A 144,179-nucleotide genomic window follows, 5' to 3' on the forward strand; every position below is an offset into this window, starting at 1 on the left:
ACGCCTCCGCATTTGCCCACCTGCTGGATTAGTGCATCCGTTCATCTGAAGAGAACAGTGACATAATTGTTCCGCATCCAATGTGGTATTTTTAACAATGGACGTGACAAGTATAATTAACGTTGCCATATGGTGTTTTTCTCATCTGTGTTTTGACAAGAACACAGGGGTCATTCCGCTAACCATGCTCTCCCATTCAAGATAACTGTGTTGTCAAGGCTACCGCATTTAGATGGTGAGCTTTGTGCTGTCTGGAACTCTGCCTTATTTTCTAGTCCTTTCTAAGAGGCATGATTGTGCTCTCCATTCAGCCACCTCTCTGTGCACCTCAGTTTACAGCTCTGAACCCAAAGCCTTCCTGTGAGGAGCAATAAACTATTGAGCGACTGCATAGCATTTTGCTGGTGACTGCACTGCCTACTACGCAAAGTGATACAAATATGTCTTCACTGATCTCCCATGGCAGTGAGTTGTGCAGTGGCATCTGCCAACAACTATGACAAGGCTGGTGGGCTGTAGAGTGGCAGGCCGCCATTATCCAGACTGTAACTGAGGGTTCCTATACCAAGAAGAGAGACAGAGAGAGAGAGAGAGAGAGAGAGAGAGAGAGAGAGAGAGAGAGAGAGAGAGAGAGAGAGATCACAGACTGGAAGAAATGTTTAAAACTTGAGAGAAAAGAAAGACTATGGACAGTGAGAGGCTTGAAAGAGGAAGATAGATAGACAGATATAGAGGAAAAGAGACAGCGCGTCAGAGAGTGAGAGAGGGGGAGAGAGACTGCATAGCTGGCAGCAGACCAAGGAATCTGTCTTGTGGGTCCACAATTCAGTTAGTAGCAGGTGAGTCAGAATCCAAAACCTGCATTGGAAATGTAACAGCAGCGAGCACTCACAGATTTGGACGGTGATCAAAAGATTGCGACAAAATTGAACGCTAGCACTTCGGGGAACGTGTTTAGCAATTTGCTGTTTATTCAATTAAGTAAAGCCTGCGCGACAGTTTGTCTAATGGATTCCTGTATTAGCACTGATCCTCATACACTACATGGGAAGCAGACTAGCTCAGCCATGCATAAATGGCATGAATGTCCATGGGGCATTCTGTGTAATGCAGGAAAGTACAGTTTATTTTGAACTTATCTCTGAGCGTGTCTTCACTGAGTCTGAGGGGGTGATCTTTACGTGTCAAAAATCGTAACTCCTCAGCAACCGCTGACGTCACTGGCTCGCGGAAGGCCATCTTGCCAATCGGGCTTCCTACACCAAAGTCTTGGCAGAATGAGAAAGACGTTTGCCCATGGAACATCAAGCATGACACATCTGTAATAGGTACAAGGCAAAACTGTTTGAGTTGTTTCATGAGCGAGCCTTCATCAACATTGCTGTATTCGGTCAAATTGAACTAGTTGTTTAGTAAGGCATTGTTGCCAGTGTGCACACGGCACGGTAATGAGCTGTGTGATATTTAGAGGGTGGCCTTCCTGACTAAAGCTATGTGACAGGTTGCATGCTACGTTGTAATTTGTCTCTTTTGGAACCCAGTTCAATGTCTAAACCTATTACATGTCGGATTGTATATGTCGAGTAATGCTGTGGTTTGTGGATTCTGGCTCAATGTCTCTTTAGTAAACCTACTGCCGCACAAACATGGGGCACAGAACCTTCCAACAGTCCATTGTCTGTTTCAGTGCACTGTAATTCCATGTTCAAAGACTGAATGAGCAATTGATCTAAAATATCAACATGTACTATTAATTGGAATATGTTGGCAGGCTAGCACTGACTCAAATAACAGCCAAGAGACTTGAATTAAGTTGTTTAGAAACATGTGTCAAGGTTTTTTTTTTTTGGCCCGGCCAGCGCCTACAGCAAATTGTCTCTGCCCTTTGATCCTATATAAGATGTACTGGACTGTGTACAGTTTGCATAGCATCAAACATCTACTCAGCAACACAATACCATGAGCTTCTACATTAAAACCCATTCAAATTGTTTTTCAAAGACAAAAACACAGATAAAAGGTGGACAGCGTCAGTTATGAAGCGGGCCGAAGCTGATACGCGCCCGGCTATGATGTCTACCACCTCCAACTACAAGCAGTGAGTCATGTTTTTGTCCATGCGTGTTTCTTTAAAGTATGCCATGTCGATTTGTAAAACATTGCACATAGTTCTAAAATCGAGACTCCGGACAGCTGTTCAATTATACACAGCTTCATCATCATAACTTATGATGAGAGTCTGTAGAAGTGATGGTTGCCATACATCTCAATTTCTCCTCTACATCTCCCACAGGTCTGATGTGAAAGGCCGGCCAGATTCAGGAGAGAACCGTCGCCATGGATTCCTGAGTCCAGCTGTTTCTGATCATATTTCTTCCATTTGTGTCTCAGTCTGGGTCTTTGCTTCAGTTTGATCGTAGCAATCAGATCCCAAAAGAGTGCCCCTCTCTCCCGGACTTGCATGGCTGAATTATGGAAGGGCCAAGCAGCCATTAACATATTCATTACTCGTGCGATTGGAATCCATGCATGCAAAGCTCACTTCTCCATCTCCGAGACAGCGAACAATTCTCAGGAGACAGAAGGGCTACCCCTCCCTGACTGGCTAAAGTTAGCTTTCACACCAAAAGGTCATATACATGGTACTCCTCCCATCCCAGCGTCTGCTGCTGGTGTGTAAATGGAGGGTGAAATCCATTAAGATAGACCAGAAGAAGCTGGGCGGTGAGAAGAAGAAGGATTACGGCAAGGGGCATCAGACTGGCACCTCTAAGACCTTGCAGCCGGGCTGGATACCGTCTGGGCGTTTGGCGCTGAATGTCCTGATTTCATCAGAGAGAAGAAAATCTATAGAGATTTCTATTTTTACTTTTGTGATAAATGAAACCAGTGCAAAGGTCAGCGTTGCGGATGGCAGGGGTGGGTGGGAGGGGGCAGGGGATTTGAGTGTCCGGCCCGAGAGACTGTAAATCGAAGCGATGATAATCTGAGATCACCATTATAATCCATATGAAGTCGGCTGGCCTTCTTTACGAAACATGGTACCGTCGTAAAAACAAGCACCCACAAATATACAAGCAATACATATATTCCTTGTCCAGTTATGCACATGGAATACCATTTACAAATAGTCTCAGAAGAAAATATTATGAAAAATGTGATCCCTGACAACTGATGCAGTGCTTTTTTATCCCTGCAATGCAGGACCGACATAATGTATAGCCCTTAGGGGCCCTGCAGCGAGGGGTCAAAATAAGGGGGCGTGGCCATTACATTTATGAAAAAATCAATTGATTGATCTGTTTAAATAGCTAAGTCCTACTTGCATGCAGAGGTTCCACTGAGCCCCCAGCATGATTAACAGACACCTGCTGGGAATGTTAAATGGAGCCACTGTAATGCCACACCCTCGACAGCACACACTGGGAGAGGATGGAAACATAACCTGGAAACCTTTCGTATTTCCGTAAAAGCCAATCTTTCTAATCGTCGGCTAGGTTACGCTCTTGGAGACAATGTCACAGCACACTGGATTCTTTGTCCCTGTTAACCCCCAGTGAGAACAGAAGTCTATTTTTAGTGCCCTGATATTTTACAAGTAAGTTAGGCTCACTGAGGCATTACACCCAAGCCTTTGTAGGAGGGTGCGTTATGGAACATGTGAAGGCATATGATATTCCTAATCAAAATGTACATCCTCACCTACAGGATTGGTTTGGGGAGCTTCATCTTGCAAAGATATAGGGTATCATGTCTTTGTGCTCAATTTTTCATGTCTTGTCATTCTTCCTTGCTCGGGCTTGTCAAAGAAATGATCTTGCTTGACTGGACACTGTGTCAGTCACGCCTCAGTCCATAGTTGCTCTGGAAAAATAGCCGGCCTTTAGATTAGTTCACGGCCAGCGGCATGGAATAGTCTGTGACCAATAAATTCTGTTTCTTTGAAAAATGATTTTTTTGCTTTCTTCCTGATTTGGAGGTTATTCAGCCCCAAAGCATTCCCGTCATAATCCCCCATCATTTTTTTAAGTCTAGTTCCAGAAATGTGCAGTACATTTATCCTTCGGCTTTCTGTGTCCCCATTTTGATACGAGACACTATGTGCACTGTGACCGTGTTGGAGGTTGTTTCTCTTAGTTTTCCATGTGGCAGTAATAACAGCATTATGACCTGTCCAGTTTTGATTTGCACATTGATGATCATGCTTCTTCTTCTGCAATTTTTTCCATGAAAATACAGCACCCAGCCTGCCAATCAAAAATGCCGTGCTGTTGCCTACTCAGCAAGGGCAAACGAGAGCATAATTGTTCCTGCTTCTGCAAATTAAGAGTTGACCTCGGGTTATGCCCGCTGTTATCTCTAAAGCTGAACCATTTGAGTCTCCATAAAGATTTCCAGGACCATCATCAAACTCTCTTCATACCACAGATTGAAATGAAGCCCTCTCAACCTTAACTGAGAGGAGCATCTGTGTTTGGAATTAATCCCTTCACAGATGCAATCTCACCACTGACCCAATGGCCACTATGAAACAATAGACTATAGACAGTGGCGCCCAGACATTTTTCATAGGGGTGGCCGGAGGTGGGGCACTGAAAGTCCATAAAGCCATAACTGAATTTCAGGAATCCTTTTATGCTTTTCTTATAGATATATATGCTAGTTGAATTTGATGTCATTATGAGAGTTAAGGAATCAAATAATGATATACTTATTTTACAGTTAATGTTACAAATGATTGGATGTGAAAAGACTAACACTGGTATGTTAACATTTTGAGTAAAAAAAATCCCCCTCAAATTCTAGAGCAGGGGTTCCCAACCCTGGTCCTCAGGGACCCCCTGTCCTGCATGCTTTAGATGTTTCCCTGCTCCAACACACCTGATTCAAATGAACGGGTCGTTAATCAGCTCTGCAGAAGCCTGTTAACGACCATTCATTTGAATCAGGTGTGTTGGAGCAGGGAAACATCTAAAAATGCAGGACAGGGGGTCCCGAGGACTAGGGTTGGAAACCACTGTTCTAGACGATATGTGACTTGCGAGGGGAAGCCAGTAGGGGGGGCAGCGATTGTATCAAGGTGGCACCGCCCCCCCCCCCCCTTGGCCCCCCCTTGGTGGTGCCACTGACTATAGATTGCTTGTCTAGCACCAATAAAGGCTTGTCTAGCACCATATAGTCCTCTTCGATAGGAAAATAATTGTCTTTGTCTGCCTTGTTTCAGTCCTTCAACAGTGTGTTCATTTTTTGTAGAGAAAGCACCATATGCTACTATTAGGGTACTCCACAATCCCTGTTGGTGTAACCCTGGTTGGAATATCGTAATACGCCTGATATTACCATTGGGCCACAACAGTGTTAATTATCGGCTGGGCCATTTACCAGTGTGATGGATACAGACCTGTGGAGGAACTATGGCCTTTCCCCTGGCTGACATATGACGCAAACGTGCCTGTTGATTTACACCTGCTCCCCTCCACCACACGCCTCACCTCCCTCCACCCGCAGTCCCTCAGATGGGGAACACTTCATCAAGGAGATGTGGAGGGGCTGGAGGACGGGTGGGGAGAGGGGGCCACGCCATCAGACATCAAACGCCCGCATTCCCCTCACCCTGCCCCCCCATCGAGTATCTCTCGAGCTCCGCTTGTTTGCTTAGTGAAGCCTGCGGCCAGCCGCCGCGTGTCAATAGACCCTCAGAAGGTAAAAGAAAGGATCAATGCCAAGGAAGGCATTCAATTTGCGTTGGGATCCAAGGGTAATCAGCTAATTCGTTTGGTTCGATAATATATCCTAAGCTTCCCGATCGGTGGCTGGAGTTCCTGAAACGTTCTAATAGGCGCGTTCTTACACAAGATAGTTTTCTTTTCACTCATTAGCTGCATTTGCGGTGTAGGGTGGGAGGGGTTAGCCATCTGGAGTGCTGACGGCTACAGTTTTTCTTTGGGAAAAACGTCCCCCTGTCAAAATAAAGCTGCACCAGTACACTAGCTACAGAGCAACAATAGAAAGCGCAGTAAAAAGACCATTTGCATAGTATATGGTTTGTTAAGAGTGAAAACTCACATAAACGGGTCCAATAAATGTTCACAAGCACTTTTTTATCTCTTAGAAAATGAGGTAAGGAGGTTAAACTAACATAAGAACTTCCTCTGCCATAACTTGCTGATGTCTTTAATTTCATGAATTTGTATTTTCTCACTCCCACTTTCTTTTTACCATTCTGTGCACTGCAAATGTGGGGCAGATACACTTTGTACAAATATGCAAACGTGGATGTGTTTTAACACATCGTGTAGATGCATCCGTGTGCAATTACACCACATAGTTATAGTATTTTATACAAATCACCGGCTTGATGGTGATACAACCTCCAAACAGAAACACACATACTCAAAACTCACTGATGTGCCAACTCTATGCCAGTCTTTTATTTAAGAATATTGCCGATCAATCACTGGTTTGTAGACAGACAGGAAATGTGTCAAGTGATGCTGCAAACACCATCGCAATGTCAATGAAAACCAAACTTCATGTGGTGTGCAATGCGGTGGAAATGATGATTTTGCAGCTAGATTGATCTGTTTACCTTGACATGCAGTGGACTGGCTGTGTTACAGTGAGGTCTCTAACTTCTCAAAGACAACACCACGTCACTCGGCACAAACAATGTTCAAGTCCCTTTGATCACAATCTAAGGCCTGACCTCGATTGATTCATTCAAGCAAGCAGCTTACAAAGTCAAAAGAGGAGTCCCATTGGCTGCACTTGGCCTGCGCCTAAATATGATTCCATCATCTCTCTCTGGGTCTTTAATCAGTGCATGATAACATGTTACAACATCTTTCTCTCTCTCCCCTTCCCTCGCTCTCTCGGTCTCCCTCCCTCTGCCTGCATGTGATCACCACAAAAGATCCTCATAAATAACTTGAGCTGCAGAGCAACATCTGCTTTTGAAGTCGTTGGTCTTTCCACAGACATGAACACACTGCTACCACAAATGTAAAAAATAAAGAAAGAGAAGCAGATGCCAAAGACAGAGAAAAGCAACGCACGCTAATTCTATGCCACTGGAGTGTTTTGCAGTTCCGCATAGCCATGACATCATGCTGGATTCCAAATGAGTTTGTTGTTCCTTCCCACGTCTGACTGTTTCCTCTGTCGTCAGATACGTGGTGATCACATTTTCCCCACATTTGGCACTTGAAGGTACAGCAATCCTGTTATTGGATTAGAAGTTGCCTGGGAAAATATGCAGCACAAGGACTGGGCAGGTTTCTAAGGGAGTGATTGAGCCATACTGACCCGTAAACAAACATCCGATTTTCGATCAATAAGCAGAGTGGCTTGAGATGCAGAGCATAAATCTCAGAAGACCTCTCTCTCTCTTGCCCTCCTCCCTCATTAAATTACGAAAGATCTGTGAGCCGTGAAACAGTGCCGTTGAAGGATCCCAACGGTGCCTAAAAATAGAGGACCCCCAACCAAACAAGATTTTTCAGTTCATATTGTTACTTGAGAATCTTTTGAACTCTGTCTCATTTCCTAAGGTCAGAGGAGAGAGAGAGAGAGGTTCTCCAGAGGGGATTGAGACTAGCCAACGGTATCCATACAGCGACATCTCATTGGGAAAACTGTTACACTTCCCCATAATGATGATGATGTTACAACAAGGACTGTACAATTGTGAGTGTTTCATGAACACGGGTTGGGTCCGTTTTGTAGCTCACATGCGGCATCTCGCTGGTTCACACTGAAATTGCTCATTTACTTAGGCTAAATGTTGCGAGTGCTCGCAAACAAAAAGGGAAGCTGTGTTGAGAGTTTTTATTGAAAAAATGATGGAACCAGTTGCACTTAAGAGAATGACATTTTCACTGGGTTGAAAAACAAGTCCCAACACATAACCATCATCAGTTTTAAAGATAGGGTTTGTCAAACCTGTGATATCATTATTATGTATGGATATACTTTGAATTAGAAATGTGCTATATTGCTGTGGAAATGGATTAGGCTTTGCTCTTACGACTGTGCAAATGTGCAAATGGACTATGACCAGCTACTGAGGGGTAAAAGATTGTTGTTATTTCCTTCCCTAGAACAGAACGAGTCACTGAGCTGTGCCTCAGAGACTTAGTGTGGGAGTTAGCCAGTCTCTCTACTTGCAAGCATCATAAAGACGTGTTGGGATAATAATTAATAAACATGTGTCTCCTGGTTCCACCTTTGTCTGAAGCAAACAGGTGGAGAATCTTCCACAACATATCAATCTACTAAAATGAAAGAAACACATTTTCCCAAAGCCACTGATGAGGCCTGAGATTCCGCCTCTCAATGATATTGAAGGTGGAGCGTGTGGCACATTGTGATTCAAACCAATCAGTGCGGAAAAACCGGAGAAGCGCACAAGTGGCTTCTCCGGGCCTGTGGTATAAATATCAGCCATCTGTGAGACCATCTGCATTGGGGTGCTGTGTCATCCAACCAAGCCAAGCCACCGCACTCGGACAGGTTGGACGTCTGCAGAAGGATCTGTCCACCATTTGTGATGGTGGATGACCTGCTGCTGCACGCTCATTTGAACAAACACTGAACCTCCACGTTGCTCCTCTAGTGTATTAGTCTGTTTACCGACCGGGCTCTGATAACATATGAGATGCCACTCGATAGAAGTTTCACATTGATGCCTGTTCTTCTTGGCTGTTGTGTCAGATATATCTGCAGCTCTCTGGTGCACCCCACCAATATGTACCTGGGAGAAAGGAGGAACAAAACAGTATTTCGGGGAGCCATGCACCATGCAATCAGTGCAAAGGGGATTGTCCGATCAACTCGTATTTTCTCTGTGTCAGATTGCACTGTGATATCATACACTACAGACCAACCTTGATAGTATTGCTCTGTTGCCTACCTATTGTGATTGCAAGCTGCTAACGTGGATTGCACTGCCTTGAATTGCAGCTTCAAGGGTAATCTGCCATCCATCATAGTTTGACAGAGTTGAAAAGGCATGCGCTACTAGTTCTGCTTCAATTCTATGAATACATATTTCGACAGAATATTCATTTCGATGATTCAATGAAATATTTTTAGCCGTCAGATGAAATTGGAGCCATAAAAAAGTGTCAAATAATTATATCCGAAAAAGAACAAACATGACTTGAGGATGAACAAACGGTCCTGTGACAGATGAAATGAGAGGCACAGGCGAGCTCAGCACTAGTGACATTGGCTCGATGCTTGTGTGTGCGTGTGTGTGTGTGATGTACGTGCACGTGCATGTGTGTGGCATTGTTTCAAGCTATCTGGCAATTGGGACGGAAAAGGGACATGTGTGTGTGTGTGTGTGTGTTTGGGGGGGGGTGGGGGTGGGAGAGCTGGTTTGTGCTTTGCTGCAAGAGCCACTTCAGAGAGGTAAGGAGAGTGGTAAAGAAGGCTGTGGGCCACAAAGGAGCCCATGGCCCTTTTGTTATTTCTGTAGATTGTTCCGAGGAAGGATGGGGGATTCATCTGTCTCAAGGCCTGAGTGCTGGCTGCAGCAGTCTCCCTTTCTTGTTGTTTACTTAACAGAGCTCATGCTCAGGAAACACTCAAACACATCCAGAGAGCCAACAGACAGATACATCAATTGTGCTTGGATGTGCATTGCATTGACAAGACACTGCCCGGAATTTTTCAAGACAATAGAATAACAGCATACAACCATATTCAAATAAGTTACATTAACATTTTAATTTTACATATAAAGTAATAAATAAAAACAACAAAAACGTCAGCACCGTCTGCACAGCTGTTAGAGCAAGCAAACTGACGCTATGATGGATAGATTTGAGATACGCGTGATCTATCACAGTATTAATTAATATTATTTGCTTAATCCAACAGATGTGCAATTGCTCTTTAAAAATTTAATGAAAACATCGTTTAATTATAAAAAATGATTGATATGACAGTGACAAAACAAGGTTCATTTACTCAGTAATTGGTTCCGGTTGTTTGTCCTCGTGAATGCGTGGCCTAACACCAACATTCAACATTAAATCAAAATATCAAATGGTATCGCAGATATGCTTTCAACCCACTGATTATCATGCACACAGTAAGAGAGCTAGCTGCCTGCATCCCTATTCAACTGCCCATTGTGCTTGGAAGATGCTTTGTGGTCATACGAGGCTATACAGCATTTGAGCACTTCAGACTCTAGAGGTCTCCATCCTTCAGCATCCAGCATCCACCTTCTCGCCCCCTCGCATATTTGTGCAGAGGTGAAAAGAAGAGAATAACGCTCACAGTGGCAACGGAGACAGGCGGAATCTGAGACACGCGTCCCACACCAGACAGAAAAGGAACTTTGATTTTAAAGGCGAATATGGTACAAATGATCGATATGAAAGAGACGCGTTCTTTCTCGAAAGCTTACACATCCCGAATGTGTAAGATATGATGTCCTTGGACTCTGCTCAATATAGATTTACATTGCAGTTTTTTCTCTACCAATTGCTGATGTGCTGCTTTATTGTGACTGTTGACTTGGGTCACCCGAATGAATTTTAAGGCAGCCTGAGCACATTGTTTCCAGCTTCGTTGCATGGGATTTCCAGACTTGTCGGGTGTCACGATGTCTGCAATATTTTGCTCTTTGTCTCTGGGTAAGTCCCATTTGTTATACATTATTGACTTACTGAACTGTCTGTTATCTATGACATGACTATGGTGTTAACCTTTATATATCAGAATCATTGTTTCGAGTTCCTATCAATTTATTATTGGCAAAACGTTGCATGCATATGTTACACACCTATTCCGCAGTTCACAGGGTAGGCTACATTTAAGAAATCCATTAATGCAGCACATTTCTATCTTTCCGACATTAGCCTTTAGAAATAAGAGATAAATGCATGGTTAATGATGGGAACTCGTTTCCAATGAATTGGAGCTGAATAAGATCTCATTTTAAATTGTGGTCGCAACTAATTCAGAAAAAGAGCAAATAAAACATCTTTAGAAGGGAAAAAGTTGACTTAAAATAAATCATTTCTCTATAACAGTCGCCTGACATGGAAATTAAAAACATATGTGTCGGTTCTATGATGACTGTACATGGCTACATTTCAGGCGTTCACTAGCCCGTCACCGAACAAAGAAAGCTTTAGTGTTGGCAGACATTCCTTTAAGTTTCCGTTGTTTGCTAATGAGAGATTAAACACAACTACTTCTTAACAGTAAGCACAAAGGCAGGGCATGAGAGCTGAGCGGAATAACATAATTTGTTGTGACACCGACTGGTAATAAATAGACCTACTTAATAGATGGCCGGTGGAGGGAGAATGGCTTGGTTGGTGCCCTGAGATATAAGTGACCGCAAGACTAAAGGATGGTCTCTCGCGTGCCCGCGTGTGCCGGGGTCAGAGCATGCGAGCTTGTGAGAGAGGGAAAGGCTTGTCTTCAAGACTCACAGTAGTCTACTTGTATGGTGGTTAAATATCCCAAAAATAACATTCCTGTGATTGAGAATGCTATTACATTCAAGCTAAACTGTCTGTTGACGTTATATATTGAATTGTATAGCGTGTAGTATAGTGTGTTCGGTCTTGCATCCAGACCAAACATTTGTAACTTGAATAAATATTGTTATTAAGTCTGGCTTGATAATGGGAAATGAGAACATCTGGAAATGTCTCTCTGTCATCTGAAGCTGAACGAGATTCAAATTCAGTTATTTTATTGTAATAGGGAAGCACAAGCCACAGACTCTACAAGCAGACTGTGTAAGTTAGGTTTATTAAACTTCAGGAAACAGCATTGCATCACAAGTTGTTGATGCATGTTTTAGCTATGTGTCATGCTGTGGTGTACCATTCATGTCTCAGGTATGATGCTACTCCCATTGCCGTAGACAGAGAGCACACCATTGTTCTTCTGGTAGTTCCTTACTGAGGTGTTGCCATTTTTGCATGTTCTAACTGTTCACTGTAAGGATCCCTTGTTTTATATTGCCAATGAATATTTGAATTGCATTACCATGATAAGGATGATGTTGGTGATGATACTGCTGAAGATTATGATTGTGCTGTCTGTTACAGTAATGTTAGATGATTAGTAGAGGAGGACAGATAGTAAGTAAAGGGTAAAGCGTTATGACAATTTTATGTGGTTACCGTCAAACGTGTCCTACCAACTGTTTTCAGATATTTGACATTCGAATGGAGAGTGTTGAGTTGACAGCCAAGTGACACCCTGAAAAATGGAAAAAGAATTCCATGGCTTGGAATCAGGGTGAAGGACATCCTAAGATAACATCAATATTTAAACCAGACCACACCAGAGGCCCAGCAGAGAGAGGAAGGGGCCTTCTATTATAATATGATCAATACTCATTAATAGGCCTCATTTCCTTTTTATTTGTCGTTGGACTTGGAGGTCCTTAGACCCCTTTAATTTAATATCTGTGGGAGACATAACATCCAGAGTTCACATGACAGATAAGTGCCGCAATTAATCGCAGCAAAATTCCTTTTATCACACCTTTATCATGCAGCCCAGATCTCAAAGTGAATCCAGTGTAGCGAGTGATATGAAGGTAAAACAGCTTGAAGTGGTATTAGGGAAACCCAAGTCAAGGAGCTTAATGATGGATTGCCTGCCTGTCCTTGCCCTAGTAATGGATGGTTTTGAATTAAAAAATTTCAATGACTGTCTTGGAAGTAATAACAGATTGTAATTCATTGGACAGAAATTGAATAGAAAAAATGAGTATCTCATCCGCCCAGAGTTCATTGCAGACCGCACATACCTCATTCTGAACAGAGCATAACAATGTCACCCTAACTATAAATGCTTTGTGCAGTCTCGCTGCACACTGCTCTCTGACAATGGCAGAAGCGACACAGTAGTGCATGTTGAAGCTTCACTTCCATCTCATTTGATTGAGACGGGCGTTGGACGTTCATGCATAGACCCGTGGCTACAGAGTTGAATGTCTGCCGCCATGTTCTATATTTAGCAGAGTCCCAAAGCATATCTCCCATGTGAAGATGACAGGAGCCCCCGGTGCCAGAGGTCAGGAAGTGACATCTCGATGTGTTCCCTCTCATCACACTCCCACGCATACCCAAACTGCCTCTATTCGATATTCACATATAGACGAGCCATTTTGATCACTTGGTGTGATTATTCAAGTTATTAGGTTACCAAGGAGAATATCAAAGTTCTTCAACTTCTTGTCACTTCATTTGAATCTCATGGATATAATTACGTAGTCATTTTTTTTTGTGTAAGTTGACTTGGCAGTTCTGCTTTATGGGACCAAAATCGGTATTTCACAGGTTTGGCCTGAGCCATGACTCCAAGGTGGATATGACATTCCTGTGGGGTTGAGTGACAACTTGGGTCTGAATCCTTTTTTCCATTTTTACCACCTCTCCCCTTCTCCTTTCAATAATGTTCTGACTCACCAAAAAATATATGCAACGGATGACTGCTTTCACAGCTAGAAGGTCAGCACTTTGACACAAGAAGTGCGAAGAAGCGGTCAGACATGATATCCATCGCAGGCATAGCTCCATGGCAATACATGCGAAAACAGGAAATCCAACTACAGTCCAGCAACAGTCCCGATTGCATGGGGCGCAAAGGATGGATCAACCTTTACGGGGTGGTTGAACACAGAGGTCAAAGAGAGCTGTCAAACAGACTCTCAACTGTGGTTTCTCAAAACCAGGTCCATGCATCAGTGCAGAGAAATACCCGCTGGTCTGCAGCACTTTCTCTTTTCTCACACAACAAATAAAAAAAGCATTTATGGAAGTGTAGCAGTAATGGGCAAAGCAGAGAGCCAAGGAAATGGTCTCAAAGAAAACCAAGGGCTTAGCTACAGTATGCAACTCACACTTTTTAGTTTTGTTTTACAATCAAGTGGTCCTCAGAGGAGAGAGGTCATGTTTTGCCAGTCACTGGCACAATAGATTCTGCTTGAGACTCATATCACTACGAAACAGCAATTTGCATCCCAAGCACATTTTGCAGATGTGTTACTTGACTCTTATGGCCTTTAGATGACGGTATGTTTTTCCATTGCGGTAGTCATCTTCTTTGTGTGGAGCGATCCTTCATGTTTCATTGATTGAGGAGCTTTTAGCCTGAAGGTCTTTCTGTCCTGTAGAGCAAGCCCTGTCCTGTGTTTAAAATGAGCAAAAGTCTAGGTGAAAGAGTGGATGTTACTGTACACACCTTTCTGACTTTCGCTTGTTCTCTCTCTATCGGTGTCCCTCTCTCAGTCAAACATGTTCACAATGAGCTGTTTATTTTTACCAACCAAAGACATCCAAGGTAGAAGTGAAGGTCACTGGTCACATGGAAATGAATGTTTTAACAGAACAGATCTCATTCTTCAGCACAACATTTATTTTCCCAACCCGTCTTTTTTTAATGTACAATTTGATGGAGATATAAAGCTAAAAGATGCAAGGTACAAAGTTGAAATTGAGTATGTAAACAAAACATCTCTGTTTTACATTATGTGTTTGAAATGTTGCTAAGAATGATAGAGGGCACACATGTCTGCACATGACTGGCCCTGTTCTGTTTTCTGACCTATAAATCCTTGCCTCTTTTTCATCCTTCACTGGGAAAATTACTAACAGATTATTTTGGAACACATGAACAGGAACTGCCTATTTCACTTCACGGCTAACCTTTGACAGATGTTCTTGGGAGGCTTCAATTCACGTTAACTCAAGCCACATGCATGGAACTGCAGTATATTCATTCTTGAAAAAAAGGCAAAAGTATTTTTTATGTTCTGCATCGCTTGAGGTGGCCCTTCCCTTACAGGTTGGCAAGCTGGGTTCAAATGTTAGAATGCCCCACTGCGCTCTCTAATCTGTCCAGCCACGGTCATTTCCCAGCAAAAGCAAGGATTTCTGCGTTGTTTGTAGCAGTAAATAATCATGAAAGTCAAAGGAGCTTGGACGATTACGGGCCTTTATTCATGAAACCTCAGACCGCTTTGCTGCCATTCAACATAAACAATTTTGATTCTGGTCACTTGGATTGTTTTCTGATGACGCTAAGACCAAATAGTTAATGAAACAATGACACAATGGTGAAGCTGTATTTTATGAACTACAGAAGGAGACAGAAAGAAGATAAAAAGAAGATAAAAAGAAGAGAGAAAGAAAGAGATAGAGAGAGAGAGAGAGAGAGAGAGAGGGAGAGAGAGAGAGAGAGAGAGAGAGTTGGCATTATCAATTCCCCATTGATGTGCTGGTTTGGTCCTGGTGCAACACACCTCAACCTAGTACATGTGTCGGGAGGAAGACGACAGAGAGATGATAGACGAGATCAAGATCTTCAGGTGTCCTACATTGGGTTACAAATGATCTTCTTATCAGGGGAACCCGTCGAGATGCTCTCATTCGGAACATCCGACCCTACAGTGCTCCTCTCAAGCATTCGTTGCTTAAGCGAAAACTGGCAGCCCAAAATAAGGCTGGCATGCTTGTCTTTTCCCAGCAGAGTAGGCTTTTGATCTATGCTCTCTCTTGGAAACCAAGTATAATATCTCTGTTTTCAGTGTAGGGTTGAGCTCTACAGGAAAATCAACAGCTCCAACCCCCCCCCCCTTCCCCCGCTCCCCAAAATCCTTGTCACAATGGTGTCTCTCAATTTCAAGCAGCTTAGAATACTGCTTACATCACTGACATAAAATAATGTTCCTTACAATATGTTTGGTGTATGTATTTGCCTTTTCAATGGGATGGAAATTATAGATCCGCTTGAATGACACGGCATTTGCAAATAGTTTAAAAAAGTGGAAGATGTTGTGTGGAGTGTACTGCACTCACACATTGCGAATGCACACCCAAGTACACACAGTCTGACACACAGACAAATAGACTGTCATCTAACCCCCCCATTAACTTGACCAGGAGCACTCCTGTCGAGCTGAGATGATATACAATCAGTTTAATTGTTTCTTTGTTCAGTACACGACCTGATCCAGGGCGACTTGGAAGAGTATTTGTTTAGCTGGAGAATCAGTGACAGGCATGTCGGATATTCAGACATTGTTGGTCGAATACGTGTTCCACTCATCGCACAACATCCAGACCAAACCCAGAGGCAACGTGGTCTCTCACCACTCTGTGATTATTGATTATCATGGCCAAAGAAAGTTTGGATGATTCAAAAGACAGGGTTCATTGATAACACAGTTTGACTTCCAGGTAAGGCAGTCTAAGAATGCTGAGAAAAGCAGAGTAGGAGACTATCTGGACATGCATTTCCCTCACACCGGGATAGCACTAATTCACTTAGAATTGACTGTCTCTCCCTACATATGACATTCAGCTGTAATTGAATGACAAAACATTGATTACAGATAAACTAACCCAACCCATGGTGCAAATGCATGTTTCACAAGACAGTGGAACCCCAGCAGGTTCCGTTTTCTGTTCTTGTCTTTCTCTCTTTGGTTTCTGGTGGAAAGCCGAGTAAATGAATGGGGGGAAATGTTCCACGTCGCTCTGTTTAGACGCCCGCTGTTCCTTTCAATTTGAAACAGTCTATTAGCTCTGCCTAGCAGGCCACTCCATTAGGTGTTTTGAACCCGCATGGACCATTGTCTCACTCCATTTCCTCCCTCGCGTGCTCCTCTCCCCCAAGCGTTAGCGCCTGTAATCAGCATGAGGACTCCTGCTCCTCCTACATTCATCTTCGGACCCTTCGGTCGTCACAGCACGAAGCATGAAAAGATCCCAAGATGGATGGTGTTTGGAAGAGAAGAATTTGGTGGCCATTGATTAGAGTGCTTGAACCTCAGGGAAGACAGAACAGTTACCTGGCTTAGTGATGGATTAGGACTGCATTACGACACTAGATGGTTCTTCCATAGTCTTGGTGGCTGGCTGGGCTTTGAAGTTCTCTGAAATTAAGGGATGTTGAAGATTATATACACCTCTATTATAGTTTTTATGGATATTTTTGGTCACGTCCATGAAATGACACTTTCATAAATGTTGCCTTTAAATTACTAGTGTCCTCAAAGTAACCTTTTTATCACAAATAAGTATGTATATTTTCTGTTTAATTCTTAATACGAATAAATGCTTCGGTCATCACTTGCATCCTATTTATTGCTGTTCTGTAGTAATTGTATAGTGCAATATTTAGGTCCCACTGTAGTTGCTGGCTGTGTTATCTTGTTGTGGAGGCATAGTGATGGATGGTTTAATTATCGAACCACGGTGCCAGACATTTGGCTGTTCATACCAGAGCGAAAACATTGTAAACTGGATATCGCTGATCAATCGCTAGGCTGCCTGCAATTAAGTGTGTAATGCCCCTGATTGCGCTATAGCCTGCAGTGTGTCACACTAACTGAATGCCGCAACCTTTAAATGCTGAGAGGTTGGGATGCACTCAACGGAAGAAGTTTATGTTTGCATAGGAGATTAAGTTACTTATGCAGGTGCTTAGGCCATGGGGGAGAGTGGGCAACAGTGTACTGCCCCAGCTGCAAAAGCTTTTACTCTCGCTCTTTCTCTTTCCATTTTCCCCGGACACAGTTCCAGAACAGATGGCACCACCACCTTTGTTTTTTACGAGTCGTTAGACTTGACTTGTTGATGAAATGGAGCCTTTACGCTATACTGCCCTTACAGATGTGGTGTTTTATGGTTGTAACCGCCACGTCGCAGTGTCACGCAGTGCCAGTCGCAGAAATCTGGAGTGAGTTGCACCTAAAAGCACGACATTTGTGCCTTGAAAAAAATGGCCTTGTCTACAATGAGGGTGAGACTGTCAACTTGATTGTGTAGAGGTAAAAGAGAGTTGTGTTTGATGGTTGCTATTCTGTGTACCGGACACATGTAAACAGACACACACAAGCACACTGAGCACGCTAGCTGTACTGCAGTGCACTCTGGGGAATGGCAAATTAATGCTGTCTACTTCCCGAACCAAGCTCCCAGATGGATTGTGTACAGATGCTACTGTACTGGACTGTTCCATTGTCCCTACAGTTCCTCCATTGTTAAGTCATCCTTTGCCTCTTTTGTTGTCTCCACATGTGAAATGTACTCAATTATGGTCGTTAGGCAACGAGCCAGCGAGATGAATGAGATCTTTCCTTTTCGAATGTGTACAGAAATGAAAGGTGCCATTTGGAGCGGGTGGAATGCACCTCTGTGACCTCAGCCATCCTATTGTCATTTTAAGATGGACCATTGAAGTTTGAACGTCCTCATTTTTATACTAGCACACATCACTTTATTGTCAGTGTCATTCCAGAGTTAGGATATGGGGGAGTGCCTTCCCATGATTTGCCGCCGGAGGTCCAGGGTTTGCTGTGTGGGAGGGAAAAGGCGGCGTCGGCAAAATCAAGCTCTTAAGGTAATTAAAGTTGGCATTATGACTGTGTACTCAAGACTGGGACCGCAGCAAAAAAAAAAGGAAGAACGACAGCAACAGAAATAACCCTCTCACGTCAGCGCTCTCTCCGTGTTGGAAAGCGTATACGGGGATATGACGATTCCAAACGTGGGGGGTCGTTTCGACGCAAAAATTGGTAAACGAGAGCCTCTTTTGGCGGAGCGGGGCCTATTTTTAAGCCTGCTTATTTGGTCTGGCCTTGACGAAGGAGAGCGACGCTATTTACTCCATTAACCTTTCCTCTCGGACGCTCTCTTGACATTGAACAATGTTGAGGAACACTCTCCTCACTCGCCCCTCTGCTAATGAGGCAATTAAGTCCCTCCTGCCTCCGCCGAGCGCAGGGCTGAGGGAGCAAAGCTAGGAGTCAGCTGCTGTCTCAGCAAACAACAAGCGCCTTAGCTCGTCACGCGCAGAATGCACAAAGAGGCTCGTCTGGTGGGATTTGCTCACCCAACCCTCCGCCTCCGTGACCCCTGCTCCTCGTCAATGGCGACCCTCTCATCGCTGGCGATCACAAGCGAGGGGTCAAGGCGCTTGGAAAAGGGGCGAGCTGGAAAGAGTCTTCGATGTACCATTAGCCTTAGTGTGCAACGGGCCTTCTAGGGCCCTCTGAAGGGTTTCTTTGAATGTTATGGAATTGGCAGCCAAAGTCCTTGTACAATGACGGCATTTTCATTTTGATTTGACAATACAGTTAAAGAGAAGACTGTCATCTGCTCAATTTTATTGCGCCAAACGTCCTTGAAGAGTTTAACAGTATGCATGATAAAATATTAATATTTAATACTGTTGCATATTCTTTACATGCAACCATTACCGTCTGTACACAATCAGCCAACTCCTGGTAAAGTTCTGTATATTACTGTCACTATTTCAACCTAACAGTACAAACGTGTATCTTAGTATGTTTACATAAGGATTCTGCTGTGGACCAAACCCAATCTGTTTGATATACTGTATGCAATGTTGAACTTTTCAAGCTTAAAATGGAGGGATTAAGTTAAAAAAATTACAGTAAAAATGTTGTCATTTTTTCAATATGACTGCTGAGTCAGACTGCTGACTCTACGACTGTGTAATGCATACAATAGTCAATTATAACAGTGATCACTGAAATAGTTCCTATTTGATGGATTTATTTCAGCATAGCAGTTTAAAACAGACATGAAAGGAGTGGAAACGTGGAGTAGCAGTGTTTTTCAATGCAGGGCGACCTCTACGCAAGTGGAGTATTTAACATCTTTTCTTTTAGCCTATGAGTTATTCATGCTCTAGATAACTCTTGCGAGCTCAGAGGAGAAAGAAGTTTGGCCTCGGCAGAGCAGGCCTTGTGGCTTTGATAGCATAAGGGAGGCTAGTGTAGAAAGAGGTCCATTTGTCCTGCAATCTCCTGCAAGGCTCATTAGAAACACAAAGCCCCTACTTACAATCACCTGTTTCCTGATTACTGGAGAGCATATCCTTTGAATGTTGGTGTGATCGTGATTGTGCGTGGGTCTATTTTTAATCTTCAGATTGCATCTTCACTGGGTATATAGGGGATGGTTGTTAGTGAATGCTAATTCAAGCACCTCAAGGCTGTTGTGTTTATTTCCTGGATTGTTGATTGTTGAAAATGCACTGATACTCCACATTCATACCGAACACCTCCTTGTGCCCAATTAAATCTGAGTGACATTAATTAGCATATAGTTTTTACCTCCTAGCTTAGCGACAGGCTACTGTTTCATGAAGAAGGTAAATTAGCTTAGCCCAAATTAATGTTTTGAAGGGGATGCACAATACAAATGAGTTTTAAAGGCTGATTACGGCTGTTTAGAAGGGATAGGGTGACATAGCTGTCTGTCTTGCAACGCTAACTAAACCGACAGACTGCTCTCCTCTCCTCGTAATGAATCGCTGGCGTTTCCTGACAGAAGGCATGAAAGAGAACGTCTCACTTGGCAAAGAATGAAGGCGGCTGCTCATTAGTACTGGAAAGGTGTGCCGAGCAAGAGACTGGGAGATGTTCGGGCAGATTTGCTTGAAATCAATGCCTGTCTCTGAAGTCCGATCTATGTGTCCGTTTCGGCGGGCGATTGATCAGACAACTTTGACGAGCGATCCATATGTGATTTGTAATGAGACTGTGGGGCAGGTGCATGGAGAATGTGCTGAGGTGGTACTGTGCAGTGTAGTGCTAAATAAAAAGACCATTCCAGATTGTTTCCCTATTTAGACGTCGTGCAAATATGCTAGCTGGGGTCTCTGTAGGATCTGACGATCCTGTTCGGTTTGCGAAAGAAAATGTCAGGAAGGACATATTGCGTGTCACTATCTACCTGCAGACCTCGTTTCCCAATCAATACCAAGAGATCACCCTCTGCTTTAGTATGAGGGGTAGATCTTGGAGGGTGGAGTTTTCGGTTACAGGTCACATGGAGGGCACAGTAAACCTTACAAGAGTGCCCTGTAAGCAACGGCTGACCACATCTGATCTGTGATAGGCTGGGAGGAGGGACACCAGATCTGGCAGGAAACGTGCCTTGACTGCACAGCTCTCTGAAGGATAAATACCCTCATCTGTAGCCAGACATAATCCTTTCCTCCAAATGCACCGCTTACAGGGCCTTTATAAAGACATTAGACAGAGGAATGACTCTTTATTCAATATTGCAGCCACAAAGCATGGCGGGACGAGACAGTGGAGGACTAGAATTTCCCTTGTTAGAGGAAATGCATTGGGTGTGTGCCCCTGTGGATTCCTGTCTTGTTGCAGGCTACTCCTGTCTACGTTATTGTTACTGTTCTATGGTACCGTTTAGGCTACATGCAGTTAATGTTGTTTTTGGCTAGTCTGCGAGTTAGCCGGCTAACTAGAGGTCGCTAACAACCGGTATAAATGGCTAGTCTCAGACTGTGTTTTCCTGAAGTCCATGTCGATAGTGCCACTCCCCCAGTGTACTGATTTGCACCAGGGAGTGGCAGCCCATTGACAGTCTAGTTAGCTCCATTCTGGAATGGCGTTTTTGTCTACAGTCTGGTCTTTCGGGAAATCACGTTGGTGTCGCTGCCGATTCATTTTTTGGATGGGTAATGAAGGTTGTTGGGTCTGACCTAGTTACCTGCAGTCCTAGCTTGCATGTCTCTATCCATTTTCTGTCCTGCTCTTCCCCCTTCAGACTATCTGCCTCTTGGTTAATCACCTCCCACAATTGATTTCTCTGAACGTTCATGCAGCAGAAGGGGAAAAAATACATTTAACCTGTCGTGTCTTGGGGGTGGACATGTTGATGTATCGCGCAGCGCATTATCATCTAAATGCATTAGCATGGCTAGCCTTGGGGAAGCCTACATAGGCTTTGAAAGACCCAATTACTTCACTTATTGATTTCCTTTTCTCTTTTTTTTGAGCTGGTTGAGTTTGATCTTGAGTAATCCCATTTAATGTTTATCTATCTATTTTCTTTTTGACATAGGCTATTGTAATTTGATGTTGGGAGAAAATTCTTGTAAGAGCTCGGCCATTTTTCTGCCCAATGCCCAAACGATCTTAGTATCAGTCTCAATGTGCTGTTGGAATGGACTACAAGCATGAAGGATGGTTCATTCTAGCGACTCACACAGTCATTAATCCCAGTATTTATACTGTATCCACTCCCGGCTATGGCTTTGACTACAAGTAATCATAGCTTGCACCAAGTATCGTTCGGCGAAATGAACGCTACACCCGCAGAACCCAAGTCCATCAATCTAGGGGACACAATATTTTTTTTCTCTCCAACCACGCTTTTTGGCTTTAACACCCCATCTCGGTGGGGGGGGGGGGGGGGCTATTTTACAAGCCGGTCCCTACTGTCCTTCCACCATCACCACCCCCACCCCAACCCCACTGTTATTGGACAGGGCATCGCCACTGTAGCGTTGTGATGGATGGCCACTAAGCCACATGCGTCTTGCTCACCCGAGGCAACCCATATATTTCATGTTCATCTCCCTTGTAGGAACTGTTTGGTGCAGGGTTTGGCCGGGTGGGGGAGGTAGGGAGGATTGCCTGGTTGAGGTCAACATGCCTCCAGGACATTTATGGGAGCTTCCAGGTCAAGGAAAACACTGGAAGACACAAGGATGTGTATAAGTATAGGACACAAAGGGAGGAGGTGGAGACTAGAAGAGAGAGAGAAAGGCAAAGAAAGACAGAGAGCAAAAGCAAGTGGGAGGGACCCAGAAGAGTACAGCATGAGATTAATGTTTCAGTAACAAAGTCTGGAAGGGTAAGGGAGTTCAGAGCAGGGGTGGGAGGGATGGAGGGAGGGAGAATTTGGATCTGTCATTGATCCTGAAGCATTAACCAGGGTTTCAGCTATAATGAAGTCTGTGCCATGCTTTGGAGCGCGAGCATTTCTACAAACACCATCCAAAACGTATCGCATTGTCATTGTTGGGCGTGTGAATATCCATGTTTGTATGCGCGCGTGTGCATGGGGGAGGAGGACTCTGGGACTCATCCATCATTCTCCCTCCGGCCCACGGTGTCCTCAGAGGAGCACCAGGCTGTCACGGTGACATTGGGCTCATGTTCACCCCCCCCCCCTCCCCCCTCTCCCCCCCCAAAAAACTGAAATGGAAGAGCACACAACACACTTCAAATCTGGCCCCGGCACCGACACCACCCTCCGCCACGCCGCCGCCTCGGCGATGATCCCTCAGTCTTATCCCCCGTGCCACCCCCCCCCCCCCCCTACACACACACACACACATACATGTAGACACACACACCGCCGCACACCTTGTGCCGTGGGACAGATTGCTAATCAGAGGCGGTTCGAGGGCCTCCGTTTAGAGACAGCCCCCCTCCACTCCACTCCCTCCCAGATAACCTTGGGTGCGTGTTCATGTTTTCGTGCCGGGCTGGGGTGGGGGGGCGGAGGAGGAGGTGGGGGGGGGGGGTAAAGTAAGAAGGTGAAGAAGGTAAACGACGATGGCGTTGGAACGAGGGCCAGTTTATTAACACGGCACAAATAGCCCGCCGCCAACCCTCCTCCCCCCCCCCCCCCCGACGCACACACACACACCTCCAACCCCTGCCCCGCCCCTTTCTGGGTACTGTATCGGATGAGTCAGCAGGAGTGATCTAATCAATCTGTTTATGCTTGCCTCTGAGGAGGAGACGTGAATGGCACGCAGCCGGGACACTGCTGCTTCACAAGTCACAGGCTTGCCAGTTTCTCCCCAGCCTAACGAGCTACGTACGTGTTTCTGAGTGTATGTGTATAGTATGTGTGTGTGTGTGTGTGTGTGTGTGTGTGCGTGTACACTGTGTGCGTGCGTGTGAGATAGAAACTGTAAAGGCATGTGTCTGCACATGAATTGTTTGCACATGAAGCGTTAGGCATCTGTCACGGTGTGTGTGTGTGTGTGTATATTAGCATCCATTTGAGCGTGAAACGGCGGCACACACAAACACGCGTACACACGCGCACACACTAACATGCAGTAAACACGCAAAGATACACACACACACACACATTCCTTCCATCGTAAACTGCGGGGAAGGACGGCTGTCAAGGTCAGGTGACACACTGCCTAATCAATATACAATGCTGTCTTTCCCAGGAGAGGGGGATGAACATACGCAGGAAGGATGAGGGAGAGATAGGGGGGATGTATGGCAGAGAAAGAGAGACTGAGAGCACACTGTCTGCAGCATTATGGACAGTAGTACAGAGCGTATAACACAGGGGCTTGCTCCAATGGACTACATTAACCCTCTCCCCCATTGTTATGCTTCCTCTAAACCTGGGGCTTGTCAAACCACAAGACCTTGGACCAGTCCCTGGGCAACCATAAGAGTGTACGCTGATTTAACATTAGCCATGTGTGTAACACGCAGTGCAGCATGCACATGCTCACAAGCAAGTCTTTATTCATACACACACGCGCACACACACACACACACAGTCTTCTGCCCCCCGCTGACATTACGCAACACCAGTCACAACATCTTTGCGTCATTCCTCCCAAAACCCTGACATCCATCTCCTGCCTTTATGGATGCTGCGTGTGAGGGTGGGGGGAGGGCGGCGCGCCGGTGAAGGGAAGGCTGGGCGGGGATGGAGGGGTGAGGGAGGGAGGGGGTGAGGGAGGCAAGGAAGGGGGACAGATTCACAGCACGTTTGCCCCCTGCCATCGCCTCGTGTCAGCCGTCATCTACAGTGCCCTCACCGGCCTGGCCTCCTCACACACAAACATCAGGACACCTTACCTTAAACACACACATACCCCCCGTCCCCCCGTCCCCCCCTCCCCCCGACATGAATCAGCGCCAAACAGGAACCGTGACACGGCCCAGGAAGTACGCGCACACGCACGTCCTGCCCTCCCCAGGGTCGTCCCACAGCATCGACTCCTCACCTCGGTCCCGCCCCTTTCCCATTTCTCCGAGGCGCCGCCGAGACACGCGCGTCCGCTGTCGCAATTGATCGCCCCTCCCTGTCACCGCCGATCAATGGCCATCCGTCGTCCGCGATCGACGATGCCGCTTCGGCCCACGGCTCACCTGGCGACCTTGTGCTCCTCCGTCTGACCTCAGGTTTCCCGACGTGAAGGGCAAAGGTCGCTCGCCCGTGTTATTAATTACCTTCCACCCTCCCGTTCAGTTTAATGTACTATCGAACGGCAGGGACGATTGTCTTTCATATGCCCCGAGAATAACTTCCTTCCTGTTCTTTAATCGATCACATTAGTCCTGAGAAATATTACGACAGCCTATACCCTTGCAGCGAGGACAGGGATATGCTAGCCATGGCCAAAGTATCCTATGGCCACTTGGCTGTTGGAGATGGTGCACACAGCATCAGATGGTTCTCCGGCGGAGAAAGTGAAGCCCACAGTGTTCACTCTCATAAAAGCTACCCATGCATTTATTTGCGCCCGTGCCTGCCGTCTCCATCGAGCCGTTTCCCCTGACACAACCCTACTCGGAGAGATTCACCGCTCACAGCATTGTGTCTTATCGAAGCCTGGCACGGTGAAGGAATGTCTGAATAGCGCATTTCAATCATTCTGCCACGGGAGAACTCTAATCTGACTCTGCTGCGCGGCATATGTCCTCAACTCCCCCCTAATCCCCATTATGCTGTGAGAAGCGAAGGTCATTGTCAAAGCATGAGGAGTGATTAAGTTAATCCACTTGTTTGGTGAATCCGATTTACCTCATTTTCCAAACTACAGGAACAATGATCCAGCACAAAGACATCAGGATGATAGCGAGGCATTAAGGAGGGGCCCCGGCTGGAAAGCCGTCTATTATCTGTGTACATTATCAGCTTCCTGCTTCAGTCCCCTGTGTTTCCTACTTCTATTAGCCCAGCGGATTGGTAATGAATACGTTCAGAGCTATCTCTGCTAGAGAGGGGGAGAGAGAGATCAAACCCAGGGAAAGAAAAGAGGGAAAGGGTGAAAAGAGAAAGAGCGTGTGAAAGAGAGAGAGAGAAAAAAAGAGATCAAACCCTGAGAGAGAAGGATAGAAATAGACCGGGGGGGACTGGGAAGAGATGAAAGGAGAGAAAGAACCCATTAACAGCGAGATGATCTTCGGTAGTTATGGATCTATCCATCTATATAACTACAGCAGCAAGGCACAGTGCCCTAGTGAGCATCGGTCCGGTTCTGAGACCGGCCAAGCTGACTTACGCAGTGCAGTCGCATTCAGTTGACTTCATTAGCAGTGGCTCCTTCCCTTCGCATAGACTGGAGATTTACTACAGAGCGGGGCAAGAGGAAGATGCTGCTTCGTTAACACACCCCAGAGATCTGTGCGATCGGAAGAGAGTGTGCGTGTGTGTGTGCGCGCGCGTGCCGGCATGTAAGCGTGCATGCGCGCGTGCAATCATCAGAGACTTGCGAGCACACAAGTCTCTCTGTGTACCGATGCCATTACACTCTCTCTGTCACAAACATCCCGGTTCGTGTTGCTGCCATACTCACAAGGACTTTTTCCGCCATCTCATTGCTCATTGCGCCAAAGCCCCTTCACGTGAGGCAGTGAAAAAGAGAGAGGGAGACAGGGAGAAGATGTTTAGACACGTTCACCGGGTCCTGTCGAGGAGCGCTCAGTCAGTCATAATAAACAGAGACACAATTAAAAACACCTGGTGCCCCTCCACCAGTTATTAAGTCGAGCTCATAATCATCAGGGGGGTAACCGCTCTTCAGACATAATGACGGTCTCTTTTCCCAGGTGTGTCTTTGTGCCTGTGTGTCCATGTGTGTGTCTTTGGGTGTGGGGGGCTCCTGTGTGTCCATCTTTCACTCCCACAAGTGTGCAAATCAAGGTGTGACCGACCCAGAATAATATCTATCTCGCTTCAATTACGGGGTCACATGAAACCGTGTAGCCATACCAAAAACAGACTCAATCCTCCCTCCCTCGAAAAGAAATGGGCCCTTGTTATTCCGGGATTCCTAGTCCTCCCCATGTATTCTTGACAATCATGCAGCCATTTTTTGAGATGCTATCGTTTCACTGGGTGTTTGGCTTGGACTTGGAGAGTGGAAGGATATAGATGATAAGAAAGCCTCAGGAAGACTTCACATATGAAAGCCACTTTTCTTTCTACTCTGTTGTTCTCAATATCTTATATCCTCCACCACGAGCTGCTTGTTTTTCTGCCCAGCCTCTGGAGGCTTTGCGAGGCATACTCCTCGCAATGGGGGTAGCCGAAGACCTTTGAAGTTTTCCCTCCTTCCATGTGCTCTCTCTCTCTCTCTCTCTCTCTCTCTCTCTCTCTGTCTTCCTATCCTTCTTTTTCATCCCACCACCCAGGGTTAGCTCTCGCCTGTTTCAAACTGAGTAAAGGGTGTGTGTGTGTGTGTGTGTGTGTATGGAAGGGGGTTGGGAAAGGGGGGTGGTGGTTAGGGGTGGGGGTATATTCGCTAAGCAAACTCTGAACTCTCCCTGCCTCCAGCTCATTTGGAATAAAGAAATAGGGTGGGGGGGAATTAGATCTATCCAGAGATTTGAAGAGTCCTACCGATATAAATACTTCATGATCAGGATCTGAAGATGGCTAACTGAAGCTCCAAAATTAACCCCTCACCCCTGTTTCCCCAAACCTCCCCCCCCTCTACCCCCGCCTTTTTCTCTCACACGCTCATCAACACTCGCCAGGCGTTTGATAAATCCCAGAGTTGCATCAATCATAATTAATTCGTAAATTAGTTATCGCGGAGCGTTTCATTAGGATAAAAAAAAGGTGGATGGCAGCAACAGCTTAATTACATGCCATTTCCTTGCTTTATTATTTTCTCAAGGACCATTTGTAATGATGAAGAGCTTAGGGCCCAGAAAGGGAGACGATGCTTATCACTCTATTTCTCATGGAACCAGCTAGGCAGACCCCTGGGCAGCTATTTTTAAGGACTACTTAGCTAGCGCTTTGCTAGCAAAAACAACAAATATAGTGTAAAGCTAATGCTAGCATAGCATGAGGCTCTGTGCTTCTTTGGGACCTATGTGCTAATGAAATGCTATTTAGCAGACCTTAATGGTTTTAACTGTTAAGCCTCGTTGTCTCCTTGCCCATCCCTTTGTGCTATTAGGGTTTATGCTAATTCCCTGCTAACATTCTGCATGACCTCGTTCAGTCTGCCTAATTCAAAATCTCTTTGATCTTGGCTAGTTACAAATGATCTCAGGTACTCTAATCAAGGATGGCTGAGAGTTTGAGTTCTTTAAGTACACAATTAGCTCAATAGTGAAAAACCCCCTCAGGGTTCCTTCAAGCACCTTCAAGGATTCTTTTTTTTTTTTTTTTTTTTTGCTAGTTGGCAAAATCCTCCTGACTATGTCAGGCTTTTGCCTTTACAGAGCTACTTCAGAGTGTCTAACCAGGGTCTATACTTGTCCCTGTAAATGATCTCCCCACCCACCATGGGAGCAAGGAAGCAATGATCCATTTGAACGCGAGACACTCCCCTATTACTGCACAATTGAACCTGGCGGACCTGGGCCAGCCAGGCAGGCCACAGTCAGGCCGGGCGTTCTTCTCATTTGTACAGTAAATGGGTTTTAAGAGCTTTAATCCACCCTAAATGAGTAAATCGGGACTCTTGAGCCGGTTTCACCTGCTTCCTAATCAATCAGACTCTTATTTGCTTTCGCTCTATTTACAAAAGAGATTTTCCCGCGGGCGCTTTGAGCTTTTCGAGAAGGATATTACAGGGAGCCAGGCAAACAGACAAAGTAGCATAGGTCTAGTTGGAGGTGTGATTGATGAGAAGATGTGAATTTAGTGATCTCGACTTAAGTGGGGGACAAGCCCGGAGTGAAGAATGCCACAGATGTGAAGTCGGGGAGATGGGAAAGCTCTTAGTGTTTACATGCTGGTCCATTCTAAGGGGGTAAGGGACTAGGGTAGGTTTGAAGTAGTTTCAGCCTGAGATGTGCGTTGTGTCAACTGGGAGGAGGCTGGATCTGAGATCTAGGCCTCAAAAACAGAACTGGAGTCCCAATTATTTGTGCACTCTGTCTCTTTGTCTCTTTTTCTCTCCATCCCCTCTTTCTCACAGTCACACTGGCTGCATTTTTTGTTGTGCCAAGCAGAGCCAGGCTTTTGCCAAATGCCATTTCTGATATCAAGCAATAATGGAAACAGGGTCATTGATAATATTAAGAACGATGCAGAAGACAGGATGACAAGAGCTCGAAAAAAAGAAAGAGAAGGAGAGAGAGAGCAAGAAGAGAACAGGAGAGAGACGCTTGGAACTACCAAGATGAAGCAATTGGATCGCAATCGGCTCGGCTGTTGCAGTAACATTGAGTCTTTGTTGAACCTACTGATGTTGACACCTCTGTTGCACTTTGTCTGCATAGCTGCTAATTTGTTAATCGTGACAAAGCTGCGAACGATCCAGTGAGCATAGAGGACATCAGACTCTTACTTCATGTCAAATGTACGCACACGGGCTTTTCCCATTGCTTTAAATAACACGTATCCCAATTCTATATTGTGTATACGTTATACATACATGCTATATTATACTATAAATAGTGCTATGTGATGCTTAGAAAAAGATGGTGATGATGAGGTCTCATGTACGCTAATCTTTTCAAAGCCTATTCACTATCTACAGGATTGTTCTGTATCACATTTCTGCATATTGCTTTGCTAAGTTTTGGTCCCATTTTTATGATTCACTTGCGAGGTTGGCAGTAAAGCCTTCACAGGCCCTATGGAGCTATTACACAGACAGAGTGTACGATTCTGCATGTCCAGCGCTCCTAGGAAAACGCCCGGTCGTTTGGGTACGGGAAACGAGAGAGACGGCCCACCCCGGGGTTGGTGGGATCCAGTTTCACACCGCCGGTCGGATGCCAGATGTTGGCGGACGTGAAGGGGCTAGGCGGGTCCCGGCAGCGCTGACTCCCAGATGGGAGAAAGCTTGGCGAGGACGTGCCTGTTCTCCACTTGGCATAACTCAGTGCATATGGCCCAGCCCCAGCCTCAGCCTCAGCCCCAGCCTCAGCCCCAGCCTCAGGCTCTGGGTAGCCCTTGTCATGTTCCAAGCAGCACAGGAAGCTAGATGCTATGGTGGCCCATCCACAACAGCATTTCTCCCTGTCTCTTTGAATATAATTCCCCTCAGCATCTCCCATGATCTCTTTTTCTCTCTGTCTCTTTTGCTATCTCTTTCATTTTCTCTTTCTCTCCCTCTCCAGTAGAACATTTAAATTTGTTGACCTCTTTAGAACCCTAAACAGCATTCTCTAGGTGAGAGGAATGGAAAGACGGAAATATTTAAGCTAATTACTTGAATTAGCATTCATTGTTTGGGTTGCAGGTCTTCCTGGTCTTTTCATGACGGCATTGAGTGGGCTCTTGATTATAATCGCCACCCCTCTCCCCCCCGCTGATTATAATTGTTGTTTTTTTACGGCTGATCTTGTTTACCGCGGTACCATTTCACTTTGACAGTAGCCCACAAATGAGGTGAGGTCTGACGGGATGATGGTTTGATTGACGGATCATTGATCCAGTGAGGAAGACAGATGAAGGAGCCAGGATAGATGAATCAGCCAATAGCCGCAGTCAACATCTATCACGCCCACACCCCCCCACCACCCAACCCCCCACCCCTTCTCCTCCCCTGCACACCACCCCAAGGTTACCTACAGCCGTCCGCTCTGCACTCCTGTGTAGCTCCATCCTGTTTGTCCGGCCAAGGGGCGTGGCCTGGTGCAGTATAATAACGATCCCCACCAGGTCAAGCTGGGGTCCCCACCCCACCCGACCCTACGGGACCCATGTGACCACTCAAAACCAAGGTGAGTGATGGCCTGTTACGACAGGGAGCGCGAGTGTGTCCCTGAGGCTGATGAAAACACTGGCTGATGGGCTGTATTTACTGCTGTAGCCCCAAGGACGAGACTCACGGGAGTCCCCCCCTCCCGGCTCAACCTCCCATCATGCACTGTGGAGAGAGGGGGAGGGGGGGGGGGGCCTTGGCTCTCACACCCCCGTGAGTTTCACCTCTGGCGTCTTGGCATTTAGCAGGTTGAGCGCGAACCGGTTCAGTGCGGGAAGAAGCGCTGAGGCGCCGTTTTGGGGAGTGTGCGTGGTGTGCCTTTTTGGCACGTGTGTGTGTGTGTTTGGGTCTCGGCGATGTGTGAGTGTGTGACGCCGCGGGGTCGGGGAGCTGACGGCGTGTCGCTGATAGTGTCCCTGCCGCGACGTGAAGGTCACAGCGCTGTGGCTTTCATCTGGCCCTATCAGAGGAACACCACCGTGGCTGTCAGCTAATGAGTCTGGGGTGGACAGGGAGACGGGGGCAGGAAGGTGGTGGTGGTGGTGGTGGGGGGGGGGGGTTAGGTCGTAAAACAAAAGCACATGGATTGAAGTGTGGGAGTGGGTGTGTGAGAGAGAAAGAGAAAGAGGAGGGGAGAAGGGAGGAACGAGAGAGAGATGTTTTTCTCAGACCGAGAGTCAGAGAAAAGGGAAGAAATAAAGAGAACGGAGAAAGAGAGAGAGCGAGCGAGAGAGAGAGAGAGAGAGAGAGAGAGAGAGAGAGAGAGAGAGAGAGAGAGAGAAAAAACAGCTGGTCACTACACAGACAGGCCAGAGACGAAGCTGTTCTGACTTCAGTAGGGAAAGAGGAGAGGAGAAGAGACAGATAGGCTCTCTCTCTTGTGGCTGATCAGTGCCGGCCTGTCCCAGGCACAGTGGGCTGGGCCTCCCGCAGCCTCACCCAGCCCCCCAGCTCCTCACAACCACAGGCTCCAGCTAGGAGCCTCCTGCTCCCTCTCCACACGCTCTCGTGGGAAGAGAAATGAAGGGTAGGAGGGGGTGAGGGAGGGAGAGAAAGAGAGATAAAGACAGAGAGAACGGCGCATGCGAGGGAAAACCTATAGGGGGGAGGGAAAGTGGAAGGAGAAAGTGTTAAAAAGGTGTAAAACGAAGAGAAAAAAGAAACGGAGAGAGGAAAGAGAGAGAGAGAGAGACGGCTCGCTCCCAGACAGCGCCTTGGGGCCGCCATCGTCAGGAATGATGGATTGGGGCGAGGGAGGTTGGAAGGATGAGGAGGAGGTGGAGGGGGCTGGAGCAGAGCACTGCGGTGTAGCATGACTGATGGGAACATGCATTATTTTCCTGGTGGGTGTGGCTAAAATGCAGACCTTGAGCACCGTACAGACTACTCTCTGTAGGAGGCTGGGATTGTTTTTTGATGCTAGTTTCTTTCCATCCCTTCATCTTATAACTATACACAATGCTTCCGTTGAGAATGAGATCATGCCACTGTTGGATGTTGGCAGCAAGTTAAACATGGCCAACACAGAAGAGTCTGTCAATAGCAGGGCATTGGCATATGGAGAGAATGTTCTGGAAGAACGTCTGGTAGCTTATAGAACAAGTGTGTGTGTGTGTGTGTTACATAGATAGCATAAAGATGTGCTGCTCCCAGTGCATGCATTATGCATTATCCATATAACTTAATGCTTCAGCAAGCCCATTAGAATCATTCTGTAACAATGTGCAGAACATGAGTCACAGTCAACCTTGTGACATCATTGCACAACCAATGCCCCTGTGTCTGTCATTTACATATGCAAATGCTATTTGATTTCGTAATCTAACCATAACCTCTATACGGTCATAGGACCACTTCCCATTGGTTGATGCCCAAAACCTTATTTACATAGTCACAGATATTTAAAACTCTCAAACAATTTCTCCATCACCCTAAAACAACACTTTTATGGCCTCTTAGTGGCTTTTCGACTCAGATCAATATCGGGGTTCTAGATTGTATACCTTGTGAAGAAGTGATCTTTAATGCTCCCCCATAACAGTATGTCAGTAGGTCTGTGCATTTGGTGCTATTGCACCCATCATTCAATTATAATGAGACCTCTTACGATTCCCACAAGCCACCATGGAGTTTGACTGTTCAGTGAACCTCTTGTCGGACCCGTAAATACCCCGCGTCTGTCTGTAGGACAAGCACGAAAGAGGCGATTTGCAGGAACGACACTCTGCCGTGCGTACGTTATTTATCACCGAGGATATGAAGCATGAGGGGATGGTGGGAACACATGATAACTGGGCCTGTGATGTTTCAGTGTCGACGCACACTCTCTGCCTTCAAGTGTTCCAAAACTCACACTTTGAGCTCGTGAAAAACGGCGGATGAAATACAGCAACGGCGACCAACTCTTTTCCCCACCAGGCGTTGGATTTACACGTTAGTCTCAAGTCGTGGATCCCTGAACCGCTCGGGTGTGGAGGGGGCAGGGGAAGGGGAGCGTTGGAGTCGACTGACGATGTCTCCACGTATCCATGCCCCCCCCTTCCCTCTCTCACCGCCCAGCCACCTCCCCTGCCCCCCCTCCTGTTTCACTGATGGCCCCGTGGGGAACGTTGTGCCCCAGGACAGTATGACAGGAAGCCAGCTCTCCCATGAAAGGCAATGGGTCGCCGCCATGCCTGTATAAGGCCGGGAGAGTGGCGGGTGGTGTGTGTGCGGTTGGTGGAGGTGGACGTTTGTGTGTGTGTGTGTTTCTTTATTTGTGTGTGTGTGTGTGTGCATGATGGGGGTGGATGTTTATACGTATATGAGTGTGTGTGTGGACGTGTCTGAGTTTGCATGTCTGTGTGTGAGCGTGTGCTCAACGGGGGTGGATGTTTACATGTACGTGTGTATGTGTGTGTATGTGTCTGAGTGTGTGCGTGTGTGTGAGTGTATGCGTGACGGGGGTGAATGTTTGTACGTATCGGAGTGTGTGTCTGAGTGCTTGTCTCTGTGTACGACAGAATGTGCATGCCTGCTTGGTGGAGGTGAATGTTTGTGTGGACTGCCTGTGTGTGTGTGTGTGTGTGTGTGTGTGTAGGAGTGGGCTGCAGACCAGCAGCAGGCTGACGTGTGCGGTTCAGAGCCACAGGGACTGACAGTGCTCTGCTCTCCCTCAGCTAATCCAAACAAAGAGCTGTGCCGGAGCACCAGGGAGGAATGTGCACACTGTTTGTCATGGCAAAGGAGAGGGTCGCCAAGGGCTTTGTGCCTGTGTGTGTAAGTAAGTGTGGGTGTGTAAGTGTGTAAGTGCGGCTTGGTCCTGGCCTATCTCTGTCTGTGTTTTTGTGCCCGTGTCGGTGTGTGTGTGTCCGTGCGTGTCTGTCTATGTGCTTCAGTGCCTCAGTGTGTGTGTGTGTCGGGGTGGGGGGGGGGGGGTGTATGCGGTACTCAGTGCCTCAGTCTCTAAGTATGTGTGCTTGAGATGAAACACTCGGTGAACTTGAACCCGCCAGTCTCTTGGCAGACCTGGGATATTCTTATCCGCCCCCCCGTTTCACCTGATTGCCATGTATAGTCACAGCTCGATGATAAATTCATCCTGCTTGTGGAAATTCAGGCTGCACACAGACCACACACTGGGGAGCCCCGCACACACGCCCCATCCACACCGGGCTCCTCTCTCCTTCACGGAGTTTTGTTCATGTAGCTGACTGATCCAGAGAGAGAGACAGAGAGACTACTAGAGTATACAGTAAACAAACAACAACCTCCTTTATGGCCGGAAAGTGGAAATTTGATCTAATATGTTTTTTCCATTCCAGGAACATTTGCGCAGTAGATTCCCTGTGGGCTCTTTCCTAAAACTCCAGTTACCTTTTGCCAAACAAGATCCACCCACAGATGTTAGTGTGGGGAGACGGGCAGGGGGGCAGGGGGCTGCTGCTCGCAGCATCGGATGGCACCCATCTGAGACTGTGCTGACTGGGCATCCAGCCACGGTCAAAGAAGAGCCGAAGGTCATCACAGGATGCAGTTGCAGCTGGCTGGTTGTGGCTGGCTGGCTAGTTGTGGCTGGCATTTTTGTGGCTGGCTGGTTGTAGCTAGCTGGTTATGGCTGGCTGGTTGTAGCTAGCTGGTTATGGCTGGCTGGTTGTAGCTAGCTGGTTATGGCTGGCTGGTTGTAGCTAGCTGGTTATGGCTGGCTGGTTGTAGCTAGCTGGTTATGGCTGCCTGGTTGTAGCTAGCTGGTTATGGCTGCCTGGTTGTAGCTTGCTGGTTATGGCTGGCTGGTCGTGGCCAGCTGGTTACAGCTGGTTACAGCTGGCTGGTTGTAGCCTGCTGGTTGTGGCTGGATGGTCGTAGCCTGCTGGTTGTGACCGGCATGCAGAACTACTGAGAAATGCAGACCTCTGGCCTAGTCCTTTCCTGCGACATTATCATACTTGACTGTAATCTGGAACAAGGGACTGTCTGTGTATCATACAGTATACGGTATGTTTTGAATGATGATGCGTCAGATGCACCAGTAAACGTTATATTAGACTGTTGTTGGTAATGGAATAGGTTATGCTGTTTACACAATCCCACCTCATGTTGAGACAACAAGATTTACACATCTCCTACCCCCTCTAAGCCTAAAAGCCTCTCACTTTTATTAATCCCTCCTCACATCATGTATAAAGTAGACATTCTGGCATCTCTTTACCGCTCCGAAGCGTTCCACAGTGGCACACCATCAACAGCCAACGCGCGTTTTGGCTCGGCTTGCGCTCGCTTCCCATTGGCTGAAAGTAGTCCAGCGCCCTCCCCTCAGCAGTCACCTCGGTCGTCCCCTCCCATCCATCCGTGGCTTCCAGTCACAAACACGGCTGCCATTTCGCAAGCGGGCCAATTAAAAAGCAGTGACATTCAAGCGTGGGAGACAGAGTGACATTAAGATTAATTCCTGGTAAAAACCCAGTGACATTCCTCTGCTGATCAGGCAGAGCAGCCAGGCATGCACACATGCACCTTGCTGGCCAGGAGCGCTGCGCAGAAGCCTTAGTAGCATTCGAGAGCGCTGGCAGGGCCTCGATTGCGATATGCGGCCCTCCTTTCAAATGTCATTAGCCGTTGTTTTGGCAAAGACATTGAGAGGCACGTACTAAAGGGAAACTGGAAAAGTGTACCGATATGGAGGTGCAGGCGGTGTGAGGCTGTTTTGTGCTCTGCTCAGGAGCGGCGACGATAATTCTGAATAATAATAATGCGAAGACTTTATTTATATAGCATATTTCATACAAGAATTGCAGCTCAAGGTGCTTTACATCAAATCTATAAAAACAATAATATAAGTAATAAAAGTTATAAAACCCTTCTGAACACAGGCTGCAGTCTTTGCGGGAATCCAAAACATTCAAGCGGCAGTCTTTGCGGTATCTCGAGCCACAGTCTATGCAGTATTTCGAGCCACAGTCTTTGTGGTTTCCCAATATAAATAAAATGTAACTCTACAAAACACAAGCCACAGTCTTTGCTTTAGTCCCCCAAATCAATGAAAACAATAAAACAACTAACAAAAGTAATCAAACCCTAATAAAAGTAATAAAACCGTATGGGTGAATGGGTGAATGTACTCGTCCATCTCTCTGCCTCCCTCCTTCCCCACTCTCTCTCTCTCTCTCTCTCTCTCTCTCTCTCTCTCTCTCTCTCTCTCTCTCTCTCTCTCTCTCTCTCTCACACACTCTTTCTCTGAGTCTCTCTATCCCTTTGTCTCTCTCACTCACCCTCCCTGTCTGCTTCACTTTCTGTCTTCATGTGTAGACAGATCCCCAACCCCCACATCTGTTTGAGTGACAGAGGAACAGGCTTGTCACAAAGGACATCTGGCTGAGGAAGGACATTGGGGCTTGAAGGTCACACTGCCAAGTCTATAGCAAGGTGCTTAGGGCTGCATTAATGCTCTTCTGAAGTGTGTGTGTGTGTCTGTGTGTGTGTGTGTATGGACATATGTCCGTGTGTGCAGAATTGTAGATTCCTTGTGTGCCCATATCTGTGTGTGTATGTGTGCGCGTGGGTTTGCGTGCGTGTGTCCACACACAACCACCCTAAGACCTCGCTCCCGGCTGATCTCCACTGCTCATTAAATCATACCGGGGCATTTCATCCTCATCCACACCAGAGCCTCGTCATCTGCATGCAGAGGCAGCAGAGGCAGCCTGATCCTCCGCCCCCACCCCTCCCCCCATCCCCTCCCACCCACCCACCCACCCACCCACCACACTCACCTCCGTCTGCACGGAGGAAAGCGGTGGTTCTGGTGAAGTCTTCCTCCCCCCTCACCTCTTTCAGCGGGGCATCTGACGTCGAACGCGCATCCAGATATTGAGGGACGACGGGAGACGTGAAAACGTGGACGGAGAGGGTAGTAGCTGAGAGGGACGGGGGAGGGGGGAGCGGGGGGTGGAGGGGGGAGCGGGGGGGGGGGGGGCGTGGAGAGCTGCCACTGAGCAGATTAGACCCGGCCTAATCCGGCGGGAGAATAGAGATCATTTTGCGCGGCGAGCCCGCGCGATTGGCTCCAGCGGTTGAAAAGGAGCTGGAGTCGTCTCCTCTCCTGAAAACGTTCGCCTCCTCCGCCGACGCCAGTCCGGCGAGGGGACGAGGTCGGTACCGGAGGGCCCCTGGCATCTGAGGGCCAGAACCAGGGATGATTGAATCACTTCTTGTTATTGAATCTGCGGGAGGATGTTGTCATCAGCCTGGCGTTGGTCCACCCATGCATGGCACCTACATTATTTACCCTTCACCGAGCAGTCGCTGTTCGGCGCGCGCGCGCGTGTGTGTTTGTGTGTGCCCGTCTGTGTGTCTGAGTGTCCGTGTGCACAAGCATGCATAACAGAATACGAAGGTTTTGGGATGGGTGGGCATCGGGAAATGAAGGGGGGGGGGCCGTATAGACACGGGGACGTCTTTTCAGCACCAACCCCCGCCCCCCCCCCCCCCGTCCCCCCGTCCCCCCACCTGAATCACATCTCCAGTGGGGCACTAAAGTCAGGACGGATGGGGAATCCATTTTAAGATGTGTTTCAACCCAACAGTGGAATACTTAGGAAGACCAGTTTTCAATGGTGCACGGGTTCGACTCCTCAGTGAGTCTTCAGGCAGCGCGACCAGGCTGTTCCTCCGTGGCCCCCTGGAAGAAAGGTTTGACCTGCCATTTGTCAGGAGATGTAATCCCCCTCGGAGGTCGAAATAGGCAATATGTGTTTATAGAACTACATTACCCTCTGTGTGTGGTCTTGCCCGGTGGACTCGACAGCCTGATGGGAACTGTAGTTCTCACCTGCTTACTGCGTCACTCCCCACACGATGTGCTCAGTGCCGGGAGAGGGGGGCGACGGCTGCCGCCCGGGGATAGGAGCTATCTGACAACGGACTTTGACAGGGTCAAATGGAGACGTCCTCAAGATGGATGACAGTCGTGACACGTATTTACAAATACGGAGCACTTGGAACCGATCGGTGTGATACTGCGTGATACGGGGCAACACATAAATCAAGCCCACTAGCCCACCCTCCCCACCCCCCTGTCTTTTCAACTGACGTCAGGTCTCTCGGGATACAAGACTTGTGGCTGGTTGTGCGATGCCGGCATCCAACTCCAACAGGGGTGCTGCCATTCAAATAAACATGCTGAAAAGCAGGGGTGGGGGAGGTGGATTATTTGGGTTCATTTTAGGTTTGACATCTTATTCATCAGCACTGGGAAATGAAAAGGGCATTGTATAAAAGAAAGCCACACTTTTGTATTTATTTGTTAGGCTGGTGAAAATAACAGAGAGACCGAGACGGGAAAAAATATTGCTTTTTTTGAGCGAGCAGAACGTCCCAGCAGCGCAATACAGCATTTGCTGTTCCGAGCCTGCTTCCAAACTCGGAGCAGGATTCGAAACGCCAAAGAGCCAAACGTCTTTCATTAATCTTGAGACAAAGGTCCTTGCCTCAGCAGAAGTGCAGCACAGCGATACGGCAAAAGAAGTATGCATCGCACCCCCACAACCCCTCCCCCCCCCCCCCTCCCACACACACACACCCACAACTTTTGGTTGAGAGTTACAACATAGGAAACCACTCAGTCCGTTGCGGGCTCCTACTGCACCTTGCTCTCGTTTTAATTAAGAAGAAAATAATGCCCAAGGGCTGATGCATAAAAGACAAAGCACTTAGCATGTCTGGCCTTGTACACGTTTCTTGATTCGGTTGCTTAAAATAAACCCATTTATTCATCCCTCACGGCCTGATTTTTCAGAGCTAAAATGGGCTCGGCTGTGCGTTTATAATAGATGCCATCCCGATGTGGACCGCTCATCTTAGACTGTGTCGTATTCCAATGAAGCTTTCTGAGGAATCAATTACCATGTGAAACCAAGAGAGCGAGAGCAAAGTAAAGAGAAAGAGCCGGAAGGAGGGGACGAAGGCCAGGACGGAACGAGGCAACGACTCTTAATTCCCGCCCTTCCAAAGGCGCACGTTTGGTTTTGTTTTCTTGCCTCTACGCCATCTTCTGTTCAAATGGATTTTGCTCATTTCCTCCAACGTATCCTCGGATACACCTTGTCTGAATGAATCATCATTCTTCCCGTTCACTTGAAAGTAGATAGCGAGGGTGTTTTTCTCTCCGCTCCTTTCTCAGGGTCCCCGCGGTGATGTCACAGAGGATCAAGTCATGGATGCTGGGGGCTTTGTCGGTGATTCATCATACACACAGAGGCTGGAGCCAATCAGAACGAAGGAGGCCCCAGAGGCGGGCTCCCAGCCTCCCCGCCCCTTCAGATAGCTAGAGTCAGTTGATTAGCTAATAAGCTTGGCTACATGTGTATTGTGGCACAGCTGGCTGAGTTTAATAGGCACCCTTCTCAGCAGGTAAACCACAACGAACTAACTCGGCAGCATGAAAAGCACATGTTCAACCGCGAGTGCAGCCCAACCTGTGCCAGGGGTGCCGTTGTTCTGTTCATGCCGCATGTTTACGACGTTGAAAGGGGTTGGATGCGTGCAAAAGGAGGTCTCCACGTCAACAAAGATGGACGTCACCCCCACCTGGGAGTGTAGAGGGTCTGATGTCTTTGAATGTTTTTGAATAGTCCTTTGAATTCACTGGAGGTCAAACGGGGGGTCCCATCAGAAGATGCCGTTCGGCGCCAGTTAATGAGACGAATCCCTCGCTGACCAAACAAACACGGATTAAACGTCAGAGCCAAATGAAATGATCCCAGATGTATTTCATCCGGGGCGGGTCTGCGAGCGAAGCCACAGTTCACTTTGCAGTTACGTTGCAGAATTGTCAAGAGGGGCAGGGGGAGTGTGTTCGACCTGCTGCATGCGGGAGGGAAGGGTCTTGGAGCAGGGGGTGGAGAATAGCGGGCTTTCTCCCTCAGGAGGACTCATTGCTGGCGACTGATGAAAACCCCCTTTAATGGCTCACGCACGTTCGGTTTAATAAACACAAGGCACACACGTGCACACAAACATACAATTCACATTACAAGCATAGAAAATACAAAAAAGCACATACATACGGGTAGGTTTTAGTCCCACCACACATGGTCTGAGCGTATGAAACGCTTGACACAGCGAGCACAAACGCGTGGTGCGTTTAGCACACTTCTCCACAGGCCAACTAAACATGGCCTTCAAGCTGGAAAAACAAGCCTTGTGCCATTTGATTGTTTAGTTTTTTTCCTCCCAAGTCACTCTGGAACACAGTTCAAGAAAACCTCAGTTGCTCAACTTTTCTGTGGTGTTTTATGACCAGTACAAGTGATGCAGGAACTTTTTGCCACATTGCCATGACGCAAGGAGACTTTTGTAACTCCTTCTTCACAGTAAGAGAACAGTCCGGTTCTTTTGAAATCCGTCTGTTGCTTTGATTAAATGTGTTTTTACACTTGATTTGAACTTGTCTTATTGATGGATGCAAGTGGTATTACATGTTCTCTGGAGGCGGATGAAGCTAGGTTCATGTACAGTTTATTGATTAAGTGTATTACATTTCAAATACGGTGCTTTAAGAGTGGAATGCATAGATGTGTGTCAGGACCTCTTTACTGATTTCACATAATCAATCTTCTGCCGTAGACTCATGGATTTAACTAGGATGCTTAATTTTTCTCACGTTCTCCTGAAAATGTGCAAGTTTGCCCTCATTTTCTTTGGCAGTGTCAGTTGTCAGTTCACACCCCATGGCCTACTTTGCTTCTTAGTGTGCCTGTTTCCCCTCAAAAACACAATAGAAGGTGACAGATACCCCCAAACCCCATTCCAGCAAAATCTCATTTAATTAAGTTCACGGGCATTTGCGAATAACTGGAAAATGTGAATCAGGGTCAGTAAATGTATTTAATCAGAAGGAAATTTGGAGCTTGACGTTTCTGCGTCTGGAGAGCGAACTCCATAAGGACTGTTTCAACCAATCCGACAGCAGGCGGTTTTGAACTTTGACCTGCTTTTCTCTGCCTGCGGTGTCACTTAGAGCACACACCCTCCTCAGATCAACTGTGAGTGGAGAGAGAAAGAGAGAGAGGAGAGAGAGAGAGAGAGAGAGAGAGAGAGAGTGAGAGAGAGAGAGAGAGAGAGAGAGAGAGAGAGAATGAGAGAGAGAGAGAGAGAGAGAATGAGAGAGAGAGAGAATGAGAGAGAGAGAGAGAGAGAGAGAGAGATAGAGAGAGAGAGAGAGAGAGAGAGAGAGAGAGAGAGAGAGAGAGAGAGAGAGAGAGAGAGAGAGAGAGAGAGAGAGAGAGAGAGAGCCTTGGCCTGACCGATGCCGCGACTCGTTTTAATCAGGCTTTGGGGAGTGAAATATGGGTCTGGCAAGCTAGCTCCACGATCCCTCCATTCATCTGGTTTCAATCTCCCCTCCGCCCTCGCATGTGGCCTCGTGGGCATTCCTTATCGGGGGGGGGGGGGGGTTAGAGGGGGGGAAGGCACACTTAGAAGCTCAAAAGGGCAGCCACATTTATAGGGTGTGTGCGGGTGTGAGACAGTGTCAATTCAGATTTCCTCATTCTAAGAGAAAACAGGTTGTTTTTTTGTGTGTTTTTTTTACCTTCGTTAAACACATCACACTCGCGAAACACAACATAACACATTGATGAAGCGTGCGAGTGCAGCCCCTCACTGTGTGAACAGTGTGTGTGTGTGTGTGTGTGTGTGTGCTGCTGTCTGTATTGGCCTATAGGAAGAGAGATTGGGGGAGCCTGTTGATCCTCAATGAACCTGTCTTTAAAAGGGCCATGTTTAGCTGAAAGGACTTACTGTACTGGTACTTGAAGCAGTCTGGTGGCTTGGCCTTTCCACCAAGTACAGCCATTCAGTGGCCAAAAGCCTCTCCACCCCTTGTATCGTCGGTTCTAACAGCTCCGTGATGGATATGAATGTGCATTATTGTTTGGTGTGTGTGTGCTGGTACGTGTGTGCGACACAGCCATGTCCGTGAATGCTGTCATGACACAGGCTAGTGTGCTGGACCGATGGTAACCAAGGCCATTAGCGTTCCTCCCAGAGTAAAGGGGATCTTTCGCCGCCAGACCTCCCTGTCGAGCCCCCTTCTGTTGGCCCTCTGGTGCCACAGCCAGACACTTTGTCTTTGTCCCATACCTCGCAAATCAACGCCTCTCCTGAGTGTCTGAGCGTAGCCCTGGCACCTCCTCACCTCTGGGGAGATATCCGCCATCGACGTGCCCTTCCCACTCATCCTCCAGGATGGATTGGGTGACTCCATTTCCCATGAAACAGCGAGAGGATCAACATCCCCCCCCCCCACACTCCTTCCCGGGGTTGTGCCCTCTCCCAAGTCTGGTTATGACACGCTCAGTCGATGGAGTCAAACGATACGTCACGTGCGTGCCGCACCGCAGGTCGTTACGGCGACAGGTCTAATATGTCAGCGAGGCGGCATGGCGACGGCGAGCAGTGGCGGATGGAAAGAGCGAGTTAGAGTCCCGTCTGTTTTCAATTAGCCGCTGAAATGTACGACATGGGAGCCGTTGGCTTGTTGCTGTCGTCCCCGGCGCTTTTCTTTGCCCGGCTTCAGCCGAAGCAGCGAGTCAGAACCGCTGGCTCGTCTGACCCCAGGTGAACTCCAGGGCTCCAGACAGTGACAAACAGGGGCAGCGGCCAAAAGTGATGGAATTAAATCCGGGGGGGGGGGGGGGGGGGGGAATCAGGGAACCATTCAGAGCGCTCCGCCTCCCCGCCTCCCTCCCTTCCGTGGAGCGCGCTCCTACTGAGCACAGAAAAACGTTAGCGTTAGCATGTCCAAATTGGGGCCATCTTACAGTGTCTGAAGCGCTTGCCTTAGCGCTGCTCCCAGAATAGCTTACTTCTTATTTCTATTTTTTGTTGCGGTCATTGGTTTCCTACTCTGTTTTAAAAGAAGCGCAAACAGTCTCCTTTTTGACACCCAGTAATAAGGAGACTGGGTTGTATTTCATCAAAAGCAGTGGCATGATACTAGCTAGGTTAGCATTTGAAGTTTTCCTTTGTCACACGCTGCTGCAGAGCATATATCACTTGAAAGCCAGGTGACCACAATACATTCCACTTCCTGTGGTCATACACCTAGTCAGCTCTATTTTCCACCTAATGGACATAAAAAAAATTGCACATTGCAGCAAAACGGACTTGGCAGCACAAAAGCTTATTAAGTATTGATCTTCGGAGGTCAATGCCCAAGTCTGGCAGCTCCTACAATGTGAGAGGACTTCACAAGCAGACAGCCACAAATGGAGTTAGACTGCATAAATAACTGGAGAGATAGGCATCCATTTTGTGCACTGTTTCAGAGAGAGTTATGCCCACAGTCGTGACAGGACAAGTAGAGTGTGCTTGCCTATAATGTAAGCTGCTGATTTGACATTGTGCTTTTTTATAATGATCTCAGACTGAGGATTTCTCATCTGTCTTTATCATGAGCTACTATCGCTAATAACTCACCAATACACTGTCATATCAGCAAAGTGTATCAACAGTTTGTGAAGCCAATCTTGAGCTATGTCGTGATTTATACGGCCAGACACACCATCTGTTTAGATGGCAGGGTTATGGCCGAGTCTCAAACCTGCAACCTGTGTTTTTCTTTTTGAGGGTCCTGTTTCTCTTCCAGTTTCCTGTTACAGTATAAGTCCTGCGTGATGAATATTTCCTTTTCACTTTTTGTTATCCTTCACCAAGGAAAATATATTCATGTCACTCAAAGCGAGAAATAGGCTCAGCCTCAAACAATAGTTTGCTATATTCTTAGAGAAAAATATCCAATTTCAAGAATGAAAAGAAAATGTTTTTTTTGTGGAAAAAAGTCCAAGTCCAATAACAGAGAGAACAAATGTAATTTCTTAACAGGATTTTAAATCGTTTTCTTTTAATATCCCACATTGCTGACTTGCCTCGCTTAAGTCTTGCCAATGTTGTCACGGCACACTTGCACACACAAGAGAGAATCATTCTTTGTTGAATGTTCTTTTGAAAAGACTCAAAGCTTGTCTCGGTTGTCAGTCCAGTTTGTTATCGGATCTTTTTAGAATCTTGGGGCGGGGGGGGGGGGGGGGGGGGGGTTTGCCCCTCACTGACACACACAGAACAGTACATTAGCCATGTCTCTTTTTTGTTAGTATGCCATTTACTGTAATGTTCTAAAAGAGGGATGGTTTGTCGAGATTCTTGGTCGGGTAAGCAAACTGTTTTGTTTGGGCCCAGCCAGATGTGGAGAAGGTCTGTTGCAACTACATAACAGAAGGTCTTCGTTTTAGCTCCAAATAGCAGCTCCAGCGTGCTATCTTGTGCCAGACAGAGCATGTGACATTTGGACCCTTGTTCACTTCAGGCACGTTACGGAAAACAGTTTGGAATGTTTTTTCTCCGCCTGAAAATAACCCTTTAAACGGTTTACCGCCACGCCAGCTTCCGGCGATTATCCTTCAATGCAGCCTGAAGACGCCGAGACGCATTGCCGCAATTAACATTCAAATGGAGAACATCCATTCTGAAATGATGAATTGTGTTTTAATTAAAACTCAGCCAGTGACTATCACTGGGATTTGTGTGTTAGGGCTGGGTCTGTTTCTCAGTCACTCTTTCCATTCTGTAATATGTGGAGCCCTGGTTTTACTAAGCCACTTAAAGGTGGATGGAGGAAGTGGGTGCCGGGAGGCTGTTTACAGGGACGTCTGGAGTCCCACACATCTGGTACACTCTGTGTCTTGTAGTTTCAGCTAGCGCTAATGCTAAATGGTGGACAAAACAGCCTCATCATCTAAGGCAGTCTCCCTTGAATATACATGAATGCCCACAGACAGAGTTTTGGAGACTGTTCCTTTGGGGGAAATGTTAGCTTTTTTCCCTTCCTATTTTGCTGCAGGAAAATGCCAAATACTTTGGGGGAATTCAAAGTGAACATCAAGAAACCAGATTAGTATCTATTTTGGGAGTCTGTCAGCGGGACTGCGTCCCTTTTCTCTGTATGTGACACAAATGACGAGCCTTTAAAGGGGATGCTAATGAAGCCAATAAGAGCTGCTGGAGGTGAAACTTTACCACAGGGCATTGATTTATTCACTTCCTGGTGGAATTTTCATCTCCCACTCCTTATTTCCCTATAGGCCCTGTTCTTTTTTGCTCTCCTCCAGGTCTTAGAGATTATCTTGGAAGCAAATCCACTCCCTTCCATTTATTTCCTACCGCCTGCTGAAGTCCACACCCTTAGGAATCCATCATTGTAGCCTCGCTCGGACATGAAGTCACCCTCATTTTGGTAAACGTTTTCCACTCAAGCTTTTCCGGGCCTCTCACCATGCTTCAGAGTGGTCGTGATAGTGGTACAAAATGGCACTGGTGGGAAAAAAAGGGGGAAAAAAACTATGTTGGCAGAAGAGCCAGGGTGTTGGTGACCACGCCGCAAGGCAAGGAGGATTATGGGGGCTTTATCCCTTCAAAGAGCAGCCTCCAGTCAGAGAAAACACAACCGGCCTTTGATTTCCTCAGGAGGGAAATATTCATGAGTTGGACCAAGAACGAGGAGAATAGGCCTTTGCGATGAGCACGATTTAATGTAGGGGCGTGATGGCTGGGAACGTTTATAAAGATTTAGCCCGTCAGAGGCGGTAATTAAAAAGAGCCCCGGCTGTATAAATAAAGGAGTCTCTCTGAAAGCTTTTCATCAAGGTCTGTTTTTGCAGCCTGTCAGTTTGGACTAGTGTCTCTAGTCAGACTCTTGTCTGGGGAACCATCAGAGCTATGAGACGATGTCAGTGTACCAAGCCCTTCATCTTGCGCTCAGAAGCCTCCGAGATAGCGAGAGAAAAAAGGGCATCTGCTTTACCTCCCTCTGTGCCAGTCTTTCACTTCATTGCCATGGATGGGGGGGGGGGGGGGGGGGCACATACATATTAACCGTTTTTGTCGCTGCGGCGGGAGGTTGCGCTGCTGTGCGTTGAGGTGTACACATCGGGCTAAAACTCCACCCCACCACCCAAGACAGTGACCTCTGAATATTTCAGCGTTCTCTATTTTCTCGCGTGAAGGCGTCCCTAAACCGCTATGTGCATTTTTCACACATGGTCGTCATACCAAAAAAACGAAATGGGGCCGTGCTTACTTGGAAGACAATCCTGTCTTTGTCCCGACCCCAGCTCATAATAAGAGATTCTCCACCCCCTTTCCTTCCCCCCTCCGAACTTGCCAGATGAGTTTGTCAGTGGCACAAGATAAAAGTCAGGATACCAGATCCCAGAAATGACACCTTCTGCTGCAACCGTTCAGTGGGGATGTCTAGTTGTGCGCGTTGTTCCAGGCAGCCTAGTAACTAATAAAGTGTGGTATTTGAATAGCCATATGCCTGACAAGTTCAATATACGTTTTCACACCTCCGTGTGCCGAGGCATTGATTTACTGTCGGTGCGAGATAGGCCTCGTGTTTCCATTACAGAGACAGGAGGGGGGCACTGGAACGCATTTGAGAAAGAGCATATGTTCACATGAGTGATGCATCATACGCACCAGCGCCTACACACAACACCCTCCTATATGTTCGCTTCTAAGGCCAGACATATCCATGCCAACGAGGCATTGTCAAAGATGGCTACCCCGACCCCCATCGTCCTCCTCCCTCGACCGACCCTCGTAAAGCCACCTCGTTGTGGCCGCTATCTATCAGGCCCACTGTGGTATGCGTCAGGCAGCTGAGTGGAAGGACTCTTGTGCTCTCTTGGAAGGACTCGAGGGTCTCAGAGTAAGATATCGTCCCCCCTCTGTGTCTCCCTCTCCTCTCCCTCGATCCTCTCGGTGGTGTGATTGAGCCAAAGGTCAGGGGCTTGGCCCCTGTCAGAGGGCCCGGCCAAGCCAATCTGCTGACTGGGTCTGCAGGGCTTGACTTTGGGGCAATGTGAAAGATCCAGGGCCCGTGTGGGCAAGCGTCTGGGAGTCCCCCGTGCCCTGCCTGTCCCACTGGCTGCTCTATAATAAGATTGCAGTCTTCTGTGGGGAGAAGGATTTACTAGAGCACAACTCCCCCTAGGGCATTTTCGTAGAAATGGGTTCCTCCACATTTGGGCCCCCTGTCTGTCTGTCGCTGTCCCCTAAGCTCCACGCTGCCTTGCTCCTCTTCCTTTGTTGATTACGATACGCTTCTTTCTCTGCTTTCTGAGGGTGAAGGAGCCGTGAGTCCGAGCCAGAAGAGGATGGTGTGCAGCTGAATTGATCACCAGCCAGGGAAGAGAGAGGAAGAGAGAGGGAGGGAGAGGGAGAGAGAGGGAGAAAGAGGGAGAGAGAGAGAGAGAGAGAGAGAGAGAGAGAGAGGGAGAGAGAGGGAGAAAGAGGAGAGAGAGAGAGAGAGAGAGAGAGAGAGAGAGAGAGAGAGAGAGAGAGAGAGAGAGGGGGAGAGGATCTTGAGGTCTTAGCCAGACTCCAGGGACATTTTCCGGACAGCGTTGGCGGTTACTGACGTCGGTTCGGCTGTCTCCAGCTCCTCTTGTAGCCGTGGGTTACGATGTCTTCCTCCACAACATGGTCTTCCGCAGGTCTCTGTAGAATGTCACAGAGAAACGGGAATTGTCATGTGGTGTTGTTATCTACAACTCTTTTGACCTTGAAGAAGAGCCTGTGTTTTAGGTAACAGATTTTTTTGTCTGTGGGTACTTGGAAATGTTCCACTGTTTTGCTAACATGATGCCAGAAATCAAAGTCTGCAAAATAAAGAGTCAAACTAATGTTTTGCGTAGCAATGTCCCCACAGTGTGCTGGGATGGATGGAATGCCACACAGTGAATCTCACATACGATGCTGTCTATCAGTCCAAACGATTCCAGCTGTGCACACTGTAAAAGAGGCCAATTCAAACTGGGGAGCAAATACACTCCAATGCAGGTTTATTTTGGAACAACTGTGTCATCCATTCCACAGAACAAAATCCCCCGCTCTGAGACCTTAAACTGTGAATGTAAAATGACCGAAAAACGCTCTGGAATCTTTGCTCTTCTTGTGACGGAGAGTTAATTCCTTTCGGAATGGTCTTGCAACAACGAGATGTTTGCATTAACGTTTTTTAGGGCACCGCCCGACTTTATGCGTGGCAGTAAACGAGTATAATTCCCTTCCAAGGTGGTTTGTAAGTTAGGGAATAAGTAGGCTGATATACTGTAGGAGTGCAGACTTAATTGTACCCTCACACAACACCTTGCCTTTCCAAATGCCCTCTATGATCATTGGCTCCCCTTGCTATCTCCCCCATGCAATACTCTAAGTCTCCCTGGCTTTCAATTCCCATGGTGGAGTGGGAATGCAGGGAGGGAGGGTTTAAAGAGTAAGACAGACAGAGAGAGAGGAAGAGAGGGAGGGAGGGTTTAAAGAGTAAGACAGACAGAGAGAGAGAGAGGAGGAGAGGGAGGGAGGGTTTAAAGAGTAAGACAGACAGAGAGAGAGAAAGAGAGGGAGGGTGGGTTTAAAAAGTAAGACAGACAGAGAGAGAGAGAGAGAGAGAGAGGAGGAGAGGGAGGGTTTAAAGAGTAAGACAGACAGAGAGAGAGGGAGGGAGGGTTTAAAGAGTAAGACAGACAGAGAGAGAGGAGGAGAGGGAGGGAGGGTCGAAGCCATGGGAGCTCTTATCAGCTCCGCGCACCGCAGGAACGGCTTTAGGGGGGCGAGGATGACGAGTGTGGGGCCACTGATTAGACAGCCGGGCTGGAGAGACCCCCTGGGCCAACAGGCCGACGCAGGGCTGCCAACGGACAGGCGTGTCCCACCACCTCTATCATCCCACGCCCACGCCCTCACATACCACACATTCCCTCTGACCCTGTCTCCTTCACCTCCTCCTTGGGCGTTTAGAGACCTGTGCGGGGAAGGGAGGATATTTACCAGTCTTGGTTCTCTCTCTCTCTCCCTCTCTATCTCTTTCTCCCTAACTACTCTCTCTCCTTCCGTCTCTTGGCTCTTCCTCTGGTTTCCCTTTTGACTTCCAAACTAATATCGGCGGGGGGGGCCCGCAAGATGAATGACTCTGCAAATGCTGCATTAAACATTCATGAACGGGGATACCTTCCAGGGGCCGGGAGCTCCTGAGCTGGGAGAGGTGGTCCTTATTTCTGCTGAGTAATGATTTGAACCGAGCAGGAGGGCGAGAGCTGGCAGACCTTTGTCATTTGTCCCGTCACGGGGTTAGTAGTGGGCACATGGAAAGTTCCCTCTGTCCGGCCCTCTGGAGAGGGAGGGTGCCAGTCAGGGAGGTCATCTTGGGTTGCATCGGTGTCGTGACTCGAAATAGAGTACACCTACTGTTTCAGCGCCATGGGCGTGTCGTGGCCAATCTCAAGCAAGGAAGGAGACTTCCGGAGATTTGGGGGGGAGTCAACCCGAGTGATGTCATCTTTGCGGGTCAGGCCAGAGCGTTGTCGCTGTGAACCGGGAACTGTTGAACGCGCGGCTCCATTTCCAGCACGTGCTCCCTGGACCACAGCCTCGTGCTGAGTCACGTTGGACGTCTCGGAGGGAGCTTCTGTCGTTGACTCCGACACCACTTGGCTCCAGTTCCCGAGGGCGAGTCAAGCGCGCGTGGCTCCCAATGCTGATGTGTTCGCCACACACGGCCGTCCGCAGAACGTAGGACAACTCGGAATTGACGTCACAAAGCACGAAGGCTTTCTTCCGACCAATGGTTGTCAGTTGAAACACTCAACGGCAGACATAACACTCGGATGCCTGGGCTTGTCTTTGTGTGGTGTTAGCACACCAGTATGTATAACATGCGGTATATTTAGTTCTAAACCTCTGAGGGGATTTCTCGAACGGCTCAGCACCTATTAAGCGACAGGCCAGCATGTAATGAAAAGAAGATGTCACAATATTTACATAACCAGGACAGAGCAGAATAACTTTATTTAAAGCTATTCAGGAGCGAGGGGGAGGGGGGGGGGGTTCTCAGACCTCAACTCTTTCCACAGTGGCCAAATTAAAAGCGGTAGTTACGTTAATGCCATTGTTCTAAAAAAAATCGGGATCTCATGTTGGGGGGGGGGGGGGGGTGCATTGTTTTCACTGCATTTCTGTTTGACCAGGTGGGGGGAATCGTATATCATCTCCTCCCCTCCCTGCTTTGCAACAAACACAAACACACTCAAACACACACACAGACACATTCGAGTCCTGAGCTCCTGGTCCTTCCAAATCCCCCTGACGCCTTGGTCTAATTCCACTCAAGCCAGCAGGGCTGTCCAGCATCCTCCAATAAATGACCCCACCCCCCGACCCCCCCACCACCACAGCAGGCCCCGACAGTCTGGCTTGGGGCCCGCAAACAGACCACACATACACACTCTTACGCACACCCTCCTGTGACTCCACGTGCTACTGTAACGACTGTTTAATCATGAATAATGACAAGAATAAACAATTCTCTTACTATTTCTTGTTTTTATTTGTTGAGTTTTTATCCAGTCCCTGCTCTACTTAAGGTGTCTATCATAGTCAATTAATTACTGGTCTGGTGGTTGAGTTTCGTGTGTTTGCAGTGATGTTTGTTCCGTGTCAAACTAGTTTGAATTCAGTTTTCAACCCCCATGGTATGTTTCATTCTGGTCCCCATGTCTGTCATGCCTCCTGTCATGTGTTGTATATGGCCATACTTCTATTCTGACAGTGTCTTTTTTTCTTCCCCTCTCCCTCTCCCTTTCCCTCTCTCTCTCTCTCTCTCTCTCTCTCTCTCTCTCTCTCTCTCTCTCTCTCTCTCTCTCTCTTCTGTCTCTCCCTATAGTGCTGCTCAGTTTGCTGACGGCCGGCGCCCAGACAGAAATGAAAAGGGTCGTGGGAGACAACGCCACCCTGCCGTGTCACCATCAGTTCTGGCAGTCCAACCAGCAGTCGCTCGACATTGAGTGGATACTGCAGAAGCCCAACTCCAAGCAGAGAGTGGTGAGGAGTCTCACGCTTTCTCGTCTCACATATCCGCCGTCGCCTCTCTCTGTGTCCGCATATCTCTCCCACAGACACGCAACCTCACACAAAAAAACACCCTTCCAATTGATTTTCCACAGACAATAGGAGGGTCAAATACAACTGATTGGTTCTACTTACTAAGGCACCATTTATGTGCCTCAGTAAGTAGTGCCTTTCTCAAAGCAATTAGACCACAAAACATTCCCAACTAGTTACTTCCAATCCTGCCCAGCATCATCCCTACATCCCCAACTAACAATGATGTGTCCTTTACAAAGCTTGTTTATTGCAGCTATGCACATATTTTTGTGTCTTAGCTTTTCCATATTCCCTGGAGAGTTCTGATATCAATAGACGGTAGCATAGTGAGCGGATTCTTTTGGCTGAAAGTCAACCAGGGACAGGGTAATGAGCATGAGCAATCCATGAACATTTCACCAGCTGTGAAAACAGAATACCTTGATATTCTACACCCTGGAAATTAAATTAGACGGCATTATATCTGCCAGCCCTAAATAGAATAACAATGGATCCATCCTATCACCTGGTTAAATGACCATCCGGGCCAGTCTTAAAATGGACCTAATTTGATTTCATGTCTCACAACTCTGAGAGGATGTTACATGATCTGCCTCAGCGTTGCTTTGTAGAACTCTTTTTTTTTTCCTTCTCCAAATGAAACGTAGTATCTGATAACAGGGAGAACTGTGAAATCTCTACAGCCCTCGTCAGAAGAAAGAGATCTTCTCTCTTTTTTTAAGTCCTTTGTTACCACGCCGCTCTGTTGATTAGCATAGCGAGATTTGGTTAGACGAGAAAATAGAGAGGGGTTAGGAGAAGAGGAATGAAAGAAGGGGGAGAAACAAACGTCTAACGCTTTGATATTTCTGAGGGGCTGGCACACATCACATTGAATATTTAACGCGGGCGATAACATTGAAGGCGCCATTAATTAAAATCAAACGTCTGAAAATTTGATTAGGAATGAGACTACGCCAGTGGCGTAATGAATAAATCATTGTTTTGTTTCCACTGGAAGGTGGGTTTTCAATGGAAGAGAGCAGCTTGTCAACATTTAGCCTCTGTTACCAAGCGTACAGGCTACATGTGCCAGAGGCCTGAAGGCCACAGCCCATCACAGAGCCCTGTGTCATGCTAACGCTAATACTAACAGCTCATACGAATGCTAATAGCCTAAGGCCCTTATCCTCAAGCAGAAAGAAGTGCTGCTGTAGAATCCCCGTTCATTGCTTTTCCACACAATTCCGGTCACTTGCTCTCCCTCATAAACATATGTTCTGAAATGAGCTCAAAACACAGCCACCAGCACAAACATACAGACACACTCACCTGTAAGTATGCTCTCAACATCCAAAATTCATGAGAACAGCAGAAGTGTGCCCATAGGCTTGTGCATAGTAACTTACCCATCTCAGTGAAGGTGCCAGCGCTGTCACAGTGTGCCTGTGGCAGGCCTGTGTGTGTGTGTGTGTGTGTGTGTGTGTGTGTGTGTGTGTGTGTGTGTGTGTGAGCAACAAGTCCGTTTGTGTGGGTGTTTATGTCTTTGTGTGTCTGTTTGGAATACAGAGAGAGAGAGAGAGAGAGAGAGAGAGAGAGAGAGAGAGAGGGAGAGAGAGGGAGGGAGGGAGAGAGAGTCAGCGTCCGTGGGCGAGTCTTGATGTGTGTACTAGTGAGCGTGTACGTGTGTGTATGGGCTTGCGCGCGTGCAGGGCTCGGCGTGAGCGTGCGCCCCCGTGTGTAAAGGGCCAGTCCGTCACCTGCAGCACAGCAGGTAGGCCCAGCTCCTGTGGCACTGATGTGCTGTGGCACGAGCGTTTAGCAGTCCCCATCTGCAGGCTCTCACTAGCTTAGAGTAATAGGTTGCTGTGACAGCCAGTTTGTGCTTGTGCTTGTTCATAGCAACACAAAACGACGCAGAGAGAGAGAGAAAGATAGAAAGTTGCTTTACAATGTGTCTCTCTCTCGCTCGCTCTCTCCCTCTCTCTCTTTCCGTCCCCCACTCCCCGTCCAGATCATCACGTTCTTTGGAGGTCAGGTGTACACCAACGAGGTGGTGGGCGACGCCAGCCGCCTGGCCTTTGCCGGGGACTACCTGAACGGGGATGCCTCCCTGCTCATTGGTGACCTGCTGTTGACCGACTCTGGGGAGTACCACTGTAAGGTCAAGACAGGGGGCAAGTACCACTGGGGCCAGGTCAACCTCATAGTGCTGGGTGAGTGTGCTCTCTCTCTCTCACACACACACACACACACACACACACACACAAACACGTAATCGCTTGCCGATTAGCCTAGTGCATTTCCTCCGTCATGCTAACCGATCTAATGATTCAATTTGATTCAGACGGAGTGATCCAATTTGCCCGGTTGCCGTTGTCTGCTTTTGTTTGGGTTCTTTTGGTTGTTTTGATGAGCACTGTAGTCTTTGACTACAAGTTATGGAGCCAATAGAGCTCGTGTGGTCGTCAATGTGGCAGAATAAGATAGATTATAGACATTGGAACTTGACCTCAACTTGTCAACTTTGTACAAAATAATGAATGAGTTATGTTGTATCATGATTTGAGGAACAAAAAAAGTTTGCGGTCATGGAATAAACTGCAGGCGAGCCTCCAAATGTGAATTAAGTAGCGTTGATCTGTTTTCAATTATGAATATGTGAGGAGATCCGAGCTGTCATTCAGCCTTCAGAAGGATGACAAAGCCCGTTGGACTGCATTAGCCGTCGCAAAGACGCCATTGTGTTGGTTCTTTATTTCTCTTCCTTGCTCCTTTGTTTTTCCTTCGGCGCAACACACAGCGGCTTTGGCAGATCGGTTTAAAAATGGCTTAGTTTGAACTTAGGCAGTGGTAAATTCATCTCTGCGTATCTCGAGCAGCCAAACGGCTTTGAAGGACAGACAGCGAATGGAGAGCAGCAGCTCCACAAAGCCTGCCGAGGAATCCAAAGGGACGAGCAAGATCATTCTCAATGTCACGAAGCAGCCGATTTATTAAAACATCATGGGAGATTAGTTGAACCAGCGGTTATTGGTTCTTTAATGGAACACTCTCTTAATCCTTCCCCCCTCTATCTCCCCCCCCCCACCCTCTTTCTTCTCCATAAAGACATTTCAGTGAGTTAGCGCCACAATTTTTACAATTTGCCCTCAGCTTTGCGGTGACACTTTCGATTTTGAGAGAAGAACATTTGCATTTCTCCCTCGCTCCCGACGCTAAGATAATGGGTTGGCAGCGTAGTTGGCGGCTGGCTGGCCGGCTGGCTGGTCCTGGTCCTGAGCGTATGTATGTGTTTGTGTTTGTGTGTGTGTGCGTGCACTGTTTCTGCGACAGTTAGCCCTAACTGGCCCTGACAGAGCTGTGAAGTGCACGGCAGAAGCCCCTCTACTCCCCTTCTCCCTCTCATCACACCCCTTACTGGCCATGAGAGCTGACTGGTCTCTGTGGAAGTGCACCAGTGGAGGAATACAGAGAGGGGGGTGGGGAGAGAGGGAGCAGCTGTTCTATAAAGAGCCACGAGAGCCCAGGGCAGGGCGGGCCATCTATCGCTCTGATCCTCAGGCTGCTGGACTTCTGACCTGGAGATGCAAAGTGACTGCCGGCCGTCGGACCTCGATTCAGACCTGAGGCCCTTTGACATGGGCCTGAGACAACAGGCTCTGTTGATGGGATCTGTTTTCTCTCCTCAGGCTGGTCTCTATGTCCTCTACTGCCATTGTTCTTATTTGACTGTTGTGTATCGCCTCGCTGCTGGATCCCGCCTGCGCGCAGCAATGACCAGCCTCTCATTCAACAATCACCTCCGATCGAGTATCTCTCATTGTCGTTCGCTTGCCACCCTGTGGCTGGTTTCGCGTCGCAAGCCATGCAGGCGTGGTTAAGCCTTTGCTGTTTGTTGTGTCCCACAGTCAAGCCTTCCAAACCCCGATGCTGGATGGACGGTAAACTTCTGGAGGGCAGCGACGTCAAGCTGAGCTGCAAGTCCAGCGACGGCTCCGACCCCATCAGCTACAAGTGGGAGAGGGTCCTGGACAAGGGCAAGAGTGTGGGGAAACTCCCTCCTCTGGCGCTGATAGGTAAGAGGATTACTGCAGTGTGTAAACGGCATCCGTCCCCCTTGACGCGACAACGCGCGGCACCGAGGAGCTGTAAGCTCCGCGGCTCGAGCGCCTGCAACCCCCCTGAACACACCTGCGCTCCAGACTCGCCATCGTGGCTTTCTAACGGGGAGGACACGAATGGGGATCGCGTGTCCCCTTCAACTGACAAGTAGATCCCCTGAGGCAGACAAACACACCTCCGTTACTTTGCCACCTATTTCCCCGTGCCCAACCAACAGTAGCGGTGGCACGTGCCGGGCCCAGACGAAAACCTCCAAATGAATGACCTCCATGAAACAACACCTGTTCAGTCTAATTAGTTTTCATTGGGCGATAAAACACACGGACGTCAGCCATTATTCATTGGTCCACTGAACAGGACGGTCGCGTGCCTGTCATGGTTGGGGGGTGAGTAAGCATCGACTAGCCCTGTGGAACTCCGTCGCTCTCCCAGACAAAGTCTCCCCCCCTTCCGCACACACACACACACGCACGTCCTCTCACAGCGCTACGAGCCTCTCCTCTTCAATCATGGCCCACGCTTACTCACACCGCGTCCAATCTCTCGCAGGCCCAAGATAAACATTTGCCAGTCAGCCTCCTCTGCCCCTTGCCCAGCCAGTGTGATGCATCAGAACTGACACAGTCAGACAGGCGTGTCCGCCCCAAACCCCGCCGAGTCAGGCTGAACGAAAGCAAGGGGAACTCCTACCCAAACAGCTTCATTATAACACACAGTCACGACGAATATTACCTGCACTCCATCAGCAGAATAGAATAGAATAGAATTCGAGAATTCAGAATGTGCTTATGTAAATTGCTACAAGCAGACACCGAACGAAACATCATCAGAAAGCGTTGATGAACACACTGCGGGCCGTGAATCGCTCCACAAGGTAATTGCGCAACTGCATATGAATTCCAACCGAGGGAACGCGACATGTGACAGCGTTGTGTGTCGTGTCTCATTCTCTTAGACCTGAAGAACCCCGAGATCGTCACGCTGAGGAACCTGACCAAGGACAGCGCAGGTGTCTACAAGTGCACTGCCAGTAATGATGTCGGCGAGGAGAACTGCATCATCGAAGTCACCATGCAGTGTGAGTAGTACAGCCGGCGCGTGCTCTATCTCTCCGCCCCTGCTCCGCCTCGATGGTGATGGATGGCTGTAGTTTCCAGTGGCCCCTGAAAATTCGTTTTCCCCTCACCCCCGCCCCCCCTTCCTTCTCCTTGCCCCTCTGTAAGCCAGCACAGGGGACTCTACCTGCAAATCAGTGGCCATTGGTCACCCGCTATTCTCAAACAGCCATGTTTCAATGTCACACAAATAGATTTGCAGAAGCAGGGGAACTGTGCGGTCAAAATGAGGTGAACCATTGGGGATGTGACAGCCTATAGCAGCGTAACGGGAAATGATTTGATGTGTTTAATACAAGTTATTTTTTGGGGGGAAGCATGTCTTCAGCAACCATCCACTTTCATTTCAACACGACGACGTCGAGAATACCTGTGCGCATCATTCACGCGCGCACAAGCGCACGCGGACGTAAACAGGTCCACGTGCTGTCGATTCCGCGGTCGAGCGCGGCCATCGTAAAATCGTACCCATCTCTCGTTCGCAGATGTGAGGGGGATGGGCGTGATGGCGGGGGCTGTGGTGGGAGTATCCTTCGGCGTCCTCATCATCATCTTGATCATCTGGCTGGTGTTCCGTAAGAAGGAGAAGAAGAAGTATGAGGAGGAGGAGACTCCTAACGAGATCAGGTCAGTACCTCAGAAATGTGTGTTTCTATGGATCATGTGGCATGGGTGTATTGAGGGTGTGTGTGTGTGTGTGTGTGTGTGTGTGTGCGAGTGTGTGTGTGTGTGTCTGTGTGCAGGTGTGTCCACGCGTTTGTACAGAATGTGTGTCTGCTACAAGGTCAAGTGCAATATCGACTGCTTTTTAAGAGTCTTCTTTTCGCATTGGTTCGGCACCCAGGGACTCACTGGCAAAACGGTTGTGTCGAGACAAGGTGTAGCTCACAGCTGTGTCTGTGTCTCAAAGCACAAGTAACTGTAAACTGGAGCCTGCAGACTGTTAAAGACATCTCACAGCAGCAAAAAATGTTGATACAGCTCACAGCCTATGTAGCTGCTTATTGCCAGTTATACCGTACAATGAATTATGCAGCCAGTTCGGGAATGACGCTGGGTAAATAATGCAGACTTGAGGAGGTGTTTCCTGTTTACATGCCATTTGTAGCTACTGAGTGCTTCCTAACCGTGTAAGACTCCTGGTTGTAAAATGACAACGTCACTTTTAGCTCTCTAAATGTGGTCTTTCAAAAAAAAAGAGAGCAAAAAGATGCGGTTTAAATTTAATGTTGTGAATTTAAACCAGGTCTCACAGGGTCCTAAGAGGGACTGTCAATCCTAGGTTCTGTAGCTTCTGTTAGGAGGGGGCTGGGAAGGGTGGGGTGCTGGTAGTTGGTTTCATGTGTTCGATTTAGACCCAGATGAGAAACGATTCGATAGAACCCAGATGTTCCGGAAGTTCTTCCCGGGCACTGATGCACCACAGAACAGCCTTGCCCTTTCCGCATGGGCTTTCTCCACTTGTCTGTCACCTCAGGTTGTCTGTGTGGGTGTGTGTCTCTGTTTTCTTCAAGCCAATACAGCAGAAATGTCACGGTCTCTTCCATGTTGTGCTTCCCGTCTCCCAGGGAAGATGCTGAGGCTCCCAAGGCCAAGCTGGTGAAGCCCAACTCCCTCTCCTCTTCCCGCTCTGGCAGCTCCCGCTCCGGGGCCTCCTCCACGCAGTCCATGGTCCACAACAGCGTGCCCCGGGGCCCCCGGGGCCCCCGCCCTCCGCCCGTGGCCACCCTCAAGGAGAACGGACAACCCCCCGGCTTCCCCCAGTCCCCCCCGGCCTACAACTCCGTGGTGGCGCCCAAAACCCCGGAGCCCCCCGTCACTCCCAAATTCAACTCCAGGAACCTCACGAGCAGCACGCCCCCCACCCTCATGGTCCCCGCCCAGACCAAAGCCTTTCAAACTGTATAGGACGACAGAGAGACACCCCCAACCCCGACCCCCCCCCCCCCCTCCCCGCTTCCTGCTAGAACGCGTAAGATCCCCGCGTCCCATCCGAGCTCCTGTACCCTCTCCCTCGATCTTCCCTTCGAAGACGCACACTGTTCCATAAACCAAGAAATGCAACGAGTAAAAAGGATGTCATTAAAAGAGTCAACAACAGAACCCCACCCCACCCCCCCGCCCCCCCCCCCAAACAAAAACAAAAAAACTTTCAATGAATGCATACTTAAAAAAGGGAACATAAGACATGCTTGCCCCCTATTGAATTCAAGAAAGCAACAAAACGAACGGAGACCCCAGAAGGAGGAGTTGCTTCTGTTTGGGTCTCTCGGCCACAGGCAGAAAAAACTTCTTTTTGAGCTTTATTTCTTTCAACTTTTCGGAATGCACGGGGACGAATTGTGTGTGGTGAGGTGGAAGAATCCCGAGTGGAGCTTTTTATTTATTTATGGAATCAAAGGGACAGGCGTACAGAGGAAGGAGGGAATAAAAGAATACCGGATAAATGAATGGATGGGTGAATAAAGACAAGATATCCAAAAGTCAGAGCTGGTTGCCGATGGAGATGTCCTGCTGGCAAGCCCTTGTTGATGCGGAAGGGAGGGTTTGAGTGAGGACGGCACCTTTTATTTTGGGCCAATGATGTCTCTGACTGATGTAACCACACCACTTCCTGCTTGCAGCTTTGAACAACTGCTTGAAACCACAAAGTCCATATCCCCTTCAGACAGTGGGTGAACTGTGGACACACGTTACATCATCCGCCAAAATGCTCTCTGATGCATTAAGTACTTCATCACGACATTCTCGACAAAACCCCGGACTCTGCTTCTCTTGAATGAGGAAATGTATGTTATAAGAAATGTAATTGTTTTATCTCCGTCACACCGCTATGGATATGTGTTCCGGAAAACCTGCCCACATTAATAAATTGTATGTTTAGGTTTAGTTAGTAAGATTGGTAGGGATAAATGACTAAGAATATATTGTACCTATGATAAGAACATTTGCGAGTCCTGATTCTTCTTTTCTTTTGTCTGTTTCCTTAGAATTGTGTCTGTTCTATTTTTTATTTCTGTCTATCCTGTTAAGTCTCAAAAGGTTGTTAAGGGTAAGAGACGTGTGTTTCTACCCAAAGAAGTGCCACCAATCCCAACACTGGGTCATTGTTTCTTTTCTACTTCATTTACCTTTTGCTATTTTTTTATTAAACCAAAATCGGTCACAAAACACCATGAATGTGTGTTGAACAAAGATGGTTGGTAGAATTATTTTTCTCGCTCCCTAAGGTATTTAATGGATATCCAGTATAGGCATGAATTACCTTGAAATGGTAACCTAACAATACTGTCGATGATTGAATGGTGAAGAAATGGAAGGTTCTAATTGTATAGCATGTATAGTATGGTATCACCCAAGGTACTTTATTAGGACCCATAACAATAGTATGGCACCAGATTGCTGTTTCATTGGTGGAAGTCTCTTGCTGTTCATTGGTCGGGCTGTGACGTCCGCGATGCTCCCTATCGGTAGCTCCATCTCAGTGGAAAACTGTGCAGTTTGAATGGACGTAATAAAAAAGACAAGTAGCCTATTTAGTGTGCCTTTGCAATCCCTATTGACGCTTTTGTTTTCCGTCCTTGTCGTCTACACACAAGTTGCTGTTCTCTATTTAGTGTTTGAAAAGACACGAAATCACAGCGGCTTAGACACTGAGAGCTCCAACGTCACATAGCTAACAAAACGATATCACGTGCAACCTTGTCACAGTGCAGACTGCAGACATCTTCTCAATGATATGGCAATTTGTGTGCGCAGGATCAGTGTACATTCTGTATTCATAGTGTTGTTTTATATTGTACATACAGATAGATATATGCACATGATGTCATTTAATTTAATAGATGAGATAACGCTGGGGGAGTACTAAGGAGGAAGAGTCCTTTTGACCAAAGGAAGAAATGGGCTGTTTCCAGCCACGCCCACGCATTCGCTCGTGTTGGCTGTTCATTCGAGGGTGGAGAGAGAGGGAACAGGCCAGCCATGACCTCTCCAGAATGATGTGGCCACTGACACACAGTGTTTATTTGACTTCCTCTGACTTTATACGCTCACACAATTCAATTCACTTCCACAGACAGCAATCTTGTTTTCGCTAGCGGCAGTGGTATCTTGAGACATGGCCTGTCCATAATTCATACTCATCTACAAGGAGGTTGGTGGCATGCTGCAGTTTTTTAATGCACTCTGCCATGCACCATTCTACACGCACACTCACACACAATCAAACAGAACCAAAAGCACGAATAGTCATACTTGTTCTGTTCAGGATAATTGGGATGGATGGAATGTCGGAAAGTATTATGACTGACTGATGGTGCCCTTCCACCATAGTTAACAGAACGATGCATCGTACAGTGCATCAACCATGACACTAACACAAATAAACACACACAGGGGCTGCTATGCATCTCAACACTCCCCGATCCAGAGGCTTTGACGCCGTTTTGAGAGAAACCTGAGAAGTGGAGGGTCGGGGATAACAGCGTTGATATCGAGACAGAAATGCAGGCTCTCACATTTACATTCCCTGCACTGTCTCTATATAGATGGAGCCCGATGTAGGATGGGATGCTTGTCTTCCAGCTGTTAAATTCCTTTGGCTTTTTTGATTTGCTTTCCAGCAACTGGAGGTCTCAGGTGGCAAATTCCCCAGTTTATGAGCCCTCACGTTGCCTCTCCTCTCATCTGTGCCAGCTTTGTGGACTGACAAACTCACTCGGTTTCCAACAAATTAATCTTGAGGGTTTTTTTTTTTTTTGTCTGAGCTGTGGTGATTTTAAGATGGAGGTTTTCCACCTCTCAGTTTCAACACAGCTTGTATTCTGGTCTACAGTGGCACCACTGTGTATTGTTATCGACATTCTAAGGTACAATAAGTGAACAAAGATTCATGTTATGATTATCCTGCATTATATTAGAGGAATATAAATCTTATGTAGCCACCACTTTTTGTGTTCTTAAAGCCGTTTTTCAGACAAAGCAGTCAAGCATGGCAAAGTGAAGTTCTGACTGTGTTGATTGGCCTGCTTCTGAAATGGGAGGAGTCTGAAGTGTTGGCATTTAGGGTGAAACGGAGGTGGCGAAAGATGTCCACTTCAGCAAAGAAAAGCAAAGGACGTGCATGTCGACGCGAATCGAGAAGGGGAATGCTTTGCTTTGATGTAACATACCTGTATTTGGCAGAAGAAGAAAAAAAGAAAAAAAGTACAATTGTAAATATACACAGAAATGTTTTATGAAGCTTTCTTTCCTTCTTGTTTTTATTTTTATCTTTTTGTTTCTTAATCCACGTACTTTGCACTTTTTGTGTGCTGTTCTCATCGCCGGTGAGGGTTCTGGGTGGTTGGGTCTGTCTGCGATGACCTTGTCTGGATGTCAGAGGGACACAACTCAGCACGGTGTAATAAAAGGGAAATAGAAGTCACCATTTTCCTTTTTACTCATCATCATATTTTCACAGTCGCTTCTCTTTGGTTTTGTAAAGCGGTACTGTTTGTTTTGACAAAAACAATCCATGTAAATATCACAAGTAAAAAAAAATGTATATTTTTACGACTTCTGAGTTATTCATTTGCAAATAAAATATTCAATGACAAGTTACAATGCACGGTGGCATCTTGTTTTGCTTCAGTCGGACAACTGCAGACAATGCAGAAGACAAGTTGTTTTCAGTGGAGGTAACAATTGCATAAAACTAACAGTCAATGAAGATGTTTAGCTGAGAGAAGGACCGCACTTGCAGTGCGCTCTGTCACTAATAGGCCTCATGATCCCCAGTCTCCCAGTGACAGGATGCCTGGTGATGGCATTTCCCATCAGAGGCTTCCTTCTGAGGCTTAAGTGCTTCTCCTTGGCCTCTCAGCGTGAATCGTGCGTCCATGACAGTGAGGTCAGAGATATCTATTGACCTGTCAGGCATTTATTGACTGACATTCATCTTTTTTCCTCTGAAAAATTCCTCCTATGTTGACAATGTGTTGAACTGCAGAGATGGACTGTATGTGTCAAACCTGCTGAAAGAGACAGGGTGGAGTTTGGGTCTCTATTCCTTGTTCAAGGAAAAGCCATGGAACAATGATACAATGACACGTCACTGTAAATATGCGGATTAGAGGATGTATTGTCCTGTAAGCAAGAGGAGAGAGGATTTAAGTCCACGCAGACGCGAGAAGTAATACAATGCCTTGAAATGTTACATACCACGTAAAACACAGTTTTCCCTGACATCTGTTTGCTTGTTGAGACATTTGCATCATTTCGAGTCCTCACATACATATTCAACGTCACATTTCTCGGCCCAGATCATATTTCTCCTCTCTCTGCTCCCACGCGTCTGTGCCCTTTGGTTCCACTTGGTTAACCGTGTGTAAGGACATTGTTACCCACCCCCTCATACACAAACACACACATTAACTCGCACAGACACACGTACACACATGCAACGCGGGGAGACAGAAACGTTTACTGTAATGGATCATCGCACAGGTATGAGACACACTTTGAAGGGACAATCAAAGGAATAAAGAAAAATACTTCATGATTACATTACCTTGCAAGCTTTGGTATCCTTCTTAGAACCCTATCCTATCTGCTGATCCCCCTTTTCAATCTCGAAACAAAATGTTGAATACTGCTCTCAGTTGTTTACTTGGAAACTAAAAACAGACTTGAGCTCTACGCTTATTGAATTCTGCCCCCTGGTGCTATCTGAAGATAATCCCAAAACTAGATTTGATGAGATATTGACAGATCCTTATCACCTTATCTGGCGCACAGATCCAACGAAGAAAACAATTTGTAAAATTGTGAATTTGCTTGCAATTGTAATTATCAAGCTAGACGGGAACTCTGGACACTCTTCTTGCTGTAGGAAAACACGATTGATGCACTGCATCACAGAGTGTGCACCTTGAGAGCAGTCCTCTGACTAGACATGACTACAGCACCCTCTGGTGGTAAAACGCTATGTAAAAAGAACGCAATGCCTGCACATGTTGATGCTTCAACTCACTAAGATGAGCCAATGAGAGCATTGTGTTTACCAGCAAAATCAAACATGTGATGTTCAGTATGTTTGACTTTTAAGCAGCATTCGTCATGTCTCAAAATGACATGACCGAATGCAAGCCCTTTACAGTAGACCCTAAGTGATGGCACATTGGTTCCCATTTAAAACAGTTAAATCAGTCTGAATGTAGTGGGCCACAAAGCACTGCTTGTCAATGTTACAGCTCTGTGTCATAGCCAGCTGGCTGGTGGACAGAACTATTGAGGGCTGACATGAAACGGTTTGAGGTTCTGTAAAACTGAACACAAACTGTACACCACAGACTTTTAACAAGAAGTCCTAATAGTGATTTTCTGAGGATAATGAGTGTTGTACTGTGACCCACATTTAAAACACATTTCACTGTCTAACGACTACACTAATTACAGCCGTGCCATAAAGTCAAACAGAGAGGTTAATAGAATGCTATTTTTAACATCCACTCAGTGCTACTATTTCCTAATAAAAAGTAATAGTATTCATTTGGATGGGGTGTACAGATCAGCCCAGTCTGTTGCAACTAAATTGTGAACGAGTAAAACATTTTTTACTCAACCTTTAATTTACAGGACATTCAACAATATAAGCCCCACTGGCTAGCAACCTTGGTTGGTAAAAGCAGTACTGCACCCTAGTCTTCTAGGTTATGATTGTGTAAATGTGTTGTGTAAATCACTTTATAGACTATTGAATTCACCAACACTGATTGACACTGAACTAGGAAGAGTAATTTAGACATTTATATCAGTAAAGTAAACTACCTGCTTGAAGCAAAAAGCCATTATATTGTTAATTGAAGCCATAGAAGGATTCTTTTAATAGAGCCCCAGTGCAACAAAATGGGAGCAGGCCAAATTGGCATGAGATATATTTAATAATCAAATTATCCCAGGCCCTTAAGACTTGTTTTTTTGGCAGATGCTGAGTGGACTACATTAAGTTCAATGGAGGAGAGCTAATTGATTAAGCTTCACAAGTGATGACCGGGCTATCCTCAGAGTAAGAGGCAGGATATACCCTTGACATCACAGTATTGCCCAAGTGTTCAGAGCTATACATATGTTTTGTTTTCCAAACATATGTAATCCTTAAAAAACCCAAACAATAACCACAATCAGTATAAATAATGGTTCTGATTGACAAGCGTCTACTAAATGAAATATCCACAAAGCTTGCACACCAGCATATTGTTTTATTGCTTGGAAACCAGGCTGCATAAATTGGGGTCTTCTCATCAGAGAGAGATGGCCTTCTTCTCGTTACCGACGTATGCCCGCACAGGCACGTGGTCCTCCTGAAACTGTCCCGCTCCTGCCACCCATCTTGTGGAGGGAGCGAACCGCACGACCTCGATGGTGCGTTAAGAGACGAGTGCTGTTTTTCTCCGCAGCATCCCACTCATAATTTCACCCGCCGGGTACGGATCGTCCAAGCAGTCGTGCTGCTGAAAGTGATTACAATAGAGACAAGCGGTGAGCTTACATTTGAGAGGAATATGCGAGTGTTTCAGTATCGAAGCGCAACATACTCCGGATAGTGGTGGGATACATTGTAAACAGTGCATCCACGTGTTGAGGAAGACATGGCCTTTGGACACATCATCCCGCAGTTGAGGCTCGAAGAGTTGTCAGAGGACGGGGTTTTCAAGAGCATGTCTCTGCGTCCTTCCCATCAAGGACGTGGTAAACCAACCTCCCCGTCCAGTGATAGAAAACAACACAGGTAAGAATGGTCTGGAAGTTTCTCCGATTAGGCTCGGTGGTAATTGCTTTCTCTAATTGTAAAGGTTGGGATCTAGTACGTTGTGGTTTGGATGTGTGGTAGGCTATAGGTAATACCATTTTTAAATGTTTAAACTGCTGGAGGTATAGCCTACACTTTTTGCCTACAGTAGGCTATACACTTTTAAACATTTGCATTTGTTTGTACAGTAGCCTACATTTAAGGTAAAATGGCAATATTACTATCTTGGAAATATTGTAACCATATTTTAATGAGGCCTTCTTCCAGTCACTTTCAGTGAACATTTTGTAATGCTAGATAACAAACAAATTTGATTATAATACATTACAATACAAACATTGTTGCTAACAAATGAAAGCCTTACTGATGTGTTCTCGCATACGATTTCCATTGATTCCTATGTGCCAAAGCTTTAATTACATAGCCAAGGACAAATGTATGCCTGTCAATGTCAAACGTCCACTCATCCTGTCAAACTGTAGCCCTTCAGTTAATAAGCATTGATTGTGCTGAGACCCATGTCTGGTATGACATTGAATGACAACAAACACTGTAATTTGCTAAAGCCACTTTCTTGCTGGACTCCGATGTCCCTGGTGCAATTAGGTGTACTATATACAGTAAATGTAACTGAGAAGGATAATGGAATAGCCTAAGTCTAAAGTCATAATCAAGACATGACTTTCTCTGCGGACTAAGTAACTGCAATGTGTCTGCTGCTTGAGATATCAAAGGTGTATGAAGTAGGAAACTGAATTTCGAATGTATTGCAAGAGTGCCGAAATCCTTTCACTTTCCAAAGTGCACTTGAGCCCCTGATAAAACTATAAATCATGTTATAGTTTCCAGGGAACATAGCAAGAATTTATTTTAAAACTCAAAACTCTTAAAGTTCCATGGTATATTTCATGTAAATAATATAGCAAATCAGACCCTTTGGGAAATTAAATCCAATTCAATAGCAGAGTAAAGCCGAGCCAGATTGCTCGATCCAAAGTAGCATTTCTGTGAATTAGCCGACTGGCTAACATGTTTAAAAGTGTCAAAGACAGCTGTCACTGGAGACTGTTTAAACCTAAATGAAGCTCTGTGTTATTAAGGCTATTATCTCACATACACACACATACACGCTCACTAGTACACACATCAAGACTCGCCCACGGACGCTGACTCTCTTTATCTCTCTCTCTCTCTCTCTCTCTCTCTCTCTCTCCTCTCTCTCTCTCTCTCTCTCTCTCTCTCTCTCTCTATCTCTCTCTGTCTCTCTCTCTCTCTCTCACTCACTCACTCACTCACTCACTCACTCACTCACTCTCAGGCCACTTATGACACCTCTTCTGCAACAAATCTGCTCTTTTTTTCTCCAGCTAATGATGATGCAGGCCAACTGTGTCAGGGCCTGATTACACAGCTTACTGATAGTGCTAATTTGGCTAAAGGGCATCCGTCTAAGTAATGCAAAAACAAACCAAAAAGTAATGGCTGAAAAGAGGATGTGTCCACCCAATCGTTAAAAAACAAAACAATGAAACATACTAGCTTCCATCATAGTGTGTGTATATGGCTTTCTAGTTGATTTCAAGTGATTCACGCTGGTAAAGACCAATATTGCCTCGGGAAGCACCAAAACCGAATGTTGCGTGGGCGATCTTCTCCACACAATACTGGTAGTTGTCAGTGCAACCCATTTCACAGACGGATGTTTAATGGGTCGCTAACACCAGGTTGAACCTGTCCTTGAGAGGCAGAATGGGAGGCATCGGTTTATGACCTGAGTCGACACGGGCGGAAGGACACGGCCAGGGCGACAGGGTCGACTAGAAAAGGCGGTTGTCAGGCATCTGAGCGCCACTCGCGCACTTTATTAAGCAGAAAGGATGAGGTTTCAGCTCATTTGAGTTCAAAGCTAAAAATGCCGAGCCCATTTCTCTCCAGTCATCGTGGCAAGGTGATAGGCTAAAAATGAATATGGTGCCCTCTTTACCTCCTTTTTGGCCTACATCATTAGCACTTTCCTTCACCAGTGTCTGACACATGAGGGGATATGATACGTGACAAGTACAACCTAAGACTTTGTCACTCGAGACGGTGTCGTTTGGACAAATGCGGTTGGCCTCGCAGCATCACACCGACTTGTGTTTAAGGCATTTGAGAGGTGTGCTCGTCAACGTGTCACTCTGCTTGGGCATGCAGTTTTTAGTAGCCTTTTAGAGACACTTGATTTATATGCTTTTAGGGAACAGCTAATAAAGAATTCATTCAGGAGCCAGCTGTAAGACTACTCTACCCCTGGCAACCATCCAGAGGAATGAATATGGATGCATTCTTTATTCTGGCCACACATTCAGAATCAGCAGAATGAAGACTAACTGCGGCCAAGGATGATGTAATACCACTTCTGGATACTGAAGATGTAGTGTAATTAGACCAGCTTTATGAACCAGTGATCCATTAAGTTGAATATTGTCTTTGAGTGTGGAAACCTTTTCCCTCTGTTATTTCTGGTTCTACTTTGTCTCACTTAATAAAGGTAGTCAAGGGAGCTGTGATATGAACACTTAGATTAGTGTTCTACTCTTGGAATACAGTCAGGTAGGAAATGGAAACTTCTGGGTACTTTGTATTCATGAAAGGTTGTGGTTTTCATTAGGTGATTTCCAGACCGTTCCATCTCCTCCAGAACAGCGGGGAGGTGATTGGAAAGATGACACAGTGTTCCCAAAGCACCAATAAGAGCCAGAGACACTAACAGTGGCAATATCCATGTTATGGAAAGTGTGTGTGTTTGTGTGTGTGTGTGTGTGTGCGTGAGTGTGTGTGTGTGTGTGTGTATATATAATGTCGTGTATTCACCAATTTGCCATTTGCCTGTGGCTCTTCCTGTCTTTAACTCAACCTGGTCTGGACATTCAGAATTGTCCACACAGGATACCATACAATCAGTCAAATCTACACCCCGCTGCATTTTGGTTTTCCAAATCCTCCCCCAGCCCTCCTCAGCATGTTAACATAGCCACATGCAAAACAAATATGGAAAGGTCCTTTGAGGGCAATTACGCTCCGAAGCCATTCTTAGTCATGTTGCTGATGAAAAGTCCAATGCCCCTCTTCTCTCTCTCCTGGCTGCAGAGCACTGCACTGCTTAAGTCTGTTTACACGGTGTCTAATGAGGACGCCATCGACGCTGGGACTGGTAAATGAGGCACATCCAAGGCCTGGCAAAGGGATTCATGTTTTATCTCTGTGAAATGTAGTGCACCAGCTCTCCCTGATAATCTCCTACTGCCGTCGAGATCAAAGCATATTTTAGATCTGCTTTTCAAAAGCAGGCATCCCTGCTTCCCCGGTGCACCCATTTGGCAAGTGATGACGAGGGATTGTTGCTGACAGGGTGATAGCCAAGCCGCTGGATTGCTTACACTTTCATGGACCAGTTTTATTGGGCAAGTGTGGTTAGGAGATGAGAAGATGGCGGAGTGGGCATTCTCGATGCATGCATGCAATGTCATGTGGTTGTAGGGCCCAGTCTAGCACAACCTGTTGGCAAGTGAGTGTGGTGACACAAGCCCCCTGAATACACTGAAGTCCCTTACGCGGTAACTTTTCCCTATGAGTTATATCATAGGAAATAACATACCAGCCGCAGACTAACGTCCTGTCTGGATGTAAATATGTCATATATATATTTAACTGTTCTGGCATCAGATCATATCACGGTAGCTCTACTGCTACAGGGAATAAGAACCCACGAGTTGTCTACTCTAATTCAATAACCCACGTTTCAGATGAACGGTTCTAGACCCAACATGCTCTTGAATTCCTGTATTTCCCGATAAAGAAGAGAAGACGTCTTAAGAAGTCAAGACAGCCTGATTGGACTTGATACAGTACTAGGGAGCTGGCCCTGCATCAGCCTCTTAAGGTCTTAAATAGCATAATTCCTCTCCATCGCTTTCTCAAGCACAGCACACAGACCTAGAGGGCTTCAGCTAAGCTCTCCTGTCAAGGTAATTAGATACAGATCATCCCAGCAGCGAAAGCTCTAATCTCTCAAATTTACAGCCTTACGGTAGAGAGTGGTGTTTCACTGGCTCTGCTCCGGCCCTGTTGACAAACTGCAGCCGGCGGGGCAATAACACTGAGCTGCTTTAACTGTGCTTCCAAGCCCAGAGTTTTAGACACATTACTGTTTCCACCATGTGTCATGATGAGGCTGGTGACGTGCCTGGCAGTCATAGGCACATGCTGTCAGGAAATGCATGTGTGTGTGTGTGTGTGCGTGTGTGTGTGTGTGCGTGTGTGTGTGTATGTGCGTGTGCTCATGCACGTACGCCCGCGGCTCCCTCCCCCATAAACTTGACGAGGACCAGATGGTTGGATGGTACAGATGGGACCCAAATGTCACATGAAGGTTTTCTCTGCCTGTGTCATCTCAGTCAGGTACAGGTGCATGAGCTCATGTAAGATATCGCTCAAGCGTAGCCATTTGTTCGAGCTGTCATGTCGAGAGCGTTAACCACATTAAGAAGGATCACTCGTTTGACGTCCGCTCATTTTCCACGGATGCAATGCAAACGTCCGTGCGCCAGTGTTCGCCGGCGTACTGCAAAATGCGGAACCAAATTGCTCAACCATACAGACCTGAACTAACCAGACTGGTACAGTGCAGTAGGTGGCATTCAAAAGTCCTAGACTGCACCTAATCTGAGTCGGATGGAGGGTGCCTTCTCAATCCACCCTCCAAGGGCATCACCATGGAGAACAGCTCTCTCCTGAGGTAACGAGACTACACGGGGAAATAGATTTAGCTTCACCTCACCACCACCACCACGGGTTTTAGGGCCAAGATAAGGCAGGGGGAATCCCTAGGCTCTCGGCTCACTAAGTACCCCCCCCCAACAGAACTAATTAAATGCTTGATTAATTGTCACCAGAGCCAGTCAGAGTAAGGACTCAGATAGTGGGGTGGTGACACAGCCCTGTTCTGGATGACTACATGTTTTCAAGTGGCAATGAGAGAATTGTCAAACGATTCTCCCCCAACATCAAACAGAGATTTGATGACGTGTTTCCTTTGAACATGGAAACGAGTGGCACAGTTCCTGTGATACACTACCCAGCGTGTCCATGTGAGGGCAGCATAGCATCACTATTTCAAAGTGGCACCATTCCGGTTCCCTGAAACAGATAGCTTGCTTCAAAGATGTTGCTGCCCCTTAAATTATGAAGGTGTCATTTAACTAAATATGAACGAAGGGGTTTTGCTTGTATAAAAGTCTGTGTGTTTTTGGTGGATGCACTTGACAGTCAGATGGATGTGCTTAGTGAAAGCTTGGAAGTCTGAAGTCAAAGCAAGGAGTTGGATGTCTTCAGTTTGCCTCAGTTTGAACGCACAAACTTTCATCACACTAAACCCTTTCATCTGTGTGCATGTTTATTGCTGTGAGTGTCCAGTTGAGTTCCATGATACTATCATTCCACATGGTGACGCGTTGTCAGCCAACACACATACACATACACTGCATATTTTTAGGGTGGCTCAACATTGGGAACAGTGAGAGGAGAATGTCACATTTGAAATATAAACGGTTCAACCATTGAAGGGGTATTTTAAAAGAGTGACATTGGCTAGAATACTTTGTCTCTGTGTCACTCACGGTATCTCTGTCAGGCACTCAATTGAATTTTGATTGACAACATGAAAGCCTGGGATAGATAGCCTTGGAGATTTAGATTTGTGCTCTTGGAAACAATAATATGGGTGTGTGATTCACAGGTCTGTTGTGAATAATTTTCAAATAAGGCTGAAATCTAGCCTGGCTGCCAGCCCAACTTCGCCCCGCCCACAAAAAAAAATTGGTCGGGAAGTTGGGTCTGGAGGGTCTCGTATTGGGAACAACTACATAAAACCAGGATCTGGACGGACCAATGAAATTGCCAGGGCGTGCTTTATACGATGATGGACAGATGATCAATAGTAACGTAATCAACAACGTCACGAAAGAGCCCTTGGGTTGAATTTGTTTTCAACAAACAATATATTACATTGCTCTGATTGGTTGTAGGTCTATCCAATTGAGCAAAGAGGCATTTGTTTTACGAGTTTTCAGACTCATATTCTGACTAGAATTATGAGTATGACAACGTCAGGCTAGCTGAAATCAGAATAAGAATCAGAAGGGATTTTATTCGCCATGAATGTTTGAAATGAGCACAAAACAAGCTTGTTTTTTTATTTTTACGTAACAGCAGGCAACTGCAGTTTCATCATCTGCTTGTACTGATACATCATCCACTTCATGTTGCACTTCATTCCCCAAGAGAACAATCCTTGTCAAATGCTGTTGAAATATTAGGAAAGAAGCTGCTGTTTTCCCATGTCTTCTAAACTAAATCAAAAATCCCCATTAATGTTGGACAAAAGAACAATTTCAACCCTTAAAAACATTGAAAGACAAGGTTGCCTTTGTGTTCATCCTCTTTTTGTATGAAACTTGAATGACTTTCATGCAGAATGGAGCAAGTCTATGCTATGTTTTGCAAGAGAACAGCTGTCAAAATCTCCAATCTTCAGAATATCTGTGCTCAGCATGTTCCTTAGCAACTCAATTAAATGAGGGTGACACAGAACAACTTCAAAAGAAAAATAGCTTTTCTTTCTGACTGTAACTTACTCAATCCATTTGAGTGTAATACATGTGGTTGCCCCAAAGTGTTAATGCAAATCAGATGCCTGTTGGATGTGACATTGTTATGTATTTGATATGCAAATATTGGGATGACAAAAGACAATCCCCTATGGTCTTGTTGCTGTTCATCATTCTTTTATTAGTCAGGACAGAATTGCCTGTATCTACCCAACACCAAAGTAATTCACCTGAGTTGAATTATTCACGGACCGATCAGTGGACTAAATCAGCAGGATGTTCACAGCACACAGAAACACACACACACGCGCACACATCACAATTTCCAACCTTTAAACTCAGTCCACACCACCACACTGTGATATTCAAACTGATGGATACTCCTGCCTTTGCCAAGAGGGATCACATCAAATTAGCATTTGCTGATAAATGACAAACTCACATGGAACAGGAAATGCTGTATGTGAACGCAGTCAGTGAAACAGAAGAATTCCTGAATACAAATGATGGGCAATACTGTAATTGCATAGACATGTCTGCTTAATCTCCAGAATGCTGTGTTAATCTTCACCCAGCATACATAAAATCTCACAACCGGAAACCGACAGAAACCTGTTCAACCACATTAGACATTCATCCATCTTATACATTCACAACCCTCAATGCATCGCCTTCCTAACAAACTAGCTGTACCTGCAAAACCACGTTGAATCCCATTCACTGCATTATCTGAGCCTGCACAATTTGTCCTTCGAAGGCCATTTCCACTGATGTTGTGTAATGGCGTCTGATAATACCCACGTCCAATCACCAAGAACCGGCCTGCAGGGAACGAGAGCACTGCTCTTCATGACCATCTGCAGTTAAGCTAAATCACTTTAATCTACATTGATCTATTTCCTCAGTGGCTGATTACTCTCTTAGAGCTTCCCTCAAATTGAAATCGGAGGAGCCATGGGAGTCACGGGCTGCCTGTGGTACTTCAGCGTTCCACTGCTTCACTTAATGAACAGATGTGAAGAGCAAACCTGACTGGTCCCACTTTATGCTGCATATTTACACCATATCTGACTGTAGAGGGCAAACGCTCGACTGATATCTTCTGCTCGGTAGAGGCCTTTGGATCAGTTGGACGGTGTTTGTGTGCGTGTGTGCGTGTGTGTGTGTGTTTGTGTGCGTGTACTACGTCTGTGGAAATGTACCTTTGTTCAGATGCCCATGTCATCACAATGAGCGAGGGAATGTGCACGATCAGCAAGACGCCGACGGACCAATCAGGCGTGATCTGTCCCCCTCTCTGCTGTCTCCAGGTAACTGTGCAACAGGGGTAAATCCAGGTTCCCACTTTGGGGGGGGCTAAGCCCCTAGATAAAACCTATAATTTTTCCTGTGACCCAGCAAAACTAGGGGGGTCTGGGGGCATGTTCCCCCAGAAGACATTTTTGAAAATATCCTTTTAAATAGTGTCCTCTAGTGGGTTTAAGGAAGAGAAATGAACTCATTTAGATTTAAAATATGGAAGAAAAATATTTTTTATAACAGTTTGGGGGGGGGGGCTAAAGAAACTTTTGGGGCAGCTCCATAGAGGCTCTCTGCCGTTTACGTCACCCTCGAGATATCAACACTTCTGTACAGGTGGACTAGCATTCCATCAAACATCCTCTCTTGGGAATGAAGTATGCACTGTAGAGCACAGTATTCATTTATGACATTGTTTTTTGTATTAAACCAACATAACCAGTGGCATATTGAAGGCATTTTTGTGGTGATTGTGTTGAAATGAGAAGAAATAGCTTTTCCAGCTCCTTTCCAGTGATTGTCGGACATGGCGTGTCTGCCCCTCTCCAGGAATGACTAACAGCTACCTCATTGCCAGTAATTAAGCAATGGATTGGTTGCAGAGATTACGTTTAATTACCCATTTTTTTAAACAGCAACACTATTGTGTGCTTTGAGTAGGCTGAGTCACAGAAAATGGAATCTGTATCCATGCCCAAATTAACATATGACTAAGTGATATCATACAACAGTCTCTATATATTATAATACAAATGTGGTTCCTAAATACGATATACACTGTTAAAAAGAAATAGATGAAATGATGTGTGTGCCTTTGGATCCAAATGTACGACTCGTGCCTTTGCGGACCATAAAATGACAGTTTCTGTAACAGACCGGGATACTGAGGGATGTGAAACGCCTAAGCTCTGCTCTGCCAGGGTCAGGTTGACAGCATGTGTACCTGGACAGGTGGAACAAGGCTCCTCGACCTGCTCCCCGGATACAGGTCATTCTGGCTGAGTTCCAGAAGGATCTGTAACATCGCCCACATTCTGGGGGGAGGAGGACACAGCGAGGCAGCACGGGGCCTCGCGGTGGTGGAGGCAGCAGGACCCCCGGGGCCTCACGGTGGTGGAGGCGGCAGGACCCCCGGGGCCTCACGGTGGTGGAGGCAGCAGGACCCCCGGGGCCTCACGGTGGTGGAGGCAGCAGGACCCCGGGGGCCTCACGGTGGTGGAGGCAGCAGGACCCCGGGGGCCTCACGGTGGTGGAGGCAGCAGGCCGAATGTTTGAAGGAGAAGCGATGCCCTCACACCTTGCTCCTTCCACCCGACTTTCCTACAACTTGCACCGCCAACTCCAATGGCAAACTTGGCGAATTGAAAGCAAAACGCAATGGAGCTGCCATGAAAACGATGAAAAGCCCAGAGCGCTCTTCATTAGACGGCTGTCTGACTGATGACCATCATGGTCCTCTGGCTCTCCACAGTAATGTGTTCCTGTGGGACTGGACGTACTGAACAGAAGATCAGGCCATTCTGACCCTATTAGACCCTGTAGCTGCATGGAGGATGTGTCTAAGCCTTGATTTGGGGTTTAAGGGCCAAATACAAAAGAAAATAAATAGTATTTATCAATTTTTTTGGGGGGGATTACCACATTCGGGGAACTTTGTTTGGAGTTACATGATGCAAATTTGCATTTATTCATTTAGCAGATGCTGTTAGTCAAAGTAACGCACCAATAATGCATATTCTGCTGCAGCTAATGAAGGACTCAGTTCTAACAGTAGTATTGAGACATTTTTATAAGACTGTAGTTGAGAAATTGGGATGTTTATTCTGCACTAATCTAAATTGTTCACATTGCCCGGTAGCTGAGATGTTGTTACTTTACGATGTGGCTCGTAAACACAGATCGTTCCTTGACTCCGATCACCTAACCCTGCAGTTGATAGCGTGAGTGACATCAGCTGATCATTTGACGCGCTGCCTGAGTGCCTTGCCCCATCTAGCTCCGCCCAATTTAGTGCCAAGGACCTATCTGTATTTCCTTTACAAGACACAGTGCCACAATAACACCCGATGCAAGGCCAGAGAGCTGCGAAATGTTCCTCAGTGTTCTCTCAGACTCGGTAAGTCAATGAGAGTTCATGAGATCCAAACTTGAAATCCTCAATTCATTTTAATGAGCAGTACTGCCTGTTACACTAAAGTGTAACCGGTGTCCACACATTGGTACTGTAAACACAAGTAGTTTATAGACCACGTGGCAATATCGCTCTATGACCGAATATATTCTTCCCGTCTCATTAACTACAACTTTTGTGGCATTTAAAATAAAAGGCTGGAACTGAAGATTAACACTGATGTATCTGTGCAGCAGTTTTACCGAGTTCATTAAGTTTGAATCATTAGTAGCTACAGTATAATACAATATGCAGTATTAGTTTTCAATTAGTAGTGTTTTAATCCTATAGGTGTGTAGCACCTAGAAGTGAATACAGACGTAGCTCTTCCGAAGCCATCGTCTACTAATTACAACAGTGATATGAGGGATTTAATATAAGGTACTGGAAGGTGATGGAGAGTATATCATACATAAATGAGTATTTGAGAAAATACTGGACTTCTCCTGTCAGGTCCTAATTAAGTCTTGTTGATTCTATCAGCCTCTTATTACTTGTGCAGCAGCCATTCTGGAAGCAAAAAATTTCTCCATTGAGTTCCACATCCAGGCTAATCTGCAGATTAGACCGCCCATAATGACATTGGAATCACAAGGAACTCTTTTGTTTTTCTATCCCTGCTTTTCCCAACCAAGAAATATAATGTAAATCATTGGGGACATTTACACTTTTAAATCCTGGACAATGGCTCAACACTGCTGCAATTTCCATCTTGCCATGTATAATGTAATAAAACATGCTGCTTAGACTTAGACTGTAATATCTGACTGTGTGAGAGAGAGATTGCATGTGTGTGTGTGTCTTAGCAAAATTGCTTTGCAGGAGGCGCACAGCATATAATTGCGGGAACAATTATTAAGTACAGTAGAAACTTCAACTATGTAAAATATCCCTCGAGGAAATATTGGAGTATATCAAAGCGTATAAAACCATTAGATCCACATAATGCTTTCCCTTATCTTCCATGGCCTCTACTGACTGTATGCTCACTAAAAAGCGATGCAAAAATCTATTTTAAAATCCTCTCATTTTGGACGTCCTCTAATTAGGTGACCCAGAAATGTGCCTGTTCTGTGCAGTGTTGTTCGTCCTGGACTCAACTATTAGTCACAACAGAAAGCTACAGTAAAATTAGTCAAATGAGTACTGCCCTCCGCCCCCCCCCCCCACACACCCACACACACGCACATATCAAAGAAGTAAACGTGACAGTTGCATTAGGGACACATCCCTCACTTTGACTGGAAGAAGGAACTCGGGTCAAAGACAGCTGATGTCCACAGACCGAGGTACAGTACAGGTATATTAGAGGGCTGTGCAGTCTGTGAGGTCATTACCGCCTGACCTCCCGCTGTGAATCACTGGCTCAGATGGAATTTTAGAATTGGGAGTCATTTGCGGTGTTAACAGCCCCACGTCCTCTTCAGGTGCTTAGAGTTGGTGCGTGCTGGGGAACAGCACCAACTCATAACATCATAAAGAGACACGTGTTATCTCAGAGACTGATCTGACTACCTGTGCTACAGGATCAACGCCCGACAGGAGACCCCACCCCGAATAACGTGACGAGAACTCAGCCCTCACCAGGCTCTATTTATAGAACTTCACCTCTCTCGGTCTCTCTGTTTCTTTGATTTGTCTCTCTCTCTGTTTCTCTCTCTCTCTCTCTCCCTCTACCGTCTCGTTCTCCTTCTCTTCCTAAACCTTTGTCTCTCAGTGTCTTTGACTCTCTGTCTTTGTTTCATTGTCTCCCTCTCCCTCTCCCTCTCTCCCTCTCCCTCTCCCTCTCTCCCTCTCCCTCTCTCCCTCTCCCTCTCCCTCTCCCTCTCCCTCTCCCTCTCCCTCTCCCTCTCCCTCTCCCTCTCTCCCTCTCACTCTCACTCTCCCTCTCCCTCTCCCTCTCTCCCTCCCTCTCTCCCTCTCCCTCTCCCTCTCTCCCTCTCTATTATGTTTGTTATCCCTTCAGAGCGTGGCGAGGGGGCAGCAGCCGGGTTCTGCAGCAGCACTTTCCCTCTCGTTCTCCTCCCCATGCATTAGATCTCAAAATAGAACGTCTCCGGAGATGCGGCTCAGACAGACAAAGTGGAGTCGCACACCCGTACGCACACGTACACACGGACATACGCACACCCGTACGCACACGTGCAAAATACACTTGTCACATAAATATACAAAGCCATAGATAGAAATAGCCATAGAACATGAAATGGGAACTTTCATTCTTTTCTCTTTTTTTTTACATCCTAAGGGGATTTGCAAACAAGCTCATGACTCACTCTGGTTTGCTTATTATGTTCATTAAAGCAACTATTACATCATAGACCAGGCTTCCTCTTGACTGAGTCCTCACGCAATTTGTCTTTCTGTCTGTAAATTGATTTTGATGGTCATTTGTCATTCACCCAAGTACTTACTATCAGTCTTTGTCACTGCCAAGCAATGTATTTAAGGAAGAGAAATAGTAGAAGAAGAGAGAGGTCTCGTTCAATGGGTTTGGATGGAGGTTTATTTTGTAGTTTACTATGGTGCTGCAGACCCACACGTACTGGTGGTTGCTAAATCCCACAGAGACTGAAATGTTTACGTTGCGAAGGAAAGAGGGCTTCGATGATGAAAGTGGCAGTTCTACCACCTCCAGGCTACCTACTGCAGAAAAAAACACAGCTCTCAGTGTGCGTGCATGCGTGCGTCTGTGTGCGTCCGTGCACTGACTGGAGAGAAAAAAAACAGGATTGGGAGAAGGGAGCGGGAGAAAGAGTGGGGGAGAGAGAGAGAGAGAGAGAGACAGAGACAGAGGGAGGGAGAGAGAGAGAGAGAGAGAGAGAGAGAGAGAGAGAGAGAGAAAGAGAGAGAGAGAGAGACAGAGGGAGAGAGAGAGAGAGAGAGAGAGAGAGAGAGAGAGAGAGAGAGAGAGAGAGAGAGAGAGACGTCTTAGCGTGGTGCTGTTGAGTGCAGGAGCGCGAGTCGCAAATCCCAGGGAAGGGGAAGCAGGACGTTTTGTGCGCTCGTGGAGGTCTGAATGAGCTCCAGACAGAGGTTCCCTGCTCGCGAGGTGCAGTTGGAGCATCCCCTTTCGTCCAGGGTGTAGCGGAGAGAACCGAGCGAGGGAAGTGCAAGAGGAGGGAGAGGAGAGAGTTCGTCCCACTTCCTATGCGCCCCAACGTGCTTGACAGATGGCATGGCAAAGGGATTTGGGCATTCTTAACCAGCCACTGGCCTTTTTCTTTCTCTGAGGTAACGTATGTTTTATCCATTGCTTCAGCAAATGCTGCTTGTTTTAGCTACTTGTTTAATTACTGCACTGCATTGAATTCCATAATGTGCTACGTTGATGTCAATGTTTTCAATGCTTGCATGAAAGTGTATGAATGAATACAATATGGCTACAGTATGTATGTATGTATGTATGTATGTATGTATGTATGTATGTATGTATGTATGTATGTATGTATGTGTGTATGTGTGCATGGATGTTTGTCCACATATGTGTGTGTGTGTGTGTGTGTCACTGTGTCTGTTTGTGTGTCTGCGTGTGTGTAAATCTGTCAAGTGTGTCTGAAATTGATGAGTGCCAGTTCAGAGGCAGCCAGGTCAAACAAGCAGACTCATCACAGAGCAGCCTTGAAGGTGATAGAATAACAACCTCATCACTACACACCGGAGTGGAATCCTCCTCCATGTCTCACGACCAATCTCCGCCCCCTGGGGCCACCCCACTAGACAGAAGATGTGTTGACACTCCACTGACACCTCCTGATCAGGTGAGATAGGACATGTTTGGTGAGGAGGAAGCTTCCCAGGAGCGAGTGTTGCTCCTCCGCAGGCTGCGTCCACCTGTACATTTTCACCGGCCATCTGTTATGGCGAAAGCCACGCGTTGCCGGTTACTCCACTGCCTGGAGGTCACCCAGAATCTCTCACTCTCTGTCAAGTTTAGATCAGTCCCTGATCAATCGCGAGGATTGGTGCTGGTGTTGGAAAGTCAAGGTCACGAAAGAGGAGGTTTTCGAGGCAGTTCCAAGAACTTACTGTACAACTAGTGGAAAAGGCATTGATGACAAAAGTTTGGTTCCCTTGATTTAAAAAAACACTTGCCTCGGAGGGCTACGCGTGATTCAAAGGTTAGAATCTGGTCGTTTCTGTGATACGCTTCGACTGAAACTGCTGACTGAAAACATACGGAACATCAATATGTTAATAGTTGCGCATTTTGATTGAGCGCGAGACTAATTGACAACTGTCAATTTGCAGTCTGTTAACGCAGATTTTGCATGGCATTGTGGATTAGTACTGCTGAGCAAATACGAGAACAGGATTAGCTTGTTAATTGAGGTCTGCAACCTGCCTTGGCGATGTTTATGCATTGTCTCTGTACACAAGTGCATGTCTTCAGAACAAATCAGCAGTGTGGAATGATGGCATGATAATTAGAACATTGCATTAATTTAGTTTAATCAGACCTTTTGGTTTTTATGTAAAGGAAATGAATCTTCCATTTCACACTTTGCACAATGGTCTTGCTTAACTTGACCAGAGTTACGTATATTTGACACAATTTTTTTTCTCTGTCTCTTTCTTTCCCTATCTCCTTTCTCGCTCTCTCTGAGAATATCCTACACTTACCCTGTCTCAGGGTGTTGGTCATGATCACAGAGCTGAACTTTGGTCAGTCAAATTCCTCCTCCTCTCCAGTGTTACCTTTCTAGTAAGTTCCTGGATGTGCATGAGGAGTTTTCTCAGACAACGTTTGGCCGGATCTTATGAGTTATGTTCGGACTCTGGCATCAACTGAGATCATAAATTCCGAACCTCAGCTTTACTTTTCTGCTGAAGTGACAAATTAGCACCTGAAGTGAGGAAAAAAATATGCCGAAGTGCTCTGTTATTTTCCAGACTTTTTTTGGGGGGGGACGGGACGTGGATAATTAATGTTGGTGGGCTTGCAAAATCAACGTTATTTCTGCTGACTTTCTTTGTGCCCAAGTCATGCCTAAGGCACAAGAGGTACTCCCAGCCCAGCACACACCTCTTTATTTCAGGTGCAGACGGCGTCGTCTGAAAGGGCATCTGTCTCTGTGAACGCTGTGCACAGGAGGCTGCGAATGTTTGCTTTATTTTTAGTTCTTATTGACCCCCCTAGAAATGAAGATGGACGCCCGGCGTCCTCCTGCAGCATTCCCAGGTCACCCCCACCCCCCCCCACCCCCCCCGCTTCCCTGCCATCCCCCAGCCCCCTTCATCGACCTCCTCATTATTAGCTATAGATTAAATGTGTTACGCGGTTCCTTCCCGCTAGGCGCCACGTCCCCCTGTCAGGGTGACTGAGCAGGTGATTTGTTAATCCACCCCTTGGGGGGGGGGGGAGCTTTCAGAGTGAAATAGAATCCTGCTGTGGCCTGTGTTTTTTATTCAGCCTCCGTATTCATTATGAACGGCAGATCTGAGACAGTGTGCTACTGACTGGGAGAAAACGTGTGGTGAGACAGTGAGGGTAAAAGAGCTGTTTGACAAGAAGACTGACCTTTTCCAGTGGGGGGAATGTCAGTTATTGCGACTCATTTTCCATTGTCAATTTGGAGCCCGATTGGGTCCCCCCATGTCTGGAGTAAATAGCTTGCTTTGTCTGTGAAATGTTACACACCAAGAGAGATAGAAATCTTCAATTTCTCCGTTTTACATATTTTTGAACAGACAAATCTTTAGTCATGTGAAAATATCCTAGAAATGAGCAAGTACAGATTATTTCTAAATGTGTGTAATGACCCATTTTACTGTTATTTAAGTTCATGAATTGATAATGGAATAACTAAGTCTCATTAAACCCATCACAAAGGGGTCCCATCATGTTATGTATCCTTTAATCTCATCATATTCACTGTAACCTTCATGTCAGTTCTGATAATGAAGTTATTTAAGGTTTTAATTTGATGTTGCTGCCCCATGCGTCCACAGTCAACATCAAAGGAAAAGTCGTCCTCTTGAGAAGACAGTAATGTGAGTTTAACATGACCAACATGGACATCCCAGTCTCTCGTAGAAGAGCTACACAATCGTCACCTCCCAATATCCCCCTAGTCACTGTGAGACTAGCAGTGCCAGCCCTTGCTGTAAAGCAGGATGCATCACCTACCTACCTCCTTTTTAGCTCATTTACAGGCCATCTCAAACAAAACAATGCTTCAAATGAGACTCGCGACAGTCTATTGTGATAAGCATCCCGGTCATGTTCAGTTGCCAAAGAAAAACGGCTAATAAACTCAAGTGGTCAGTGTGCTGACTGATTTAATTAGTTTGGTGAATTACATCAGCAGGAGTTCTTTGTCTTCAGAGACTGTGTTCACAGTGTTGATTTCCTAATCATATTGTCACCTTTAATACCCCCCCCCCCCCCCCCGTGGAATTCTTTGCTGGTATTAACATACTATAGGTTTTATAATAAGCCAGATTTACTTCGCTGGTGTTGATGAAAGCTTGCTGTGCTATGTTTAGCCCACTCTTGTATTGAATGTCAGTCTCCTCCTATAGAAGGTGTAGTTTTCCTTTTCCCCAGTAACACCGTGACCTGATCATTCAATTGATCTGAACTCTTGACTGCCTCCGGACGTCATTCACGCAAAATGTCATTTTGACGTAGTCTGGATTCACTTGGGTAGTGATGTATTTTCCCCGACGCACTCCTCCTTTTTTCTCAGCCATGACCATGAGGTCCCTCCAACAATCTCAGGCATCCATCTTTGACTTTACGTGTGTTTGTGTGTGTGTGTGTGTGTGTGTGGGGGTGGGGTGATTCCACTCGTCGTCAGGATGGATGAGTAGAACAGTAGGTGTGATGAGTTTTGTACATCAGGGATATGAAGGCTACAGGGAAAAGCCCTAGCCAAACCAAGGCAGGAAGCATTACTATCCTTTCTGTGTGTGATCATTTATTAATGGCATACTGTAGTGTACGGCAATTAACTTTATATGATTGCAAGAGAAGAAATAACCACATCCTGGACAGAAAGGATGGTGATGTTAAAACCTTTCAGTTCTTACACATTTCAATGAAAAGACGGTACTGATAACAGGACAGTAGCTCCTTCAATCATGTTCATTCCAGTGGTGAAAAAGAGTGTGAATTTCCATTCAAGCTGCTGTAGACAACAAGTTGATTCCATCCCTCTAATGCTCTGTAATTCCCACAGTCAATTCCCCAACACCTGCGCTTACTCTAGCTTACCAAATCACAATAGCTGTAATGTCATGTCTTGTAAGCGTTACAGTATTTCCGTTTACAATGAAAGTGGTGATTATGCTGACAGCAGCTTCCAATTCCCTGAAATAGGTTTAAATTGCTATTCTCCCACCAGCCTTGTTACACCAAAGACCTACCCTTACATGTAACCAGGTAAATTAACTATAAAATGGGTACTTTCTTCCAGTATATAAGGATCTGATGTATTTTGAAATACCTTTTTTTGTAAAAAAAATAAAATCTGACTAAATTCTGCATTGGCAGTCTGGAAAGACACCCAAAACACCCCCGTTATTTCTTACTATACACAAAACCAAATACGCCTACTTAACATGGCTTGCTTCTTAAACTGTACATGGAGTAGTACATATAAATAGAAGACACCCCAACCCAGAACCCCCAAAACCTTAAATATGCTGTACCAATAATAATGATGTTGACACAGGCCACAAGAGCCGTAACATAGCCGTCGCTTGCTAGCTGGCATGACATCTCTGAGTGTGACAAAAATACACAATTGAAGCACAAAAGGGTCCCAAAATGAGGCCTTTTGTCACACACCAATGTCAACATACAACAGCTATACTTCATCTGCTCCCGACAAATGTTCCTTAAAGACATCCCCAGTGTGGGTACTGACTTGGCTACCAGTATCCAAAAGACAGGAAACCTGAACTCCCCTCATGTCAACATCAGTAGTAGGTCACATCCCCACTGCATGTTCTAGTTCCCTGTCACAAGCTGAAATCGTTTTACTTTAGCCTAAAACCATGCCCCACATAGCCTGGCTCTGGACAACCAAGGCTAATCGTTTCCCTAACTCGGTCGTGTGTCAGAAGGCAGCTTCTCTGGGCAGGTCCTAGCTGTCCCTCCCCTCTACACTTTAGGCAGATCAACCAGCTTTTCCTCTGTTACCTTTATGAGATCCTTAACTGCACTGGTCAATTCACCAATAACTTTATCTTGTTCTGTCACAACTTTCAAAACATCCTCCAAGGTAACAGAGCTCCCTCCATCGGTGCTAATAGCACTCTGGGTCACTTGGTCAGTTGGTTCAGACCCCAAGTTTTTACTACTTTCTGACTACAGGACCCATCTTCCATGGACTACAAAAAGGCCTCATCACTAACCTCAATAAATGGGCTTGTCTCTCATTAGTTTGCGCAGTGTCATGTCCAAAAGCACTTTCTTTAACCCCTTCTGCAAACTGGTTTCTTATTTCCTGCCTCATATCCAACCAGGTGATACTTTTTAACACAACTGAACATTTGAGAGGGAATGAGAATAACCTCTAATGTCCTCCCCTTCACTCTGCTTACGACTGTAGAACAATTGCCTAAGCTTGGATGCGCTACCCTTCTCTCCAAAAGCCGCCCTTAGATATTGGAAAAGATTGCTTGTGGGTTTCGATTCCCCTCCCATACGTAAATGCACCTCCTCTAAAGCTGAGCCATTCTAAAGAGAAATCACTTAATCCGTTTGGTCACCAGAGTTTGCTTGTCTGGCTCGCAGAACACGCTCTGCTGCTTCAATGTAATCATGTACATGTCGATGTGAGCTGTGAAATATAGACAACTCTTGGCCGTTCTTGTATGTTTACTCAATCCAAAAGCTTAAAGCAGACCCTGGCGGAGAATGTGTCATTACTAAACTTGTTTCAAGACAAAGAGTGAGGCAAACAGTTCAGGAATCCAATCTCCAGAATATATCCTGGGCAATGCAAAATGCTAAGCTAATAACATTTAGAAAGTTTAACAATAACTAATTATGGTTGTCAGTTTTAAAACATATATCTTACTTTGTATATTTCAGATTGAAGAGACATATGTGTCCTTCTTGGCTATGATTTGATGCTCAAACACGCCACTTATGTTGTGTGTCACGATACACTTAGACATATCCGGCACTCTTTGTTATCCCAGAAGTCATTGAACTGCATCCTTATGGATTAGCCTACTTGTTCTGCTTTTGGCTAATTGTTTTGCTGTCTTTATTTCCCTTAAAAGAAACAGTACTTAGACCACCTCAGGGTATCAACATTGCAGCATTGGCAAGGAAAGCTAACGTGTTCTAGATGTGACATAAGAGATGACAAGGACAACCGGAGGGTCATTGTGCTGACTGGTGGTATTAGCAGAAGCATATTGACATTGAGGGGCTCTTTCAATAAATAGCAAGCAGTTTCTGTCTCCGGAAACCGCTCACAAAGGTATGTCGGCAACAGAGATGTTTTCCAGTAGCCCATTAAGAGAATTTCCAGCTCCTGGAAAAAAAGTGTTTGCTGAACCAACTTGAACCAAAATAGATACTTCGACTACAGCAAGGGTTCAATTAAAGGTGTTTCCTGTTTCCTTAAGATTTCGCTGAGTCACTTGAAGGGAAATTGCAACAGTGCCCTGTTTAAACGATCTCTTCAAAAGTCTTTGGTTCAAACTATTTTTCCTTTTCACTTTATGCTAATTCACCATGCTAGCTGAAATGGTATGCTGCTGGAAGACAAGATAATGACAAATCAATCCACAACTGTAATCAATAGCAAAAGAGTATCTATTACGGACATAACGGCTGTATGTCTCCACAAATAGTGTACTGTTCTTCATTTTCCTTTAAATTATTCAGTCCAGTGGGGGCTGCTATCGTTAGAACAACAATGAACATGTTTTCCATCGCTGTGTTCCAAGGCTTGCATACTGGTTTAAAATGTGGCACTAAATTACACTGAGAGATCCATAGGAAAGAATGACTAATAAAGATTGTGAACTGACATTAATCATGTGCCCAAACTCTATAGTCTAATTGTAGAAGCTTTTTTTTGTGAAATAAGCAAGCGTATTAAACCTCAATTATAAACTGACTGTAATTGGACACTGAAAATGCGGCAACAGAGATGACCTATTTATCGTTGTCAAACTTGTTGTCGCCGTCGTACTGAATTTAACGATAATAATCATGACAAGGACCTTTAAAAACAGTCGAGGGTTGTGACAGCTGTGGCCCCAACTCTGCTAAATCATTCAGATTTTGACACGTGTGATATTAGCTCTGATGAAACAAATGAGGGTGCGTCACCTTTCATTTCATTTAAATTCTGGGATTTTCCTGCACTGAGTACATTTCTGTTGGTGGTCATATGCAATCAACTAGGATGATATCCAAAACATGGATCATACATCTAGATGTACGTTCCATACGGATGAGATAGGTATGATGCACTCTGAATTGATTGATACCGGTCTGGATTTCTTTATCGAAGTGTAAGGATCAGACCATTGCTAAATGTATTCAGTCTGCTCTTGATGCACAGCATTTTGGGACAGAATACTCCAAACCTTTCACAGATGTTTGGGAGTCTCTCAACTCACGCCTAACCCTTTCTCACTAGGATCCACGTTGTAAAGGACATTATTGTCAGTGATTGGTCTGGCTAGTGTATGTCATTTAGGACTGGCACACTAACGCAACCCATTGGCTCTTCAGTGGCAAAGTAATGAAGCCTGTGCTACGATGATTAATTTAGCATGACCCCAATCTGTTTTGTTGTCATGGACAATAACACTATTTTAGCTCACAAAGGTGTTTGTAAAGTGTTAACCTCAGTGTAAGTGTTACCTGCTGGGTAACCATGGTAGCCATAGCCTGAGTTAACAATAGAATGCCTTTTTTTTTTTTTTCAAGCCGACTGTATCCTATGAAATATTGTTCTAGTAATGGCCTACAGAAGTCAGATTGTAGTCATTTCTGTGTGTGTCATTTTAGGGATCAAGTTGAAAGGAGGCCAATCATCCTTTCTGGTAAGACATGGCAAGCCTGTGTTATTGTCTGCAGTTAGAGGACATGCTATTCATGTCAGCTTAGGAGACCTCATTGTCAATCCCCCATTTGGTGAATGGAAGTATTGTTTTTTTTTTAAAGCTGTTCGCACGTATTAGAATGATCAGTTTAACTGGGCCAAAAATACTTTTTTTAAAGAAACACATCCTTGAAACTGTTTCACAATGTATTCATTAAATTGATACAAAGGGACACTTTGTAGAGAAAGTCTTTAGAATTATGGATATTGTTTATTATTATTTACAGAATAAACAGAACACATACAGTCACACAGCATGCAGTGTGCTGAACTAATAGGACACACATGGATGCAAACACTAACACCACCTAACACCTCCCAAGCACACACAGTCTAAATCTGCTAAACTGGTTATTTTAGTGTTGGCCTCACTCTCTTTCCATCACAATGTGTCAGAAATCCCTGAATAAGATTTTAGTTTTTGCAAATGAGAAAAGTGAAGTCAAGTGAGAGAAAAGTTTAAATCTGTTGGCTCATACATTCAACTTAATTACATTTTATATGTTACATGTTCTTCAAGCTCTGTGGGTAGTTTGGACAGGGCATACATTTTCATTATTTTAATTCAATTACCGACTTTATACAGTATAAAGTCAACTAGTCATGCATGAGGCATACAGTGGCAGATTCATTACTGATGCTTAAAGGCTGCCATCCTTAGAGCTTTCTCCATTTATCCTTCCTTCCCTCCCTCCCCTCTCTCTCTCTCCCTCTCTCTTTCTTTCCCTCTCTTTATTGCATTCCAGTTTTTAATGAAATACGTTTTTTTGCATTTTTATATCAACCTGAAGGCTATTTGTAGACAAGCATGTTGTACTGCTGAAAACTAATTACAGTAATCAAACTTTGTTGTTTTTGAAATGTGATGTCACAGCAGACAGAAAAATGTTTGGATGTCAATCAATACCAGTATGTGGAAGATGGACGGGCAGAGGTGAAATTACAGCAAAACACCCTGACTTAGTTTTCCTCACAAAGATATGGAGAATGGGCATCTGACACAGCACACACAATATTGGATCTTGCTATATTTGGTTTGTAAAATAGGTTTGAATAAACATTGTTTATTGGTCTACTTTATGAAATGAATGAAAACAGAACAGAGTAGGTAGAGGGAAGCACTATTAAGGTTGTGCACCGTCACTAACATCAAATCAACTCTTCCTCATAGACCATTGGAAATGTTAAGGCCAAAATGGTCCGCTTTCTGGCTTGATTGATCCTGGCCACAGAAAGCCAATCGCCTCACATTTCTCATTAAATGGGGGGATGTGTCCGAATCACACACTTCCCTCTCCACACCAACTATCCCTGCTGTCAGTCACAAAAGTTCACTTCTTCCTGGTCTATTAAAAGCCGAAGACCAGTCTCTCGCCTCCTTCGACGGTCATTATATCCAGCGAGGGGGAACCCCTGGGGGTTTGTGCGGCCACCGACAGTCTCCAGCCCCAACGATTACAAATCTATCCCATTGATGACGTCAATAACCCTGGCCTCTGTCTCCTTGCTGGTTAATTAGCGTATCTCTCTCAGGAATCTTTCCACCCAGACCCTGTCAGGTGCACTTTCTTTGATGGATCCAGTACCGCCATGGCCTTTGGGCAGATCCCTGTGGAAGGAAGACAAGCGTATCATAGTGGGACCGGGTTCATCCATCAGTTTCCATCCTCTGTCTGCCCTTCCACTGCCTTTTGAGAATGGTGTTCAGGAATTGATGAGTTGCAACGCAGAGGCCTTTAAATTCCTTAATGCTCAACAGGAATTCGATCAACTCTGATATCAAACCCTTATATGTTTTTCACTTCTCTCTAATATATATATATATATATATATTTTTTTTTACTTCATGGAAGTGTAAATAAGGAGAGAAGCAATGACTGGAATGAAAATGGACAACACAGAGGTAGTCACCACTCTCCACAGTGCCTTTAGGATCTGTGATCACAGTCACTCAGGGCAGTGAGGGCACTGTTGGGACACATCGAGACCCTCCCAGTTTGTCAGCGACTGTGACAGGAAAACAGCTTGATTCAGTTGTTCTGTCCTAGACAGGCCTGACATTTCTTCTGTTATGGTAGCAGCCCATAATATTCACATCAGGTCATCTATGGGATTAATAACACGAATCAAACGAAATGGGAGACAGGAAATGAAGAAGGAAGAGTGTGAGGGTCCTTAGAGGAAACACTACATATCCATGTCTCAAACAGCAGATGGGTGCTCTGGGAAACCCGGATGATGGATGGGATTTGTTTTGTTTTTGTTTGAATGTGTCTCTACAGGAAAATGCTTTGGTGAAATTAATTGCATTATTGCTTTTCACCAAACTAAATTATTACAGTGTCTGTATGTTAAATCTTGAACTAAAGAAAGAAATGTATTTTGCAACTGACAAATCTTTTTTTAGTCTTGAAGCATTTGTAATGACATGACAACAATGCACATATTTAGATCATGGAAATATATATTCTATTTGACATTTACACATATCAAATAAAATGCTGTATAAATCCTGAGGCAAAGTACAGAAGCCAGTACATAGCATGACAAATGGACTGACTTCATTCAGCAAGGCTTCATTTTTAAAATACATAAAAAATCTGAAAAATGACCTTTGTTGGACTGTAAACAATGTGGTGACCCACCGCTTGATGAAATGACTTGGAGATAAGCAGAAATGTAAACAACTGCGATGCTGAACGTGACTTACATCCTAAACATGCTTCATAAGCATGTTAAGATAACGTAAATTGGATATTTATTGTATTTATTTGCAATATCATTACATTTTATGTAATTCATGTGATATTCTAAACTAATTTCAACATACCAACACAAGCTTGTTTACAGCAAAGTCAAATTTTTCTCACAAAACCATTTCAAACTGCTATTGTTACCCTGGAAACAGGAGAAACTGTCTTCCTCCCACATGTGTACTGTAGATGTATTCCTTCATATCTCATGATAATGTATGTGCAGTATGTGAAAGAGTCTTTTCACAAAGTAGAAAAAAGAAGGAGAAAAAAACCATCATACCACAGATTCCTCTTTCTAACGGCTTCTTGGAGAGCCAGATAGTTAGAGATGCAGACTGCAGTTACCTTAAAAAAAAACATAAAAACCCTCCCTCAGGGTTTTTTAGGCGTTGCTGTTTGTCCACAAAGCCTGCTTCCCTGAAGCCCCTATCGATAGCTTGCCTTGTTGACTACAGCGTATGCCAATCCCATACTGACATCACCAAACCAGTAATACTGTACATCTTACAGTTTTGCCTGTTATCACTGTGCTGGGATGAGAGTGGTAGGTTTAAAATACTCAGAAGGCAGGGCATTGAAACGGACTCAGACAGGTGTGTAGCAGCTCTGTGTACTTGGTCTTGTTAGATATCCTCTAGGGTAGATCCATTGGATTTCTCCTTGTTTATATGTTGGACACTTTGACATACGGTACACACTGGCTGCAGCCGTGCTGCCATAAGTGGGAGGACGTGCATGAGCCCATCCTTCAGGAGTGCTTCCCTGTCTTACAGGGTCTAAATGCAGAGGCATTGCAGGAACAACCCATCCCATCAGGAAGCTTACAGATACACGCAACCTTGCTAGCACAGAACATAACCGAGAGGAATGGCGGTTATATGTCCAGAGGACGACCCTAGAAAACGATTGTGAATGAGTGCCATTTGGCTCAATTTAAGTGTTTGTGGTTTCACCCATACAGACTGTTTCCTCGCTATTACTCACAGTGATTGCATCCCCTAAAAGAGCATTGATCCCATTATAGCACTCACAACAAGCTACCAATGGCACGTCTTACTGTATTTGTTTTTAGAAAGCACATTTCTTATATCAACACCTTTGATTCTTCAGCCAAATGATTCAGTTCCTCTGTTTTGGTGTCATCCAACCATGAATCATGTTTGACTTAAATTGTAAACAGAGGAGGGCTCCACGTATTTTATATCCACAGAGGATGGTCTGTGTCTTTTATATTTGTAGAGAAAGGCCTCTTAATGGCTATATCCAACAAAACCACTTTTAATCACAGGTCGCCCTCCTAACCCTATTGACTCAACTTAGTGGCACCTCATGGAAGAAAAATCTGTAATCACCTCAAATTCACACAAAGACATGCACACAGTCTCTCTCGCACACAAACCAACTCACACTTTATCGAACGGAAAGTGAAGCAGGGATATTCCCTCTGCGAGCAGGGAAATTTACACTCTTTGATAGATTTTCTATCACAACCAGAAACAGGAGCTTCTCAGTGGAAGTGTGAATTTTGTGATGTATAACTCCAATCAAAATATTTCATCTGTATCTTAAGATCACTTATGCAAAACATATCCAGGGTAATGTAATCAACAGTAAAATACATCTTCACCCGGGTTAGTCTTGGTAAGATCATTTCCTCTGGTGTAAAAAAAAAACGTCACAGCAACTGAATCTCTTTCTATAGCAGAAACTCTTTTGGGCTATTCAAGCTCAAATACGTGTCAAATAAAACAGCCCTCCCGTGACATCTTATGCTGTGTTGAGATTCAATCACCAAGACACCAAAAGACAACACATGCTGGGGAGAGGCTTCTGGACTTTCCTCATTGGATTCAAGTGACCTTCTGTTTGTTAGCAAGATCACAGCAGAAACGGCATCCCCAAACAAGGAAATTAAATATATTGATTTGGTTCCAAGTAGGATATGATTTCTTCAAAGGTGCAGATAACAAAAAAAGGGTAGACAAAGACATGGTATTGTGCTAACAAACACACACAAACACACACTCTCTCATATGTATTCTCCAAAGTCACACAACGCCCCTTCATATCTGTCAGATATTCAGATAGTGACCATGAAAAAGATGGGAACTTTTTCAGCTCATTGAATGACAGCATTGTTTAGAATGTTTATCAATGGCACCAGGATGGTCAATGGCAGATATGAGGCTGGCATGCAACTACACAGACACACATGTTTAAACACAAACTCAGCACAATCATACTGACAGTTGCATAAACAACTCAGGTGAACTGTCAAATGCCCACACTGAGGTCATAAAAGGTCAATATTTGAATCAAGACCCATTATATAAATGCTCATCATTGTGATTCGGTTTAAACCTCTTTATCACATGTGTTTGGCCAGCGAACATTAACAACCTTGACAATTGGGTTAAATCACCTAGATTATGTAATGAGTATGCAGAATGCATAGCCATTCATTTGCTTTTTTGTGAGTCTTTCAGATTTTGTGAGCATTGCGTGAGGTGTAGAAGGAAAAGAACAACATAGAAAACCAACATTCTAACTACCAAATTCAAAAATAGGGAAATAAGACAGACAGACAAAACGCCAGGAGCAGCAGCCAGGCACCAGTAGTCTACAGTATGGTGATTATGCCCCCAACCTGTCAATCCTTGTCACTGTGAGACAAAATGCATTGGGGATATTTTCAGGATGTTACATTTAAAACAACTAATATATGATATGGGTCTCTATTTAGTAAAGTACATACAGTGCTGTATATTACACTTTGACATTTTACTGAGCTGATTATTAACGACCAAAAATGTCTACACAGTGCCCAATATAGCCTGTGGGAGCAGCTAAATGGAGGGTTAAGCTATTGTGCCTTGCACAGTAACTGTGGAAGGCACAAATGGTAAGTTGGATGGTAAGTAACTTACCATCCGTTTTTGGCTTTCAGGGGAGGTTTCTGAGAGCTCTGTAGCAGTAGCCTATGAGCGTCCGCTGGGTTTCATAACCGAGACAGTGACCACTTCTTCTTCTTCAACAATTGAAACTGTTACTAAAAGTGTGCGGAAAGTATGTGGTTGCTACTTTTCAACACTTGGCTTCAGTTCAGCTTTTTATTTAGTATTTATAGTCCTACAATATATAAATGGGCTGACGTAGCCTAAGTGAGATAGATTCAAATCACATTTATTTAAAAACTTGATTGATACATTTTGGGATCTGTAGGCCTATTTAGCCCTACGCCGCCAAATACAGGCATGCAAAGTGCTCACTTTTAAGTGAAACTCACCTTTTTGAAACCGAAATGGGTAATCCAAGTGATTCCATCGATTCTATTGTTACAAAGCTTTTAGAGCTTAGTTTTTTTTAAACCAGTTGCAGCCGGCTAACCGTTTCAGGAAATGAAACCAATTGTAGCCACTTTAATGGCTTTCTAGGAATAGTCATTCGGTGCATCTCAGTTATTAAGAGGTTAAAACGAGGGAGGTCAGCGTGCTCTTTGGGTCTGTATGTGCTTTCACTGATAGGCCACTTCCAAGTGGTCTGCTCTCTTGGGCTCCGAAAACCGAAGGCGATTGCTCAGATCCAGAGTAACGGGACTTCTTAGCTCCGCCTCGAAGATGAGTTGATTATTCATTCTAACGCGGCCAAGCTCATTAAAATGGACGGTTTGTCTAACGTTCATTGAATAAAACATTTTTGATTGTTATGGTAGGCCTATATTGCTTAACGTCACTGTTTGGAACCATATGTTGAAGATAAAGCACGACCAAAATCCTTAAGTCAAGAAGACTACTAACGCGAGAAGTGAACTAAAGTGATTTAAACTTGCAGCAAACGGGTAATCATGTTGAGTTCTACTTTAGCCGGTGAAATATCGGGAAAAATGAATTTAGCTCAACAGAGGACTAGTTAGCGGAATTGAACATTCGTGTTAAGTTTGAGTTAGGAGTCACACTGGCCACAATTTGCACGGGATCTCTGCTGAGGTAAGACATCATTGTTTGCCAACTCTTTGTGTACAATCGTCCATGTAAATAATATTGTGATTGACTTTATGTGTTTATGGCAACAGGTTTGTAATTTCTGGACTGGAACACTTGGATATTTTTCAACAGTCTTTGATAAGCGCTTTTAGTCGCTACATCTGTTGCATATGCCTTGTTGTCACATTTGTTATTCCACCCGGGACACGTCGCAGTTTTGTCATTATTAAAACATCGACTGGACTGTTGACTAGATAAACAGTTATTGCTTAACCTTTTAGGCAGTGTCATTTGAAAGTGACAACTGTGTTTGTAGTTTATATTTAGCGATCCACACATTCCTGTAACGTTTGTCTTCAAAGAGTATTCACGAATCTTAACAAAGCGGCTACCGATAAAGGCATATATATATATTTTAACAGTACATTATACAGTAATGCAGATTAATGAGTAATGCATCACAATAATATCACCTGACACATGCCTGTTTTCTGGGGTGAGCAGTTTGTATAAAGCTGCTCCGTTTGTTTTGTAAAGTGACCTCCAGCCAGCTGTTTGAAACCACATGTCTGTCATGTTGTGCTCAGGCCAATGTGTTCAGGCCAACTGGAGGAAGCCCCCAGGGACCCCGTGTCTTTTCCATAACATCCTTGTGTCTCTATTTCATAACTAGACACTTCCTAAAGGCCTGTGCAATGTAGCTTTGCCTAACACTAACTCCACAGCAGTGTTCATTACAGTTGCCATCTCTAAAATGTAGGCCCACATGTCTGTAGTCCTATTCAAGAGGACCAGACTATCTGGATGCAGAGAATCTCCCTCATTCAGAGATTTACTGCGGGCCAGCTCTGTCTGAATGGGACCGACCACTTTGAATGCTTCTCACAGCCCATTTCTCTGAGCCTCTGACAGCCTCTTCTCTTGTCTGGTTTGTGAGACAGGCTCTGAGAAAGTGTCCATATTTAGCCAACAGGATGTACAAGCTAGGGACCTCTCAGTTTCTGTGAAGCTTGTTTACCTTGCAACTGAAACTAGTTCACACGCTTTCCCCTGCACTGCACTGCAACATGTAAGACCAGGTGGCTTGAGAGTTTGAGAGACCTGAGGACATACATGATATTGTAACTGTAGCCCCTGAATCAAACTTTTTGTAATAAATTACATGGATACAGTACGCACTGTACTTTGGATGTAGTCCTGCTCGGTAGTGGTTGGATGTCTTCAGTTCACACAGGAAGTAGGTATTTGTGATGCTTCCCCTCTTCAGTGTCATGTCGCCATGTGTAATGGACTGAAAAAGTACAGCGATAAAACATTAAAGTGACCAATCGACATGGGTTTGAGCAGTGCGTTGTTGCAGTATGACGCCTCTTGCTTCTCTGCAATAATTAGATTGAGCAGGTTATTATTTCCAAAATAGAGCTGACTCCATTTGTGTAAACATGACTCCAATACATTTCTTTGTCATAGTGCGATAGAGCTTAAATCGTTTTATAATATTACTTTGTTATTATAAAAGTGTGTTAGTATAAGAGCTTATGTAACGTGAAAAGGTAATTACAGACTTACAGCACACGGAATGGAATATGTTTAAGGGACATGCAAGACGGCATAAATGACGTGCATATGTTAGCTCAACTGGTGACACTCTAACTTTGTCTAACTTCACAGAGGTGTAGCTGTTTAAAGTGGTGTCCTGTAAAGTGGTCAGTTGCGTGCGAAAGAGTCCAAGGGCCCTTCGTCAAACCAGGACAGGGCTACTGAGTAGACTGAATAGAAGAAATCCTTCAACTGCTGTGAAGAGCTTTGTTAACACAAACCACTTCAATCAAATATTCAATGAAACCATCTCGTGTTCTCGTGTGGCCCATTGCTTGCTTAATTGTGAAATCAGCTAATTATCCAGATTTGTCCTCAAGCAATTGATTCAAACAGAACAAAACAAATAACACATGTGGACACAGTCCCTTTTTAGAAAACACTAGCTATATGCCTATTAAACATTAATTGTGGAATTGTGGTGTCATGTGTCTAACAGGGTTGGCATGTGCTTACAGTACATGTTCCACACTCCATTGAACGCCCATCGGCTAATTTTAGAACACAGGCTGAATAAGAGATGAAAGCTTTCATTTCAGTGTTCCACAAGAAATCCTCAATAGACGAGGGCCAAAAAAAAGACTGCTCATTTGAAGATGGGAACTTCCTTTTATACTTCCCCCCCGCTTTATATTCATTTGGCCGGGGGGGGGGGGGAAGTGTCCTTCTCACATTCATTATTCTATAGATCCTATACAGATCTTTATGATTAAAGGCTGAATCCATCTTCAGGATTGTTATTACAACCTCATCAAATGATATGGTAGTACATGTGACTGAATATATTCAACTGAAGTAACTTTTGAAAGCACAGTGAATATGTAAACAATTGATAGGGTTTTGAGATTCTCAAATTCACATTTCACATTTCTCCTATATGCGTAAGCAGTGCTGCAGAAGTTACACAAATGACTGTACCATACAGTATCTGGTAAACAGGTTGAGTGCTCTTTAAAACCAGTTGTGGTGATAATATAATGACTTTTATCAACCTTCTGTATGTAGACGTAAATCCGATTTTAGGGTGATGGAAAGGCTAACATTAGCTAGCATATCTAACCTCAGTGCAGCATCTACTCTCTCGGTATGAAGGGGAACATTTATTTGTGTAATCACCACGGCTTAACAGTACTCATGATATTTCCATCACCACCACCTCCTAACCCTACTTAATCCCCTTACATAACTTAATTGAACTTAATAAATATCGTACACAAGTGTACAACATGCCTGGTCAAGCAGTGCTCCAGTCTAGTCACAACCTCGATAACACGTTAGCCTGTGAGACTAAACAGTAGTTTGAGTCTTTGAGGTCTCCATACATATTTCATTTGATGCAGTGCAGGCTTGACTTATATGTTTAGCTCTTTGTTAGTTTCAAGCTTGGTGCAGTATCTCTCTGAATTCCCCATTTTTGGGGGAGGAAACAATGCATTCTTTATCAATTTGCCTGAAAAAATGAACAACATTCATAGATATTTATCCTCACACAGGGAGTGATCACTGAGGAAAATACCTACAGTCTGTTCGAGATCTATAAACCGTTCAAGTGCTTCAGGCAGCTTTGTGCCCTGCATGACAGGGTGTCTCATTTACACACACACAAAACACACTCTCTTGACTTCCTGCTGTGACGAGAGGAGACTCAGACCGACCCATCAACGAGAAGTTGACACGTCGTGGTTGTGTTGCTCGGCACCTGAAGATATCGTAAACGATCGCTTCTGGATCCTCTGTGGCAAGTATGAGCAGAGCAGGAAGAATGCAGTTTGGTATGGAACCGACTCGATGAGAGTAGCATGTTGCTGTTTAGAAACACTGGCCTTTATTATCACAGTGACACAAAAGCATTGAAACGGGATATTTATACGGTGGACATATTTTTTTAATCGCCTTTTTGAAAATGCCACTTTCCGACCATCTAAACTAGCTGAACCAAACGGACGATGTGATATTCCAGTCTGTCCACCCGTTGGAACGTTCCACAAGTTGTCTTGTGATGTGCTCGACAGTTTCAGTAGATTGTCGTGCTCCGCAGCACAGGCGCACATCAACTGCACTCAGTTGTCCATGAAACCCTTCCTCATCTTACAATCATTAACATGCCTCCGTAATCTGGCATGGCCCGGCGTGTGTTGACATGGCAATGCTAAGAATAGGGCCGACTCGAGAGAGAGAGAGAGGACAACACCAGTGAACACTGGCGCTGAGAAACGAGGAGCGGGGTCAGCGGAACCGGCGCGACGCTCTCAGCGCTGGGACCAGGTTGCTTTCTTCCTCAGCTGGAACAGCAAGGTCTCCCTGCGGTCGGCCCAGCTGTTGACCCTGAGGATGTCCACACCGGCTCACAACACAAGATCATCAAAAGCTTCCTTGGCTAACTGCTGTACTGTGGTTTCTCGTTTTGCAGCCCAGGCACAGCGTTCATGTCAGGTGCTATTGTGCCAGCAAAAGCCTATCCCAGTCAAGTGGATGTCTGTGGGAAAAGGCCATAGCAACAGTTTTCCTTTGCACATTTTTGTATCGGACAGAACATTAAGACGGTTTGGTGGGCTGGCTGTACTTTCTGAGATCCTGGTCTTTAATTGTGTCACACCTCTTGTGACCGCCCTCCTCAAGTCTCCTCTTGCTCAACATCGCCCAGTTGTTTGGCAGTTCACCTGAGTCAAGGCCCGAGGCAAGTGCGGGGCAACCTTAGCGTGTGAAGCTGGAAAGAGAAGCACTATGTCTTGATGTATAATGCATGCTGTTTCCCCGCTGCCACTGCAAGCCTGCCAGTTTGTTGGACTGTGGATTTGAGGGAGGAGTGAAGGGTGTTGGGTTTGTGTGTGTGTGTGTGTGTCACAAATGTGCATGTGTGAGTGTGGGTGGGGGGCGGGGAATGTATGTGTGTATGGATGTGTGTGTGTGTTACGCATGTGTAGGTGGGGTCAGGAGGGGTGTTTGTCTGTGTGTGTGTGCTGGCCAGTTGTGGAGCCCACCAGGCATCCAGTTGCATCCCAGACTCCCCTGGTAACTCCATCTGCTGCTGGCAAAGCATACGCACAATTGCTTTTGAATTTGACACCTGCTGGAAGAAATGTGTGTGTGCTGGTGTGACAGGTGTCATTGCGTCTCTCGTCAGTATCGCTTCCTCGGTCACTAGCACCTCAGTTTCAAACGTGGGCCCTCTTGACTCAAGCACACACTTGATAACCTCATAAACACCACTTTAACCAGCTATGTCACTGAAAAGTGAGCATGTTAGTGTGGGTGGTTGGAATCTGTACTGAAGGAATACTTGTAATCTATTGTTGAACACGTAGTGTGGCTGACATTTTCGTCAGCTCAACATACAGTATGTTGGAATAATGATATGTCATAAGAGTTGTGGGATGCCCACATTTCAGTTTCTTCAACATGTTATGAGATATGTGACAAAGAATGCTCTAGGAATGACCTGCAGTGAAAAGTGAGTGTTACTACATCTAAACCTCGCTCACTGTGGCCTCTTCCAGTAGTATACAGTACATTTGTATTGACCTGCAAGTAGTCCAATAGTAGTCCAATAGCCCAAAGTTAAATGTTTGAACAAGGTGCCCTTGTAAGCTTAAGAGGACAGATGGGGAAAGTGAGTCTGGCAATAATCTCTGTGACTCTGATAACTGTGTTTGCATTGCTAGATATGTTTGCTAAACCTCAAAATCCGTTTTCTTTATCACTTTTCAAGTCTATGCTGCCCTTATCATCCTTTTTTGATGCAAGGGTTATTGCTGTAAAAGACTTGTTGACGGTTGTTAAAGGTAACATACTCCAGTACCCTTTGTGTTGGTTAGGGTGCAAGAACAAAACCATCTTAACCTATTTGGAACTTGTTCTGTCGTTAACATTCAGGGGGGCACATTCAGTTTAGAATGACAATCTTTCCAACTTTTCCAGAATCCCAGACACATTTCGTCCTACATAGAAGAGTGTTTACTTAAGACATGTGCATGTAATTCACACACTGTAAAGCCTGTAGAGCACAGCTCACAAGTATTCTTGTTGACACTCACAACTTTGAGTGAGATAAGGGGTTGGCTTGTGTTTGTGTGTCTGTGGAACAACATGCAAATGAATGACAATGTCTGCAAACTAACAGTAGAGCTTGTTTTCACTGAGCAGTCCAGTTGTACAGGTGTTCGGTAAAGTGTTTTTTAAAGTGTCACCCTACACAAGCCTGACAGTGACAGTTTTCATAAGTTAATGAATTAAATGAATTCAAGAGTTAATTAAATAAACCAACAGAAGGGCCTCTGCATTGTATAAACAGGCTAGGGTTAGAAAAGCATAACTGTGCTGTAGCATATCTATGGGTGCAATCTTGTAGTTTCCCTTTGGTTAGTAACCAGACTTCCTGGTGTGTGTGTGTGTGCGTGTGTGTGTGTGTCTGTATGTGTGTGTATATGTGTCCGCAAGCCTGCGCATGTGTGTGTGTGTGTGCACTTCTCAGTGTTCTCGTCTTCTCCGTGTGTGTCTGCGTGCGTTTCCTCCCATGGGCTGTGTGTGTGTCTGCGTGCGTGCTCTTCCTCCCGCGTGGGCGTGTCTGTCACTCGCTTTGCTGTGTCATCATTACCCTCTTGCGTAGCCCGTTCCTAGCACCCCTATCACCTCCCTTTCACCTCTAGGGAGTATCTGCCTGAAGAACGTCCGAGCACAGGGACTCCAGACAGCCACACCCGTCCCTCAGAAGAGCTTCCAGAGACACCCTCCCTCTACCGAGGCATACAGCCACAACCCACCACCCTGGAACCAGTCCAGCACCTCATCCCGTCCACCCACCTCCGAAACCCAAGAGGCGACACCCTGCGACTCCTCTGCCAGCACAGCTCTGGACTGCGCAGCAGTGGCCGACGTAGCGCTCGGCTGCCGGTTGCTGCTGGGAAAGCGGCGAGCGTGTAACTCAGTCCGCTAGTCTCGTGGGCAGAGCCGAGGAGTACTGTTACACCGGCCTGCCAGCCCTTATGCATGTTTCATCTGTTGCTGTCGGAACAGAAGGCCCTTTTGTCTAGCGCTTGCAGCCCTCTCCTCTCCAGCCTGAGGGACGGAGCGACTGCTGGTGGAGGGTGAGGACACAGGTCACACCACAGCTGACGAGGACAGAGTTGCAGTGGCTGGGTACAGAGCCAGGGCTAAATCCAGGACCAGGATATCCAAAGGATTTGCTGGATTGCCTGTTGTTAGTCAGTACCCCGAAGAGGTGTTCGTCTTTGGAGCCGGTTGTGACGCGCACGCGGGGAGTTCAGGATTTCCAAGGAAGCCTCGGCAATTGGAGGAGCAATTTGCCATCCGACTGCCACCCGCTTCAGCAGATTCCACCAACGAGGACTTCCTGTATTCCTGTTGAGGCACTCAGCCATTCCAGCCGATCTCGATCAATCTCCCGAACCTCGGTCTCACCTCGAGACAGTGTGTGGGTGGGTGTGTGTCGCGTTCAATCTCCAAACTGTGGTGCGGGAAGCCAAGACCGAGCATGACCGAGGCCCTCCGGCCGCCCGCGGTCCAGGTGAGCATCCCTCTCGACGCCCCCGTCTACTCTGACGGCGGCAACCACGCCGCCTCGGACCACTCCGTGTGGTCCAGCTACTCCACCCCGACGCTGCGGCGGAAGCGCTTCAAAATGCGCCGCATGAGAAACGTGCCGAGCGAGCGGGAGAAGGAGAAGGAGCGGGAGAAGGAGCGGGAGAAGGGCTGGCCGGCGAACGGGCGCCCGGTGAGCCGCTCCCACTCGGCCTCCAAGGAGTACCTGCAGCTGCCCTCCATCGAGATCACGCCGTCCAGCGACGAGGACGCCGTATCCTCCTGGTCCAACTGTTCCACGCCCAGCGCCTCGCCGCGCCGCAAGCGCTTCCTGCTCCGCAAGTGGCTGAGGGTGCGCGAGAAGAAGGAGCACGGCAGCGAGAGCAGGTTGGTGTGAAGCGAGGCCGGCCCGTTTGTTCTCCGAAACCTCCCACTGACCCCGACCGGGCCGGTCCTCCACTCCCATCCTCCCTTCTCCCTCCCAATCTCCTTGTCTCCTTCAGCCCTCAGCTACTGCCAATTAGCCGCTGTGCTAACTCCAGGAAGCGTGCTAAGAGGAAGCTAACGGGTATTGTTCGGTTGTAGTTTGTCAACGTTTAGGGGACGTTGTCATTTTCGTTAGGTCGTGGTGCAGTGATTTTAATGGGATGTTTTATGACTTCCAGGGAGCTGCCTGTCGCCGATCCGTGTTTGTTGAGTGAATAAAGATCAACCACAGGAAATGTCTGTCTACTGTCGGTTGCAGGTTCACCCACACAGGTTCTTCTAGTCCAAAGTCTATGGTTTTTATATATAGTTTATATTCAGCATTGTGTCAGCACAAAAGCCCTTGCGGATATATCTTCCATCGACACCATATTCTGTAGCTGCTCATTATTCATTAGACAAGGAAGCACATCTCAAAGTTAAAAAAAATAATCAGTTCTGGTTGGGCGTTTGTCAGCGGGCATTTGCAAAGCGTATGTTAGCAGTTCAAAAAGCAGTTTGACACTGTTTGAACACCCATTTATATACCCCACATTACAGCACTGTCATCTCATTCCTGTTGAGCGTGTTCAAATAGATTCGTGTCACATTCCTTAAATGTGATCCTTAGTTTTCCATGAGAGAGAAGGGTTGAAGTGTAGTCCCTCCACAGTTTAGTCTTAGTTTACAGTGATCAGTCAACCGAGGCAGGTTTGGACTGGAACAGTCTCAAGTCAGCACTACCTTGCACAATTAGCCAGAGACATGCACAGTCTGCTGCCCTCTCCATCCTGTCCCCTGGTGCTTCACTGATCATGAGTCAGGACCGGACTCAGTCCTCAACTGGGTTTCTTTTCCAGGAAATATTTCAGGCCCCTAGTCTACAGCCTATAACTTTGAACTTCGGTTCTTTCTGGTCAGGATTCAGGAACAGGGAGAAGCCCCCTGGCTTCGAACATCACTTCCTGGTTCTAGTGGGGGGTTCTAATGTGGTCGAACTCCAGTTGGAAGGCACCAAGTGGCAGATGGTAGACAACATTCGGATGGTAACTCCATGTTATGGAAGGTCTCTCCGAACCGAAGATGTGTTCCCCTCAGAGACGTGCATGCACGACGCTGCCTCTTCCGCTGTGAAATACTGGCCTATCATCCCCCTCAGCCTGGCACATCTCCAGTATATCTACCCTTAATGCGGGACATTCCTGCAGTCCTATATCCACTGTTCAATGGGTTCGTGTTTATTTGACACGGTGCAAAATAGATCCCTTCATGGTCTGTTTTGATGTTAACAGGATCAAGATAAGAAGACCCCATGCCAGTGGGGAGTGTGTTACATAACCTTCACATCCCATATGAATCACTCAGTCAATAATTGATAAAGAACAAGCTATTTGCATTATCCAGTATTGCATTGTGGGTACACAGAAAGAACAACAAGATATAATTTGACCTAGCCAGTCTTGTTGCCTGTGTAGAGGTCATGACCCTGCATCATGATCTATTATTTTGTAGTACAGATCGTGTATTGACTTCAAATCCATTCGTCCAACTGGGACCAAATGACAGCAGTTCAATACTGTGTCATTACGCTACATGCCACTTATATTTGATGCCTGTTCGCTTGTTTGACACTTGAATTATTTCTAAGATGTATTACTTAATGAGAAGCCGTGGAATGTACACTCAAATCTTCGATTTAGATCCATCTTACTCAATATATTATAACTGGCTTTGGAAAAACTAAACGCTTTCCATTAAAGTCTTGCTTCCAGGTGACTTTATTTTGAGTGTCCATAGCAAGTATTTATAAAACAGCAGTGCTCATAGTCAGTGAGTATTCCATAGCTCTTGAAAGCAATGAAAACCCCTGTCCTTGTTCTTGGGTCACATCCATGTTAGCATCTTGTCAATCAGTTGCAGTGGTTGTTATAACATTTTATTGTGTTCATTCCTTCTCAAGGCCAATGTTTGTGCTGTTTCAGTAGAATGTGGGTTATAGGGCATGAACAGTCAGCTGTGAGAAAAACGTAAGAAATCAAGAACAAATTGTGGGAACTTCTTTTTTCCCCACCTGCCAAAACTTTGGCAGCTCCAGGCTTTAGTTGAAGCCAGCTGTATTTGGTTAGTTAATGTATAAACAAGCCATAGCATTAATAGTTAAACTGTGAGTGTGTTGTGTCTATGACCACCTTTGGAGCTTTTTGGAAACAGTTAAGTGGATTTAACACGGAACAACTGTCAAGCATGCTGTGAGTACCATAGCTATCTTTACCCAAGCCGTTTGCTAAAGAATACTGGATATTTATTTGCCACAGTATGTGCATCTGAAGGTTGTTTAGAGGCGATGGGCTATAGTAATCGAGTACACTCGTTTTATTACCCAAAAGTCTGCCTAAAATCGGCCTAAAATCAAAAGGATGCAAGTAGTTAATATGTGTCTGAACATTCTGTGTATGAGTGGCAAATCAATACAAATGTCCTTGATAATCTTTTGTTGTAATCAAGCATTCAGCAGTTTGTTGAGAAATGAGAGTGAAAAGTAAAAATAAAAACGTTTTTTAAAAGAACGTTGTCTAGTTGAGAAAGATTGAGGTCAAATGTTTTCCTTCATGAAGAGTCTTATAACAAGACTGATCCCATGGGACAATGTTGATTTAGCTGTCTGCTCTCCAGCCATATCCTATTGGACACTTGAGCTCTATAAGAGGGAAGCCAAGTACTGGGTTGTTTTACCAGTTCAGAAGAGGATTTTGAAGGTTGCAAGGAAAGACCATAAGTTCCGGTACAGTGACAACATCCATGTACTCACTCTTATCTTCTGTGTGTGTTTGTCATTTTCCAAAGTGATACTGATGTTTTTGTTTTTTTACCGGCCCATGTGAGAGAGGGTAGATTATGTATGAGATAAGTGTGTGTGTGTGTATGAGATAAATGTGTGTATGTGTGTGTGTGTGTCTGCTCTAGGTACTTAAACCTGGAATCAGGACAGAATTAGTGTAGTGTGGTGGATAAGAGCATAACTCTTTGGGGGAATCAAGAGAGTACTTCTCTGTCAAGTCCACACTTTTAGATTCTGAAATATGTTTTGTGAAACATTGGAGTAAGGGAAAAAAAGCTATTGTGTCAGAATGGAAAGTGAGGCCAATTCAGTCAAATAGATTCAAAGGTTGTCTGGTGATGAACGCCATCTAGACATTGTTGTGACCAACACAGATTGAATGAGGACATGAATCATCTTTGGTCCTTGGACACTATGGTGTACAGCGATTGATAAACCTAGGAGCGGATGTCGGAAGTTGACAAATGCATTCACTTACATTTTCACACATCCTCATATAATGGAAAACAGCTATTGCCTGTGAATCAACTCCACCCGGTCGGATCAGATGGAACAGGACACAGGGTCCCCCCTGGTCCATTAACATCCACCATTTTGTGTAGATTTCCCCCTCCCTCCCCCAAGATTGTGCTGTAATACAGTGCGTGTCTGTAAGTCGAGAGTGTCTTGTTACACCTCCAGCCTATTAGCTCCAGAACCGATATTGCATCAATAGTGCATGAGTGAGGAACAAGGCTGGGGTACTATGTCCTGAAAAAGGTATGCACTTTCACTATGTGATGTGCGTGTTTCAAGTTCAAGTCTTTTATTTGTCAGGTACACAGAACACCACAAGGTCAGACTGGGCACTGAAATTCTTAAGACAAGACAACGCAAGCACCTGGCATAACATAACATAAGTACACAGAACATAATTTACATCTATGCTGAGCTTAAAAAAGTGAAACTTCCTAAATATACAGATAGCAATAAATAATACACTATAATAACCCTAATACTAAAACGTCCTAAATTACAGATAACAATAAATAATACACTATACTAACCCTAAATGCACATAAAAACTTTAGTTTACTGCCCACACTGAGTTGTAACGTGTAAACGCACAGAAAAAAAGTGTAAACTCACACCTAAAGTGGTACCTTTCAAATGCAGTTTATGGTAGCTTTTAAATCAGGACATCTTTGTCTTCCTCTCAAAACCTGGCTATGGTTCTCAAACTTATAAGGCATGGCTTACAGAAGAAAGAAAGAAAAACGTGTGGCAATATGGTCAACGATGTGCGTAGCATCGTTTTCCTTCTGCTGTACTGTTAGACTGCTGGACTGGGTCCGACTCGGACGAGAAGAAACCCTTTTAGAACCGAATTTGGATGTGATCTCCTTTTCATACGCACTGTATATATCAGCACTTTAAAATCATGTTTTTAAGATATTGTCTGAGTTCTTCAGGAGTTTCGTTTCAGATCATTTTCTACACCTGTGTCTCCAGCCCACTGATTTCTTTCGGACCTCCAACTGGGAATGCGATTAGAGTGTGTGTGAAAATGACTGGAGTACTGGCATGGTGTTAAGATGGTGCTAAGACCCCCTAGCTGCTTCAGTATAGTGCATCGTTTGTCTGGAACTTTTTCCCAGAATGCATCTTCAGAATAAAGCTCGAATTATATTGGCTGTGTTGGCAATGATATCAAAATATATTTCGAGGCACAAACAAAACAGAATATCTCTTTGAGATCTCCCACAGTGCAAACAGAGCTCCAAGCCGTCTGTGATTAGGACCCATGTGAACCTCTGTGATATCTCCATGGTTACCATGATCCTTTCTCAGTCTTCATCAAATAAATAATGGAACCTGTCTAATTGCAGAATGGGAATAGATCAAAGAGTCAGTGTAGAACTTCTGCGTTTTTAATCTCCTTCAAAAGTCGTGGTTCCACCGAGCAGCTCCCCTCTGGTGTCACACACTGCCACCTAGTGGCGCCATGGGAATGAACCTTCTTCAGGTTCCACGATCTCCAAAAAAACGGAATACGTCTGTGGCGGTTCGTTCCAAGTAACTGCACCTGACAGGATCCACAACCCAGGCACCGTGTTGTTTTGGGTGTGAGTGTGTGATGATTGACAGCTGCCTCTCTCTGTCGCTCCTCCAGCAGCCAGCAGAGCAGCCAGCAGAGCAGCCATGAAGACGACTCCACTCGCTTCCTGACCCCCCTCATCCGAGAGGAGAGGTAAGTGTGTGTGTGTGTGTGTGTGAGCTGGGTGTACGAATCCATGCTCTCTGTTCCGGACAGTCATGTTTTGTCTGCTTATATGTTTTGACGATGTGTTTTGGGGGGTTTCTGATGTCTGTTAAACTCTCGCCCGTTGAAAGAAAAAAAAAGATGTCCGTCTATTGAAAACAAGACCTTTGTATGGATGTTACAGTGCTGCCCTGTCTGCACAGCTGCATTTTCATCACTAGAGGGCAGGATGTGCTCATATAGAGACCCAAGCTGAAGTGATGCTCCTTATTTTGCATCACTTTTGTGCACTCGATAATGACTTGCATAATGACTGACCACTGTTACCTTAACAGCATTGCAGCTATGTGGCAGCGGCTATGCCAACACCAAACTGGCAGTAAAATCATGATTCAAATCCTTTCAACGGGCTGTAAAATCATTCAATCGTTTTGAATAGTAGACAGTGTAGTACGTTCTATCGTAATACATCCAAGGAAGGTAAGGAACTTCAATACTCTCCAGAACCTGCTTTCTGCATATGCGGTTAGTTACAGCTTTGAGGAGGCAATTTGCATTTAGATGAGAACTTGCCTTAAAGTGTTAGCAACCAAATGTTGCTAGAAACACTGCACTGTCTCCTGGACCTCTCCAGCTCCCCATAGCTCAGTGTGAGGGGGCAGCATACTGCTGGCCGCTGGCAATAGCTCTGCATTACGTCTTGTCAGCGGTGAAGATATACTGCAGTATTGTCAGGGCAGGGGCCAGGGAGTAGGGCAGGCCAGGGGTGTAAATCACGTCGCCGGGGCGGTGAGAGAGCAGCGAGCAGAGCAGAGCAAGACCGAAAGGCCCGTGCATACCTCATCCCCGAGACACTACAGACAGAGGCAAACTCAATTACCCATCTCTCACTCTGTCTGGGGCGGGAGGGGGGGGGGACTGCGGTGCTGTTTCAGGCACCTGGCTGTAGGCGTCTCGTATTTGCCGGAAACATTTGCCTTTAGCGGGTTTTACGGTTTGGGTGTAATTGAGCATGGCTGTCCCGTCTCGTCGTAGACATTGTCGCAAACGACGAAGGACAGTCGTTTGGAGGAATTGTCTGTCGTTGAAAAGGGACGCAAAAAGGATGTTCACTGAAGAGTCAGCATCTTAGCTCTCGTAGATTACTCTCACCTCTCTTCCACTTGTTAATCTCTTTCTTTCTTTCGCTTTCTTTCTCCCTCTTTCCATCCACCTCTCTTCCTCTCCCCCTCGGGCTCTAAGTCTATCCCAGTGTTCATTATTGTAACCTGCTACCACACCCACCCACCCACCCTCTCTCCCTCTCCCTGCACTCTCTCTCCCTCTCCTTCCACCCCCGCCAACTCACTCTCTCGCGTTCCATCTCTTTCTCTCCCTCCCCTCGGTCTCTCCTTGAATAGGAACTTTACCTTTAACCATATGGGAAGTCGAGTGCATGGTCTGCTCCTCCTGCTGGCTCTGTGCGTGATAGCTCGTGTGAGGCGACTGCAGGGGGAACGTTCTATACCCATCTTTAGAGGGCACGGAATGTCATGTCTCCTCTGCAGGTAACCTGCAAGTCGGTATTCTTCCTTTGCCGTTTGTCTGTCTGTCTGCTCTGCTTGTCTGCAGCTTGCTCGCGGTGTGAGGATAGCATCGGCTAGGCTAGCAGTGGAGGATGTAGCACAGCCTACAGAGGTCTGGTAGTGGTAGGAAAAGGAGAGGGGCGGCATGGCACATTGGGTGCCACGCGTTGTGGGCTTAGTATGCCTCGTAAGATGGGAAGTATTTGAGTCCGGAATGTGCTGTCAGCCTTTCGCTCGGAAACCGTGCGGTCGATAATATTTGCATGTTGATTTGTTTTGTTGATTGGCTAATGAGGTAATCAAGGATAGCATCATTTAAATTGTTGCTGTCCCCTATATTTAATATATATATATATATATATATATATATATATATATATATATATATATATATATATATACTGTATAACTAAAGCAATGTTTTCCTCAAACCACATACACTTGCACTGAAGCTGGCAAAAAAAAATATATATATATTTCGTCGAGACATTGATTGATGCAGAGACCGTATCAAACCCAAATTATCAAACTGAATTGACATAGATCGCGGTGTGGATGGAACGGTGCATAACTCTTTACGATGGACTGACGGTTCTCTCCTTCCTCCTCTCCTTCCTTCGAGGTCTGACAGTGCAGTGGACAGGATCAGGTAAGTGACCCGCCCCCGCCACCAAAGCCTCACACCCTGCGCCCGCTGGCCTCGTCGGGGAGGAGGGCTCCCCCGTTTGTCAGCCCCTCCGGCCCCCACCGGCATGTGACACAGCCCCCCGGCTTTGTGTCTCCCTCAGGCCGAGAGGTGTCTGAATGGCCCTTTGGCGTTGGGCAAAGCCTGCGCAGAGAATACAGTTTGCAAAGCCACGGGAATGCTATCGTTTGCTTTTTACTGGACAAACAACTGGCCTGACAATGGCCCAAACAGCGCTTTGTCGGGGGGACAGTAGGGCTCTGGGGTCGCGAGGGGTTTTCTGAGAGCTGCTCTGGTGAGGGTGGCGTGAACTGGAGGGCTGGCCCGGAATTGGATCGGTTCTCCCTGGTGGTTTCAAGCAGGCTTGTCTCTGGAGAGAGAAGGGGGGAGAGTGAGAGAGAGTGAGAGTGAGAGAGACAGAGAGAGAGGGGTGTGAAAAAGACAGCGTCCGTACTTGACACGGTCTGAAGAGGTGAGTCACAGCTCGGTGTCGCCACAGTGGTGGATGAGAGAAGGGTGCGAAAGCCGTCCGTGCTACATGTCATTCTGAAACTGTCGTTGCTAACTGTCTGCTCGGCGAGAATGAGCAATTTGTGTTGCGCATTTTTGTGTGATGTGATACACACTGTGAAGTATCGCACGATGTAAACGGGTCAATGGCATCTTATTGTGGTGGAAGACAAGGAAAAAGGGATTTTTACTCTTGGTTGTATGCTGAAAGTTGCTCATTCCTATCTATGATTATGCCATGATTATCAGTAGTCATTGCTGGATGTCTGTCTGACAGACTGCCTTTGAGACAGATAAAAGACAGACAAACAGACAGACATGTGGATAGACAGTTAGACCAGTGACCACCACCACATGGCCCACAGCGGGTCTACCCTGGCCAATCAGCATAGACGCATCCAGTGTCAGAACAGCCTGCTTGGTGACCCAGTCGTACATCACAGGCACGGGGATGAACGGGGAGGACTTTGAACGCTGCTTTCTTTCCAGCTCAGGTGTACCCTACTGTCAAACCTGGCAACTCGGCTAGATATCATGCCTCTCTTTTGGTTTTCTGCTCTACTCTCTGAAAAGGCACTGATGCGTGCCCCTTCTGTGGAGCACAACACATCTTGATTTATGGAATAGATAAACGTAGTGGCATGGCGGCCACGGTATTAGCCACTAAATCTATTTACACGACCCAGATGTGCATCTGAAATTAGGGACTACATACTCCAGACACAATGCACTGGACGCTGTGCCTAACGAGCTGTCCATTTAACTGTCGGCTGTTACCAGCGGTCATCGGTCTGAAACCTTGTTTATTGATGCTCTGCCGTGGTTCTTGTCACGGTTAAAGATGAGGATTGAGGGCCTCTTCATGAATGTTCTCGGACCTTGAGGCTGGAATCCTTTCAGGTGTGGATCTACTCACTGCACTGTGTGTGTGTGTGTGTGTGTGTGTGTGCGTGTGTGTGTCAGATATATTCCTGTCCTGGATAGCAAGCATGACAGTAGTCCCAGTTGAAAGTACAGACCACCCCAGACTTGAAACTACAGCATGTATCCATCTTGCATCCTGTAGACCACCCAATATGTTTAGGCCTGGACTAAGTCTTAGTGGTGTAAAGTTAGTCTCTGGAGCTCAGAGGGAACTGCACGGTGATGCCTAAGCGGTCATGAGTCATACTCCAGAACCCAGGATCAATACCAACTTGGTATGTAGGCATCGGTTAATAATTCATGCGAGAAGCCATTTGGCAGGGGGTTGAGTGTGCCTCTGAAATCTCTGCCATTTGCATTATAAAAAACCTACCGATGTTACAGTTACTGGCCATCAAATGTACCATCTTTGTATTCTTTTCGAAGCCTCCATCTTGTTTGTGTTGCCTCTCTGGCACCGTACAATGTTAGCTTCTAGTGTCTGATGTAGCTTTTGTGGCCATACAAATGAGTCATTGTGATTACACCAAAGATACCTTAGCTAGTTCTTTCTTTATTTTCCTCTTCCATGTTAACCTTAACCTTCCGTGTTATATCACTATTCTGTATATCAGTTGCAGAAATAGCTCTGTAGTCCTTGGATAAAAGGCAAGAAAAGATCTATACCGTTTTTTTTTGTTTTTTTTTTACCTCTGAGGAGTCAATTTCCTACGACCAAGCAGCAACCACATTGCTCTCTGCTTTTCAATCACTAAGCCATCGATTCTTTCTTGTGGGGTGAGACATTACACTCCCACAGTTTGTGGAAAAGTCAGCAAAACCTGACCTTCCTCAAAACATTATTCAATAGCCCTGGAGTAAATGATCCCATGAAATGAATAAATAATATACGGAAAGTGGTCAACGAGTTCCGCTCTGTAGTCCATGTACTGCACTGTAAACGGGGGTACTTATTTAGGTCAACCCTTTGACCTCCCCAACCCCAACCCCCCCCCCCCCCCCCCACCCCAACAACACCCTCCCATACCACCCCAACACCACCTCCTAAGATGGCTTAAAGTAGTGTACTAAAATACTTTTCCTCCATTCCATCCCTCTCTCTCTCTTAAACAAAATTGCATCTCCATCTCTCCCAATCTCTCCCAATCCCTCCTCTCTCTCTCTCTCTCTCTCTCTCTCTCTCTCTCTCTCTCTCTCTCTCTCTCTCTCTCTCTCTCTCTCTCTCTCTCTCTCTCTCTCTCTCTCTCTCTCTCTCTCTCTCTCTCTCTCTCTCTCTCTCTCTCTCTCTCTCCATATTCCTGTGCATTCTGTGTCAAACGAAGCATTTTGCGACCGAGTGGCTGGGGAAACGCTATCACGGGGGACGGTAATGGTTTTGTTTTGTCGTCGTCGTTGGAGGATGATGTAAGGCTGCAACAGAAAGCGGGTCAGGGACAGTCCAGGGCAGCTCTGCCTGTAGGAGCTACTGGGAGGGGGGGTTCATGACGCAGCTGCTCCCACACACACACACACACACACACACCCTCCCCCTCTCCACACGCACCCACGCTCTCAACCCCTCCCCCTGTGCGCGTGTGTACGCACACACCACCAAGAGGGAGAACTGCTGACGCTCCTATTCACAAAGACTCCGCCAGGCTCCGGTCCAAGGCAGTCGCCCGCTGCCATTGTAGCGCCATCCTCCCAGCTCTCCTAGCACGGAGGCACGCAAAAAAAAAAAAAAAAAGGAGGCGGAGAGAAATGGAGCGAAGGAGCAGGGGTGGTGTGGGGAGAGGGAGGAGGGTGAAGGATGGGGAGAGAGAGAGAGAGACGCGATTGAGTCGTGGGTAGACGACCGGCCGCGTCAGGCAAGCCCATCTCAGAGTCTGCCCAAGACCTTCCCACACACTCACACGCCACGGAGAGGCAGCCAATCGGAGCGCTCGCGTCGCTGACCCGTCCTCCGACGTGAAACTGCTCCCACAAAGAGGAGGGAGGCAGATGTGGGGAGGCGCTGGAAAGAGGCTACACGCGGAGCTCTTGCTAACTTCACAGCATCCCTAGCAGGGCTTCAGACAGGAAGCACAGGGAGGAAACGATCGCCGTTTTGTCGTAGACCTCGTGGATTTCCATACACCGAAAGCCAGGCTGCAAAGACTGTCTATTATTGGCACTTGGAAATTTGTGGATGAAAGGGAATTTGATTCTGGTCTCTCAATCTCAAAGGCATCGCAACTTTTTTCGCGGGGCGCTAGATTTTCTTTTTGAGGATTTTGCGTGACACAAAAAAATTTCGGGGGAGGGGGGGGAATTCGCCCGTCATTTGATTTCAAGCGGTGCCGGCCATGACAGCGGAGCTGTCTATTTTGAAACTTGGTTTCGTCGTCGCGTGAGTCAGAGGGTGGGATGAGGCGCGCGTGAAGGGGACGATGACGATGCCATAGCGGGCCAGCGGCGTGTCACCCTCGGGGGGGAGAAGAAGCACTCGTGTGGGCTGGAGACGGAGAGAGGCCATGAGAGCCGGGACCGGGGACAGGATGGTGTCTGCCTGTTCGCCATGCACAAACACAAGGTCAGGTCATCTCTTTCTATCCACATGTATGTCCAGTATCTCCTGCCTTGTCTTTGGAACGGCCGCTTGTGTCGCTTTGGATCCGCTCATCGAGCCGCGCCGACCCACAGGGTGAGCAGCTGTGATTGTGAGAGCCGATTGGCGTCTTCCGAAACGACGTCATACTTGCGTCGGGTCAAGGCACGAGGCTGATCCCCACTGCTGAACTCCTTGCCCCTCCCTCCCCGCCCCCCCCCCTTGCTTTGTCCTACCCTCTGTATCAGTTTGTTTGGAAAGTGAAAATGACTGCTGTGCTTGCAAAATGCTTGTGGCTGCCAATAACTTTGACCTTTCCAGACTCCCCAAGATAAAAACAAAAAAACAGTTGGCGGTTCGCTATTCAATTAGGGCCCAGCACATCCGTTGTCGCCACATGACCACCTTAAGCACTTAATTCAAATACGATACGGAGTGTCTGGACTGATCGATGGGTCCACACTTGCAAATGGAACCTAGTCCCATCCGGACTCTGACTCTGTTAGTGGCTTCTAACATAAATCCACAACATCCAGTCCACACTGTCGTCAGGTGCATTACGACAGCTCCCGCGGAGCGCTGGGGTGTTCCTACGCAGTCGAGTGGCCCCCTCCGAAAACGTGTCAGCTGATCTCCTCTCTGCATCCCCCATTAGCCCAAATTTGGCTAGATTTATGGGGCCTGTGGGCCAAGGATTCAGATGGGGCGCAGTGCCTAACCCCTCCGTGATGGATACCCCCGGCAGGCAATTCTCTCTCCCATCCTGGTGAAGCGCTCGTCGCAGGTTTTTAATTAGGCTGAGGGATAGCGCCTAATGACCAAACAGAGAGCTATTAGTCCTGGGCCCACCTCAGTCTATCATTAGGGCTGTGTAACCACACAATCAAACAATCGAATACTTCCTATTCAAAAAAAAGGAAGTTCTGCTCGATTTCCGGCCCTCGTTAACGGTGACTGTCTGAGCTGATAAGTCAAGGAGCAATTTATGGATCCAGGTTCAAACACCATCGTTGAACTGTACGTACCACAGTGTCTTTTTGAAGTTGTAACATTCTCAAACCAAAAATAATTCATAGAGTGTTTAAAGATTTGGGTCAACAAGACAGTCAGAGTCATTGTTAGATGAGCATGAATTTGTTGGCCAGCTTTCCTATGTCCCACATTTAGACGTGATTCATTAGACCAGTGAGACCTCAGTGGCTGTAACACAGAACACTTCACACTGTGCCCGGGGTCCTGCTGGGAGGGCATCTGTCTCTCCTGACGTCTCCTTCTCACAGGGGGAAACCTGCTGAGCTGTTTTCATCGTCCAAACTCAGCCCAAACAGCCTCAACAATTGGGTACAAGCGTGCAAACAAGACACGGGGGGAAAAAAAGAAAGTTTTGCGGACGATAAATATGGCTGAGTGTACTATTTCGGAACCTCTCACTCAGAAATCTTTAATCAAATTACTTTTACCGGGAAACACTCAAGTGTTTTTCCCGACGCCACTCTCAACGCCATGAATTATGACCTCCTTCCACCGGCTCAGTGTGGCACCAACAGGGTACCATACGTTCTCGCTCTTCCACTCCCAGCTCCTTATATACCCGTCAGCCAGAGTGTGTCTGCGGGCAGGCCCGAGCTGCTGACGAACACACAAGCCTCCGGTGGCGCCTAGCAATTCAGTTACGATCATTAGCGAATCCATCCTGCTGCTAACTGCTAACGCGCGCGTTTCGCCCTGTCAGCAGCCTAGCGCCAAATGCTAATTCTACTGCGTGCAAGTGTTCACGCACATACCCGCAGGGGGGTGTACACACAATATGTCACAGGAGCAAGCCCATCTGTCTAATACTCATATGAGTAATTAAGTCCGATCCTTAATTGTGAGAATTGCGGCGTACGCGAGGGAGCTGTGCATCTGTGAGACTGCGGAAACACTCCGATCTTAGCTCAGGGGACGCAGAGAGAAACGTTATGAAGTGTCCGAACCCTGGTCTCTCATGCTTATTAGAAATGACTCTCCCAGACTTCATGAATCGAGAGGTTCAATCTGCATCTTATCTCTCCAGGCTGGTCCGCCCCCGGCCCACACCCCCAGTCAGCCGGGGCTGATCGACTACCCCGGCCAGCCTGAAGGGTCCGTAGATCATTCGTGGCGGGGCTGTCCACCCTCCCACCCAGGGATGGTTGAGATTGCAAACGCCCTGTTCCCAGAATCAACCAGGGTTCAAGTTCCAAATGACCCTGGAGCCCTGTTGAAGCATGTGTTCTCATAACCCTTGTTAGTTCTCCTGTGATAACCACAGGCATGGATAGTATCTGCAAAAAAAATCGAATGGAAATTGCGGATACGTTTTGGTCCATGTTGGCATAAAAATCCATACTAATACACATTAAAGCACCAGCGGTAAATATATTTCTCTCACTGGAGCAGAAATGCGGCTCAATTTAGTCTCCACTCGCTTCGGAGCGTGGGCTGCAGAGAGGGAGAGATCCTAGCCACTGAGAAACATCCTCCCATCCCACGCACGGCAACCACTTTAGTGGGTGCTGGGAACCCACTCCGACTCAGACACAACGGAGGGAGGGGTGAACGGGGGAGTGAGTGAGTGAATGGCCGAGTGAATGAGTGACTGAGTGGGAGGCCGAGCGCGATGCGAGACAACCCTCGGAGGATGGGGACTGAATAGTCAAAGGAGGAGAGAGCCAGCGAGCGAGGCCTCAGGAGTGATTCACGGGAGACGTGGGCGCCGCCGCGTGGAGGTGTGTGCCGCAGAGGGCACGGCAGAAAGGAAACGTGCGCGCGCGCACGCGTAAGCGACGCCCCTGGAGATAAGATGTGTCCGAGCTTCCTTTTGCGATGAGAAAATCCCGTCGCCCCGACTACAACATCTATGTTGTCCGTATATTCTCCACATTGTCGTCCGATAATATGGCGAACGGCATCTTTCGAATTCATTTACCAGAGTGAAGTTATATTTTGGAAGGTTGGGAGCAATTTGCCAAAACCCTTACGTAACCCCACACCCTCAACACTAAATAACTGGACTGGATCAACCTTTTCTTTAAGCTCTTCCGAGATAGAGAGCCAAGACAGTCAGAAAGGGACTTGAGCTCGGTCCCCACCAGTCTCTCTCGACCGGCTTTGACGCCAGCTTGCGTTTCATCATGCTGCGTCTCGGGTGACCCCGGCTAACACCGACTCACGGCGCGTGAACCGGCGGTGCCGTCCCAGCGGCATGCTGGGAGTGTGGTTGTCACAGGTATTAAACCTGTGTGGACACCTGCCGGTGATGCCCCCGCCATGTTTCTGATTGTGTCGCCCCCCTCTTCTCTACCGATAGGCCAAGCAGAGGAAGTGGAAGAAACTGATATGGAGACCGCAAAGGTAGGACATGCACACTTACGAGGCACTCCATCCACCATCCATCATAGCCTTTCAGTCGAACCGTTAAAAACATCTATCCTTGGTACTGTCAGTTCATCTTAATGGTAATGTTACGACCAAGCATTACAGTCCATGATTGGGGTTGACTGATGAAAGTCAAAACGACTGTAGCTGTTGATTTTGTGCAATTAAAATGTACAACCGGCATCTCATCTGCCACATAAACCTTCCCTTCTCATCTCGGCTCTTATGGCACATCCTCTTGGCTCTTCTTGGCATAATTAGTTTCCTGAGTATTGGTATGGGCCAGAGACCTATTATTAAGTAGACCACGCATCAAAGCTGGGTTAAAGACGGCATCTCATTAGTTTTCTGTCTGAAGTGCTCAGTGGCGCATTGAAGCTTGCAACAACTGAGCTCCAGGCCGGGGGGGGGGGGGTAGACAGGTAGACACCCTGCCTCCCGTCCTCCTATTTCACCGCGTCAGGAGGTATCGGGGCTGCGGCTCGCCCTTTGGCTGCCACATCGACGGCGTCACCACATGCGCAGTCAGCGTTGTGGGGGCACGCCCGGGCCCGTCGTGTCCCCACAGCGCTGTGTCACCCCTGTGATTCTCAGCCAGAGGGGGCCTGCTTCACGTTCCTGTGTGCGTGTCTGTCACTGGGCAAAATGCATCAAATATAGTTTAGGTTATCCCCGCCACGGTAAACCTTACCTTAGCATGCATGCTAATGCATACTAATACAGCATCATATATAACGTAAGGTCACCAGGTTATGCTTACGAACGAAGCAATTGGAGCTTCAATTGGAGGACTGTGTTAGCCATGCTAGAGAATTGTGGTTGGAACCGGATGGCTGGGTTTCTCTGTGCTTTTCGAAGAGTTCCATAACCTTGATCACCTCAGATGTTACATTAGTGTGAATATTCACAATTTTCTGGAGTTTGTGGGGGGAGGGGGGTTGATTGTGTGGGAAAATCAAACTGAAGTGCCTCGGTCCATTTGTTCAGTGGAAGGCGGGGAGGTGTGTTGTGTCGAGTGGAACCTTTGCGGCTTTTTCATTCAGGGTGATGTTAATCATGTGCTCGGCTCAAAATAACTCAAGTGTTGTTCCTGAATGCTTTGTGTTGTTTTGATGGCATGACAACCAGTGGCAAACAATGTGTGTCTGTGCGTGTGTGTGTGTGTGTGTGTGTGTGTACACCTGTGCAAGGTTAGAACTAGCAGGTGGGGTCCACATGTGGCCTTGTGAAAGCATCTCCTCCTGACTTTGATGATAATGGGCTCTACTCGTCTCTATGGCAACTGAGCAGACTTTGGTGGGGTCGAGAGGATGAGTCAAAGCTCAGACCAGACCCGGACATACTTAAGCCCTTCATTCTACTCCACTTCATGTCCTACGTGCGTGTGTGTGTGTGTGTGGACAATGGCGTATGTGTATGTTCGAGCAAACATACTCAACATGCCAGTTGGTATACAGCGTGTGTGTGTGAGTGCATGCTCCAGCAAACGTATTCAACATGCCAGTTTGTATACGGTAAGTGTGTGTTTGTTGACAAAGTACGAGCAGCACTAAAAGTGACAGTAGAAAGGTTGCAGCGATGCAGAGGGGAACACATTCACTGTTGTTAATGAAGCCTGCAGGATGAGGACCCAGATGGGCTCCCCTCTCTACAGAGGCTTGCATTTGACTTCATGGAATCCCCAGGGCCTTTAGCTGTCGACGATGTCCTCATGCTATCCTGGAGACCAACTCGGTGTGCTCGTTTTCATGTAAATCCACTGGATTGGCTCTTTCGTAATAGACTTGAAGTGAGGGACAGGTAGTGTGGTTATGGGAGCGTTCCCACTAAAGAACCTGATTCAGTCTGCTCACCACGTCCTGGGATGGACTGTGCATCGGCTGCTCGAAAAACGTCTGTTTTGGTCGATAATGGGCTTCGCTGCAGTGTTCATCTGGATCGGTGCTGTGCATGACCTGCAAGTTCATCCTAGGGGTTCAAAGCGGAGAGAGGACATGGTCAACGAAGAGAAAACGTTGTCGATGTTTCAGAAAACGACGTGGCCCGTGAGCCCTATTCGATATGAGCATCCGTGTGGTCCGGCCGCATCGACAGTAAGGGCATGTTCGTGCAGGTGAAAATGCTGACAAAGATCGACAAGTGCAGAATAGGATCCTTCCTCTAGCGCGATGACCTCACATCCTGGAACGAGCAGCCAGTCTATTCCAAGAGGCCAGGGGACTTGGATGTGATGAGTCATTGATATATAATAATGGTAGAGAGCCTGGGCACATCCGCTCGTTAGTGTATTGTATTTGTGCGGTGCGGCGTTTATACAAATACGGTGTAGCCAAAATGGCTGCCTGCAGCCTGATATTCCACCAGTTCCATTCATGGTACATAAAAAAGGATGGGCAAAACGTTTGAGAAATACAAGAGTGCTGGATTTCCATCGGATACTGTACTGCATTATGTGGCAGTTTGCTGAACTCGAGCGACACTCACCCCCAAGTGTTTTCCCAGGTTTAGTCAAGGTGACTGCAAATCCTTGCCGGTTTTATTGGAACAGTCTACTGGTTTCCTTTGTGCATTGTAATAATCAAAGAGGAACCAGAGGAAACCCCCTCCTCCCCCCCCCCACTCTCCTCCTCTGGGTCAGATATTAATTGTGTGTGTTGGGGATTTGGTGTAAAAAAAAAAAAAAGCCCTGTCTATTTTAGGTCTTGCTTGCTGATGCAGAAACAGGAAGTAGCAGAGTTTTTAATGAGGGCTTTAATGTCGACGCGTGCCCTACTTTGTTCTTTTATTCATGGCCCACGTGACGTGCCCTCCCGAGCGCGGCGGCGGCCATGTTTCACGTCTAACATCGAGAGAGATCGTGGAGCCCATTCCCTACATCAGGCTGTTTGTGGGCCCACTTTCATCAGGCTGATGGTCGATTTATAGTGGAGGGGGAAGTGCAACTACTGGTTTGTCATCTCCTTCTCTCTCTCTCTTTCTCTCTCTCTCTCTCTCTCTCTCTCTCTCTCTCTCTCTCTCTCTCTCTCTCTCTCTCTCTCTCTCTCTCTCTCTCTCTCTCTCTCTCTTCCTCTCTTGCACACCCACTCTGTTTTCATGTTCATAAACCACCATCAATAATCCACAATCACTTTGATCAGTTTCGGGGTATTTTCCACAGGGAATATTTATAGCATGGTGTGTGTGTGTGTGTGTGTTGTTCCAGTCGGCCCAGAGCTGCTCTCTGTCTCCGCTGTATGGCCCTGGCTTGGGGGTTGGGATTAGCATCGCCACTACTGTGACAATAAACAAATGTGACAGACCTAGTCACCTGATCGCTCATGCACGACTCTCATTGGCTGGCAGTGATCAACCTATATATGTCCAAAGAAAACCATGTGGCGATAAATCTGGTCCCAACGACAGGATTAATACATGAGATTAATGTCAATTACCTATCTATTATATTCCTAGAAACAAGTGGGCTTCTTTATTAATGGAGAGAAAATGGAAAAACATATTGAGTATGAGAGTAAATATACTGTAGTGTTGTCTTGCATAACAAGGATAACTTTGGGGCTTTTAGGTTTATAACATTGGCCTAAAGCGTAGTTCCCTTTCAAGAACATTAAGTCCTGCATCGTGTTCTCCAGCTGCTACTACTAACCGGATAAGCATGGACATCCCTACTACTCCCGGATCATAAACACATTGTTTACTTTGAAGCAACCGTGATGTTTGAATGTGGATTGGGAAAGCTGCTCCAATTCATGGCGTTGAGCTGGTGACAGCAGGCAGTGATGGGTCCTCCGAGGGTATCTCAGCCAGCAGGGGGAGACAGAGAGCGGCGTCTCCAGAGGAGGTCTCCAGTCTCTGTCCCGTTTCTGAGGAGCTGTCCTTTCAGCACTACCCTCTGCCCCCGAGGGGTCTCCTAATCCGTTCCACAATCCGTCACGCAGTAGCCGTCAGGATTGCATTTTTCCCCAAGAAAAAGCTGTCCGTCACGATTTCAGAACACCACATAGTCTAAAGAGAAAGACTCCTAACCAGAAGTCAAAACGAGCTGGCAGCAAGCAGCCGTCGTTTGCCCTTTAAATCGACATTCAGCTGTTGCAAATGATGTCAGCAAGCCCTCCAACAATTCAGGAAATGGCAATGAGAATGATTGTTTTACTGCTTGTACGTGTTCGTCATATCTGATGAGCAACAGGAGGCTTCATGTTATCAAGGTTCATCCTGCACTCTACAACAGTGCCCCCCACCCCGAGTACGTTCATAGACTCAAATTTCCTAGGATTCGACCGTTTGTTTTCCAGGAAGTGGCACAATGAAGGAGACAACAGCTGTATTCATTCTGTTTCATCCCGCTGTTGTTCAGGTGCCCGGCGCGTGTGTCTTTCTCCGAAAGCCAGCGGGTCTTTCTTTGACCGGCCGCACCGGGGGGCCCGCTGTGAGAGGGCCAGAGCGCTGTCCTGCTGGCTGAGATGCCCAGAGGCGCCGGCGACACAACTGTTCCCCTCCAGCACACCAGCAGCAGCAGACAGGGCTGGCTCCGACAGACACGGGAAACTATTCAGCCCAGCCCGTCTCGTCCTTTCCTGGGATTCGGTGGCATTGGGTGTCCTTTTCAAATATCCCAAGCAATGACGGGGTCTTGTCTATTTTAAGGTGGCAGGCCGTCAGTTGGTAACTCGTTTCAGCATCATGGCTCAAGATGTTGCTCTGTGTGCGCTCAACAGAGTACGACGCTCCAGTTATTGCCCTGTAAGTTCTGATATTGACAGTAAACTGCCTTAGAGTGTGGCTTGTCTGGGTTGTTATATGTTTTAGATCTATTACTTTTATCACTTGTATTTTTGTTTTTGTTGATCTTATGTAGCACCTTGAGCTGCAATTCCTGTATGAACTGGCTATATACATAAAGTCTTACTTACTTACTTTAAAGATTATAAGAAAACGTATTATTATAAAACTTATTATATGTTTGCGGTGTATTGACCCTTTAGGGCCTTAACACTCTACCGCTTACCTCGCAGGGTGATTCAACAGGCTCAGCTGATCTGTGCGTGTGTGTGTGTTCTCTCAGAAGTTTGCCAGGATCGTTCGGGTCACCAGAGTGTTATCGTGATCTCTCGTATCTTCTTCTCCTCTCATAGCCTGCTGTCCTCCTCTTCCCTCCTTCACTCATTCCGCCGAACAGGGTTTTTACAGACTAGAGTGAGAAAGAAGGTTTCAAATTGGTAGGAAAATCGACTCGAGGGAAACAATCACCTCGTCATTTAGCCGTTGATCTTTCCCCAGTATGCATTTAGTGAGGTCATGTTTGGGGGCCGTCGCTGGTTTCTATCGTGTTACTAACTAGCAGTTGTAGGTCGTGAAGTGATTCTCACCGAGAGTCGTTAGCATTAGCTGAAGCATTAGCAGTGCAAATGAGGTGTAATTTGCGTGCGGTGCATAAGGGGATTAAAGGGAGGAATACGCTGCAGTCTAACTCTGTGCTTTTGGTCAACTGGCCGATTTGTGTATGGGAGATGGGAGGCAGAGTTTGGGGCATGAGGAGAGACAATCCATATGAATTAATCTAATGAGGTAAGACATGTCATTTGTCAAACTCATACTGTATTCATTGCCCTTCAGACAAAGGAGATGAACAAATATCCTTACACACACACATTCACACATTCACGGATGTATGTCAGAACCTCTTGCATACCCTCTTCCCTGCATTAAGAGATTAAGAGGTCTAGCTGCTGGCTCTGATTACCATGCAAGTCTGACAAGAGAAGGGAGCGTTAAATGACCGCAACAGGTCTCCCATAATACCCTCCTCATCCAGATCCAGCATGGCCCAGGGAGGGTCAACACTCCAGCGACCCAACATAAGGTCACTCCGCCTGGGCTAAGTTTTCCCGGCAGTGTCTCCCTTAGAGTTTATGGACCGTACAGCCTGACTCACAGCAGTGACAGAGCGAGAGCCATCTAGGGGAGAGAGAGAGAGAGAGAGAGAGAGAGAGAGGCGGGGAGGGAAGGAGGGAGGGAACAGAGGCGGAGCATGCTCAGTGTGAGCCTGGCAAGTGCAGCTTTCATCTGCAGCAGGAGCGGAGAGGGAGAGAGAGAGAACGGCTCAGAGAGAGAGTGAGTGAGTTTGCTCGGGGGGGGGAAAGAAACGCTCGCGCGTTTGTGTGTGTGCGGGAGAGAGAGTGAGACAGAGACGAGCAAACGGCACACCGGCCACCGCACACTTAGCGTCCCGGCGCCTGCTAGGTCCCGTCTGCGGCCGCGCACACGCTCCCTCGCCCTCTATCTGGGTTAATCCGCGTGGAGCCGTTGCACCGGGGCGAGCGGGCGAACGGCGAGTCGCTGGCACCGGCACTCAACACTGCGGATCGTCAGCCTGCGCTTCCAGGGGAAAAGGAGGGGAACAGCCCAGGGAGGACCAGGGGGGGACTAAGCTCCGGGGCTACCCCCAGTCTGTGCCTGTCCCTCCCCTGCTCACGTCCCCCTCTCTCCTGCTCCGTGCCCGGGTCGCGAGGCTGCGGCAGGCTCCCTCCCAGCATGGAGCGGTGTGAGCCGGCAGCCCAGTGCCGAGAAGACGACCCGTCCGTCAGACAGTCCTCGCCGTACTAATGAAAGGCTTCAAACTCGCCTGGTAAGGTCGGAGAGATGTTGTGGTGCGCGTGTGTGTCGGATTTGTCCGCGTGTTTGCGCACGAGCTCAGGGGGCGCTACGAACGGCTTCCCCCGGTCGTGTTCGTTCAGCGTCCTTTGCTTATAGCGTTGTCGTCGTGGCTTTCTAGTGTTGACAAATGAGGTGTGGAGGCTGTGTTGGCGCGGACCCTCCTCTTCCCGTCCCTGTTAGAAGGCTGTGTTGGCGGGGACTCTCTCCCTCTCTGTACCCCCGGGGAGCCTGGGTTAGCCTGGACCCTGTCCATCCACTGCACCCCTCTGGCTAGCTCTATGTGAGGGTAGCAGCTGAGGGGAGGAGTCACGTGGCTGGCTGGAAGAATAGAAACCACACACACACGCACACACGCTCTGAAGCGTTTGTGTACAGAACGCGGCATTCTCCCGCTTTTTTGTTGTCGTAACCGTTGTCTCGGTTATCATTCTCTCTTTTCTCTGCCTTTCTCTCTCTTTCTCCCTCTTTCCCTTGTGCTCGTCGTGCAATTCTCTCTTTCCCTTCCCTTGCTGCGCGCCTGTCATTCTCACTCCCACTCCTCCGCACGCGTTTGTTTATGCGCCTCTTCCTCAGCTAGATATTTTTACTGGCGAATTACAGGGCACCGCAGGAGAGGGGAAAAAATAAAAAAGGGGAGCAGCTCTGTCAACGTGCGGCCCTGCTCCCTGCCTTCCACACTTTTCATCACAACCTCTCCCACCTCCCTCTCCCCTCATCCTTTCCTCATCCTCCCACCTACCTTTCCCCTCATCCTCTCCTCATCCTCTCCTCATCTTCCCCTCATCCTCCCCTCATCCTCTCCCACCTACCTCTCCCCACATCCTCCTCTCATTCCCTGTAGAGCACTGGCTGCCCTCTTGTTTACACTTAACTGTGACCTCTCAGTGCAGGGCTTACTGCCTGTTTTAATCAGATTTCCTGTGTCCGCATGTTTTTGTATGCGTTTCTTTTTTTGTGGAACAGGGGGACATTGTAGTTATACCTGACTGGAGCTTAGTCAGCACCATGAGGCCTGACGGACACAGGCCCGAACCGGTCACTGTACCCCCCAACACACCGCCCGACTGTGTTCCTCGGTGTTGACTGTGTTCCATGGAGGTGACTCGTCTGGCTGTTAGTCTGCATGTTGTCGCGTTGCGGTTTGTCAAAGAGTGAGTTCTAAATATTACCGACGCTTCCACCAGAGTGAGTTATTTTTTCAAAACGGAAGCTAGCTAGCTTTAGTTAGCTTCCGTTACCTAGCAACCTAGCATAATACTCGTAGCAATGCTACCACCTGCTAGTGTTACTTGTTAACCTCCTAATTGTAAGTTTTGAACAGGTTAAACATGAACAGGTCAAACATTGATGATTGGGTGCGTTAGTCTGGCGATGCTTCTTCCCGTTCACCGGGAACGGACGCGAGTGAAAGTGAAAGGAGAACGAGGACGAACGAGCACATCGGCTCTTCCCATGTGCCTAGCTTGGACGGCGAAGCTCTTCACCCGATGACGAGCCGTGGCCCACATCGACTTCCGCTGCGATCGAACGTTGTATCCGCTCGCGTCATTTCGCTATTCTGTTGTAACTCGTGGCGATGACATGGCTGACAACCGTGATAGGCCCACAGAAGTGACTGTGGAAAGGGTCTTTCTGTGCACAACTTAGTCAGAGCGGCTGACGAGGCTGCAGGTGACAGGAACAAACGAGTGCAGGCTGTGATGTATGGGAACGACCCTCATCCTCAGGGACCATACCAACAGTCCCAGCCCTAGATCCCTCATTACTGGCTTTTCATCCAGTCTCACTCTCTCTCTCCCTCTCTCTCTCTCTCTCTCTCTCTCTCTCTCTCTCTCTCTCTCTCTCTCTCTCTCTCACTCTCTCTCTCACTCTCTTTTTTCTCTCTCTACCCCCCCTCTCTCTCTTTCTCTCTCTCTCTCTCTCTCTTTTCTTTCGCTCTCTCCCCTGCCCCCTCTCTCTCTTTCTCTCTCACTCTCTTTTTTCTCTCTCTACCCCCCCCCTCTCTCTCTCTCGCTCCCTTTTCTTTCGCTCTCTCCCCCGCCCCCCCCCCCCCCCCCCTCTCTCACGCAAGCAAAGCCCTCCGGCCTCCTGGTCAGTCAATCAATCAATATCTCAACCACTTCATCGGAGCGTATACACCAGGGCCTTATAGACAGTGGTGACCCCACCAGGGCACATCCATCATGTGTGTATGCGTACGCATGCGCGTGTACTCTTGTGTGGATGTATGATTGCCTGCTCGTGTCTCTGCTGAATGCTTGTGTGTGTGTGTGTGTGTGGTTGCTTGCATTTACAGATTAGCTGTACCACAAAAGACCTGACCCGTATCATCAGTGATATCAGTGGGCCTAAGCACATGGTGTGTATGCGGATGTAGCTTGAACTCTGTGTCCATGTATGTATGTATTTATTTATTTATACCATTTAAAAAATACAATTCAGGTTGTGTTGAATCGTACTCCCCGATTGTGATTTCATCTGTTTGAATCACTGATGAGTTGTTTATGCAACGGGTTAGTTTGTGTCGGTGATTTGCACGGGCTATGATTATGCTTGATATTTAAGATGGATATCTACGTTGGGTATAAACACCAGGTGATGTTGGTCATGAACGATGAAGGATGAGCTGAATGATGGCGTCGTGAGCCTCCAGGAGGAGTGGCGAGGCGTGTGATTGGTCAGGATTTGGCAACGGCCCCAGAGTTGGGATGTTAGCTGATGATACGATTTTTCTGGAGTGGCTTTAATCTGCGCACAGACGCCGCCATCACAGCAGCCAGCCAATCAGAAGACCCGGGCCTGATGCGCTCGGGGCACAGTGTGTGTCTGTGTCTGTGTGTGTGTGTGTGTGTGTGTGTGTCTGTGTGTGCGTGTGTCTGTGTGTGTGTGTGTGCGTGCGGACGTGTGTTTGGATGAGCACCAGGCGTCCCACGGTTGTGCCTGGAGGAAAACCTCCTTTCCCCTCCCATGACAGAGCTCAGCTTGCCTCTCACTCAGGGCTCCCTGGATCATGTGACCCATCTGTCACGTTAAGTAGGGGGACTGCCGCGCTCGCCTGTATTTATGTTTTAGTCACATGAGAGCAGATCAATTGCACGTCCCTGAGAAGTCATCCCTTATTTCACGACCATCCAGTCCCGGCCATCCTCTTCCCAACGGCAGCTTTACCAGCCTCCAGCCTAACACACACACACACACACACACACACTACACGCAACAACGCACACGGCCCAGCACCACACATGCATATGCACCGACACACACACGCACACACTAAACCCACACAAACGGACACGCCAGGAACACACACCACACACACACAACTACACACACACACACACCCCACGCGCACATATGCACCAAGCACACACATGCGCACTCGAGTGCACACACGCACACACTCTCACACTCGCTCACCGAGGTAATGCATTATACAAGCCTCCTATGCTTGCCATCAGGGACACGCTGCCTAGCTATTTTTACCGGTACCGAACAATAGATGCTTCCCTAGATCCTGCACCAAGACACTGGGGAATGCATGAATGGAATAATAGATCAAGAAAAGCCCTTATAAATTCAATATTTCTTTCGGGATGAATTCATGTAAAACAATATAAAGGCCCTCACCGACATGCTAGCTTAGGAGGCAAACGCACACTGCCTCGTCTCTCCTGATCCCCCCTGTTAGCACTACACACAGAAAACCCTTCAGCAACATGATTTGTCGATAATTGGTTTGTTCTGTTGTGTTTCATGTCTTTCCGACAGCTCATTGATCTCAATGGGGACGGTGATTAATAGGCTTTTACGGGCAGTTTAGTACAGGTGGTTTAGGCTAAACCACCTGTCTTCCCTCTATGTCTCAGTCTTCCTCACCGTAGTGTGAAGACGTGGGCCTGGTGAACAGTCGATCCCAGATCAAGGCCCTGCCTGCCAAGACCTTATATTCCCAACATCCGATGATCTTCTGATGGGATCCTGGCCCAATGCAGGCATCAAACACAAACACCACCGGACACACACACACACACGCGCGCGCACACACGCTCCCTTTACTGTAGGATGTTGCCTTTCGCTTGCCAACTTTTCAGACGAAAATCGCCCCGCTTTTCCTCTGTCTCGTTTCTCACCCACCTTCTCTCTTTCTTTATCTCTCCCACCTCTATCTCTCTCTCTCTCTCTCTCTCTCTCTCTCTCTCTCTCTCTCTCTCTCTCTAATTCCTGTCCCCCTCTTATCCCCCCTCTGTTTTTCTCTCTCTTGGTCTCACCCTCTTCTTCCCTCTCTCTTTTGTCTCTCTCTCTCTCACATGCCACCCCCCTCCTCCCTCTCTCTCTCTCCGGGGGTAAACTGCATCATCATGTCCGGAAAGCCAGGCTCTGATTCTCAGGCCTCAGCAGGGGGCTTCTTGAGAACAGAAGACTGCCGGATTGTTCTCTAAGGAACTGGGCTTTGTTGTCATCCCCCCTCTCTCTCTCTCTCTCTCTCTCTCTCTCTCTCTCTCTCTCTCTCTCTCTCTCTCTCTCTCTCTCTCTCTCTCGCTCTCTCTCTCGCTCTCTCTCGCGCTCTTCATCATCAGCTCTGGTTTCCCTGCAGATCAGCCTGAACGCTCTAGCGCCTGTGTTTCCCACCATAGGACTTGATTAGATTTTCTGGAATTGTTTTCAATTTCATAGGTACAGCTCAGAAGGTAGAGCTTTTGTCTGCTTTTGGCTGCAGATGAAGAGGTTGCAGGTTCAAATTCCCCTCAGGCCCGTCGCTTTGGATAAAAGCACCGGCAAAATGGATACATGACATGACCCTTCGTTAGGATAAGTGGCTTGATGCTGTGTTTTCACCATGCAACGAGCTCAGCACTTAAACGTATCAGAAACAGCTCATAACGAGAATTCGAATAAACAAAAAATGTGCGTTGTGAGAAGATTTTTTTTTTGTCTCCTCTAATGGACGTACTCAGTTGAGCTAACACCGTCAGCATGAGCAAGCCAGGTGGGCAGGCTGTGGGACAGAGCGCTCTGGCTGACTGACAGCATCATCAGCGCTGGGCGTTCCTCCCAGCCCCCATTAACACCGGCGCCCACCCTTCACCATGAATGAGCCGTGAGCTGCATTCAGAGGTGGCCTGGCGTGCGTTCGCCAGCCCATTTCTGTCTGGCTGTTGCGTAACGACAAGAAAGGCAAACAAGCACGTTGGGACCCTTACAGTGTCGTTCACTGAAAGACAGGCTGAACAATAACAAGATTTCTTTTCTCCACAAAGCTTTTCAGAGAGCTCTGTCGCGAGCAAACAGTAACCTAGTGCCACCGACTCTGTTATAGACCGCCTCTGTTTACCCTCACCGGCTACCTCCCCATTGGGCCAAACGAGCCCTTTTGTGTTGCCTGTTTGCGATCGCAGAGCGAGGACTGGAAAATCACTGTTCCCGAAAGGTCAAGGACTTGATTGGTTCTCGGTCTGCCGATGAACGCACTTCCCTCCACATTGTTGTTGTTGTTGTTCGGGCAGCCAGGTGTTCCCGTCGAATGCATACATGCGTCCTCTCCTCCCTTATGTCATTTGAGTGACGTCGTGTAGACCTCGTCATTTCTAGTAACGTACCCCCCCCCCCCCCCCTCCCTCTTCGCCTCGGCGTTGAGACGTGTGCAGGACAGATCATTTCGGAGTCCAGATTGCGTCACGCCTCGGTGCGGAGCACCATCCAAGCCGAGTCAGAGCCCAGGCTCAGCTGCCAGTGAGATATGCTCCAGAGAGGAAGCAAAGGAGCGCCAGCGCAGGCTTAGCCCCTCCCCGCCCCCTGCCCGGCCGCCCAGGCAGCCCCGGCTCGGAGAACCTACTTCCGCCACGTCCCCTCTACAGATGGCAGCGCTCGCGCTCCGCCGTTGCCATGTGTGCCACCGAGGGCTTTGTGTCGCTGGCAGCTTGTTTCCTCCAGCGACATACCCCCCCCCCCCCCGCTCACCCCTCCGTGACCCCCCCACCCACTCGGCAGCGGCGGCCGACTCCCAAGGACTTGCTGCCTGTCCTCGAGTTTGTTGGGCTGGGTGCGCGTTTGTGCATGTGTCTCCCTCCGTCTCTCCCTTTGTCTCACACACACACAAACACTTACCCGCGCGCTGCCTCTTAGTTATGCTCATACGCCACAACCCCCCCCCCCCCACACACAAACACATACACACAAACACACGCACAGCGCGAGTTCCTGAGGTGTCTAACCGAGCTTCTCTCCAGCGTGTGCTCTGGTTGAAACAGTCACAGTGGGAGGTGGTGGCGTGGGGGGGGCGGCGAGCAGGGAGGGGGAGGAAGGGGGGGGGGGGAGGTACCACATTGACCTGCGTTGTCGCTCCGAGTGGCCGTGAAACACTCTCAGTCTCCCCCCCGGCAAAGTGCACTCTAACACCCGGACAGAGGATAACATGCCCCGCGTGAGTGCCCAGCCAATGTGTCCCCGCACCCAATGACAAGCTAAAGATATGGTCTACAACTGCCAGGTATCTCTCTCTCCCTCCCTCTCTCCGTCTCTCTAGCTCTCCCTCTCTGTCTATCTCTGTCTCCCTCTCTCTCCCTCTCTGTCTCTGCATCCCACATCAAGTAGCGACATGCACAGGACCTGCTTGTGTGGTCGCCATGGGAACGGCACAGCCCCCAACACAGATGAGGCACTTCCGACACAGCCACGTGTCATCCCATCGCGGTCGTCATGGCGATGGCGTGAACACAGCCACGGAGGCCATTGAACACGAGGGCAATGTTGACACAACGAACCTCGTCGGAATATGGTCGGTATAGATAACTTAGCTTTGGGGAGCACGTACAAATACCTCAAACCGTTGAGTCAGATGGTTTGGTCAACAATTTCATTTGGACTTGACAATGGCAGACCAAACATCCAGGAAGTATGTCAGGTGTGCCATGAGGTCATTGAGGCTTTTGAAAGAGACTGGCTTTTTTTTCTGTGCCAGGATGTAAGTAACTAAGTAAGTAAATGTTATTTATAAAGCACACTCACAAGACAGAAAGGCTGACCGAGGTGCCGAACAAAAGCACAAAAAAAGAATTCAAATACATTAAAAACATTTAAAAAAAACACTATAAATACACAGTAAAACAAAATACAAAACAGTCAACAACAGAAAAACAAGCAACAGCACAAGTCAAGTGGTGGGAAACGCCAGAACATAAAGGTGGGTCTTAAGTCTGGATTTAAAAACAGACAATGAAGGAGCCTGCCTAATAGATAGCCGAAGCTGATTCCACAGCTTAGGACCAGCAACTGCAAAGGCCCTATCACCTGTGCGTCCACAGCATGATCGGGGAGTGTATAAAAGAAGCTTGTCCGCAGACCTCAGGGTGCTCAAGGAACCAATACAGGGTCAAGACTGTCTTGTGGTGGACCATAAAGGCTATTGCACACGTTAAAAAATAAATACGACCTCACGTTATGTCGATCGCGCTTACACACTGCCTCCGAAACTTTTGTCCGTCGAAGAAAAGTTCAGACCGGGTTCGATTTTCTGCGTTTTCGCATCCATTGCCAGCATTTTATAGTTTTTTGGGCATTTCAGAGCCACCGAATTTTGAGGCTGACAATTGCGAAAAACGCATACGAAAATTTCACTCAGTGTGCAAGGGACCATTTCATGGGGCTTTGATACCCTGTGGAGCATGTATGACTGTAGCATAACAGACATTGCTGTATGTTGCCTGTTGTTGTAATTCATCTTCGTCTTTTGTAAACACCAAAAGCATATTTCACTGCTATCCTAAATTCTCAGTGCAATAAGGTTGGGTGTTAAATATTCTGTTCCCTGAGTAAAATTATGTTGGGCACAAAATTCTACGCCGTCGACAAAGGCTTTCTTAGGTGAACTTTTCCACATGAGCTGAGACAAATCAAGGACTGTACCCAGGCCGTGCACATCACCTTAATAGGCTCTAAAACGTCAGTCAGTCGAGACTTGAACTGTGGTATTTTTAGATGTAAATCTGAATTCTGACAGGACAGCTCAAATTCAGCCTGAAAAGAGATGGGGACTGTCACATAAGCAGGGAAAAACTTTGGTGAAGCCCATTGTGTTAGCTACATGCTAAGCTAGGTATGTGCGATAAATTTTACAGGTGACTGACAGGAGTGACTTCTATGCAGAATGGGTGGTGAAACAGCTTTTTCGCACTGAAGTGGGAAAGAGAGAATATTTAGTGGTGTTAGTGTAGTGCATACACTCTACACTTTGAGTGTAGATATAAATAATCCTGAGCGGTGATGTTTCCAGTTCTGCTTTCCTCCTGTATATTACTCAGCCCATGTCTGTTGTCATGAGCTGACATTCTGAAGGACTGTAGTGTCAATCTAAGTCTGTCAACTCTAATGCCTTAAAAGAAATGCGTTCGGCCATTTAAAAAAGCATGCCTTTATACAGTGCATACTTATATTTGGAAATATCCCAATTTGAAAGTCTTCAAGGTGAACAAGTTTTGTGTGTGTCTGTGTGTGTGTGTACTCCCTAACAAGTGGGGGGGGGGGGGGGGGGGGTTGATTGTATGATTTAGGAGAGGCTAGAATGTAAAGTAACCTGAATGCGGGTGATGTCAGCCCCTCCATTCATGAAAAGCATGAATAATTGAGCAGCCAGCAGGCTCATTGCACCAGGCAGTGGCAGAATGCAAAGTGGAAACCATCTCTCTCTCTCTCTCTCTCTCTCTCTCTCTCTCTCTCTCTCTCTCTCTCTCTCTCTCTCTCTCTCTCTCTCTCTCTCCGTCCTCCTCCCTCTCTAGCCCTCCCTCTCTCTCACTCCGGTGTCTCTCGCTCTGCCGCTCTGCCGTTTCCATCGATCCCGCTCCCGCCCAGCCCTCGCCTGCTCGGGGTCTGTCCGCCACACGGGCGTCGCATCCTCGCCAAGCGGAACGGAGCTCTGCTGCATACGGCAGCCATCACTGGAGCTGGAGCTGAGGGAGAGGGGAACTGCCCGGGGCATGGGGAACAGGACAGAGAGCGGAGGCACAGAGTGACAAAAGGAGGTATCGTCAACTAACAGAGATTGAGAGAGAGCGAGAGAGAGAGAGAGAGAGAAAGAGAGAGAGAGAGCGAGACACCGAGAGTTACTAGCCTCAGCAGGGTATCCCTGGAGGGAGCTCTCTCTCCTCTCCTCTCTCTTGCGCTGCAGCCTTCTCTCTGTTTTTCCCTCCTCGTCCTCCTGGCATGCTCCGGAACTCGTCCTCCCTCCCCTTCATCCCTCGCTCGCCCCCGCACCCTCCTCCTTCTCCCATGCCTCGTCCATGGCTCACGCTGCTTGAATGAAGGCGCTTGGAAAGGGCTGAACGCCTTCGAGCTGCTCTCTACATGGCTACCAGGTTAGTGGGGGAAAGGGGGCGGGGGAGAGATGGGGGGGGCAGCCGACTGGCAGAATGGAAGCGTGCCTAGAAAGCTTGTTAGACAAACACAGGACAGCAGGACGGAGATGGGCGGCATAGATAGGATGACACAAGACAGGAGGAGATGGCTGTCTTTTGTCCACCTGTCCTCTCTCTCTCTCTCGTTCCCCCTCTGGTTTGCGCGTGCTGCCGAGGGCGACCTAATCTCGTTATGAAGAGATCAGGCTGGCAAGGGGAGATCAGTGGCCTTAAGCCTGCTGAAGAAAATCCCCCCCCCCCCCCCGTGGGTTTGCCTCCTCCTCTTCCCTTCCTTCCTCCATTCGCGTCGAGGAGAGGCAGAGAGCGAGAGGGAGAGAGCGAGAGGGAGAGAGCGAGAGGGAGAGAGCGAGAGGGAGAGAGCGAGAGGGAGAGAGAGAGAGGGAGAGAGAGAGAGAGGGAGAGAGCGAGAGGGAGAGAGCCAGAGGGAGAGAGCGAGGCCGGCGGATCCGTTGCCGATGAGCGGCCCGTTGCTCCGCGCCGCCCGGGAGGACATGGTGGCGTGTGAGTGCGTCACGGCGGCCGACGGCGGCTGCCGCTGTCTGGAGGGACGCCGCGGCGAAGTGTCGAAGGACTGTCTCTACCAGCCGGCTCGGTAGGGCTCCCTCTGCTCACTAGCGGCCCCGTAAGGCTGCGGTGGTGTTGGTTGCAAGTGGTGGATAGTGTCCGGTGGGGGACTGGGCGCATGGGTGTGGGTGGATACTAGGGTGTGGCTGTGGGTTTACTTTGCGGGCTTTTGGAGGGGGGGGGGGGGGGGTGTTTACATGTGACGGTTGGATGTGTGTGCGTGTGTGTCTGCTTTCAGCGCGTGCTTAGCGGGGAGTGTCCATCGTGAGGCTCTCACGAGGGATTTTAGCTAGACGTCTAGATGCAGAGCGAGCCGTTGGTCTGCCCTTGTGTCTCTGCGGCCACTTTTTGGAGTTTATGGATGTGCCTGTCCAGCTGTGCAGCGGCGTGCCCGTGTGTGCGCGCGCCAGCGAGCCGGCGTTGCTGCCGAGCTAGTTCCACCTCTGCCCTTTTGGGCACAGCCAAGCTGAAGGTCCATTGCCAGATGGGTATTTTCCAGGGTCAGCAGAAAGCTGCCATGAAAACAAGGCCCCTTGGAAAAGCCCGGAACTCTGGGTATTGTGAAGCAGAGCGTTGCCCGCCCTGTTTGGATAGCCTGAGCCTGGAGATTTAGAGCTTATTTGGGGAGAGAGAGAGAAAAAGACATTTGCGACAAAAGTAGCACAAGCAGTCCGTTTCTCTCACTTTGAGCATGTGGAACCCCAAGCTCTTCTAGTGCCTTCCGTCCTGCAGCTTTATAGCCGGAACTTTGTGGTCCGCTTCTGCCGTGTACAAACCACATTAGGGGCACGTTCATGCTCGGGGTCGGTGTGGTGTGTCTTCATCATGTTTGACGTCCACCCTTTCAGGTCCTTGCTCAAACTCAGTGTTTTGTTTTTGCCGATAACGTTCTGACTTCATCTTATTCATCCGACTCATGAAGCGATCCATCTCCATGTGGTTATGCAAGTCAGGCAGGATGCGTTCACTCTCCTTAATGCAGTATGCAAATAAGGTCTTACACCATGTTGAGTGTTACAGTGATTCAACAGGGCCAAACGTGTGACAGACAGGATCCCTCCTCTGTTTGAGACTTACAGAGCGGGTTCGACGGAAGACTGAGAAGAATATATTTCTATCATGTTGAGATATACAGCCCCACGCTGTGAATATTTAAACGTGATCTCTCTTGTCTTTGTTTCCATAGCAACATTTATATAGGCTGCACTTTGTTTTGAATGGAGGCGGGGAGCAGGACGTGCTTCTGTGTCTTATGTTGACATGCTCAGTGAACTTGTATAGAACAATCTACACACTTCTACAGCATATTGACCACATTTTTCACCAACGTTTTTTCTCGTAGTTTCTGTAAAAGCTAGTGAACCTATGGCTTCCAAATGTGAGTAATGATCTGTAACAATGTAGCTAATTGCGTTCATTTGTTTATTTTGACCACATTTTGCCATTAAGAGCCCGTTGTTTCATTTATTGGAGGAATGGTCATTCATTTAAGCCATTTAGAATAAACCTTAATGTTGCTGGTCTTGTCAGGCAATGCTTTGGTTCGTTCAACAACAGCTGTTGCAACTGCACATTGTACTGCAGTATTATTCCCACCCTTGCATGTTCCAGTTTGTCTTAATACAAGATAAACACTATTTTTAGGGATATACATAATTAAAGACCAGCAACAGTTTTATTTGTTTTCTTCTGGTAGCGAGGTTTTCACATAAGTCAGCATGTTATTACTGAAGCGAGAATGTTAGCACATACATTGCCTGTCAAAAGTTTGGAAATACCTTGTCTTTCATCGTTTTTTGAGAGACATGCATGTTCCTATTGTTTATGCAACAAACTAGGTAATTTAACTGTAAGTACAAATGTACATATGTACACATATTGGTACATATGTACAGATATTGGTACAAAAAGCTTCATTTTATCCTTGTCACATGCTCATTATAACTCATTATATAGACGTAGGTTAAATGTCTTGGTTGAATCAGTCAGTCACAGACGGTGACTGTGAGATTAAGTGATTTAATTCAATAGATCTGAAGTGATTGAAAAACAAGGAAAAACAGGTTGTGAATGTGTCACTCAAAAGTTATTAAAGGCTAGGTGTTTCCAAACTATTGACAGGCACTGTCGGTTAGCATGCTCACACGCAGGTTAGTGTATTAGCACTGAGGTTAGTATGTTAGCACTTAAGTTTGAATGTTAGCAAATGTGTTTGCGTGATAGCATTAAAGTAAGAATGTCAGCGTATAGGTTAGCATGTTGGTGCCTGTGTGCGTAGTAGGCCATCATTTGCAGTTTGAAAAACATAGATGTTCTTGTGAATTCATGTTGTCATTGCTGAGTGTTACCTAAAGAGGAGCTGTACCATGACAACCATGACCGACTCCTCAAATAAAAGCTCTAAAATCAGTTACCATGGAGATGCAGTCAGCTTTCCTGTGCGGAAAAAAAGCGATATGCTTTCATTTTGTGTCAACATGTCATTCTATTCATTGTTCTGCCTTTCTTATTTCCCAGCTATGGCAATTAGCCAAAGATTTAAACGTTAATTGGCAAACGTTCCAAATGTTTTCCTCAAAACAAACAAGACCAAAAATCAACTGGTACATACACTGTTTGTACAGAATGTAGATTGTGTGAGAATTGTAGTAAAAATGCTTCCAGTAGTCGTCTAAGGTGTTTAGTTGGCAGGTTTTGGGCTTTTGTTTTTAAGCCAGATGACCATAAACAAACCTCAGCTGGTGTCCCTGGGCCCATGGTCATTTAAACCATGTGATCTGGTCTAACCTGCCACTCCCACGCACCACAAGCCAAGGCCATCATGAGGTCATCAAAATAATGATGATGGGCTTATGGGAGATGTAGTCTGGGTTAGCAGCTAGCAGTTAGCCTTGTCTGCTGCTCTCGGCTCTGTCTGTCTGGCTGGCTGGCTCTGAGCGTCTGATGTAAGCCAGGTGAGACCATTAGCAACTCAGCCAGCATGTGACATGAAAGATGATGCGGCCCATAGCACCACTGGCATATCAAAATCTGCTCTGGTGGCTGTGGGGAGGCTGTGTTGACGATGCGTTTTGTGGCGAGGGAGTAATTGTGTGCTTGGGGGTGTGCGTGCGTATCTTTCTAATTGTGTATCTGTGTTTATGTATGCAGTGTCTCCTTTCCGACAGTCATTTTGATTTGGCGGGAATTGTAATGCCACAATGCACATGGAATATGATTCACGGAGACAAAAACCACTTAACAGTCTCCTGTCAAGGCTCCTATATCAAACAATATTGTGCTGTATAAACCCATTACAATCATCTTACAGAGTACGCATAGGATACAAATGCTAATGTAACGTGCAGCCACATTACTTCTGCGTATCATGTACAAATCAGCACAAATGCTGTAGATAAGCACAGTCGCCGTGGCCTTAGCCAGATAACAGTTTGGGCTTTTACAGAACTTTACCTTCTGCAAACACACAAGTGGCCTTCACTGCTAATCACTATGATTTCGCTGTAAGCGTTTCAGGCCCTGCTGAAACAGTAGGATGGCATAGGTGCCCCTCTTCGGGGAACGCCATTGGTCGGCCATGACGTCATGACTTGCATAACGACGTCCATGTAAAGTAGCCGGCCTGTCCGAACACACAGATCCCACAGAACACACTGATCCCTTACAGGTCTTTTGTTAGGCCCACTCGTCATTGTGAGTGTGTGTGTGTGTGCGTGTGTGTGTGTGCGCACACACAGGTAGTGTAAGAAAGGAGAGTGTCTGGTCCTGTAACCCACGGGTTACCGGATAGGGGCTTAGACCTGGACTAACCCCAGAGACTCAGTGATCCTCACTCTTCTCCCAAGCACCGCCTCTCTATCTATGTTTCCACTCTTTCAGCAACAGCAACGACACAGCAAAGAGACACAGAGAGAGGCCAAGAGTGAGGGACATGGGGGAAAAATGTATCCAACCAGATATACTTCCAACTAATTGCCTTGAAGTTTAGTGAGCGGATTTGAGTCTGAGTTTTTTATGGACAGTTAGGATAGCTGCATTTCACTGCAGTCTGGCAACAGATGGAGATAAAGATTCGAAAAGAAGGAAAGAGCCGTTAATATGGAACATGGCCTGGTTATCGCCTCTGTAGATGTTCCTCCCTCTTTGACTCCAGCTGACGTTTCCATGGTTTCCTTCTTCATTGTTGATCATTCAATAATCAGTCATTTTGACACATCTTGCTATCAACGTCGCACCTTGAGCCATACAATAGTACACATTTATAACACACTTCCCTTTTGTACATTACATACCATGGAATACTATGATTTGTGTGTTATGTTGTTCAATTGACACATTTGGGGAGGGAACGATTACAAAATACACCAGGAGGGTTGATCAGTTGGCTCAGTCTGTGTTTGTGTAGGGTGGGTGATATCGGCGGGGGCTCTCTGACGTGTCGTCGCCTTGCTTTTAGCCTCTGAACCAAGCTAGCTTGTTGGCCGTGTTGTTGCTGTCGGACTCTAGAATTAGCCTCTAGTTCCCGCTAGGCTGTGCGAATGGATGGCTGTTGAAGCCTATTAAGCCTGATGTAACCTGATTAGCAGTCCTAGGGATGAGGCTGTGGGAAGGCTGGGGAAGGGAGAGAGCAGTCTGTTCATTGGTGCAGGTGTCGACAAGCCTGTAGGACAGAAGCGTATTAGAATCCTTTTCATGGCTCAAACTTAGATAAGGTGTTGACATGAAGGATGTCATGTGGATGCAGTTAGCTGGCAAGGCTACCGTATGGGTCACTGGAAAGGTTGCTGTTCCCCTTGTCAACTGCTAACGGCCTCTTTTGCTGACCAGCACACGCGAAAAGAAACACATTCATGCCCGTGCAAACATTTGTGTAGGCCATTAAATCAACGAATGTACATTTATCACGTTGATGTGACATGAATGTCTTTGTGTTTCATACTGTCTGTCTGTCTGTCTGTCTGTCTCTCTCTCTCTCTCTCTCTCTCATGCTCTCTCTCTCATGCTCTCCCTCTCTCTCCCCCACCAGCACTGCCAGTAACTCGAACAGGAGCACGCCTGCTTGCTCGCCCATTCTGCGTAAGCGCTCGCGCTCGCCCACGCCCCAGAGCCTGGAGGGTGAGACCATGGTGGAGAAGGGCTCGGACCACTCCTCTGACAAGTCCCCCTCCACCCCCGAGCAGGTGGTCCAGCGCACCTACTCCGTGCAGTCTGCGCGCAGCGGAGGAAAGAACTCCAAGGTGAGCCTCGTCGCGCAGCTCCGTCACTGTCCCCCCCTCCCCCTTTTCACACTCTCAACACAGCATAGGGTTAATGTTTACAACTCCCGAGGTGAGCCTTGTCGCGCAGCTCTGTCACAGCCCCCCCCCCCCCCCCCTTCCACACTCTCAACACTTCAGAACTGGAGTCTAGCTTCCACTGGAATACCCTTCTCTTCCCTGGGATCATTGTAAGGATTTCCACAGCCCTAGCTGGTAACGTGTATCATGGGAAGCGTCTCATTTGATGGATATGGGAAAAGTCAAAAAGGCAGGGCATGAACAGGAGCCAATACTTTATCCATAAAGTTTGTGACAAGCAATATAGCTAGTTGCACAGTGTTTCTGTAGTGTCACATAGTCAACTTGAAAACTGGGCCAACTGCGTCCTCGAAAACTATCTTCACTGCAGACTAAAACACCCTGCTTTGAAAACACACCTGAACAGTTACAGTGGAATAGGACACGTAAACAACTAGATTTTTGACTCTTGACAATCGGTGTTCATACAGAAAGGTCGCCTTATTCATCATATAAGCCCCTAAGATGTTGTTATTAACATGTATTTGGTAAGACCGTAAACTGTCAAATGATTATACTGTAAAGTGACTGATGAGCCCAAAGCTCCAGTCATTTAATGTGAAAGGGGCTGATGTTGATGGTTTTGTATTAGCTCTGTGCTTTTCTTTGCCATTTTATAGTGTTGTTTACCCCCTCATACCCCAGCGTCAGCCCTGCCATATTCCGTACTGTCCACCCAGGAAGTCGTGTCCTACACCGCCATACAGCCTGCTGTCATATCTGTATGGTTGGTGCCCAATAGGATCACAACCTTCAGGATCCAGGTCAGCTCTGCGGCCGAGTTGTCTCCAGTTCTGAATGTCCAGGTCCACCCAGATCCAAAGGACTCCTCTCTAGACAGGCTAGATATCCATCTACGTCCCATCCCCCTGTCTTCTCCTCCCAGGCCTGGTGCAGAGCGCTATTGTAATGAGCAGCTCCCCGCTCCTCCTCTCAGGCATCGCGGTTGCCGCAGGCTCCTCAGTGAGACGTGCTTCTGACCCGGAGAGGGCGGAAGCGGGTCGAGAGGTTCTAGTGGGGCTCGTCTCCGTCTCGAGGGCGCCGGGTGAAGGACGGTGGCGCCATTTTGTTTGCTCATTAGCTCGATCCAGCTTCGCTTTGACTCGAGCTGAAAATGGTCAGAGAAAAACATTTAATTAATATTCATCTGAATTTTTCACTATATTCTGATATATATATATATATATATGTACAAAATTCTAAATCAAGGATACCCAATACCCTTTTCAGTAACTATCACCTTTACTTCCCAAAAATTCAGCCTTTAATGCAAGTGTGAATTCAAGAGGACAGCTTAGATATGCGATTTTCAAAGATTATAGACATTTCGGAACAATTTGATAAGTCAGTCCTTCATTGTGTGCGTGAGGGGTTGGGACAAGGCAAAGGTCTGTCTGTGGATGTAATGACGTTTTCTACTTTTGCAGTTTATGTGGTGGCCTGCTTTTGTAATTGGTGATTGCCCTAGGTCAATAATGTTTGTGTTATCTCAATTCACAGCCATGATTTCCCCCCGTCCATTTTCTCATTCACTAGTTGCTCACAGCTCTCCAGCCCTGTTGGTGACAGTTAGTCCCTTCTGTGACCATTTTTGTTTTATTTTATCCATCCTTCTCTTCTTAACATACGAGGCGCTTGCTTTTCTTTCTTACTTTCGCTGCTAGAGTGTCATTTAAAATGTCTGTGATCTGAAACTGACTGTTCTACTCTTCTTTGGGTTCCTTCAGCTGTCGTCTTTTCTTGCAGTTCCTTTATTCATTTGTTTTTTTCGTTCCTGAATTTTCTTTTTCTTCTCCTGATGCATGCTAGTCTCACAAGCGACTTTCCAAAGTAAGCATTACTCTTTTCTGTTCTCTGCACCCCTATGCTCCCTGCCTTGTGTCCTGTCTTGTGAGATATTCTGTGCGCCACCTGCCCCCCCCCCCTCTCCCTGCAACCCCCTCCCCCCCTTCCCACCCCCACCACCACCGAGGCAGATGGCATCCATTTTGTTGTGCCCTACCCCACTCCTTTGTCGCCCTGCCCGCTTTTGAACACACCCTATTCTCCTCCTCCCTTCTCCCCTCAGTGCTAGCCTCCAAACATGTCTCTCTCTCTCTTTCTGATTCTTTTTTCCTCTCTCTCTCTCTCTCTCTCTTTCTGATTCTTTTTTCTCTCTCTCTCTCTCTCTCTCTCTCTCTCTCTCTCTCTCTCTCTCTCTCTCTCTTTCTGATTCTTTTTTCCTCTCTCTCTCTCTCTCTCTCTCTCTCTCTCTCTCTCTCTCTCTCTCTCTCTCTCTCTCTCTCTCTCTTTCTGATTCTTTTTCTCTCTCTCTCTCTCTCTCTCTCTCTCTCTCTCTCTCTCTCTCTCTCTCTCTCTCTTTCTGATCTCTCTCTCTCTCTCTCTCTCTCTCTCTCTCTCTCTCTCTCTCTCTCTCTCTCTCTCTCTCTCTTTCTGATTCTTTTTTCCTCTCTCTCTCTCTCTCTCTCTCTCTCTCTCTCTCTCTCTCTCTCTCTCTCTCTCTCTCTCTCTCTCTCTCTCTCTTTCTGATTCTTTTTTCCTCTCTCTCTCTCTCTCTCTCTCTCTCTCTCTCTCTCTCTCTCTCTCTCTCTCTTCTGATTCTTTTTTCTTTTTTCCTCTCTCTCTCTCTCTCTCTCTCTCTCTCTCTCTCTCTCTCTCTCTCTCTCATTTCATGCGCTTTGGCCTGCTTCCCCTCCCCTCCCTACACCCTGCCTCCCATCCCAAAATCCATCAAGACTTGCACATGACCCCATCGATGTGTTTGAGCGCCCCCTCCCCACCCCCGTTATAAATAGTCATCTGTGATAGTGAGTAAGTAGCTGAGAGCATAGGAGAGGGGCGGGAGGGGAGGGAGGGAGGGAGGGAGGGAGGGAGGGAGGGAGGGAGGGAGGGAGGGAGGGAGGGAGGGAGGGAGGGAGGGAGGGAGGGAGGGAGGGAGGGAGGGAGGGAGGGAGGGAGGGAGGGAGGGAGGGCTTTTAAACCCTCTCTGCATCCATCCTTATGACTCCTGGCACATCATGAATTCTTGATTAAGGCCCGGCCTCCCTCTCTGCAGGAGACGCCCCTCCTGCCAGGCACCAGCAGACCAAAATATCTTGCTTCTTATTGTCGTGCCTGCTTGTCACGCTCTGGCATTTCAGCGTCGATCCACAGTCCTGTGGATCTGCTGAAGCTCCTCTGTGTCTCTGTATTCCGGTTTGGTTTTGAACAGGCAGGTACACTGAAGAGCAGTAAGACAGGCAGACAGGCAGACAGATAAGCTGACAGTCAAGCAGGTAGACTGGCACAGACACAGACTGTCATTGTTAATGGCAGCCAATAGCCATGGGTTCACTTCCACCCAGCCCCGCCGCCACACACACACACACACACACAGAAACCAAATAGATAGATGACATCACCCCTCAGGACTGCCAACCCCCGCCAAACCCCCCTTCCCTCCACCCTCACATGCCCCCTCCCTGGCACAGCCCCACCCAACAAGTCCCCAACACCAGTGGCCGTGTGCGGTCGTCCGGACAACGTGAGCTCTGTCACCCCTACTCTAACGCAATCCAAATATCAGGCGGGGCCGAGAGAGGGGCGCCCTCGCCGGCGGGGGGACCTCGCTGGTGAGCAGACAACAGGCTGATTGGCCGCTTCAGTGGCGATGGCCCCGCCCCCCTCGTTGTCGGTTTATATAACTGCTGAGGAGGCACAGAGAGAGGGCCCGCCATCGTACTGTGCACGCACCCAATCACCGAAGGGGCTTTAGAAGCATCGACCAATTAGGACCAGTCGCATGTCGGGGGGACGCGAGGAAAGTTGCACGACTTGACAAACTTCACAGCAAGGGAGTGCGAGTTTAGCCGGAGCGTGCTCTTGCATGGGCACTGCACCCGCTGGGATTCAGATTAGGAGTTGGAAACGTGGTGCTTTGTCGGCTCGACATGAGTTCATGTTGGTCTTTTCTGTCTCGCTTTATCGTTTTGTTGTTTTGCTCACTCCTTTGTTAACTTTTCGTTTTTCTTCCAGTATGACAGACTAAACCTGATTAAAGTAAGCATTGCTTTTTTTGTACTTTGACCCCTAGTCCAGTTTGACCACATGCCCCCCTTCCCTTTCCGCCCTCTCCTCTGTTGCTGTGGCATCTCAATAGTCTTAAGATAGTCTCCTTGACTCCTTCCCTCTCCTCTTGAAACAGCTCCTGTTTCCTTCCTCTGCACTGATACGATAATCCCACAGGCCAAGCGTAAGGCCTATCTTGCCTTTTCAGGTGTTCAAGCTCAGGGTAGAGATGCGGAGATGCACCCAGGCGTGTTGTTCTCAGACCAGCACCCTCCTGATGTGTTGCACTGTGTCCCCAGCAGATTAGTCCTCGGTATTCTCCCAGTACCCTTCACCTGCGGGCTTCACGGTTTGTCCCTAGTGAGGCGAAAACGCCTCATTTACTGTAGATTAAGCAGCGAACCCGGACGTCCGAGAAATCCAAACCAGCTTGTTTTTAATCTCTTGTTGTTGGTCAGCCTGGCGGCTTTTTGCCTTATCCGCGGCGTTTTGTTGGACACACACACAGGAACAGCACGGGTTGACCTTCCTCGGCTTGTGTATCCATTGTGTCGGTCACTGCTTCTCAGACCCCGTTAGCGAGAAGGCGACCTGCTTGGCTAACGTCGTAGCTACTGCGTCTGGTTGTGTTGTGTCGAGGAGAGGGCTGGTTGGCTGACGTGCGGGGGTCTGCTGCCCCAGCAGTGGCGTGTTGTGTAAAACAGGGCAAGGTCTCTCTGATCTGTGGAGGAATCCGGGGCAGGAGAAAGACACACGCTGCTGCAGTACACACGGGTCCTGTGTTACCCGGTCACGTAATCGGGGGAGGGGGGGGGGGGGGGGGTCGTGTGTCCACACGCGCGCGCGACACACTGCCTTGTCCCCCTTCAAGACCCGAACGCACGGTCAAACTCTCAGTCCCGCATTCCAAGCACGTGGAATACAGCAAAACGCACACAGGCAACCCGTAAACACGCGAGCACGCCCGCGGACACTTAGCACACCTAAGTCTCCTCTCACGTCTCTGTCACCTTCAGATCAGATTATCCCGCAGTAAAGCCACCGTCGTCAGGTCCGGCCCCAACGCCTCTCTCTGCCTCAGACAGGGAACACTAAACGCTTGTGCCATGCAATATTCAACTCTCAATCGAACGTAGCAGCCGTTTAGGATATCGCCTTTTTTGTAGCCTTTAAAGACAAACCATATTTCTTTCCCGTATATATATATATATATATATTTGAACTTTTTTTTAAAGGTGCTTAAGGAAGAGTAGCTTCAAGGACTGTCAATCATGCTTGTTGGTTTGCTTTTGTCAATGTCCTCCTTTTGCCCCATGTCCTGGATGGTACCCAGCATGTTCCCTTCACCAGTCCCCTATGTGCTCCTGACATTCTAAACATTCTCCATGACAGTTAGAACACAACAGGTGAGTTCCTCTGTGTTGACTGCGCAGCTTCGGTCATGGTCTCAAAGAGAGACCCTCCATCCGTGCTGCCCTCTGCTGTACACGTACAGACACAGCAGGCTCACTCGCCGTCAACATCTCCCCCATCCTAAGCGGCAAACTCCCAAATCTGCATATAGCTCAAGCGCTAAATTATGTTCCACTGAATCTGGTTCAACACACTCTGAACGCCTTCCCTTTCCTCAGCCCACCCACTCAGAACCATGTGGTGTGACCATTCCTTTTACATTTGCGAGGTAGACACACCAAAAGAAATGACCTAAGTAAAATACAAACGAGGTTCCTAAAAAACGGTCCCACTGCAAGACCTTTGTGTCACTCGCCAGTGGTCTCCGTGTTCATTTGTAAACATAGCTGAAAGATGACCTTCATCCCACTTGCTATAAATACCCACTGTGTTTGTTTACGGTACAGAATCCCCCAAGCCAACTGTTGCTGTGTCTTTGTCGGATTGACTTACACTTGTCTCCCTCTCCCTCTCCCTCTCCCTCTCCCTCTCCCTCTCCCTCTCCCTCTCCCTCTCCCTCTCCCTCTCCCTCTCCCTCTCCCTCCCTCTCTCTCTCTCTCTCTCTCTCTCTCTCTCTCTCTCTCTCTCTCCCTCTCCTCTCTCTCTCTCTCTCTCTCTCCCTCTCTCTCTCTCTCTCTCTCTCTCTCCTTCCTGTGTCTGCTTCCACAGAAGAGCCAGAGCTGGTACAACGTAAGTCTTACCCATCTCCTTTACTCTACTTTTGTCAGATTGTGCGTGTGTGCGTGTGCTGAGCGGGTGGTCAGCTATTGTGTGTGTGTGTGTGCGTGTGCGTGTGTGTTTGTGTGTGTGTGTAAGTATAAGATGCACGCTCAGAGAGCGGGATGGGAATGTTAGTAATGAGGTGAAGGATCCCTGGCCTCTGTCCCGTGTGATTGGACAAGGGCCCCAGTGACGTCATCTCCCATGAACCTCAGGTAACCTCAGAGACTAAACCTTCAAGCAGGTGGGACCTCAGGATCCACTTTGAGTTTGGGGTATGGGAGCCACTGGATGTGGATAACGATTTGGAAGTCACCGTGTCCTTTGAACAGGATTTGTTTTGATCCACTTTCCAAACAGTCCTCGCAGTTTTATGTTTTGCCACAAGAGGGTGCACTACACCGTTTAGCTGCCATTCTCATGCTGCACCCGAGACGTGCTCAATCTATGAATCTTGTGTATATCCAAAGTAAAGCCTCTGACGGCGACTTAGCCTTTAAATGTACGGTGT

General features: G+C 47.0%; 2 protein-coding genes across 2 annotated transcripts in view; both read left to right on the plus strand.

The window, feature by feature from the left end:
* Nucleotides 1-10,197: 10,197 nt before the first annotated feature.
* clmpb (CXADR like membrane protein b) lies at nt 10,198-58,331 on the plus strand. Its single transcript, XM_084674798.1, has 7 exons — nt 10,198-10,649; nt 50,984-51,141; nt 53,198-53,399; nt 55,095-55,262; nt 56,264-56,386; nt 56,909-57,050; nt 57,992-58,331. Exons 1-7 carry the CDS (start codon nt 10,589-10,591, stop codon nt 58,329-58,331), a joined length of 1,194 nt encoding a protein of 397 aa, XP_084530924.1. The 5' UTR covers nt 10,198-10,588.
* A 41,529-nt stretch (nt 58,332-99,860) lies between these two features.
* Nucleotides 99,861-144,179, plus strand: part of gramd1bb (GRAM domain containing 1Bb) — a 58,371-nt gene continuing 14,052 nt past the window's right edge. Inside the window, exons 1-5 of the mRNA XM_084674338.1 lie at nt 99,861-100,680; nt 105,750-105,827; nt 108,027-108,053; nt 137,140-137,350; nt 143,618-143,638. Of these exons, the coding sequence (XP_084530464.1) occupies nt 100,247-100,680; nt 105,750-105,827; nt 108,027-108,053; nt 137,140-137,350; nt 143,618-143,638 (771 nt within the window). The 5' untranslated portion in view covers nt 99,861-100,246. The remainder of the gene's footprint in view (nt 100,681-105,749; nt 105,828-108,026; nt 108,054-137,139; nt 137,351-143,617; nt 143,639-144,179) is intronic.

This window comes from Hypomesus nipponensis, chromosome 15 (genome assembly GCF_054491055.1).
Source record: "Hypomesus nipponensis isolate SF chromosome 15, ASM5449105v1, whole genome shotgun sequence".
Classification (NCBI taxonomy): Eukaryota; Metazoa; Chordata; class Actinopteri; order Osmeriformes; family Osmeridae; genus Hypomesus; species Hypomesus nipponensis.

Coding starts and splice junctions, on each gene's coding strand:
- clmpb (XM_084674798.1), top strand. CDS start 10,589: ATGGGATTTCCAGACTTGTCGGGTGTCACGATGTCTGCAATATTTTGC. Junction 53,400..55,094: donor GGTCAACCTCATAGTGCTGG/GTGAGTGTGCTC, acceptor TGTGTCCCACAG/TCAAGCCTTCCAAACCCCGA. Junction 56,387..56,908: donor CATCGAAGTCACCATGCAGT/GTGAGTAGTACA, acceptor TCTCGTTCGCAG/ATGTGAGGGGGATGGGCGTG.